The 144,179-nt window shown below is 42.7% G+C and overlaps 1 protein-coding gene across 3 annotated transcripts; it reads left to right on the top strand.

Moving 5' to 3' along the window:
• The first annotated feature begins 37,090 nt into the window (after positions 1–37,090).
• On the top strand, positions 37,091–143,439 carry GRHL2 (grainyhead like transcription factor 2). 3 transcript variants are annotated; one of them, XM_084618269.1, is made up of 16 exons: positions 37,091–37,238; positions 62,241–62,430; positions 71,053–71,120; positions 72,721–73,111; positions 76,524–76,579; positions 80,059–80,212; positions 82,956–83,067; positions 95,903–95,997; positions 107,358–107,516; positions 119,354–119,441; positions 119,530–119,669; positions 122,245–122,276; positions 124,080–124,174; positions 128,763–128,848; positions 137,717–137,781; positions 139,240–143,439. In XM_084618269.1, exons 1-16 carry the CDS (start codon positions 37,219–37,221, stop codon positions 139,352–139,354), a joined length of 1,866 nt encoding a protein of 621 aa, XP_084474395.1. In that variant the 5' UTR covers positions 37,091–37,218; the 3' UTR covers positions 139,355–143,439. The 3 variants fall into 3 exon arrangements, with proteins under 3 accessions (XP_084474395.1, XP_084474396.1, XP_084474394.1); XM_084618270.1 differs by having other exon boundaries at positions 80,056–80,212; positions 119,533–119,669; XM_084618268.1 differs by having other exon boundaries at positions 80,056–80,212.
• Positions 143,440–144,179: the final 740 nt, after the last annotated feature.

The following is a 144,179-nucleotide window of genomic DNA, read 5'->3' as shown; positions in this document are numbered from 1 at the left end:
CACAGGAAAATGATAAAGGACAAAAACACTCTATCACCTGTGGGTGAACACTTTTTACAAAATAACCACTCCATATCTGACCTCTCAGTCATAAAAGGAAATCTGTACAACACCTTCACAAAATGAGTCTGGGAGCTTAAATTCATAACTTTGATAGACACTGAAAATCATGGACTTAATAAGGACACTGAATTTATGGCTTATTACAACAACTTGTAACCCACTAACCCCCCTTTTTCCCCTATGAGTACAGAGGTGTTAACGGTCCACTCTCCCCTGAATGTTCTCTTACAGTATTTATTAACTACTTATGCTACACAATCTGTTCTACTTGTATTGTGCTGTGACACTCTGGCCATGTCTACACTACCACGTATGTTGGCAAAACTTATGGTGCTGAGGGCTGTGAAAAAACACCCCCTGAGCAACATAAATTTTGCTGGCATAAGTGGTAGTGTGTACAGCGCTGTGCCGTCAACATAACTACTGCTGCTCATTGGGAGTGGTTTAATTATGTCAACAGAAGAGCTCTCTCCCATTGGCATAGAGCGGCTACACAAGAGATCTTACAGTGGCACAGCTGCTTTGTTACCACTGTGCTGCTGTAAAGTCTCTAGTGTAGACATAGCCTCTGAGTACCCTTCCAGATCTGAAGAGCTCTGTGCAGCTCAAAAGCTTGTCTCTTTTACCAAAAGAAGATGGTCCAGTAAAAGATATTACCTCACCCACCTTGTCTCTCTAATATCCTGGAACAACTCTGCAAACAAAGTGTTAATCAGAGCTTTTGCCACCTGGTAATGGCGTGTACCAGGCACTTGCAGCCCCCTGCCAGAGAACCTGCTGCCATGGTGCACCCCACTGTAAGAAGCAGTCCCTTAAAAAGAGAAGGGCAGCGAGTTTGGATCTCCAGGGGTTACCTAGAACCCCAGGGTTCTCAGGGTCAGCTGCTGGTAGAACTGGTGAGACTTGATCCACCAGCTGCTAGAAGGGCTGAGAGCTAACAGAGCCAGTCAGGGCCCAGCAGGCCAGATAAAAAGGGCTGGCTGCTTCTGTCAAATGGCAGTTCTGGGTGAAGCCAGGAGAGGGAAGGATGTATCCTCCCTCTGCCTTAGCCCAAGAAGCCATGCTTGGCCAGAGCCTACTCCTGACTGCACTTTGTGTTTAGGTCAGTGAGAGACTTTTGATTTAATTTGTGAAGTGTCAGGCCCAGGCAGGCAATCCTGAGTTAGATATTAATTGGACACTGAGAAGTAGGCAAGTGCACTTCACAATACACCCACACGCTCAGGTGAGCCAGTGATACACCCTTTTACCTTGAGCTATTTAGTCATCTCAGAGGGCTGCGCTAATAAAATCTGCTGCCAGAAGCCCTGGCTGCTCTTCCTTGCCTTTCTAGTGGGAAGAAGCATGTTCTAGCTATTATTCTAACCCTGATGTTCTAACTTCCTGGTGTTCCCCTAGAAGTGGATGCATGATTTATAACTTCAGTTTCATTTAAAATCTATTTAGAGTTACTTTTTTTTAAAAATAGTAAATGTACATCATCACAGTTAAGTGTATATGAATGAATGTGTTTAGAATACATAGCGTCCAAGGCTGACTCCAGTGACAGCAGAACTCGGCCCAGAGTCAAGCATCATATTGTAATGAACAAATTCATTTGTGTTTCTAGCACTACCTTTTGCAGGATGGAATGAGAGCTGCTCAACTGTGTCTCATAGACCCTAAACTACCAACAGCTAATGGAGAGTGCAAAGTGCAAGGCCTGAACTTTTGTAGCAGTAGGATCTGAGTTCTATATCCACTCATGTGGCACAGTTCTCTGCCACTGTAGTGCGCAGCACAATGACTATTTGAAGGCCTAGGTGCCAAAAATTTGTTGCAGTAAATATAGAGCAGAATGAAAAGGATACATTTTGGATCTCCTGAGCTACTTCGATTTACACTAGCTGTGAATCTAACTTGACAGATCTAACAGACTGCTGTATGAAAAATATTCAGTCACTGGATTCCAGGTATAAGGCCAGATCTACACTACTGACCTGTATAACTACATTGCTATGGGGTTTGAAAAATCACTCCCTGAGCAAAGTAGTTACACTGACCTAACCCCCTGTGTAAACAGCAGTATGTCAGTAGGAGAGCTTCTCCTGTCGACATCACTACCGCCTTTTGGGGAGGCGGATTAATTACGTTGACGGGAGAAGCTCATCTTCACTAAAGCGCTACTGTCAAGGTTCCTTCCCCACTCTGAACTCTAGGGTACAGATGTGGGGACCTGCATGAAAACCTCCTAGGCTTACTTTTACCAGCTTAGGTTAAAACTTCCCCAAGGTACAAAATTATTTTACCCTTGGATTTCCACTGCCACCACCAAACTTTATCTGGGTTTACTGGGAAACGTGGTTTGGACAAGTCTTTCCCCCCAAAATCCTCCCAACCCTTGCACCCCACTTCCTGGGGAAGGTTTGGTAACAATCCTCACCAATTTGCATAGGTGACCACAGACCCAAACCCTTGGATCTTAGAACAATGAAAAAGCATTCAGTTTTCTTACAAGAAGACTTTTAATAGAAGTAAAGGAATCACCTCTGTAAAATCAGGATGGTAGATACCTTACAGGGTAATTAGATTCAAAACATAGGTTTCAGAGTAACAGCCGTGTTAGTCTGTATTCTCAAAAAGAAAAGGTGTACTTGTGGCACCTTAGAGACTAACCAATTTATTTGAGCATGAGCTTTCGTGAGCTACAGCTCACTTCATCGGATCACTTCATCGGACATTTGTAAATTAATTATAACCAATCTGAAAATATTTTTGAACTTCTAGCACTTGAAGGAAGTTTTTTTAATTGGAAATTACTCTGAGTGCCGTAAAACCACCCTTTAAATAATGAAGTGTTCTTCTCTTCTTGTGGAATGAAAAAAAAAATCTGATTCACATCCTACCAGCTGTAAAAGTATTCTGGCATTGGATCCCTCTCCATTTGGTTTCAGCCAATAGCTGGACAGTTCCCTGGGGTAGAGAGGTGAACTTGCTCTTAAACTTCCTTCTTGCTTCATTCAGCTTTAAAAAGAGTGCACTTGTAAGGGAACATGAGCCTCAAGAGGGTGTCTTAGCAGGACATTTTGAATGTTTGAGGTTCAAGTGGGTTAGTAAGTTGTGCAGTCATTGGTCCTAAGATTTGATTTTTATAAGTATCAGGGGGTAGCCATGTTAGTCTGTATTCACAAAAACAACAAGGAGTCCAGTGGCACCTTAAAGACTAACAGATTTATTTGAGCATCAACTTTCGTGGGTAAAAACTTCACTTCTTCAGATTTTTATAAGAACATTCAGAAGAAAAAGGGCTCTGGGTGGATGAGGAAATTGGTAGTAAGAAATGGAGACTTTAATCTCCACGTCACCAGTTTGAAATTAGCTTGAGTCAACAGAGATCAAACCAGATAATCATGTATTTACTGTTTTGTGGTCTATGGGTTATAAGTTGATGGTCTCTGCCAAGTTCCTAGTAGATTGGTGTCCACATGACAAGAATTGCCATGGCAAATGGCAATCTCAGCAGAGAGGCCAACGGGTGAATGGGTAAGGAGAATGAGTCTAGAGGTGGTCCACACAGAACAAGACTGTGACGAAATTTACACTGAGTTTGGGTCTATGCAAGTCTAAATAGAAGACTTCAGTCCCTCTTCATTTAAATAGAAGACTTCAGTCTCCGGTGTGGTCAGTCTGCTGTAGAATCATTCTCCAATATTAAATATGCAGAAAAAATACATTCTGAAGGAATTCACTGTCTCATTTAAAGCAGTACAAATAGTGAGTTCAAGGCAAGATTAATACAAATCAAAGACCAGATGGAATGTGGGGCCTTAAATACCAAAACTGGGGTTGAAAACTGCCCTCCCAAGAACAACCCAGGCACCCTCAGGGCCACAGTTCTCTTGTAGTCTATTGCGCTTTTGGAGGAAGATTGTATGTTAACTTTCCTCCTGGACTTGTCACAGCCATTGTGGAATATGTGCTGTAGCATGTCAAGTGATTCCTCAGGCTGCCTATGAGTCTTCTATCCTGTATCCTTAGCATAAGAATAACTATGAGATCACTGGCTATTAAATACTTGACATGATGTCCCAAGGGATCCCCATTATACCATAAGTACTGTGGTAATATTGTCAGTTCCCTTGGTAAGGCCGACAAAAGAGTTGAAATATTCTTTGAAGCATTTAGGTGTGGGGGGAGGTTTCACTTTGTTCATGTCTGTGGAGAAGTGCTCCAAAACTCAACCCTCCTTCTTAAACAGTTCCTTTCATAAAAACAATGTTTAATGCTTAGGTAGATCCTACATTTTCCCCAGAAGCCATCCAACAGGCTAGCTCCCTCTCCTGGGTACAGAAAGCTGGATGCTGTGCGTTCTGACACTCTGTGGATGGGATGGGGAAGGGAGGGAGGGAGGGAGGTCTAGAATAGAGAATATGTGCAGAGCAGAGGGAGGAAGTTATTAGAGGACTTGAAGAGGATAAGTTGGCCTTTGCATTTTGATGTTCTAGAATGTGTGGTATAAACTTGTGATGATTCTCATAATTTGATTTTAGATCTTCATTTTTTAAGGGTTTAGACCAGGGAGCTCAAACTCAAATCGCCACAAGGGCCACATGCGGACTAGTGCGTTGGCCCGAGGGCCACATCACTGAAACCTTTTCATACAACGATACAAAAGTATAGTCAAAATGAAAAAAATGAAGAGTAATACAGTATGCTATTAAAAGTCAATGTATTAACTTTTTAAAAACTGTAATGCGAACAGGGGGTTTAATAAAATATAAACACTCAGTAATGCACCTCACTCAAATGACAAAACATGCATTTACTTTTAGAATTACTTCAGTTAAAGCCTCCCCCACCCCCCCCGGCCCTACCCCCGTCCCCACTACACCCGCTCTCTACACAAACATCCCACACACAGATGGAATACAAGCTGTCAGGAACAGTATCCCTGGTGATGCCACAGCACAACTGGTTGCTGAGCTCTGTGACTTTATCCTCACGCACAATTATTTCAAATTTAGTGACAATATATACCTCCAGACCAGTGGCACTGCTATGGGCACCCGCATGGCCCCACAATATGCCAACATTTTTATGGCTGACCTGGAACAACGCTTCCTCAGCTCGCGTCCACTCACGCCCCTTCTCTACCTACGTTACATTTATGACATCTTCATCATCTGGACCCATGGGAAGGAAACCCTGGAAGAATTCCACCACAATTTCAATAGCTTCCACCCCACCATCATCCTCAGCCTGGACCAATCTACATGGGAGGTTCACTTCCTAGACACCATGGTGCACATAAGTGACGGTCACGTTAACACCACCCTATGCTGAAAACCCACCGACCGCTATGCCTTCCTTCATGCCTCCAGCTTCCATCCAGGACACACCACACGATCCATTGTCTACAGCCAAGCGCTGAGGTACAACCGCATTTGCTCAAACCCCTCAGACAGAGACCAAAACCTACAAGATCTTCACCAAGCATTCTCAAAACTACGATACCCACACGAGGAAATAAGGAAACAGATCAACAGAGCCAGAGGTGTACCCAGAAGCCTCCTGCTGAAAGACAAGCCCAAGAAAGAAACCAGCAGAACTCCACTGCCATCACATACTCAGCTAAAACCTCTCCAACACATCATCAGTGATCTACAACCCATCTTGGACAATGATCCCTCACTTTCACAGGCCTTGGGAGGCAGGCCAGTCCTTGCCCACAGACAACCCACCAACCTGAAGCATATTCTCACCAGCAACTACACACCGCACCATAGTAACTCTAACTCAGGAACCAATCCATGCAACAAACCTCGATGCCAGCTCTGCCCACATATCTACACCAGCAACACCAGCACAGGACCTAACCAGATCAGCCACACCATCACCGGTTCATTCACCTGCACGTCCACCAATGTAGTATACACCATCATGTGCCAGCAATGCCCCTCTGCTATGTACATCGGCCAAACTGGACAGTCCCTACGTAAAAGGATAAATGGGCACAAATCAGATATTAGGAATGGCAATATACAAACACCTGTAGGAGAACACTTCAACCTGCCTGGACACACACACGCAGATTTAAAGGTAGCCATCCTGCAGCAAAAAAACTTCAGGACCAGACTTCAAAGAGAAACTGCTGAGCTTCAGTTCATTTGCAAATTAGAAACCATCAGCTCAAGATTAAACAAAGACTGTGACTGGCTAGCCAGCTACAAAAGCAGTTTCTCCTCCCTTGGTGTTCACACCTCAACTGCTAGAAGAGGGCCTCATCCTCCCTAATTGAACTAACCTCGTTATCCCTAGCCTGATTCTTGCTTGCATATTTATACCTGCCTCTGGAAATTTCCACGACATGCATCCGACGAAGTGAGTATTCACCCACGGAAGCTTACGCTCCAATATGTCTGTTAGTCTATAAGGTGCCACAGGACTCTTTGCCACTATTACTCCCATTGATTCAGGAGGTATGAAAGTCTGAGAGTGCCAAAGAAATGGGGAGAGGGGAGCAAATCCTTCAGTGGAAACCCCTGGGACTAGCCGTTTTAAGAGGGAGCTCAGACCATGTTTGCACTGGCGTAGTTTGAAATATGTTTCTGCTCCAGGGCTTTGTTTGAATTAAGTAATTGAGGAAGTTGAATAAAAGCAGCCACTAGGACAAGAGTTGGGTTGTATAAGCACCTAGCTGGTGTGTGCTGTGTTTGTTTTGCTGTGTGGACTCCTGCATACTCACAGTTCCAATCTATTCCAAGGAGACTGTGCTGGACAAATTCTAAATACATGTTATAATCAAACAAGTTCTCCATAACCTAAGTTTCCTCCATTGCAAAACATTTCTTAGGAAGAGGTTATTACTTTATATAGATTGTCTCTCAACCTGAGAGAGCAGCTATTCAATTGCAGTGATTCTTCAGTGCATGCTTTAAATTAAAGGCCAGAGACAGAGAAAAATATGTTCAGATCGAAAAGCCAAGGTCTACCGTTCACAGACAACTTGTCATTGATAACTGAGTTGTAGTCTAAGAGCAAACCATTTGCCTTGTTCCAGTCAGTCTTGGTTTGAGCCAAGAAGTACTGCATGCCAGTACCTAATCACTGACAGTAACTTACCATTTTTCTTCTTCAGAACAGACAACATTATTGTACTTTAAACTACCTGGCAAAGGGCTTCCTCTTTGTTCTGCTAGGCTGCTACTAATATACAATTAGGTCTGTGTGCAAACCACCTTATTTTTTGGATTTAAATATCTGACAGCTGCAGAAGTTTCAGTAGATTTATACAGTATTACATACACATTATTACATTGAAATAACATTGTTAAGGTTGCAAAGTTAAGTACTCAAAAGTTAGGAAACTGCAGAATTAAAGTTAGCTATTCCCAGGAAATAATAATCCACACAACAGCAACTTTTTGGAACTCTTGAGTTACTAGCTCATTATGACAGCATAGGGGTTGCAAGACAGTGGTGCATTTAACATTTAAGAAAGGTTTCTTGAATTCATAAACTTTGGAAAACTGGAGAACAGATAGCCAAAATGCAAATTGCCGGCATGAAATGACATAACATTCCCCTTGATGACTGTAAAGGTCAAGGATTTGATAATGGATCTCATATCTCAGGAAAATTAAAAGGCTTTCAGGCCTGCATTATGTCCAAAAATCATCTTGCTGTGTAGTCTCTGTTCGCTTCCCATTCATTTAATCTTATATGAGTTGTTGCTGCTGCTGCATGTATGGAAACAGTAACATTTTTTGTCTCCGTGTAGGTATTTTTCATGTTTTTCAGGGCCAGTCTTGTTTGGTGGAAGATTGTATCAACTAAGCTACACTGGTCACTCCATTCTCAATCAGACACATGATGGAGTGCATGTGCTGACGCTGTTCATCCAATGGCAAAGCATCTCCCAGGTATTCTGGAGACGCTGGAATGTGCTCCTCAATTAAATTTGACACACAAAGCTAGATTAGAAGTGGAAACACTGAAACAGACTTCAGCTCATTTTCATGCCTTTTGTTGGCTGGCTTCTGGTATAAAGTTCTTTGAAGTATTGATGAGATAAACAAGATTTTACAAGCCTGAGGAATCTCTCTTGATTCAGTCAGCTCTTCATCGCAATTATTATTGAAGAATTAAAGCAACTTTGAGATCAGTGGCCCAAAGTTCTATTGGAAACACGCCTTGTGGCAGAAGCTATGGGAATTTTCTCACAGTTACTGCAGAAAAGAGGTTGGAAATGGAAAAGATTTCATCAGACACCTGAATAATCATGTTCTATCACTCTGAAGATGAAACAGTCTCTTTATTCAGAAGAAATGTGTTCTATGCAACTTTGGACAATGTTATCTATGAGTTGGAGCACTAATTCTGAACACCCAATGAGATTAGTTTTACATTCCAGTCAGTCCTAAAATCTCACATTGGAGCCTAAGGAACTGGAAGAGGAATCCAAATGTCTCGTTCTCAAGTATCCTATGGATCTTTTGGAAATCTTACATCTGAAAAAATATTTCAAGTCTGCTTTTGGAAAAGAACTTGAACTCCCACCACTTACCTAACTTAATGAGATTTACAACAAATAACTACAGCTAATTTTTAGTTAAGTGTGCATAGTCCTATGGGAAAAAAATTGTTTTTTTGCACATTGCCTGTGACTGTGGCAGAAGTTGAAAAAAATTGCAATGAGCTGGCACTCATCAAAAACTGCAGGTGATCTCTTATCATGCAGGAACACTTAGGTCATCTTGCTATTGTTTTGTCTATTGAATGTGAACTCACAAGAAAAATTTACTTTAGTGAGGTCATTCATGATTTTGCAACGAAAAAGCTCAGGCCTTATCACTTTACAACTTTATTTTTCTATCTATGCCATTTCAGAAACAACATATACATTTTTCTTTGATTAATTAGTGTGTCTCTGTGGGATGGGATGGGGGCCCATGTTATGAGATTGCCCCAGGCCCAGTGAAATGTTGATTGGGGTCTGGGCTAGTGCACGCTTAGTGTGAATGAAATCTTTGTGGAATTTAGCTGCTAAAATCTAAGAATTCTTTACTGAGCATGTGCAAACTGTGATGTTTCAAAGGCTTATATCTTAGTCAAATTTGGGCAGATTTTTACAGGGATGGCTAAAAACACATCCCTGACACCAAGGCCATGCTGTGCTAAATTTCAGTTCTCTATCTCGAAGCATAAGAGTGCTAGTCCTGTTCTAAAAAGGTCAGAATTTTTTCACATGAACAAAAACATGTATTTTCCCCTAGCCTCATTCTCAGAAATGGTTGAACTATTTAGGCTGAAATATTCCAGAATAATTCAGCTTGAGGCAGACACTCGGCGTGGAAATTTCAGTCCAAACAGTTACAATTTGGCAAAGTTAAAAGTAACTGAAATCCACATCTTATAATGGGAAATGTTGAGCAATTTAAGGATGTCTCTTTCCCCTGTATCTGCTCCTTCTCTCTAAGAGGAGCAAGTTCCCTAGTTTAAACTAATCCCTGTGCATTGAATTCTGAAGGTTTGGCATGCTGGCTTTTTCCCTCCAGCCTTTCAAATTCTTCTTGATTTCGCACATCTTGACTCCTCTCTTGAAATGTTTAGAAACTCTGTTAGACAGTTACGGCTTAGATGCTGTTAAGGTGTGAAGCAGCATCAGTGTTGGTGAGCAAATCAGATTGAAGGATTAAATTCCTTAATGTTCATGTTCACAAAAAAGTGTTTAAGAAAATTAATGAACATGCAAAGCTCTATCACAGGGACACTGCTGGTGTTTTCTGTAACACCTTTAACACCAGCTTCACTTCTCTTCAGAAGGTAATGAGTCTGCTCTCCCTAATAGTGTGAAAATTGTACATCTACCCTGGAATAAAAGACCCACTGGCTCAGATGACTTGGGTTCATGGGGCTTAGGATTTAGGGTTAAAAATTGCGGTGTAGATGTTTGGGCTCAGTTCATGGGGGTCCCAGAGCTCAGGCTCCAGCCTAAGCCTGAATATCTATGCAGCAATTTTACATCCTGGGCCCTGCGAGCCCGAGTCAGCTGACCCGGGTCTGCTGTGGGTGTTTAAGTGTTGTGTAGATGTACCCTTAAAGAGCATATTATTCAATGCTAAGCAAGGTCCAAATTCTCCACTCAGATCTCCATCCACATTAATGGTAGATGATCACATGGTCTCCGATCCAACTCTCCGTGAAGTCTGTGGGTCTCTTTCCACTAACTTTAATGGGAGGTGGATCAGACTCATGTAAAGAGAGAAAAACACCTAAGCTAAGTACTGCTGTGCAGAGGGGACAGGAGAATTTTGCTCTTGGTTTTGGTGCTATGCATTTCTGCTTCTGGAGACATTTCTTTACTCAATAAATCAGTGGGGTGTTTTGGTTCCCCCCCGCCCTTTAAGTGAAAAAGGTTGCACTGGATGTAACGAAGAGAAGAATTTGGCCCTATAGGTGGACCAATCACAATATTCCTTTTTCCATACAGGCGCTTAACACAAACTGTTATTTCTTTTAAACAACAGCACATCAACAATTATTCCTTTTCCCAACCTATCCCAACCACTCATTCCTTCTCTGACCATTATTATTATTAAATGTTTATATTGTGGTAGCGCTCAGAGGCCCCAAACAGAACTGGGGTTCCATACATGTTCCACAAGTACAGAATGAGAGAGCCCCTCCCCAAAAGAGCTAGCTATGCCCTGAATATCTCCGTAGTGTAATAGTCAAGAAAAAGATGGCAGCGCAGCACTTCCAAACATTTATTTTTATGTTGTGGTTTGTTCCAGGATGTAACAGGAATGCTCTCTCTTACTTTGTCCTATACTTACAATAAACAGTTCTTGAGAATGATTAAACACCTCCTCTTCACTTCAGCTGTTAATCATTCTCACCAGACATGTATTGCTTCAAATGCAATAGAGATTATCCCTTGATTAAGATATTAAACTGCAGTGTACCATCAACTTTTAAAGGCTGGGAGCATTGCTGGCTCCTACAAGGACAAGGCAAATGCTTTCATGTTGTACCTGATTATGTGGATTTTTTCTTCAAACAATGACAGACAACTAGTATGCTACAGAGATCCTTTGTGGTAGAGAGTGATGTTAGTTGATAAAAATATTATTTATATTCAAAATAAGAAAGTCTGGTATTAAATGACTGGGTGAAATAAGCCTTATCTCCATGGAGTTGGATCATGGATGAATTTGGCCCATCACATATGGATAATACAAGAATAATTAGCATGTTTCATCCATGTCTCCCAGGGCTTTACAAAGATGGGAATCACTCTCTGTGCTTTACTGATGGGAAAATGGAGACCTGAAGAGGTGAAGTGACCTGCCCAAGGTAATTCTACAACAGTTCAGTTGTCAAGAATGAAACAGGAAAATCTAAACACCCAAACACAAGTGCCTTTTCCCAAATGTAAAAATCTTCTTTGAAAAACCATAAAACTTGCTGCTCATGGAACTGCAGGTAGCATTCAGATGGTAGCATGGTGCTGTACAGAGTATGGAAATATCAAATGTCTTCAAAACATATGTACAATTATTAATTATCTACATAGTTGATAAGAAACCAGTTTTGTCAGACCCTCTCACTGGAACAAAAGGGTGTGGGATATTGAAGCTGGGGATTCTGAAGGTCTGTTTGGTAGAAGACTATCGTTAGGCGTTGACAGTAGTGCTATTTACCATTGACAAGGTGATTTTCCTTTCAAGTCAGGTTCCTCTTTCAAAACATGTTGTTTGGTGCCATGTGTGCCACTGGTGAGCAAATTCTAAAGAAAATTCTTAAGCTCCATTCTTCGAGCAGTCAGCTCAGCCGACGGACAGCCAGTAAGTGCTGCTATTAGACAGACAAGGAGGAAACGGGCACAACTCCACTCAGACAATCTCTACACCGAGATTCCCCACCACTTTTGCCATCTTTTTCTAGCACCCCGACATTTTATGTGTATCTAATTTACCATTTGTTAGGCTCTCTGATCAATAATCAAACATTCTTGTCACCTGACAAATGGAAAGGGGAAGAAAAAGGGCCAAATGCTCCTTGCAGTCTTTTCCTTGGCTTGTCTTCTCTGATACTATTTATTTTGCTTCTTCGCCTTGCAAATAGCTAAAGTCTTCAAGCCAGGGCTAAGCCCAGTCCTTTTGTGCCCTGCAGTCATTGCTGTATCTTTAAGAGAAAACTGATTCTCTGGAATGCTGTGCGTGCACATACCTATCTGAGCTCTACAGCCCACACCTGCCTAACAGGTAAACCAGATCCTCCGTGCTGGGCCTCAGCAGCAACATTCCAACTAGGCAAGCTATTACTCTCTAATTGTTACCTGTCAAACAGGTAAACTAAGCTCTTGGGCCAGGTCCAAACAAGCATATATTCCCACGAAATCCTAAACCTGCAAACCTTTGACCTTTTCACAGTCCCGCAGATGATTTTAACCAGGACTGACTTAAAATACGATTATATCTTTGTCTGGCAGCAAGAGAGTAGCATTTGCAGTCATTTTTACTGTGACAAAGCTTTCCTGTACATGTTAATACCTGCACTAGTGCCCAGGATTACCACAACATGGCAGAGGAACAATCAGCCCAATAAACACAATAATAACCAATGGCTCTGAAACCACCAGCAATAAGATGTTGATACCAAAACTGGTTCGATGACTTTTTGGTACTAATATATAAAGTTTCCTGAGCCTGAAACAAGTTAGTATTCAAAGCAGCCCAGAGCCATTTTGAAGGGCTGGAACTGGCACTTCCTGATCATTTGTTCCAGTTCAGACTTGCTCTGCAGAGCGTAACAGGATCATCTTGCTTGCAACGAGAGGGTCTCCAAACACAGACTACTGCAATACCCGGTTTCAGAGTAACAGCCGTGTTAGTCTGTATTCGCAAAAAGAAAAGGAGTACTTGTGGCACCTTAGAGACTAACCAATTTATTAGAGCATAAGCTTTCGTGAGCTACAGCTCACTTCCTCAGATGCATATCGTGGAAACTGCAGCAGGCTTTTGTTGTCCAGCTTGTCCATATCAGTTATCACCATTGCTCCCCTCTACGTTTTATGAAAAGGCAAGAAAGTGCCAGCTAGGGGAAATGGCTCAGGCCCAATTACATCAGCAAACAAGGCTGAGTTTTTTTGTGTAATTACACTAGAAAGCCATTTTAATTGGCTCTTCTGTAAATGTACATGCAAAGGAAGTCTGCTGCCACTGTAACATCCTTAAAATCTCACAGGCTTCCACAGTGAAAGATGCTATCACAAGGGGAAAAAATAGCTGTTACTTTATTGAGATTTTATAAATTGTACCAAATATTTAACACACAAAACAGAAATGACAAGTACCAGCAAAATAACAAGGAGGAGTGTGACTATTTGGAGAGACTCTTGCCTTTTTAAGGGTGTATCTTCCTCACAACCTGGACCTTGATGGCAGAGGAGCTGTTGTAAGGGCTCTGTAGGATGCAGCAAAGGGCAAGAATTTAGACTCATGGTAGTAAATAACTTTATGAGACTGTGGCCTCTTCTTAAGGGAAGCTGTTAATCCAGCGGGCCCAGGCTGGCTGTTGGGAGTTCAGGACCAGTCCAGTCCTGGCTACACCAGAGGATGTGCAAACAAGTCTAAGTTTTAGCCTTAGAAACCAACAACGAACATCTGAGTAATTCTTGAAAACACGTCTTTTAAAACCAAGGCTTGGTCTACACTACCAACTTATATTGCAGCTTTCAGAGTAGCAGCATGTTAGTCTGTATCTGCAAAAAGAACAGGAGTACTTGTGGCACCTTAGAGACTAACCAATTTATTTGAGCATAAGCTTTCGTGAGCTAAAGCCCAACTACATCGTTATACTGACCTAACCTCCAGCGTAGACAGCTCTGTGTCGATGGGAGAGCTTCTCCCATCCACATAACTACCGCTTCTCATGAAGGTGGATTAACTACCAACAGGAAAAACTCTTCTGTTGGTGTAGGGAGGGGTCTCAAACTCCCGGCCCATGGGCCATCTGCGGCCCGAGAACCTCCCCACTGAGGGCCGCAGAGGAGAGATGGGAGGAGAGACGCAGGCAGACCCGCTGCGGCAATGTCCGCTGTAGGCACAGCCTCCCGTAGCTCCCATTGGCTAGGGGTGAGGGACAGAGATATCATCAGTTTCAGAGTAGCAGCTGTGTTAGTCTGTGTCCGCAAAAAGAACAAGAGTATCTGTGGCACCTTAGAGACTAACAAATTTATTTAAGCATAAGCTTTCGTGGGCTACAGCTCACTTCATCGGATGCATAGAATGGAACGTATATTAAGAAGATATATATACATACAGAGAAGGTGGAAGTTGCCATACAAACTGTACGAGGCTAATTAATTAAGATGAGCTATTATCAGCAACTTCCACCTTCTCCCTATGTGTATATATAATCTTCTTACTATACGTTCCATTCTCTACATCCAATATAGTGAGCGGTAGCCCACGAAAGCTTATGCGCTAAGAAATGTGTTAGTCTCTAAGGTGCCACAAGTCCTCCTGTTCTTTTTTACAGATATCATCATTGGTTGCCAGGCAGAGGCAGCCATAGAGGCAGCATCACTTTTTCCCCCACAATGAATACAAGTCAAAATACCGAACACAACTATCTGATGCCCACCTTGCTGCAATCCTGCAGGTTTCCACTGCTCAGTCACACAGGCCAAACATCAACAAACTGACAGAACTGAAGCGTTGCCAGGTGGCTGGCCAACACTAAAAACTCTCTGGCAGGCGAAGAATTGTATAAAGTTGTATGACAGTTTTATTATTTCTAAGAAATTCAAATAAAAAAACAATATAAATGTTTTTCTTTTCTCAACACCATCTTCAGTGACATTATTGGCCCGCTGGGAGGATTTGAGGACTGGCACTGGCCCTAAGGTAAATTGAGTTTGAGATCCTGGTGTAGGGAGTGTTTTCACTTCGCATGACAGTGGCACAGCTGCACCCCTGCAGCACTATAAGGGTAGACAAACTTTAAGGAAACATGCAGGTAAAAATCTTTTAAGATGGACTGAAGGCTGTTAATGTCTCAACTAGCTGGGGTCACACACTTTGATTCATTTATAGGCTGGGCTCATTGAATGCACTGCGGGCACCTTGCATTTTCCCCCACGACCTCTCTCCCTGAGTGCCATCCCCTCTATTTCAGGGGCTCTGTGGGTTCTCCTTCCCCCCACCATTCTCATTTCTTTTCTGTTTTGGAGGGAGAAGTATTTCAGGGTGTCAGGATTTTAACCAACATTGGGAGCCACAGCAGAGCCATGATGGGGAGGGGGGGGCGGGGAGGGTGTGGTATTGTTATGCTGAAAGGTGCTAATGGCTGCCATCAGCAGTTCTTTGATCTATAGACAATTACCAAGGTGCTTGAGGCTGATGGCTGTGCTAAGCAGATGCCCGGGGCTCTCTGTGTCAGTTTCCCTCTTGTGTTTTTTTTCCACTTGTCACCATAATCAATACAGTTCTGCAAAAAGAACAGGAGTACTTGTGGCACCTTAGAGACTAACACATTTATTTGAGCATATGCTTTCGTGGGCTACAGCCCACTTCATCGCATGCATAGAATGGAACATAGAGTAAGAAGATGTATATATACATACAGAGAACATGAAAAGGTGGAGGAATTAATTAGCATCTTACTCCACCTTTTCATGTTCTCTGTATATATATATATATCTTCTTACTATATGTTCCACTCTATGCATCTGATGAAGTGGGCTGTAGCCCATGAAAGCTTATGCTCAAATAAATTTGTTAGTCTCTAAGGTGCCACAAGTACTCCTGTTCTTTTTGAGGATACAGACTAACACAGCTGCTACTCTGAAATACAGTTCTGGACACCCATGCCTACATAGAACATTCTCTGAAATCTTGGAATTGATCAGATGAAATGTTCAGAAGTTATCGTATTGCAGACAGACAAATGCCATTGAGTTGAGTGTCAGACCTCATTTTTGCTTGGCTAGTTACTAAGGAAAGGTAACCCTAAAAGAACATTGTAGTTTAAATAAATAAAATACTGGCAAGGAAATGGATGCAAAGTTAAGGTTAGAATTCCTAAAAATGTAGGAAAGTATGGAAACAGTGTGTAAGTACCCAAATAACATTCACTCTGACGCCAGGCCCTTCTGCCCAAGAGCATGAGGTAGCTAGAGCTGGCTCCAATTTTCTGAATTTTGATTGTGTGTGTGGTTGGCATGTGTGTGGCTGTTTTGGAGATTTTTGCTCCATACCAGAAACTGATCTGCAGAGCCCCAAACCCTGCCTCTGCTTGGCAAAGGGGCAGCAGAACCCTTTCTCAGCACATAAAGTTCATAGCTCTTATAAAATTCCATACAAAAGCTATTCAAACACAGGGAGGTACCTTAACAAGCTCCATTCAACTGAATGTTCCTTTTTGCCTTTCCCACTTCGTAATCCGCATACTTGGTCATTAAATAGGTGTCTTAGTATCTGCCTCCAGTTCTGTCAGGCTCCTAATCCCACAGTTCGCAGTGTTTCATCCCAATTCACCAGGGAAGACATTGTTGTCAAGACTTGGTCAATTTAGTTATTATCTGTTTATTCAGATTCCTTTACTGATGCCCAATAACACAGTGTCTGAGCAACTTTGTTGTATCTAAGGCCAATAGCAATATTTCAGATCAATATTTCTATTTAGCATAAAATGCAAGACATTTCCAAAAGGAGTTTAATGCAGAACATGCAAAAGATGCCAATTTCAAACAACCATTCTATGAAAATTGACACATTCATTATTAGTACATGCCTCATTTACTGCATAATGGTCATTTTTAAAGTATTCTCAACAATAGCTTTAAACATCTTTTTTGGTCAATCTAATACTGAAAAGCTGAGGAATAAAAGACTATACTATATCAGACCTCACAAAAGCAATCTAATGGTAGAGAATGAAAGATGCTCGTTGAATCAAATACTGTGAGACAATATCTCTTCCGTAACACTATTTTTCATCTTATATAGGGTCCTGGCTATTGTCAGATTATCCACTGTTTTTTTGTTTGGTTGCACACACCGAGGGCTCCTTGCATTGTTGGCTTTTTAAGCATGAGCACTCTAACATTTTAGTCCTGCTGTGCTGATGTAGCACTTTTTTACCAATAGAGATTTAGTCACATAAATCTTGCACAGGGCTAGAGACCTTTAAGTATGGTTTATTTTTTTGTACTAGCAAACTTTGGTATGCTGTCTTGATGTGCAAAGATGTGAGAACACAGGGTTCTGTGCATTGAAATGTATATATATGTAAGTATATAAATATACATACACACAGAGACAGGACACCAAGCTGTGAGTTTCTCTGGCGGTGAGCAACCTCAATTTATAGAGCTTCTGACAGCAGCTCTACAGGATCAGGTTGCTCTTCCTTGCACAGTGATTAAAGAGGAGTTTTATGTGGGCAGTTGGGACCACACACCTATTGCTTTCCCAAATTTATGTTCCCAGCATAATGGTTCCTAAGGGTGATCAAAAAATCTTGATTCAACAGATCTAGCTAATGGTAGATGTTTTCATTACATAAATGAACTGAAACCTGTTTCTTAAAAATTTACAGGTGCTATGAGAATTAAATTACTGATGCAATTTCTCAAATAAGAGAAATAATCTTAAAACCAAACAAACCTTTAGTTCTTAATTGCTACTGGGTTAGAAAAATAAATACACTAGTACGGCCACATCCCTGCATTGAAGGGCATTACTCATGTTTATGAAAGTAATGTGTTTTAACTTGAACTTCAGAAAACGACCTAAATCAACCAGCTGATGATTTGGACAAATGAAACCCAGTCAAAATTTCATCTGACGGCTGTTGCTTAATAATTATGTGTCATAATAATCATGAAATCACTTAAGCACAGAGGCAGATACAGGCTTAAAAGGGAGTTCAGTACTTCTAATACAACATTGAAAGGTTTTCAACCAAATTCAGCCCCTCTGTAAGGAGGCATAACTGTTGACTTCAGCAGAGTTGTGGCAAGACTATATCTTCCCTCTCTCCATTTGTTTATGTATTTATCTTTCAATCAATGATTAATACTAAAAAGGTGCTTTTGGCAGTGGGTTACCGTTTCCCCATGTGACTGCTGCTGCCTCAGTCTCCTTCATCAGTATGTTAATATAGCCCTCTAACTGAGCCCAGAAGGGGTAGGGTTTTCGTTTAACAGTTCTGAAACAACCTGGAAGTTTCTAGGCCAGCCCGTGTTTTAGATGTGGTGTAGCAAATACGGAAAACTTCTCAAAGTGCCAACTCTTGACTTTTTAAAACCAGACCTTTTCCAATTACTCTCTCTCTCTCTCTCTCTCTGAATGTGTATATGTACATATACACATACAGAGAGAGAGAGAGAGAGACTACAATAGAGACTACATATATATATATACTACTATATATAATTGTTACTATAAGTTGCATGTACATAGTCTCTGTTGTCAGGGCACCATACCAGCCACTTCAGGCAGCTTGGTTTAAGGTATTGTTTTTAACCTAAGAAATCCCATGCAATACTTCCGCAGTAAAGATTAATGGAGGCCCTTGAGCTGGAGCCCCATTATCTTAACCTGGAGAGGGCTGATGTTCTCCAGGAAGGAGCTTTGACTTTGTATCTAGCTTTGCTTTTTGTCTGTAAGCTTGGATTTGTTTGATGGGCCTTTTGGAAAGCCCACCATTTTCCTCAGGCATCCAAGGAGGATTTGGGTCAATGGGCAAGAACTATGGAGGAAGCAGGTTGATCTAATGGTTGCATTATTTTGATCATTGGGAAGGCTGACTCTATTACTGCAGGACTCACAGGCCTCCCTTGCTGATTGTGAATTTTGCACTGAATATTGTGCTTACTTGTGTGATGTGCCTAGAGCATTAGGGCTTGTCTACACAGCACGGCAAAGCACTCTAAAGCAGTGTGATTTGTAGAGCACTAATGCATAGCATCCTAACTGCTCTGCATAGACACTGCTGGCATGCGCTAAAGGTACCTAGTTCACATTCATGTTCAGCACTACATTAACATGAACTAGGAATCTTTTAGAGCACACCAGGAGGGTCTAATTAATTCCGTGTCCCCCGACATCAATTCTGCCCTGCCTGTCCCCTTAACCCCTGCATCTGCTCCTCCTGCAGCTCCTGGGAGTCTTCACCCACACCCAGGCCTAGGTGAGCAGCTGCAGTGGGGTCCTCATATCCAGCTTCCCATCTAAGTTTTTTCTGCTCCCTCCTCTGAAAACAGTGAGAGCTGTTCCTTCTCCCCCTCCCCTACCCAAAAAGTTCTCTCTGCTCCTGTCAGTGATTGAGTCTTAGGTGGCCTGACCTAGTGGTTGGAGAAAGAGTGCAACCTCCCACTTAAAGCTGGATTCAGGGGGGGCAGATCCAGGAGCGAAGCCAAGGATCAATGCCGTGTCAGAAACCAACGCCTAAGCCGAGGGGTTAATCAGAGCTGCAGACAGAAGGTGTAACTAGCAGAGGGTCGAAGCTGGGAGTCAGGAAGAAGCTGGGGGCTGGAGCAAGGCTAGAGATAGCAGAGGCAGGGACAGGATCAAGTGCAATTGTGCTCTAAGAATCCATTGAACAGCTACTAGACTGCTGCTGCTACTGAGCTTAAGTATCAGTTGGCTAACTCCTTCAACCAATCAGGAGGCACCGTCAATCAGAGAGCTGGTATTAGGGCTCATTAGGTTTCCAGGAGACTGGCTGTGCTGCAGGCTGGCCCCTCGCAGCTCCTGAGTGGGGGAAGGAGAACTCTGTCTGCCTCCTGCAGCAATCCTGATTGGCTGTTCTTTCCAAGGAGGCAGGCAAGTAAGGAAGGCAGCCAACCAAAGGGGGCATTCCTCCCAGGCAGGGTTGAAATTTGCAAGAGGGCTGGAGCTTCTTGGGTTGTGATCGGACTGACTCCAGTCCCAGACAAAACTGTGTTACTCACAAGAAATTTGCAAGAGTTGACAACACTGAGAAATTGATGTTTCACTTCCAAATATTTAGAATGCAGGGGATTTCCTCCCTGTGAATTAAAAAACTTCCAACATTAGTCAAATCAGGTGATTAAAATCCTTGCTGGTTTCATTTTAATGTAGTGGTTTTACATTTTTTATTTTTATTTTTTTATTTTTTTTTTGTCTTAACAAGGCAAAGGGATGGGGGAAAATTTGCAGTTATTCAGATTTAAAGAACAATCTTCCTGCACTGAAATAATAAAGCAAAAGGATTTTGCAAATGTTATCCAGAGTATTTCAGAAAAATAGCTTAGTGCCCAATGATGCACGGACTTACTACCTCAAGCAGTGACACTGGAGACCTAGTCAACTCCTGCAATGTTATCACAGGTTTCACAATAATTGGTGCTTTTCTTAAAGCCCAAGCTACTGGATTCATGTGACTTTTGAGAATCTCAGCCTTTTTTTTTTTTTTCATTTTTGAAGTGTGATGAGCCATACAAGCCCCACGCTGGCAAGGAGGGGGTTAATGAGGGCCTGTGCAGTGCACCCAATCAGCCCTGCCCCGCTACACCTGTAGATGTCAGATGTGGAGAGAGGAGTTAAAAGGAGGAGACCAAGCTCAGTCTGGGGGCTGACCAGAAAGAAGAACAGAGCTCTTCAGCCAAGAGTCTAAGACAGCTGGCTGCGTGGATGAATTCGTGGATGGGATGACTCAGCCCAGAAAGGATGGCTAAATGAACAGGCTGCATGAAGGCAAGCCCTGAGTAGAAGGGTGCGGTTCTGCTGAAAGATGATTCTGGTTTTGAATTTGCAGCATCCCTTTATCTTCTGAGTTTGATACCTTGGAAGGGACGGATCTCAAGCATGCCTTAGCTGGAGGGCTGTAGCACCACTGTATTGGTCCCATGAGAAGGAGCAACCACTGTTGGAGACCCCATGTGCCTTCCTGGGCTGAGTGTCTTGTTGGGCCACAAGGGAGCACCATGGAGGCAGACCCTGTCACAGTAAATTTCTATATATAAGTGATTTTCTAGGGCAGCTTTAAAATGACACCTAAAGGCTCTGATACCAGAAGCCAAATAACTTTCCAATCATTTTTTTTTTCAAATCTCATGATTTTGGGGGGAGGGCACGGCACTTGTTCATAATTTAACGTTTGAGTCTGGCGATATTTGGGCTGCTCACAGTAGCATGCCCATGTTCAGTAATGTTTGCAGGACTGGCTGTCATGCTTGTGTCACTCAGGTAGTACTCAGTGTTTTCTGTGCCCTGCACTCTTGAATCTAGCATATGTTTTGAGGCGCTTCCTGTCCATATTTTGCATGTGTTCTTCCTGTGCTATGAACTTGGTGCGGAAAAAATGGAAACAGGAATAACAAGACTTGTGCATTTTCAGAAAGACAGCTTACACTCGCTAATGTGACTTAGGACTCGACAAGCTGTTCATACTGGAGGGCCTTTAACGTGGTGTCTAATTATACTGCTTATTGTTCTGGGAGTTTGGTTCTGTAATGCTGTTTAAATAGTCACATACCCACTCTCGCTTTCTGTTGCCAAATATAATTATTGAATTGCTCCAAGCAATGGTAACAGTTGATCACATGGGACTGCTCTGATTATTTTCAGTTTGCCATAGGTGGGGATTGGGAGGAGTGCACTTCAACTGTCAGTCACTAATTAGCTACTAATCCCGTAGAGTGAAATTCCCACACATGGCAAAGGCATCATTTGGTGACTCTCCCAATTAGCATTATAATACTCCAAGCTTTTGAACAGTTTGTATATATTTATCTTTAAATTGCATAGGCTGCCATAGATTAAACCAATTTAATACTATACACAAGCCTATTGTCTGGCAGCTGTTAGCCTAAATCACCCTAGCCCTCCTCCTAGCTAATGGTTAGAAGCAAACTTATATTAAAGGGGTATAATTTGTGTTCTTGGTTTGAATTTGCTTATAATCTAGTGGTATTGCTATGAAACTGGAATTAAATTTACCATCAAAAGGGACAGTTTTTGCCCTTCCTCTCTAGGCATGCAGGACCTAATGGGCAGTGGAGTCAGTGAGGGTTCTGCTGTGAGGGTGAGCGTGCAACAGGAGGAAGGGAGGAAAGGAGAACCTGTGAGGAGTCCAGTCTCCATAGGAGCTGAATACATGGCAGAGGGGGTTGAGGCAGGGGCGAGAACGTGACCACTGGATAAGAGCCTACATGAATCTATGGGGCTGAAGTACCCTTCTGAAAAGGGTAGCTGGGAAGCCTTCCGCAGCCCTGAACATTCAGTTACCTTCCAGTGAGGCCAGATCTCACCTGCAGACTGACCTATGCACAGGGCCAGGTGTTTGACTCTATGGGTCTTGATCCATAGCCCATGGAAGTAAATGGAAAAATTCTCATTGACTACCATAGGCTTTGGATCAGGCCCTAAGAGCAAGTAGTTTAAAGAGAAGTAATCGCAAGCTCTTCAGAGGGCTGGGATAGTCTTTGTGTTTGTACAGCACCTGGCACAACAGAATGCTGACCTTGATTGGGGCACAACCACAGTACAAATGTTCAGTCTTCACGTCTCTAATTCCTAGGAAGACTGCAGGTAGTGGTTATGTCACTGTATCTAGTCTTTAGACAGTAAAAAGCATTTACTTATGTGTTCAGCAATGTGTAGGAGAGAGCAAAGGGAAATAGTCTGAAAGTGCCTCAAAGAATTCCCCCTGGTCTTGCTAGTTATGAGGCAGAACAAAGTAATGCATTGAATAAAAGAAGGCTACACCAGATTCATACATGGAAATTCCAAGAACTAGCCCCAACTGTGGTCTAAATCATGAATAGCTAGGTACAATGACGTTACTTATTTCAAACGTTCTCCCCTGAGCTAAAGGAGGTTGCAGATCCATCATGTGATATAGCCAATGAAGTAGAGGCCAACGTTTCAGAGGTGTCCAGATCTTTACCTATGAATCCCAGATTCACAAAGCAACCTTCCACTGTCCATCCCACACTGCTACCAGCATTAGCAATGCCGCCAGGCCAGAAGCCATGCTACCATTGGCTAATGACCCATGACTGATGGCACTTAACTGCTGTACCATCTATCCCTGTCTAAATTCATTTCCAATCTACACAACTCCTACAGAGCTTTGCCATTTTTGTTGCCAGCAAACTACAGTCAACAGAGGCCAACAGCTGCTAACTTCTGAACTCTGTAGCATCCTGTTAAAGGGAATCTTTGCTGCAATTTTGAGCAAAGGCTGCTCAAGCACTTTAAAGTATTGTCTTAAAGATCAGTTATCTCCATCATGCTTTAATTGCTTGTTTACAATTAAGTAATCTAAATGTGTGACATCCCAGCAGAGCAGCCTCTTCAGTTGGTCTTGTATACAATGAGAATTTTCAGAAATTCTCCTACCTTTGGTGTAGGACCCACGCTTGCTAAAGCTGGGAAGTTTTAGAACCTGAAGAAAATAACGTAGAGCAAGTCTAAGTATTTCTACCATCTAGCAGGGCTAGATGTTACAGTGGAATAACACCTGCATCCCCCTGACATGCTTTCACCAATGCTAGACCTTTAGGTGCTACCGCAGTATAAAAATAACTGTGGGATAACTTCTAACTTCATCAATGAAGATGCAATCCTACAGCGACCTAAAATGCCATGCTCTTCGATTGTCCTGAATATAATCTTCTAGACGTTGTGCTTTCTGCATGTATGTTCCTTACAGGTCAGTGAGAGTGGCCATACTTACCTGCTACTTAATTAATATTGAATTTTAGTCAAGTCTTGCCCTTGGATATACATGCTGACTTTAGCGGGTCCATCTGCACGAGAGAATTGCACTGAGCATGTGCACTTAGAACAGTGTTGGCAACGTTTGTGCTCTGTTACAACTTGTGTGAGTGGAACATGAAATGTCCAATAAGCAGGGGCTTTCAAAGGCTCTAGCAATGCCGAATTTCCCTTAAATAGATTGACTTGAAGTGAGCAGCGTGTCTCCAAGTGAAGAATTTGGCCCTATAAATCCTGTAATTAATTTGCTTTGTTGTACAACCTAGAAGACTTTTTTTCTGAACAAAAGACATCTTAGTTGTATTGTCAGATCTAGTTAGTGCTTGATGTTTGCCCTAGTTCAAGTCATCATGTTAAAGTTACAGGCACAGCACATCTGCATTATACATACCCTTAACAAAACTGGTTTAAAGTATGCACTGCAAATATCCGAAGGGACCTTATTTTGATTTCAGCTTAAAATGCTGAGTTTCAAGTGTAGTCACAAGTAATGGAATCGCATTCATATTGCAAGAATTCTTTGTTCTTCCGCAACCACTTCCACCATCATAGTCTAAGCAGCAAGGCCAAGCACGGGTTGAGAATGGTGCCTGAACTACTCTTCCACCCCTAGAGCGGGTCTCTCCAGGGCAAGGTTGAGGGCTGTTGCTGACCATGCTGCATCTGTATGCAATATCCAGCAAAACGTTTAAGAATGTGCACATGGGTAGAGTCAGTTACTCCAGTGGGACTACCTCAATGCTCTGCTGAAGTGGGGCAAGAGTGCTCAGCACCTTGCTGCATCAGGCACTATAAGAGGAAGATCTTGCCTATTGGGTCCATAAGCTTTTCATGGCGGCAACAGTCTGTTACTATGAGTGTGTACAGGGCCTGTGGGGTCTTGATAACACAAAATGTTTCTGGGTTGTGGTTAGAAGACCTGTCTGTCGATCTAACGTCCTTCATGAGCAGAGTTCATTACAAGAAATTATGTATCCATGTACACTAGTTCACAGGGGAACGGCACTGACAAAGCACTTGTTTTCACTGTCACACCCAAACTGCTCTTAACTACCTTTTAAAGACTTTAGCTCAGATCTGCTTCCTTCCCCAGACCTGAAGAAGAGCTCTATGTAGCTTGAAAGCTTGCACTTTCCACCTACAGAAGTTGGTCCAATAAAATGTATTACCTCATCCATCTTGTCTCTCTCAGATACTGGAATCAACACGGCTACAACAACATTGCAACACCAAAAACAACTTAACTATGTTTTCAGTTTACAGGGCAGTGATTTGTCCCCAGAATGACAGCAGTGCTGGATTTGCATCCCCCTGTGGAGTGTTAGTATTAGTACGCCAAGTTAGTTTGTGGTAAAATAGAAACACACTCATTCCGTGCACCCTCAAGGCTATTGCTGAAGTGTGGGAGCAAGAGAAAGAAGTGGCAAAGAAACTGAAATGTAAATCTTACTGCTTTACACCTCACAACCATATGCATTACATAAACAAACAGCCATCTCCATCTACTTTGTTTTTCTAGCTGAACAAAGGCAGGCAAATCCTTAGAATATTTGTATATCTTGGAGCCATGTGAAACTAACTTTCTTCAGTAAAATGTACTTTCAACTCACTTGGTGAAAAGAAAATGCTTCCATGTAGGTGGAAAAGAGAAAAACAAACCAAGAAAAAGTAGAATGAAGCAGAAAGAAAAAATACAGGCAGAGTATATAAACCTGTTTATTCTGCGATGTTTGCTTTCCACTGGAATAAAGGAAGCAAAATCTCCAATACAATCCTCATTTGTTTACAAAGTGTGTTGAGGCATTACACAGTATGAAGAGTTTGCAGAGCTCAAACTGCTGAAAGCCTTGAGAAAACATAGATACCACATCTATCTCTTAAACACTGGAACCAAGGAAACAGATATAATGTCATTACACAGTGTATTCCATAGCTTCAAAGCAGGTAACAAAGGCTCTGGTACCCACTATTTACAAACTTTGTTAAAGAACAGTTAATAAACTTGTGCCAGTTCATGCAGCATAGGAACATAAAAAGCACAAGCTTCATGGGATGAAGTGAGCTGTAGCTCACGAAAGCTTATGCTCCAATAAATTTGTTAGTCTATAAGATGCCACAAGTCCTCCTGTTCTTTTTGCAGATACAGACTAACACGGCTGCTACTCTGAAACCTATAGGAACACAGGGGTTCAGCTAGATAAGCATCTGGTCTTACAAAAGGATAAATAAGGCACAAAGCTACTCCATGCTGCCTGTCCCGGTAGCAGCCTACTTTCAACACAACAGGCCTGATTCTTGGATCCGGACATGCTGTGATCATTGCAGGACCTAGGAGCTGGAGGAAGGTGGCAAAGTGGCTGTTAGGGAACCATTTGGGAATCTAGTAGATTCTTCACTGCAAGCCAAGGGATAACTAAAATTACTTCCAGTGGGGGTCTAAATATGAGAAATAAAATCTCCTTGGGTGTGCTCTGTGTGTGTATCATATACACACCCACTATCACCTAGATTGTGAGGACAGTCGATTGAGCCTGTCGCTGCAGGGGATCCCGAGCTGGGGTCTTCCTGAATCACTGGGACTGAGTGCTCTTAAAGCTAATGAACATTTTAAAAAAAACAAACCTGGAACCAATAAGCAGCCCTGAGGAAGGCTGAAGGTTGTCTCAGCAAGCTCTGATGGTTCAGTGTACTTAGTCTGGCTTGTTGAGTAGATTTATTTCACTTTTAACCCAGGAAAAGTTGTTTATATGCTCTCTTCTTAGAAACTCCATTGTTTATTTCTATTCATTCAGACAGGGAAAGTGTAATATTATGCACATGTCAAACTGACATAAAAAAAAAATCTTACATAGAAACTCAGATGTGGGCTATTGACCTTGCTATAGGAGTAGGAGCCAGGGCCTCCAGAGTTCTCCTCTGGCTCTAACTCCCCTTAACAGTCAACAAGTCACTTAACTCTCCTGCCTCAGTTTCCCTGTAAGTAAAATAACAGTTACCTTCTTCACACAGCTGTTGTGAGGATTTACCAAGTAACATTGTAAAGTCCTCTGAAGATTATAAATGCACAGTCGGTATTATCCTGACATTCCTTGAAAGTTGCTTTTCTATTTATAAAAATGCCATTTCCTAATATTTCTTCTGTATTAACACTGAAATAGTCCCTGCCATCATCTAGATTAAAATATCATTGACAATTTTCAAGCATCATTTTCTATAATTTTCATAGTATTGATTTACATTGATAGTTGGGGCCAATTCCAGTGCAATTAAAGCTTTATTTGCTGATTTCAACTGTACTGAATGAAAAGCTTTTTTTCCTGAGACTCTTTGGATTGAGTGAAGTATGGTTCCTGAAGTGTGGAGAAGGTAAACGAGCTTTGTTTAGAATCCATCCTTTCTGTTAATCTACTGAATGAAAGATTGCAGAGTGCTGGGAAGTATTCTGAATAAAACACCTTGAACAGATATATCTATTACTTTTAGGACAATAAAGTAGAGCAAAAAGAGATCCTGAGAAAACACACACAACAGTTTTTGAGTCATTTATAATTTCTAATGGATATTTTATATCTGTATTTTCTAAAACTCACAGCAGCTTTACAATTTTTGTAAACTGGCTGTGTTGGACCATATTAAAGAAGTTCTGTATTAAAATCACAAATGAGTTTGATTCCCCATAGTTTAAATTCCAGGGTATTACTAATTAAGAGATCTCTTGGTTTTTGGTACTGTTTCTCTGCCTCTATGTGTGAAACTTGCAAGCTGCTAATTGCGTTAGTACATTCTAAGACAGAGTCTGTTCTCAAAGCAATTCACACAGAGAGAGACTCCAAGCAATACTCTGTAACAATAGAAACAGCACCCAGAGACTCCCCGCCCCTTTGTTGTATTCATCTCGCTTTAACAATTGTGATTAAAATAGAGATAGAGGATGTATGTGGATGGATGCTTGGTGTGGATAATAACTGAATGATCAGAGAGGTGCCAGCCTAAGAATCCAGTGTCCATCGGCTGAAGAAGGCGTCAAATGGAAATAACCAGAGGACCCCCGAAGGGCAGACTGGAATCCACCCAACAGCCTCAAGAATGGGAGAACCAAAGAACAAGATAACATCTGGCAGCACAGAACCGTCAGGAATATGACATCTGCTGATTGATTCAGCAACAGCATGCAATTCCCATAGACTGGCATAGGAAGAAATTCCTATAAAAATGGACTCTGGAAAGTGAGAATTTTGGGGTCTGATTCTGCAAACCAACTTCCCGGAGCATCAGATGTGCCTCTGACAAGGCCCTGCTCCCTCCTCATGTCCAGGCCACCTGGCCAGTGGATTGGCATGAGCAACTCTAAGGCTGGTAACTATAACAACCTTGCAGAACCTGTGTGTGTGTGTGTGTTTGTATGAATGAATGTGTGAATAAATATGAGATTGAATGGAATGTTATAGCTATAACTAACTGCTTCCTATGATTCTTTCTGTATTCACGATAAATGTGGTATTTTGCCTTTTCCTCTTTAATAAGATCCTGCTGGTTTTTATTTTATTAGTATAACAGCTGGAAATTCAGTCAGAGGTCCAATCCTGCACTGAGTGGTGTGCAAGCTCTGTGAAAGTCCAGGGGTCCACCTGCACAGAGCTCACTTCAGGATTAGGGCATTAGGGTGCACGGTGACCTGGATTATGTTGAGTGTAGATCCAGGAAAAAACACTGCTTTCAATTGTACAACTGAAGGAATTCTTTGGCATAAAACAATAATTTTAATTTGGAAATTTTGGAAAAGGAGACTGAGGTTAAACTAATAATGGCAAATAAAAAAAAAACCTATGAATTTTTCCTGCCATTAACAAAAAACTGAGGTCCAAATTTTAGTGTCGCCTCCTTCTGAGGTTCGACAAAGGCTTGTCACACACTAGATCAAATAATAGCATTTTATGTGTCTCCCCAAGACAGCAAAACATTAGATCTCAGAGGAAGTTACTCCATGAACTTGACGATTCTCCCCATGATGATTTAGAAAGATTCCCATGGATTTATATGGGAGCTGGATCAAGCCCTAAAACTGATGCCTTGATAGCATTTTCTCATTCACCTCCCACTCTTGCCCATTTATTCTTCAGATTGCACTCCCAACTGCTATATTTACTATACATTCCTGGAAACTAGGGACTAAATTGTTGGAAGTCAATTCCCAAGATTCCTTCCCCCCCTGCCCCCCCCCAAAAAAAACACCCAAAAGGACCCAAGAAGTAAATGATGTGTTGGGGAGGAGAGGGGGAAAAGAAAGTGCTATGTGTCTTGTTAAAAGAAAATCACCTGAGGTTGCTGGAACTCTCAGGGGGCAAACTGTGGGCCAGATCTTCAGCTAGTATAAACTGGCAGAGCTCCACTGAAGTCAGCTGGGGATCAGGTCCTACATATATTTAGAATAATATAAAGAAATTGAGCGAAACAATCAAATAACATTTCAGCAGGAAGATGATACATAAGATGACTACAAAGGAGAGCCTGTAGAAGGGATTAATATTAAGTGCTACATGTCACAAAATTAGTAGGTAAGCAACTTCTTGTGAGTGCACGCAGTCTGGATCAACAACTGACAATGATATACCAGTACACAAGTGAAAATAGAGGGCAATTCTTTCAAACTAAGGGCATGTCTACACATGTAGAGCACTGGGAGTTAAACCAACCCTTGAAGACCGCAGCAGGGAAAGCACTGCCGTGTGTTCACACCATCAGCTGCAAGCACAGTGATGTGGCCACATTTGTGGCACTTGCAGCAGCACTGGGAGCAGTGCATTATGGGCAGCTATCCCACAAAGCACCTCTTCCCATTCTGGTGCTGTGGCTTGTGGGAAGGAGGACTGGGGGCGTGGGGCATCCTGGGTTCTGTCCCAATGCCCTGTGATGCATCGCTTCGCATCCCAGCAATCCCTGTGCTTCCGTCCAAATTTGGTGCCATCTTTGAGCGTTTTTTTTACTGCACACTCTGTCATCCCTTTCGGTCTGCGGAAATGGATCTTGTGAGGAATATGCTGATGGGTCTTGCCAGCACGTCACAAATTGTAGTTGAGTTCCTCCTTAAGCTACAAAGTGACAGTGAAGAGTCCGACGATGATGTCGACTCACATAACGCATACGACATGAGATTGCTTGTGGCATTCACGGACATGCTGACCACAGTGGAACACTGCTTTTGGGCTCGGGAAACAAGCACTGAGTGGTGGGATCACATCCTCATGAAAGTCTGGGATGACGTGCAGTGGCTGCAGAACTTTTGGATGAGGAAAGCCACTTTTATGGGACTGTGTGCTGAACTCACCCCCACCTTGCGGCGCAAGGACATGAGATTGAGAGCTGCCCTGCCGGTGGAGAAGTGGGTGGCTATTGCAATCTGAAAGCTGGCAACTCCAGACAGCTACCAATCGGTCGCTAACCAGTTTGGAGTGGGAAAGTCGACCGCTGGAATCATGTTGATGCAAGTTTGCAGGGCCATTAATCACATCCTGCTCAGAAGAAGCCGTAACTCTGGGTAATGTGCATGACATTGTGGCTGGCTTTGCACAAATGGGTTTCCCTAACTGCGGAGGGGTGATAGATGGGATGCATATTCCAATTCTGGCACCAGCCCACCTAGCCTCCGAGTACATAAATTGGAAGGAGTATTTCTCTATGGTTCTCCAGGTGCTTGTGGATCACCATAGGCATTTAGTGGACATTAACGCAGGCTGGTCTGGAAAGGTGCGTGACGCACGCATCTTTCAGAACACAGGCCCATTCAGGAAGCTGCAAGCTGGGACTTTCTTCCCAGACCAGAAGATCACTGGAGGGGAAGTCGAAATGCCCATTGTGATCCTTGGAGACCCCACCTATCCTTTAATGCCATGGCTCATGAAACCATACATAGGGAGCCTGGACAGTAGTTAAGGAGTGGTTCAACAACAGGCTGAGTCGGTGCAGAATGATTGTTGAGTGTGCTTTTGGCTGTTTAAAAGGCCGCTGGTGCTATCTGTATGGGAAGCTGGACCTGGCCGATGACAACGTCCCTACGGTTACAGCTGCGTGCTGTATCCTTCATAACATTTGTGAAGGGAAGGGTGAAAACTTCACTCAGGCATGGACCACGGTGGTTCAACACCTGGAGGCTGAATTTGAACAGCCAGAGACCAGGGCTATTAGAGGGGCCCAGTGTGGGGCTGTAAGGATTAGGGATGCCTTGAGGGAGCAATTCGATGCTGAAAGCCACAAGTAATGTTTGGTGCCCTGCACAGGAGTGAAGTGCAGTGGTTCCAATGCTAGAAGGCATCTGTGTTTGCTACGTATGATGCGCTGACTTGCAGTGCCTGTTGCTTTCCTGGGCTATGCTATCTTTTACTTAATGCAATAAAGAATGTTTGCAAAGCCAAAAAATTCATTTCTTGAAAAGAAACACAACTGCTGGGAAACAGAAAGGGCGTGACACATCTGTGCTGTGTGGGAGGAGGGAAGGGGGAGGGGTGGGGAACGGGACAATCACAGATTTGCATATGTCCTGTCCTTCCTGTTTGGAGTGCCGTGCAATAAGTGCTGCACTTAAGGCTGGCTAAAGTGCATGGGTGATGGGGGCTGAGTGCAGTGTATAAGGGTTGTAGTTTGCGGGGCTGGGTGGTGAAGCTACAGGTGTTGGAGGCAGCTGGTGGCGATAAGAAACCAGATGCTGGGGAAAGTGGGTTGGCAGTGACATGGGGGCACAAGGGAAAGAGTTTTGGGACAAGGGCTGCAGGGGTGGGTGGGCGTGGATCTGCTCCGTATGCAGTGCTATGAGCGCCTGCATTGAGTCTTGGCGCTCCATAATGCTTAGGAGCCACTCCGAGGTTTGTTGCCAGCGATCCACATTCTCCTGGCGGAGCCTCCTTTCAGTCTCCCGCCACTCCTGTCCTTTTGATTTTCAGTAAGAGACTGCTGTATGACTTCATGCAGAAGGTCCTCCTTGTTTCTTCATGGCCGCTTCCTGATTTTTGCAGCCTTTCGGCCGGTGATAACAAGGACAGCTGGGCTCTCAAGGTTGCATCTGTAAAGCCAAAATGCAACATTTAACAGAGGCAGCATTGTTAACATTAGACAGAGCAATGATTCGGCCGAACTTAAAGACAAGCACAGTGCAAATGATAGCAGAAAGTGCCTGTCCCAAAGCGCACATAACCCACAAGAGCACCAAAATGGTGAGTAACCACAGGGGCAAGGGGGACTGATTGTTGCAGGGCCGTACTGGGGTTCTGTGCTTTGGGGAGAGCCAACAGCTGCAGGGGGCCCCTATACTGAACACTCTCCCCACATTTTCCACAGGATGAGTTCGTGCTGGAAGATATCTCGCTGCTGAGGTGACATGGAAAGCAAGGGAGGGTTTTCTGCTACAATGCCCTGGCCCATATGCAGCTTGCCTATGTGGAGCAATGATCCCCCCACCCCTCATGGCACAGTGGCATGGACATGTTAGCCTTACTGGGCCAAGGAGCACAGTAGCACTGCCAAGGAACCTGAGCAAGCAGATTGCCCAGCTTCTGCATGAGACCTTTGATGAGATCACTGAGGCCAATTACTGTGATGTGAGAGAGCACATCAATGCCCTATTCCGCATCTAGGCATGCATGCAGCCCTGACCCTTCTTTCTGCAACCCTCCTCGCCCCAACAGCCAGCACTGAACATCTCCCTTCCCAAAATAAAAGCCGCATACTGGGCACCTCCTCTGCTGTTTGTTCTTCCACAAGCACCATCTGCTGCAACTGGCTACCTTCCTCCTGGCTTGAAAACAGCTCCTGGCTGCACGCATCTAGGGATGTTGGGCCGTCTTCTGGCTCTGGGCGCCCCTCCTCCTCAGCACCCTCGTTTCTGCTTTGCTCCTCCTGCCTTGTTGCACTCTGGGCTGCCACGGCCTCTGAAGTTTCCACGGTGCTCTTTGGAGTGGAGGTGGGGTCGCCCCCAAGTATCTCGTCCAGCTCTTCGTAGAAACAGCAGGTCGTGGGCGCAGCACTGGAGCGGCGGTTTGCCTCCCGTGCTTTGTGGTAAGCGTTCCGCAGCTCCTTCACTTTAACCCTGCACTGCACTGCATCCTGGTTATGGCCCCTTTCCATCATGTCCCTTGATATCTGCCTGTAGGTATCGTAATTCCTACAGCTGGAATGCAACTTGGACTGGACAGCTTCCTTCCCCCAAACACTGATGAGGTCCAGCACCTTGCCATTGCTCCATACTGGGGCTCGCCTGGTGCGTGGAGGCATGGTCACCTGGAAAGATGCGCTAAGAGCACTCCACACCTTGTTGAGCAAACAGGAAGGGGAATTTCAAAATTCCCAGAGAATTTTAAGGGCGGATCTGACGGTTGGTCACCTGAGGACAGGGCAGCAGAGTTCAAAGTTATGACCAGAGTGGCTAGGACAGGCATTGTGGGACACTTCATGGAGGCCGATCAGAGCACATTAACCGACCAGGGCGTCCACACAGGCACCGCAGCGCTCCAGCCAGGGCACGGCACATTCTATGCTTCTCGTGGAGGTGGATTACCAGGGGCGCTCCAGCCGCGGAGTCCAGGCGCTCTACGTGCCTTGCCAGTGTGGACACCTCAGGAGTTAGGGCACTCAGGGCTGATTTAACGCGCTCCAACTCACAAGTGTAGCCAAGGCCAAAGAGAAGGGGTTGTCAATCATTTGCTGTCTCACTGAACTTCTTCATACCATTGTTTTGATATAAATATAAACCTTTAACACCCTTTATCTCACAGACTTCCTTTAGTAGTTTTCAAAAAACCATTTTAGGTACTTACCCCAATTAGTAACCCTAGTTAAACCTTATTTTCATTTCCTATATTCTCTGCCCAGTACTGGCAAGTCCAAACAATGCTAATATTAGCTGTAACAGAGAAAATAATGCAAACATGAGGTAAGGTCTCAGTTGAATTCTATGCTGGTTCTTTATAGGATAATGCCATAGTAAAACTAGTGGCTGCTGTGCAAACAAGCAAGCCACAGCAAAGTATGAAAAACAGTGGTTGACTGGAACAGTAAATAAAACTGTCGTTTTAATTGTTCTTGTAAGCTCCAAAGACAAGCCATAGATTTTAAAATGTATGCCACACGGCCATTGCATTTTAGCTCACTCACTGTTCATACCACAAGAGAGGAAGATTGCTCTGGTCAGAAGATACTGTTAGCTGATTTTGCAACGGACTCCATGACACATAAACAAATACAGGTTACGGAGGTTTTGTAGATCACGGCGAATGAGCAGCAGGTTAGACCAGACAGGACTTGTTTGACTTGCTCAACTAGAGCTTGACTCCAACACTTTAAGATTTATTTCAGTCTGCTAGATGTAGCAGAAAAACTCCATCCAAACAAAGAAATCCCCACCAAATATAGTCAGATGATTTCCAGGATCTATTTTCCTTCTCCCACACCTCCAGGCTGGGGAATAAGGATATCACTAGACATCTCCATTATCCACAAAACAAAAAGGAACACTGTCCTATAATGTTCTATTCTTGTCCCTAGTTTTGACGTTGGACCACTTTCTTTGAGATTGAAAGCTTATTCAGTCTCCAGGTTAGCTCATTCCAAGGGAATCTCCTGAGATCAGACTGCCAAAAACAGTTTTGTGTTGTGATCTGTGTTAGGACAACAAACTTCAGTTCAGATTACGAATTGGGTTTGACCCAGAATTGCGGATGTGATGAGGAAGTTTTTCTTATAAAGTCACCCAACCTTCTATGTCAACACTCCTACCTCATTACAGGTGGGATTTTCAAAAGTACTCATCAATGGTCTTACTCTGCTTTTATAGACTTCATTAGGAAAATGAAAAATCACATCCTAAATGTTATTGTACTGTTAAAAATAAAGGGAAAGAAAGGATTAGCCCCATATGGGAACCATCTATTTGCCTTACTCGTACAAATAGTCCTTTTTGGCCCAATAGTTTCTTTCAGGATAACTAAAACATAAGGATTTGAGATGAAATCCTTATCCTATTGAATTTAATGGGAGTGTTCACACTGACAGTAGAGCCGGCATTTCACCATTTATTTTTCCAAAAAAAAAAGCTACTGAAGAATTGTATCCTTCGGCCCTCAAGTGGTTTTAAGGTGGTACCATAATTCCTTATTAGAAATGAGCAAATAATTTGTAATGCATAATTTATTGAATGAATTGGCTTTTTTCTGTTCAAATTTTGATTTTCTTAGATTTGTTACACACAACTACTTGTAGAATCATTTTTATGAATAATTCTTGGTCTATAGATTGTTTGAGCAGTTTATTGCCAGCATTTGTTATTCAAAATTCAAGCTGTTACTTTGTTTTGACTGGACGTGTAGGTTGCAAGGTATTGTTTTTGTCCCCTAATAATTAGGCCCCGTCTATATTCAAAGCTCTACAGGTGTAGCTAAAATAATTTTAAAATCAATTTAGCTAAACCAATGCAAATTTTTAGTGGACACTCTTAAATCAATTTAAATCTGGCTTATATTGATTTGAGTTTAATTGGCTAGTAACTTTGACTATAGACTCAGGTTTGTGCAAATATTTATGTGCCTGATTCTGATATGCTGATTTTTACATGATTGAAATGCCATTTAATTAAAGAGAGCTGAGCCTTATTTAAACTGGGGTGAGAGGAGAATCAGGCCCCACAAGTTCAAAATTTTCTATATTTGAACATAATATTTACAGAAAAATCTACTGTTTCAGTGAATGTTCCTACCAGGGAATGACTTTATGAACTAAAAAGGCATGTAAGTGAGCTGAAAATGAAATACCAAGCTCTTAGGTGCCTTATGAATAGCTGTTCATCTAGTGAACTATCTTTTACTTGATTAATTAATTAATCCTACTGTGAAACAGGACAACTAAGTAAATATTATCCCATGTGAAAAGTATATCATATAATGGCCTAGCTTTATACACTATTTAGGATATAAAAGATTATTATTTATAAAGCACAGCAAGCTTTTGTCTCTAAGCTTTTCTAGCTCTTAGTTTTCCTAGGACTTCTGTGCTTGCAGACTATAGATGTGCCACACCATTTGCTACCACTAGCTCTTAAATTTTGATGGTGGGTGTCATCTTCTGGCATCATGTATCTGTCTTCACTATGAAATGTTTTCTACACTGACAAATCCACCAGTTTAAAATTCAGTTCATTCTAGCCTCATGAAGTATTTATTTTAAGCTTGATGAATTGAGTGTCTGTCTAATTCCTGATTCTGTGAAGTTACAGGGCAAATGTTGATGCTTCTCTGGAGAACTTCAAATGCCAGCAACACAACAAAACACAGAAACAGCCAACAGATGTTGGTGTGATACTGACAGGGATCAGGAATGGCAAGAATGAGGGGTAGGGGGTACAGGTTACTAGTTGACAGGTTTTGGTTGGGAAAAATCCTAAGGCATAGACATTAATTTTCCCTACCATGTACTTAATGCCAAATCCAAAGCTGGACAATGCTGTTTGAGCAGAAATCTCACAAGTGCCCTTTTATAGTCCTGATCAGGATTGTAAATCTTGTATGGGTAAAACTGGTACAATGCAATTATGTAATAGATACACTTGTCTCTAAGGTAGCTGTAGACTAGTTACATATTTCTGTCAACCATCCCTCTTTACGAGACAATAAACGTTCTTGTTTGTTGTTCTCAGCCATACCCCATTGGCCATCCAGGACTCTTTATATCCCTGAATTCAATAGCGTTGGCCTTTCCCCCTACTTGGCTACCATTTCAGCTGTCTGCGGGTGGGGGTGGGGCCGACTGTTAAACAGCCCTAAGGAAAAAGTTGCTTGGAGGGCAGGGAGCTCTGATGGGGCCTCGCTCGGGCCTGCGGGCTCTTGGACCATCGAGTCTCCCCGCAGCTCAGCTCAGCTCAGCTGCCTGCAGCCAGCTCCGGGCAGCTCTTTTCTCAGCTCTCCCCAGCCAGCCCCATGCTGCCCTGCTCCGCAGCGAGTTGCCTGGAGTTAAGCAGGGGCCTTACCTGAGCGCGCCTCTTCCAATGGCAGATCACCTGAGAGCCACCTCCATCCAATCAGCTCGCAGCTCGTCCCTCTGCCTTGTATCCTTGAGTGAAAGAATCCAGCTCCTCTCGAGAAAGTTACCTGTGGGCGCCTAGGTCTGCTGCTTTCCGCTCTGTGCCTCCCATTGCCCCAGCAGCACGGGAGAGAGCCCAGCACCCAGCCTCTGCCCACATGTGAGGGGGGAGGGGGCTCTACCTGTCCTACCTCTGGGGCTGGCGGAGGGGGGGAGGGAGGAAAGCAGAATTACCAGTAGCTCTGGTTCTCCCGTCCCGGGCGCTCACACACACCTTCACCTGCACAGACTTGAAAGTCCAGTTTCACCAGAGAGACTGAGGCAGCAGGAAAAGGGGAGAGAGTTCATTGGATCAAACATGTCACAAGAGACGGACAAGTAAGTGATCACAGACATCCTGCTGCTCCTGCCGCTTTGGGCTGATCAGACCAACTGGTTTGTTGTGTTTTGTTGGTGGTGGCTCTGGACCTGCTGGGATTACGATTCTGCCTCGATAAAAGGCACTAGACTGAGGAGGCTGAATAAATCCCAGGGCTGCTGAGCACAAAGCTGCAGCTTAGCGTTTCTCCTCTCGCTCTTTTTTATTGGTATTCCCTTTTCGCTGCGCTTTCTTCCGTGTGGGGGACTCTGTCTTTTCGCCCTGGAGCAGAGAAGCTCCTTCCACTGGCCTCAGGCTTGGGCCGAAAAGTGGCTGTTGGCTTTTGTGTGAATGCAACAAAGAGCTTTTATATTGGATCACAAACGGCCATCTTCTTCCCCCTTCGCCTTCCACTGGTGCGTGTGGCCGAGAGCAGGAGCGGGGAGCTCTGCAATCTCTCCTGGGGAGTGTCTAGGGAGAGACCCCACTCCAGGTCCTGGCTGGGGACGTTGTGAGGAAGGGGGGTGTTCGAAAAGTGGCTTTTGTGGGATTTTGTTTCCTCCCAACGGGAGTCAGGGAGTCCAGGCACGGTCTTGTCGGCAAGGTCTTGTTTGACCGTTGTTCTCTGGGCTGCTTGTCACTTTTAATTACTACCTGCATAGATCTATTTTCAGTCTCTAGAACCTGAAATTGTTTTTAACCGGGACGTTTCTGCAACGCCTAGGCCTCTCGCACCAGCCTGCGTGCGATCCCAGGGGTTACAAAATAACTTTTACAGCCAATTGCCCCAAGAAGCGCCACAATTATTATTATTTTTAAACAGTGCGGAATTAAAACAAACCTGTCCACATGTATTTAACGCAAGGACCCCCCGGAGACAGGCACTTTAGCACGCCCTGGTTCTCGTTAAACGTGAAAACAAATCCCAAAGGACGAACTTTGAAAAAGTTTCATCGAACTTTTTACGCGTGAGTTTCGAAGGCCACGAGACGGCAAAGCTGCTTGTGTGCTGGGGGACTGGTGTGCCCACGGGCGTAGAGTACCTGCCTGGGCAGCAGCCTCCGCTCGCCCGAGCCCTGCCTCCCCCCAGTGTGCGGGGCAGGGGGTGGATCTCTCGGGGAGTTGTTTTTTCCCTCGGGATTAGATTACTCCTTTCAGCTGCGTGAAAGCCCGCTGGCTCTTTGTAGCTTTGTCTGGTGACTTCAGAGCAAGCAGCCGCCGGCCCTGCACAGCCCGCCGACGCAGGGAAAGGGGCCAGGCGACCGCAGGAGGCTGGGGCTGGGGAGCAGGAGTAGGAGTAGGAGCCGATTCTGCGCTGGCCAGAATGTGCCCTCTCCTTCCGGGCATGGGCAGGCGCAATGTGCGTCGCGCTGGGAAAGTCACGTCTCGCTGAAGTGGCGGGGCCCTTCCCCGGCTGGGTCAGGATTGGGGGCGGGTTTGGATCTGAATGGAGGAACCTGGAGGAGAGACGTTTGGGGGTGGGGCGGGACACCAGAGCAGGGGTCCGGGGACCCAAAGGAGGGGAGGGCGCAGGGATGGAGGAACCTAGGGCATGAGGCGAGGAGCAGCTGGAAAGGGGCAGGAGGGGAAGGGTGGGTGGGGAGGGAAGGCTGGGGTAGGACTAGTGATCAGTGCGTGTGGGGGGGGGGCACCCAAGCTGTGCGGACGAAGGGAGGGAATGAGCCAGGAGGAGGGTGTGTGGCTGGAGCGATGCCATGCCAATGGGAGGGGTGTGGGGGGGTGTCAGGTATCGGGCCCCTGGGGGGCGGGGGTGGAACTTACAATGTGAGGACACCACGGGCAAGGCTTGTCCCTGTGGACAGAGGGAGGGACAGATCTAAGAGACGTTGAACTGGGAAAAATCCACAGGACTCGGCGGCGACAGGCTGCCTGACTGTGTGGGGTGGAAGAGGAGCTGATGAGGAGACTAGCTGGGCTGGTGGCTTAGACAGAGCGGGAGAAGAAGGGACGGTTTAGAGAGCAGAGGTGGCAAATTTAGTTTTGGCCGCTTCGATCATCACCTGGCAGGAGGATCCTGGAACGGTAGATGCTGAGGAGCCATTAGAGAAGGGGAGGGATTGTAGTCGGGATTTGGGAGTCACCAGAGCACAGATGGGAACTGAAGCCAAGGGAGCAGATGAGGTCAGCAGGGATAAGGTATAGAGAGAGGGACAAGGACAGAGCCCTGAGCGATGCTGGTGTTGAGGGAGGAGCAGCTGAAAGAGAAATAATAGAGTTGGGGAGAGGGCGGGGGGACCAAATGACTACAGTGTTCCGAAAGGTCAGGAACAAGAGGGAGTGAATGACTCTGTTAAAAACAATGGGTATGTTAAGGAAGATGAGAAGGGAGAAGAGGCTGTTATGCTTGACAAAGAGAATGATCCTAGTGTTGTGATTTCATTGGAGTAGAGGGGCAGAGCCAGGTTTCAGTGGATCAAGGAGAAAATTGGAGTGAGGAAGTTAGTTGAGGTGAGGGAGGCAAAACCTCCGAACCTCCAAGGCAAAAAAAAGGAAGATGGTGGAGTAGGTGCAGAAGTATGCACTTGTCATTATTGTTGCCTGCTAACCATGTGGTGGGGAACACCAGAGGGCTAGAGAAGTTGCAGGGGGCATGTACAGTCTCAGACATCAACATCTGCCCTCTGCAAGTGTGCCTGTGAAAGATCCTGGGTGAAGGGAAAAGAGGGTTTGAAGAGGAAATAAAAGGTGGGAAAACATCTCTGGTCTTTGTAGACATAGGTGTGAATCAAGAAGGAAAAGTAAAGTTGTTTATCAAGGATGATTTATGAGGAGAGGCTGAGGGAACTGGGATTGTTTAGTCTGCAGAAGAGAATGAGGGGGGATTTGGTAGCTGCTTTCAACTACCTGAAAGGGGGTTCCAAAGAGGATGGCTCTAGACTGTTCTCAGTGGTAGCGGATGACAGAACGAGGAGTAATGGTCTCAAGTTGCAGTGGGGGAGGTTTAGGTTGGATATTAGGAAAAACTGTTTCACTAGGAGGGTGGTGAAGCACTGGAATGGGTTACCTAGGGAGGTGGTGGAATCTCCTTCCTTAGAGGTTTTTAAGCCCTGGCTTGACAAAGCCCTAACTGGGATGATTTAGTTGGGTTTGGTCCTGCTTTGAGCAGAGGGTTGGACTAGATGACCTCCTGAGGTCCCTTCCAACCCTGAGATTCTATGATTCTATGACACAGCTGAATAAAGAATTTTTTTTTGTGAAGGAAGTCTGTCAATTTTGTTTTAATATATTCAGTATATAATTTTATCTAATTAAAACCTAACCTGCGTTATCTCCATGTGGCATCACCCTTTACTTTATACATCTATATCTTATATCTATATCTCTCTATATTATCTCCCAGGGGCAAAACAAGATAGAGCTGTTCATTATTATGATGTCAATTAATTCCTGTCAGTTTAAATTAAATTTTTATTGGTTTTGTAATATTAATATTTTGGGATAAAATACCTATGAAAAAAATGCACTATTCCTTCTTCTGTGTAGCAGGAGTGAGGACGGTTGGCGGAAGTTACATCCTAGTGAGGAAAATAGAAACGAGCATAAACTCTGGCAAATAAAGTGTAAAAATATAATTAGGAAGGCCAAAAAAGAATTTTAAGAACAGCTAACCCAAGATTCAAAAAGTAATAGTAACATTTTTTGGTAAGATTTCAGAGTAGCAGCTGTATTAGTCTGTATTCGCAAAAAGAAAAGGAGTACTTGTGGCACCTTAGAGACTAACCAATTTATTTGAGCATAAGTTTTCGTGAGCTACAGCCGAAGTGAGCTGTAGCTCACGAAAGCTTATGCTCAAATAAATTTGTTAGTCTCTAAGGTGCCACAAGTACTCCTTTTCTTTTTTTGTAAGTACATCAGAAGCAGGAAGCCTGCTAAACAACCATTGGGGCCCCTGGACGATCGAGATGCTAAAGGAGCACTCAAGGACGATAAGGCCATTGCGGAGAAACTAAATGAATTCTTTGCATCGGTCTTCACGGTTGAGGATGTGTGGGAGGTTTCCAAACCTGAGTCATTCTTTTTAAATGACAAATCTGAAGAACGGTCCCAGATTGAGGTATCATTAGAGGAGGTTTTGGAACAAATTGATAAACTAAACAATAATAAGTCACCAGGACCAGGTGGTATTCACCCAAGAGTTCTGAAGGAACTCAAATGTAAAATTGCAGGACTACTAACTGTAGTCTGTAACCTATCATTTAAATCAGCTTCTGTACCAAATGACTGGAGGATAGCTAATGTGATGCCAATTTTTAAAAAGGGCTCCAGAGGTGACCCCAGCATTTACAGTCCGGTAAGCCTGACTTCAGTACCGGACAGACTGGTTGAAACTATAGTCAAGAACAAAATTGTCTGACACATAAATGAACATAATTTGTTGGGGAATAGTTAACATGTTTTTTGTAAAGGGAAATTGTGCCTCACTAATCTACTAGAATTCGTTGAGGGGGTCAGCAAGCATGTGGACAAGAGGGATCCAGTGGATATAGTGTATTTAGATTTTCAGAAAGCCTTTGACAAGGTCCCTCACCAAAAGCTATTAAGAAAAGTATGCAGTCGTGGGATAAGAGGGAAGGTTCTCTCATGGTAACTGGTTAAAAGATAGGAAACAAAGGATAGGAATAAATGGTTAGTTTTCAGAATGGAGAGAGGTTAATAGTGGTGTCCCACAGATGTCTATACTGGGCCCAGTCCTATTCAACATTCATAAATGATCTGGAAAAAGGGGTAAACAGTGAGGTGGCAAAATTTGCAAATGATACAAAACTACTCAAGATAGTTAAGTCCCAGGCAGACTGCAAAGAGCTACAAAAGGATCTCTCAAAACTGGGTTACTGGGCAACAAAATGGCAGATGAAATTCAGTGTTGATAAATGCAAAGTGATGCACATCGGAAAACATAATCCCAACTATACGTATAAAATGATGGGGTCCAAATTAGCTGTTACCATTCAAGAAAGAGATCTTGGAGTCATTGTGGATAGTTCTCTGAAAACACCCACTCAATGTGCAGCGGCAGTCAAAAAAGTGAACAGAATGTTGGTAATTATTAAGAAAGGGTTTGATAATAAGATAGAAAATATCATATTGCCTCTATATAAATCCATGGTATTCCCACATCTTGAATACTGTGTGCAGATGTGGTTGCCCCATCTCAAAAAAGATATACTGGAATTCAAAAAGGTTTAGAAAAGGGCAATAAAAATGAATAGGGGTATGGCGTGTTTGCCATATGAGGAGAGATTAATAAGAATGGAACTTTTCAGCTTGGAAAAAAGACGACTAAGCGGGGATCTGATAGAGATCTTTAAAATCACGACGGGGGTGGATAAAGTAAATAAGGAAGTGTTATTTACTCCGTCTCTTAACACAAGAACTAGGGGGTCACCAAATGAAATTAATAGGCAGCAGGTTTAAAACAAACAAAAGGAAATATTTTTTCGGACAATGCAATCAACCTGTGGAACTCTTTACCAGAGGATGTTGTGAAGGCCAGACTTCAAAAAAGGCCAGGGTTCAAAAAAGAACTAGATAAGTTCATGGAGCATAGGTCCATCAATTGTTGTTAAGCAGGATGGGCAATGGATGGTGTCCCTAGCCTCTGTTTGCCAGAAGCTGGGAACGGGCGACAGGGGACGGATCACTTGATGATTACCTGTTCTGTTCATTCCCTCTTGGGCACGTGGCATTGGCCACTGTCGGAAGACAGGATACTGGGCTAGATGGACCTTTGGTCTGACCCAGTATGGCCGTTCTTATGTGTAGGATTTGCATGGCCCATGCAGAGGGTCTACAGAATCTCTGCAGCACAGCGACTTGGGCACATCAGGCACCTCAGTGTTCAATTGAGTTTCATGGGAGAAGCGGATCCAGTGGATTCACAACTATTCTATATGGCTCCAGTAGCTACTCTCTCTTAAGGGAAGGTGTATACCAGCAGTCATGTGATAACAGTAAATAATCAGTCATTTGATTCTAACACTGAACAAGAAACATTTTTACAAGAAGAAAAAAACCCAGTATTATTCCTGAAAATTTTCTCTCTCTCTCTGCTTCATTGTACCCTTCTGTCTAGATCCTGTCCTACCGGGCTTCCTTCTGCATATTTAAAGAAACAGTACACATACTTTTACCAGCCAGAAGGGCCAACAGCAGTGGTTGCTGTGTGGCCTGGGGGGGATTTCTATTCCCCCAGCTGCCATGGAGCACCCTTTGCACAGTGTCTTTATTTGCACTGTGCACAGATTCCAGGATTTTCCTCTACATTAATAAATTAAAACCTTTTAGTATTAATATTTTCTTGCTGCAGAATATATAATTTAATATATAATTCCTAGATCTTCAGACCAGTGATATTAAGTGCACTAGTGATATTGAATAATGCTAGCCTCAGTTTTCATGGGATTTAACTGGTTCATAGGGGCAGATTAATTGTTGCCCTATTACTCCATAGCCAGTGCAGCAGGGCTGTAGGCCAAATATAAGGCAGGCATGATGAATACCATTTGTGCAGTGTCCCCTTTGGCCAGACACACAGCCCCTGCTAGAAAGGGCCTGGGGCAAGTGGAGGCAGAGCTGGGTCCCCCTGGTGCCCTAGTTATAGCCTTCTGCCCCAAAGCCCATAAGGACTGTGGCACTAGACTGGGGCCTGATACAGCCCCAGCAGCCCTTGAACTAGGGAGACAAGCTGCCTCCCCTTTGTCTTTGTGCCAACCCTAGAGCTGGGCAGACTGTATAGTTTAGTATTTCATGGTTTGGATGTCTGAAGCTTTCCTTGCACTCTTTACGGCTTAGCAGAAAGACCTTCTCATGTTCCTTCCTGAGTGACTGTATCTAAGGGTATTTTGTTTTATTTGTTCCCTTTGTCATAGTTAAGTTAGGAAGTTTAACAGTATGATTATCTCAGCCTTTATTTCTGATCTGTTGAATCTCTCTCCTGGCAAGTTGTAATCCTTTCCATATAAGGCCCAAGTCTTAAATTGGTCTCGAGCTGTTACAGTAGAATCTCAGAGTTACGAACACCTTGGGAATGGAGGTTTTGTTCGTAACTCTGAAATATTCGTAACTCTGAACAAAACATTATGGTTGTTCTTTCAGAAGTTTAGTACTAAACATTGGCTTAATACTCCTTTGAAACTTTACTATGCAGAAGAAAAATGCTGCTTTTAACCATATGAATTTAAAGGAAACAGGTGCAGAAACAGTTAGTTCCCTTACCTTGTCAAATCTTTTTTTTTAAACTTTCTCTTTATTTTTTTAGTAGTTTACTTTTAACACAATGCTGTACTGTATTTGCTTTTGTTTTGGTCTCTGCTGCTGCCTGATTGCGTAGTTCTGGTTCCAAATGAGGTGTGTGGTTGACCAGTCAGCTTGTAATTCTGGTGTTTGTAACCCTGAGGTTCTACTATATAAGATTACCTGTTACTCATCTATTAAATATTTATTTAGGCTATATTTTCAAAGGTATCCACTAGTTTTGAATGCCTCAAATGCCCCTGCGTAAGACATAGTTGGGCCTGATTTTCAAGTGGTGAGCATCCAGCAACTCCAAGAGAAGCCAATGAGAGGTGCAGGTGTTCAGTACCTGCATTTTTCAAAATGTTGCTCTTATCTATTTCAGTGTCCCTTGAAAAGTCTCTGACTTTGTGTCACGGAAGCAAGCAGATGAATGGTTGCTATTCTGAGGAATGTACAGAATTTTCAAACATAGATTTGCTTGCTAAGAATAAAGTTAGTTAACACAGACACATTATGATTAAGGTTGCTTGTCTGTCATGGAGGTCATGGAAGTCATGGATTCCGTGATGTTCCGTGATCTCTGTGACTTCTGCAGCAGTTGGTGCTGGCTCAGGCAGCGTCTGGGCCAGCAGCAGCAGTTTGGGTCTGTGGGAGGGGGCTCAGGGTTAGGGCAGGGGTTGGGGTGCATGGAGGTGCTTACCTGGGGGATGGGGGAGGGCTCCCTGGCTCCCACTGGCATGTCCCTGCAGTTTCTAGGCAGAGGGGCCAGGGAGGGAGCCTGCCAGCTCTGCCAACCGTTCCCTCCCTCGCTCCCAGCAGGGGTCCTGCTGTCCCCTCCCCCCTAGCACCAGTGCGGATCCTGGGCTGTGACCCACCACCAGACCCTCTCTCCCAGCACCAGCGGGGGTCCTGGACTGCCCACCACCTGTCCCCTTCCCAGCACCAGCGGGGGTGCTGGGCTGCACGCCATCACCCACCTCTCCCCCAGCACTAGTGGGGGTTCTAGGCCATCCCACATCACCTGCGGCTCCCCCGGACTGCCTCCCCTTCCCTGCCCCCCAAGCAACCATGGCCTTGGCCCAAGTTTTAGTTCGGGGTATATAGTAAAAGTCATGGACTGGTCACAGGCTGTGAATTTTTGTTTACTGCCTGTGACCTGTCCATCACTTTTACTAAAAATACCCATGACTAAAACGTAGCCTTAATTATAACCTAAGGCATATTTTATTGTTACACCTGTGCCCCTTCATAGGGCTGGAGATTGAGGGCCCCACCTAAAATGAAAGCTCAAATATGGAGGGAATACTTCTGAAAGCCAGTTGTTACTGCGGAAGAAAGAAGAAACCTTGATTGGAATGGTCACCTGCCCACTCTGCACTGGGGAAGGATTGTGGAGGCAGGCCGGTGGGGATGTGCTCTTACCCTGGCCACATTAAAAACCTCATCACCATTGCTATGGATGGAGTATCTGAATGTGAAATCACCTGAAACCAGTTGACACTAGATGTCTTTTGAAAAATATCAATTCAGTGCACTATTGGAGAGTCCTTTGCTTGTATCATGTTCTCCAGTAGTCATGGAGAAGATGGTCTGGGCTGTCTTATATTGCTCAAAATAAAACTTGCAAACATTCACCAAGATTCTGGGATTCACCACTGTATGAATCCGTTAGCTTACTAATGCCCCTCTGAAAAAGCAGTGCCTAATACGATTTGAGGGTAATGGTAGATGAAATCAGCTGAACATGAGCTCCCAGAGTGACACCCCAAAAGGGCTAATGCAATCCTTGGATGCATAAACAAGCAAATCTTGAATAGAAATAAAGACATTATTTTACCTCTGTATTCGGTACTGGTATGACCACTGCTGGAACACTGTGTCCAGTTCTGGTGTCCACAATTCAAGAAGGATGTTATAAATGGAGGGGTTCAGAGAAGAGCCATAACAATGATAAAGGGTTAGAAGTATTGTTGTAGTTGTGTTGGTCCCAGGATATTAGCAAGACAAGGTAGGCGAGGTCCTATCTCTTATTGGACCAACTTCTGTTGGTGAGAGAGACAAAGAGCTCTGTGTAAGCTCGAAAGCTTCTCTCTCTCACCAACAGAAGTTGGTTCAATAAAAGATATTACCTCACCCACCTTGTCTCGCTAAAGGAATAGAAAACATGCCTTAAAGTGATAGACTCAAAGAGCTCAATCTATTTAGTTTAACATAGAGAAGGTTAAGCTGTGACTTGATTACAGTCTATAAGTACCTACATAGGAAACAACTCTTTGGTAATGGACTCTTCAGTATAACAGAGAAAGGTATAACAATCCAATGGCTGGAAATGGAAGTGAGACAAATTTAGAGTGGAAATAAGGTATAAATTTTTAACAGTGAGGGTAATTAAGCATTGGAACATTTACCAAAGGTTATGCTGGAATCTCCATCATTGGCAATTTTAAAATAAACATTAGATGTTTTTCTAAAAGATACTCCATAGGAATTATTGTGGGGACACGCTATGGTCTGTGCTACAAAGGAGGTTGGCTTCGATAATCACAGTGGTCCCTGCTGGCTTTGGAATCTATATGATAGGCTTCTAATCAATGACTGGAAGAGTAACAGCTAATCAGCAGAGAACAGCCAACAGCAATAACTAACTAGCTCTGATCTCCCAACAGATTCGGTACACAATCCTTCTTTTCTCTAACAATATCAAATATGTAAAGAGGAAGATAAATCTTCCTTCTGAAAGAGTGACTAATTAAACCATATTAAGAGTGTTTGAACTGTGGAGAAATCAAATATTGCTACATCCCTGTAATTTGTGAATATATTCCTAATAACTATTGCCTCAAATGAGAGACTCACTTACAGACTTGCTATTTTCCCTAGTAGTAGTAGAATGCAATTCTGTCCCTAGTAAAAGAATGTATCTATTTTATGTTTGAAATAAACTAAGATTTTATGATAATATGCCCCTTTTCCATTGTGAGAAGTCATGGCTCAAAAGAGGTTAGGACTATTGCATCTGTGCTTTCCATATGATTGTTTCATCTTCAGAATAGAAAGTCTCTTTAGTGATCTGCATTGCTGATGCTATAATTATTGCATTCCTATTAACTTCAGTGAGAGTGTTGAGTGAACCAGAGCTGTAGGAACAAGCCTTAAAATGCAGCAAGTCCAAGAAGCTTTGTCATTGCTACTTGGAGATTAAAGAAGTGCTGGGGGGCCACCTGCACAGAGAGGTCTGATAAACAATCTCATATGATATTTCCTGTTAAAAGAATCAAAATACAGAGACAGACCCGAATACAGGTCCTGATACAAAGCCCATTTATATAAAGGGAAATATTCCTGTTGATTTAATTAGGCCTTGAATCAAGACCACAGTGCAAATCCAGAAAGTCCTCCAGTTCTTTGAAGATATGCCACATAATCTTGTCCCACTTAATACAGTGAAACCTTCCTTCTGTAACTACCCAAAGGTCAACAAAAATTGGTTGCGTAATAGAAATTGTTTTTAACTAAGTCAAACAAAACTGTATTTGAAACCACAGAGATACTTTAAAGTCTTTGCTTAAGACAGGAAACTGATTATTAGAGGTGGACCTTAGTTCAGGTTTTACTATATATTTTTTATCCTTCCTTTCTGTGTCAAATACTTTTCTATAGCTGACGTTGACACATTTAATAACATATCCATGTTTGCAATATACTTTACTTTGCCTCAGAGATTAGTGTAGGCAATATAATTGCTTTTAGTCATTCAGCGTGTTTGATCTTGTTGAGATTTGTCATTATACTGAAAAAGAAAAAATTACCTAGAATTACAAAAGAGTCCCAAACTAGCACTCCTTAGCAGGCAAACTCCCATTACGTTCAATGGGAGTGTTGTTTGATTGAGGAAGAACTGCCGATTGGGCCAGAGGTCTGGTATCTTCTTACCTGTAGTTTCCAAGTAGTCTAAACACTTGTATTTTACTCTACTTTGAAGTTATTTGTGTGCATACATGTTTTCAGGGTTGGGGTGAAGTGTATTACAAGGACTTTATGTCTTCCTCTGAAGCTTTAGTATTTTCCATTACTAGAAACACATCCATCTGACTAGATAGACCTTTTTCTTATTTGAGAACGGAAATTCTTATGTTTCTTTATAACTTTGGACACTGCCATCTAATTGAAGCCCTGATTTTACTGACTATTAAACTGTAATTTCTGGGACAAGTTCTCTGGATTCTAACATATCTATTCAATAAATTAAAAAGTCACGATGAGACAGTGGTATATTTTATTCTTCACCTCCTGCCCACAAAAATATAGTGTGAGTCGAGTTTGGGCTGAGCTAGAATTCTCAATTCAAATCTCTTCAAGTTCTAGGAAGGTCAGGACAATGATCAGAACTTTGTGGCTTATGCTTATTTCTGTAATTGGCACAAACTAGAACTCCAGTTTCAAATACTCTCAAACTCGGAGCAAATTTAGATCTGGATCTTAAAGTTGTGAACTGGGCCTATCACAAAAGAGAATTTTTGTTGCTATTTACCCACACTCTCAAATTTGTTCAGAATGTGTCCGCCCTTTAACTACATGTCACTCAAGCAGGGCTTTGCTTGTACCTTAACTAAGGCCCCAGCCACAGACAAAGTTGTACCAGTTTTAACTAAATATGATTTTTATACTGATTTAATTAAACCCGTGCAATTTGTGTGTGTACCCTTGGTTTAAATCTAGTTTATATCAGCTTCACACATCTGTAAAATTTACAAGCACAAGCTAAACTGATCTAATCAGTTTTAAAGTGATGTAAGAGAATCCACACACAAAAATTGCACTGGTTTAACTAAACCAAATTAAATTAAACTGGCACAATGTCTGTGTTGAGACAAGCCCTCATTTTGTATCTTTTCACACTTCTATATAGTGGCATGTTGCCCGCAGCCTAGAAGTTTGGTGACTTATTTAACAGCTGCAACAAGCGGCCACATAGATCATATCCAGTTCTGAGCTTGTGTCTCAGTCTACTTGCATCATATTGTATCATTTGAATCAAATATTTATTTGAAATGCAGTTGTAAATGTGAAAGGTTTGTTGATCTACACATTTACTCATATCCATCTAGAAAGCAACTACACAACAGCACATAACAAGAATCAGCATATCAGAGAAACTCTCAAGAAGGGCAGTCTGTACTTGAAACTTGTTGCAGATTTTGTGTATCCGCACTAAGTGATCTTCATTAAGTGATCCGCAATAACTGTTGTGCAAGCGGTTTTTATACACCACACTGTTATCCTGAAGTTAATGTACTTTCACCTTGTGTCCTTGGGGACACACAGCACTGTTTTGTTTCTAAATAAACGCTCAGCATTCTGTTAGCCATCCCATGGTGCATTGCTCTGTAGCTGTGCTGTATGCATTCTGGGATTTTTCGCACTGTGCATTGTGGGGTATCTATTGGCAGGCAATGGAATTGTGGGGCTGACGGACAAACTAAATAATTACCATGATTCCTCATATTTCATCCCATCAGCCACCCGGCTTTTGCGAGCTAGCCAGCACCATTTTCAAAGCGCTGTCAGGCATCATAGAGGATACATATGAGAGCACTATATTCATCACCATCTAAATTCATCCAGTATTCTTTAGAACCAGGGCAACACAGGCCATGTTGAGGAGAATGACATTGAACAGACATTTCTCCTAGATGTCGTCCTGGGGTGGCTTTGCTTGACGTAGAGCTGCTTTTGGGAGCAGACAGATAGCACTTACTGGTGAGACAGGATAATGATGCAGACCTGGGATGACTAACAGCAGCAATATATCTTCGAGATATCAAAAGTTACTTTCCTAGAAATTTGTATAGAGCTGGAGCTGCAGAGGGAGAACACCGACACGAGAGCTTTTGTCAGAGTGGAGACGCGCATGGCCACTGCTGTCTGGAAGCTCCCAACCATTGATTGCTACTGGTCAGTAGCTAAGCAGTTTGGTGTCATTAAATCAACTGTCTGGGCTATTGTCATGGAGATGTGTACGGTCTTGGGCATCAGTCTGGGCTATGCACAGGAGGTTATTGATGGGTTTGCATGGTTTGGGGTTCCCAAATTGTGCTGCGCACATTGATACGACCTGTGTGTTTATTCTTTGCCTCCTCACCTTCCAGCCTTGGAGTTAATCAACAGGAAGGGATATTTCTTGATGGATCCGCAAAGCCTAGTTGATCACTGTCAACAATTCACTAATATTGACATTGGGTGATCTGGAAAGGTCCATGATGCCGGGATCTTTAGAATCTCTGGAGTTTTTTCCTGCAATGAGAAATGGAGTTTTTGCTCCCATGGTGTCAATGGACATTGATGGTGTTTACAGTGTCACTGTAGCCATGTTGGTCCTGGGATATGAGAGCGACCAGGTAATATCTTTTATTGGACCAACTTCTGTTGGTGCCAGGGACAAGATTCCACCAGTCATTCTAGACACTCAGCTTTACCATATGCACCCCTGGCTTTTGAAGCCTTTTACTCTATACTTGGCTAGGAGAAAGAAACTGTTTAACTATACTGTGAGAGGGTGCACTCACTGCTGGTGGTGCCTCTTACTGGCCATCCTGGGGATTAGCTCTGCCAGGTGCTGTGCCCCCCTTCCAGTGGTGTCTTCACCCATCCTGTCTCATCCTGCAGTCCCTCTTGCTCCAGAAACTGCAGCCTCCCCTTTGTGACTCGGCCCTCCAATGAGGTCACTAGGTGGTTTCCCTTTTCTGGGGTAGGAAAGTCTCTTACAACAGGCTCAGGCAGTTTTCCTGTTCACTGCCCTGCCACTGCCACTTCCCTAATGGCTGGCTGGGGAACCCAGGCGCACCCTCTACTTTGGGTTCCGGCTCAGGGACCCTCTATTCAGCAGTCAAGGCCTGTTCCACCCCATACCTTGCTGCATTTCCCTGAGCCCTTTCCTAATCTTCTGGTTCTCCCCTCCTTCTCTGGATCTGTCAGCTTCACCAATTCCTCCTCCCAGGAAGCAAGTGCAGGCTACATGTCTCTGCAGCCTCCAAACACTCCTCCCTCCTTCCAAGGAGTGACTGCAGCCTTTCTCATCAACCCTCATCTGTTGCTAGCTTCCCTGCTTCATAAAGCCAGGACAGCTCCTCCTCCAGCTGGACTTCATCAGCAAATTAGGTCTTAGCACTCCCTGGCTCTTCTCCAGGTGTGGCCTATACAATAATTGGCCTAATTTACCCCATCAGGCCTTGTGTAGGGTGGACACTCCATCAGCTATACCTTGAGTGTTGCAGAATGACAACGGAGTGTGCATTTTGGAGATTGATTGATAGATAGATAGATAGATAGAAGGGTTTGATGTCTAGGCAAGAGGCTGATGAGAAATAGCTGCTACTTATGACAGCTGCTTGCTGTGTTTTTGCGCAGCCTTTGTGAGAGCAAGGGAGAGAGCTTTGCAGATGGATGGGAGGAGGAGGTTGGCACACTTGGTGAACATTTTCAACAGCCGGAGAAGATGCCTCTGTGAAATGCTGCAGCTACTGAGGGGGGCACAGTCCACGATGCATTATGTTCCTACTATGAGGGTAAGGGTCACTTGTGAACAATGTTTATGCGTTTGTATATCATATGCCTCTATATAAATCCATTGTACGCCCACATCTAGAGTGCTGTGTGCAGATCTGGTTGCCCCATATCAAAAAGAATATACTGGAATTGGAAAAGGTTCAGAAAAGGGCAACAAAAATTATTAGGGATACGGAACAGCTTCCATATGAGGGGAGATTAATATAACTGGGACTTTTCATCTTGAAAAAGAGACAACTAAGGGGGGTATGATAGAGATCTATAAAATCATGACTGGTGTGGAGAAAGTAAATAAGGAACTAGGGGTCACCAAATGAAATTAATAGGCAACAGATTTAAAACAAACAAAAGGAAGTATTTCTTCACACAACATACAGTCAACGTATGGAACTCTGGCAGAAGATTTTGTGAAAGCCAAGTCTATAACAGGGTTCAAAAAGAACTAGATAAGTTCCTGGAGGATAGGTCCATGCATGGCTATTAGCCAGGATGGACAGGGATGGTGTCCCTCTCCTCTGTTTGCCAGAAGCTGGGAATGAGCGATGGTATGGATCACTTGATGATTGCCTGTTCTGTTCATTCCCTCTGAAGCACCTAACATTGGCCACTGTTGGAAGACAGGATACCGGGCTAGATTGATCTTTGGTCTGACCCAATATGGCCTTTTTTATGTATACAACTTAAATCAGGATCACTGTGCTCGTATTAATGTGTATGTTCAGTGCTGCTAGCTTTTGACATTCTGCATATAGGGATTCTAGTATACTGTATGTGGGAATTTTTAACATAGAGTATGGATGGATTTTATCATAGTGCATGTGAAAGTGGGCATTCTTATGAATTAAGTCAGTGGCTATATGCATTTTCATGAATTGTTCTAGATGCAAAACCATGCAAAGACATTTTCAATAATTTTTATAATAAATAACAAAATACACCAATTTGAAAGTTGTGATCAGTAAAAAAGTATTCAAGCTTCATAAGATTGTGTAAATTGAAAAACACTTTAAAAACCTTTAAGTTATAAAGTATAGTGTGCAAATAAGTTTGTGCTTTCAAAGTCATAAATGTATATACATAGGGCGCTCAGTACTGCTCTCTGCATCTTGGAATATGGGATGATGGTAGAAGGAAATCTCCCTGTGGCTCACGGACCATGATTTTCTTTGTCTTGTGCCACAGACTGCCTAGAAAAAGACCTCTTTCCTGGCATTGTTGCAGTGAATGGTGTGTCGCAAAATGTGGAGGTTTCAGAGGTAGAAGGCTGCATAGGTGCATAGGCTATGGCTTAGGCAGGGGTGAAAGTAAGTCTAGGGACTTACAGGTACGGAGCTGGGCTGGGGCCAACTCTGGCCCCCGGAAGGGGCGGGGCCTAGGGCGGAAGGGGGCTGGTCTGGGGGGGGTCAGAGCCAGCCCCGGCCCACCCTGTACCGGCAAGTGCCTCCTTCCCCCTCCCCAGGATAACAGCGGCAGGCAGGGGCTCTGGCAACAGTTTGAAGGGTCCTGGGTGGTAGCGGCGTCCAGAGCCCTGGGCCCTTTAAATTGTCACCGTAGCCCATCGTAGCTCTGGGGAAGTGGCAGCAGGGCTCCGGGGATGATTTAAAGGACCCAGGACTCGGCCGCTGCTACCGCCTCGGGCCCTTTAAATCTCCACCCCAGCCCCGCCACCACTACACCAGGGCTCCACCAGCGGGGCTCTGGCAGCAATTTAAAGGGCCGGGGGCTCCAGCTGCTGCTGGGAGCCGCAGGCCCTTTAAATTGCACCGGGGAAGCTGATCCACCCCAGTATGTGCACCGGCTCTTGCCGGTACGCCATACCGGGGCGTACCGGCTTACTTTCACCTCTGGGCTTAGGCCTTGACCCGAGAGCCACTAAGCTCTACAGGACAGTTGTTTGCCTTTCCATCATCTGCAGCAGCTGTGTATATATGGACCTAGCCATGTCCCTTTCCTTTTCTTTCTCCTTTTCTGTCATGCTGCAGGAATCCTTCCCTCCACTCCTCTGTCATGTATCCCTCTCTTGGGATGTTCTTTGAACATGTCATGCCATGTCATCTCTTGAGCTCCTCTTCCTCCTATGCAGGTTGTACAGATGTTCACTCAGTGTTAGCACCCTATCCCTGCTCATTATAAGGTGTCTGCTGCTATGGCAAGACAAAAAAAAAGAGAAACAGGACAACTAGTTACTGTTCAAATTGAAGTCTTCATGCCAACAGTAACCAAATGTTGCTTTTTCCTTGATTTTGGAATTCTATTCCTGAATCTCTTCCCAGTCTTGGGTGAGCTTGGAGATGGTAGGATGTCTTCACAATCTTCTCTGTTTTTATAGGACACCTTCGCCTATGATATGAGGGGGATGGTTTGTTTAGCCAACTTGGGGAAAGGGGTAATAAATACATGGTGGGCTGTGGGTGTTGGCGTGGGGGCCATCTAAAGATGGTGCAGAAGAGGCAGGGGAGTAATTAAACAAGCACCTCTGCAGGCTGTCCTTACTCTGGGGGATGTTACTTTGAGGCATGTCACCAAAAGGCAGAGAAGGATTCTGTTCAAAAAGGCCACGGGCAAAGCAGAAACAATATGCTGTGCTGCTGTTTATCAGGGTGGTGCCCACAGAACCGGGGTACAACTAATAAGGAGCCACAAACTGTGGGCAGTGAGAGAAGAGCTGCATTGCTGTGCAATCTTCTTGCCAAAGCAGAACACTCTCTTTGGCTTAGGTTCTGTTTTTAAAACACCCATGACTCAGCACAAAGTGCCCTGTAAAATAAATAGAATGCTGCAGTAGTCCAAAGGGAGCTGAAATCCTTATAGTGCCTTACAATAAGGTTATTTTTGGATATATTTATGTCCCATTACTTTTCTGATTTACCTCAGAATACTGCACGTTGGCTAAAAGCTGAGGGCATTAACGAAACTGTGAGCAAGATACATGATTCCAGTGTTTTTCTTCTCTGTGTCTGCCACTATAATAAAAATGCCTTTACTTTACACCATCTTCTTTTTAACCCATGTGGTGCTGCCATCTTGGCTGGGGGCGGGGGAAGAAAGACCAGGCAGGAGAGAGAGCAATAGAGCAATAGTGTGGAGGTTGAGGGGGTGGACAGGACACAGCAAGCTTAAGGCTTGTTGTGTTTTTTGTTTTGTTTTTATTTTTTAATTGATGCAAAGGACACACCAGTTTGTACACTCTCTCTAGTGTGGCCGCCATTTTGAGCAACAGATGCATGGGGCTAGGATAGACCAACGGAGTGACACTTGGATGGTCCGTGGAACTAAGCTGTTTGATATATCATAGAATAATAACTGGAAATTGTTCTCTCCACAGATTGGGGCTCTGCCCATGATCCACATGGTTTCTCCAGATGTGATTCAGGCAGTTCCTGGGTCTCCAGGACTGTGTCTGCTTCTTAGTTCACTGGCCCAGTGAGATCAGGGATTTCATTGTCATTCTCCTCCTGGTCTTCATCATGGTTGACGGTTGCAGGGGTGTCATTGGTGGTGTCCACAAAATGCAGTAGCTGAGTTGTGGGATCTCTCATAAATATACAGTCCAACTCATCAGAGAAACTGCAGACTCTGTGAGCTCTCCCAGAGGTCCTGTTATTGTCCTGCATGCTCTTAACCTAGCCAGAATTCCTTGTTGTGGCACTGCTTAGGTCCCGATTGTACCCTTTTCCTTCATTTGTTTGGACAGCCATATGTGCATTGTGGTGGCTAGATTTCAGAAGGCAATGAAGTCCAGGCCCTCAGCATGAGGCCACACTGAAGCAAAAGGCATGACTCTTTAACAATCGGGAGTATAACACAGGTATGTGAATGCCCCACAAGCTGGATTCACAAAGGTCAGAACTTGGCTGTGTGCTAGCATTTAAACAAGGAGGTGACATCTGGTCGGGATGACCATGGAGTAGTAAAGGACACACAGGTAGACAGATGGGCTAACCCAGGTGCCCAGCAAAGCAATGTTGGATACCAGTTGGAGGACTTGGTAGATGAGCAACAGCTGCTTAGGGATGGGGATTCAGCCACACCTACTTTGTTGTGGGTAAATTCATCCCACATCTCAGTAAGTCTGCTTCCAAAGCAGGCTTAATAGCACACATTAAAACAACAGATGATTCGCAAGAACAAAATAATCTTGTTTGTGGATGCAAGGCACTTTAATGCGACATAACTCCAACTAACCTGCTATACATTTCAGATGTAGACAAGCCCTAAGCAAAGGCATTAACTTCATTAGTCATAAAAATCAAGCATGAGGCTGCCAAAACCCATAGCCAGGAAACATAGGCAATGTTAAGAGGCCCAACAACTTGCCAACCAAAGCCCCACTGAATAAATCAAACCCCACTCAGACCACACAATAGATCCAAGGGGTAAGAAAGTTTAAGAAGACATACAATGATGGAGAATCACATGAAGTTGTGCCTCTCTCTCTCTGGTACAGACAGAATAGGTGGTTGCCTGGAGCAACAAAATGTCCACTAACTATTTGCGTCTGTGTGTGTCTCCAATCTGGAGGAGTTGGACATTGGCTGTTTGCCTAGAGCAGCAGAAACCCTCGAGCTAGCCCCACTCAAAGGCCTGGTGGTTAGCCACTTGGTGTAGCTTCTTGGTGTAGAGGAAACACATTAATGAAAATGGTGACTTAGAATTATAGAATCATAGAATATTAGGGTTGGAAGAGACCTCAGGAGGTCATCTAGTCCAACCCCCTGCTCAAAGCAGGACCAATCCCCAACTAAATTATCCCAGCCAGGGCTTTGTCAAGCATGACCTTAAAAATATCTAAGGAAGGAGATTCCACCACCTCCCTAGGTAACGCATTCCAGTGTTTCACCACCCTCCTAGTGAAAAAGTTTTTCCTAATATCCAACCTAAACCTCCCCCACTGCAACTTGAGACCATTACTCCTTGTCCTGTCCTCTTCTACCACTGAGAACAGTCTAGATCCATCCTCTTTGGAACCCCCTTTCAGGTAGTTGAAAGCAGCTATCAAATCCCCCCTCATTCTTCTCTTCCGCAGACTAAACAATCCCAGTTCCCTCAGCCTCTCCTCATAAGTCATGTGTTCCAGTCCACTAATCATTTTTGTTGCCCTCCGCTGGACGTTTTCCAATTTTTCCACAATCTTCTTGTAGTGTGGGGCCCAAAACTGGGCCTTGCTCCGGTACAGCTGTCATGGAGCAGACTGCAGGGCCCTGGAGCAAGATGCACCAAGATGCATCAGTCCTGGTTTACACCTGTTCACTTGGCCTAAGTTAAAAGGAGTAGGTAGCAGTGCACCATGTACTGATGTAGCTGTACCAGTGGCAAAAACAAGAACAAGGAAAAGGAACTTAACTCTGTTCTGGTGTACAGCCAAAAGTGAAAACAAAGGAACTGTACATAGACTGTGCACATAGAGAGTGTGCATCACAACACTTTCTTCCTGGTCATTTCAATCAGTTATTTAGTCCCCCCTGATTATAGCCTTTTCTGCTCTGCCAGTGCAACCAGTGGCCAGAGAACACCTGTTGGCAACCTTTTCTTCTTTACCAACATACCCAACCACCTCAGACCAGTGTTCTGCTCCCCCTCAAAGGAGACCAGAAGAGCATATTCACAGCTCTGCCAACTGGAAGGAAAATGTACTAGAGACGAGTCATAAACAACATCATGTCAAATGGGCTTGAGGAGAGGCAAGTCATGCCAGGAATTGGGGAAGGAGCCTGCAAAAGTGCCTAGCATGACCCACGTGCAGAAAGAATTTAGCCTAGAGGGATAGAGGAAATTGTGAAATCCTGTCTATTAGGGAAGGAATGGTTTGTACCTGGGAGGGCCAGATGAACTGTTTAGTTCTTGTAATGTTTCAGAAACCAGATCCTAGGAATGAGGGAACTTTATCTGAAGCATGTTGGATGTGTGCATTTCTTGGAGAGTCAGAGGGCAAAGTGTGGCCTGGACAACCCAATGATGGGACAGATTAGAGTGAACCCTCCACATTTGCCCCAATCTCTTCAACTTGTGCCTAGCTTTTGGTGCTTAACAGGGGAATTATGTTATTGTGACATGAAGTTTCTATGGACATTCTGAATCTCATGGTATTTGTGAACTCCAAGTGGGCCCAATGCGGGTGGCCATGCTCTGGGGAGTAGTTTACAGGAAATCAAATATGGGAGCGGGAGAGAGACAGACACATGGATGGGAAGGGGATGCTATTGCTATTAATAATGCCTTGTGCCACTCCAGATGCCTAATACTAGGATTGCCAATTTTGGATGGATGTCTCCCTAGAGGTTTCATCACATGACATAATCTTTAATTAAATATTAATCTTTAATTCATGGAGACTCCAGAACAATCCTAGAAGTGTGGCAATCATACTTACTATCTCAAAATGAGTTATTTAGGGGGAGGTGCTAGTTCAGTTTAATTTAAACCTATTCCAAGTTTACTTAAGCTAAACTGGCAAAACCCACCGTTGACCTTTACAATAAGAGTTTTCACATAGGGGTTTGCAGCAGTGTAAGTTTATTGGTTCAAATTCATACCTTTGGTTGTAGTTGTGCAACTTTCCTGTGTACACAAGGCCTCAGACTAGGCTTATACAATCATGGAGCCAATTTGCTACAGTGTGTAAACATTTTGTTGTACTAAACCTGGCCAATGAGTAATGTGACAGTTTTGCTGTTCTTCATAAGCTTGTATCCCTTCCTTCCACCTCACTCCCATCCTTCCTCCGCATCAAAAAATTGGTGAGTTCTGTGCAGTGCTGACAGGCGATGTAAGCAATGCAGTGTCTACACAGACACTGTGTTGCCCTAACTACACTGACCTAAGCACTATGCCTCTTGTGGAGGTGGAGTTATTAGGTCGGTGTAGTGGGGGACTTACATCAGCAGCAGCAACCCTGTAGTCTAGACACTTACAGAGTTAGGTCAATGTAACCTTATGTCGACCTAACTCTATAGTGTAGACTAGGGCTAATACCGCATTCTGCCCATGGCTAGCTCCTCTGACAACAATCAATTGGTTGAAATGATTTCACAGTGCTTAACTTGTGATAATTAGGTCTCAGCATTAACCCCCCTGTGAGCTGACTGCAGGGCTCAGGGTAGGGAAGATGTTTTTATTTCTGTTAGTGTTACTGTTTGTTTGTTTTCAAGCTCCATAAAATGACAGTGCTTTTGTTTACATGCTGCAGGCCATCTCTATAACCAGAGGAGACGGGCATTTTATTTTTAAATATGAAAGCATAGATCTAGAGAAAATGTGTTCAATTCCATCTGAAGGAAGACCGTAAATCCTAGTCTTCTGATCTCCACTGCCATGAATTTTTACCTCCCCAGGCTATTTAATTATTGACAGGCAATTCAATTACACTTGTCACCTTAGTGTCTGAGTACCCTCCAAAATGATATCACTTATAGAACTCTCCTTTTTTACCCCTTTAAGATGGGTCCTCTCTAGGACTGAGTGCTTAGAGGCTGATTCCTTCTGGTTTGGGTGTCTTAACATTTCTCCAGACAAGCGTGTTACAATTTCAAACAGGTTTCAGAGTAGTAGCCGTGTTAGTCTGTATTCACAAAATTTAAAATTTAAAACAGGTGATTCTTGCGATAAGCCTGTAGCACTCACACTATGAAGTCAGTTATGATTGTCAAATGCAAGCGCTCCAAGGGACAGAAGAGTAAATGTTTGTAGTTTTTGATTATGAGCTAAGATCACTGCAGAGGAGAATGTATGTGGTGTTGATGCTGCTCACAATGGGCAGTTGCCCATGTCATAAAACCATCATGTGTTTAGTTAAAGGAGAGCTTTGTTCAGGAAAGAAGAATCTGAAGGGAATAATTACCTCTTAGCTGGAGAGAAGTGGCTCTTCCAGGGCGGGAACAAGGTTTCAATCACCTCTTAAGCACAAAGAAGGAGGTTATTGCAAACCTGAGTTGCGGGTCACTAACAATACAAAGCTGAAAAGGAAAGCAGGCCTTGCAGTTCCTTACATCTATCTCTTGTATTATAAATAAATGCTTTATTTTCCCTCACTGTAGCTGTAGTACCCAATTATACATATGGAAATGAGAGGGGGAAGCCCTAAAATAGTGCAAAAGGCCAGATGATGGTGGAAAGGCAGTTCAAAAAGGAAAGGAGGATCTTAAAGTCAAGATTTTTTAACCAGAAGGAAAAAATAATCGGAGATCATTATTTTGGTTATTTGTGTAATGAAGTTATGAAATGCTCTCTCTTACAGCTCATAAAATTTTGATCCATGTACTGGCTGATTATTTTGTTTTTCGTTAAACAAAGTAACATGCAAACAGGGCTGTGTTCTGGAGAGACGATAATCTCTACCCCCCAAAATCCTTAATTATTCAACAAGAAAATGCACTTTACAAAGCCCGTTCAACCATCAGTAGCGTTCAATGTGAAGTTTGTGCTTATCAGTAAATTCACAGTAGGATTCACTGTAACTGTAAAATTGTGGTTCAGGGCATGTCCCAGGGGAGTAAGGGGAAGGGAAGCACTTATTTTGATTGTGAATTCAGTTTGACCTTTATTGTCTCCTATTTCTCAATTCAAATATAGGACTAGATTGCACAGTGTTTGTGTTAACAGAAGTCCCACTAAGGGCTTGTCTACACTACGCAGCTTTTAGTGACAGCCTTGTCGCTAAAAGTCAGCGTGTGTGAATGCTCTCTATCGGTATTTTGTCGGCACTTTTGCAGACAAAATACTTCCAGCCCCGCGAGCTGCAGTAGCTTTGTCAGTAGGAGAGCGCTCCTGCCGACAAAGCTGCATTCACACCGCCACTTGCGTTGGCAAAACTTTTGTCTTTCACGGGGGGGGGGGGGGCTTTTTATAAATACCCGTGAAAGACAAAAGTTTTGTCGACAACGTCACAGTGTAGACATACCCTAACTTCAATTAAAGTTTTTCCTGCTTAAGAACTGTAGGATTAGGCCAATGGTAATTAGAGGAGAACCAACACATCTAAAATGAGCAGTTTTACATAAATGTAAAAGATTGTAAGGAATTTTTTAAAAAAACTTCATAAGGCAGGCTAGTCATGTAAATAGGCTGGCAAATGAAGAGAGCACATTCAATTCTAAGTCATTTTTATCCAATTTGATTCTTCCTCGGAGAGCTGATACATTTTTTTAAAAGGAAATGTTTAAAAAAGATTTAATCAGGTGCATAGTTTGAACAATCAAACTGACTCAGTGCTTCCAATGAACAATGGGATTATCCGCCTTTCAATCCAGATAAAACACTTCCCCCCTGGGTTACTTCTGATTTTTGTGTAGTTATTATACTTTGCATTTATATAGCTGTATATCTGTTGGATCACAAAGCAGATTATAAAGGTGGTCATTGTTATTTCCATTTCCAGTAACTGAGGCTTTGTCTTCAATGGAGATTTCAGCTCTTGGTAGTCAGCCATCAGTGTAGTTGCATCAATGCAAACCCATGATGTCTGTGGGCAAACCCACTATAATGCCATGATTCACACAGGTTCCCAGTTTCAAGAAAGGGCAAACTACACTTGTGCAAATCATAGCTTATAGTGGTTTCGCCTGTCTATGGCAAGGGTTTACAGCTGTACTGGAGGCTGAAGTCCCCTGCATATACAATGCCTGAGGCTCAGAGAGGTTAAACGATTTGCCCACAGTAGGTCAGTGGCAAGTGTGGGAATAGAATCCAGGTCTCCTAACTTCCACCCCATTGGACAAGAGATGCCCCAATTATTGAAAGGCAATCTGAAATCACTGTCAAATTACCTTCCAAATAAGCAAGAAGGGAGAAAAATAGTTCTGCTATAAAACAGGCATATTTCTTAAATGGAACAATATTACCTGTTGTTTTACAACAATTTGAAAATTATTTTAACAGATACACCAATATACATTGTACAGAGTGAGGAAAACAATGCACACAAATCATCGGGCTGCAGATGCACACCAGTTTAGTCTTCTGGATGCATAGATACATATCGTTAAGGTCTGAGGATATCTATCTAGTATTGATGCATGTTTTAACAGCAAGTTTGGGACCCCAATCTTGGCTTGACACTGTTAGATCAATTTTACTCCATTTTGTCTTATTTTTTACTCATCCTCTCTTGAAAAGATTATGCAATAGAAAATTGTAAGGTGATTTGTGGATCTGAAAGGAAAAATCTCTGGTGAATTACCATTGCGTGCCTTGTGTTTTTACAGTAACAAACGCCTTGTGGCCTTAGTACCAAATGAGACACCATTCAATACCAGACGAGCCTACACAAGTGAAGATGAAGCCTGGAAGTCGTACCTGGAAAATCCCCTAACAGCAGCTACCAAGGCTATGATGAGCATAAATGGAGATGAGGACAGTGCTGCTGCTCTTGGCCTATTGTATGATTATTACAAAGTAGGTAACTTGATTGATATATCGTCCAACCCTTCTAATTAGCAGGGATCTGTTTTTAAGGCATACCAAGAGAGAGAATTATGCTGCAGAACAATTTCCAAATAAGTTTCTTCCCACTGGACACTAGCATTAAACTCCCTCTCCATTTCAAGAAGACAACTTAAAGGCCTTTTGATTTAGCTATGACTGGGGATTAAAGCTAAAATTACAAACCTTAAAAGAACCCAGCACCCACTGTTTTGTTCAGTACAGTATTCTTGCTTTTCTTCATTTCTAAAAGCCTCTGATGAATATAATTAAGATTTCTTTTGGTTTATAAACCTGGAGTATTCTTTAAAAAGCAGAGACCATGCTCATCTGGAGGTTTTTCTGTGGTATCACGACTCATTTTGGGTAAATTGAAACTTTTTATTTTTGCCCACTCTTTAACTGGCTTTTCTCTCTTAATGGCAGTTCCATTTGTTATTGTTGTTGTTATTGATTTGTATTAAAGTAGTGCCCAGAGGCCCCACTGGGCTCCGACCCCATTGTGCTAGGCACTGTGCAGACACAGAATAAGAGTCAGTACCTGCCCCAAGGAGCTTACAGTCTAAATAGACAATGAGAGAGACAAAGGGTAGAAGAAAGGAAGTAGTATTACGCTGTTTACAGATAGGGAACTGAGGCGCAGAAAGATAAAGGGATTTAATCAAACTCACATAGGAAGCCTGTGACAAAGTCATGATTTGAAAACTGACACCCAGAGCAGTAGCTTAACCACGAAACCATCTTTGTTCTCATATCTCCGATAATGTCTAAGTATGGCTGTTGCTAAGACTCTGGCCCTGATTACTGGCTCTGACTGAAGTCAAAGCAAAACCACAGAGTGCTTCTTACCAATTTTGCCATGCAGTACCTGTGTGAGAAATACCATTTTAACCCCTGCAGCGATCCTGCTCTAAAGCATGAGACTCAATGCTGATTCCCGTTTGTGTAATCTGAAGTTCTTGTTGTTTCACTTAAATTGTCTTGGTCCCAATGTCTCTGATGTCTTGGATGACATTTTTTTTTACATTACTTTTACAATGAATGTACATTTTCACAACCAAGCCATGTTTCATTGGGGTTTCTTTTTCATGTTTTGTTTTTAACTAACCAAACAATATTCACCTCAACAATTTAAAATCTCTTGAAAGTATAAAATAAATTATCTAAATTGATCAGAGGGGTAGCCGTGTTAGTCTGTATCCACAAAAACAACAAGGAGTCTGGTGGCACCTTAAAGACTAACAGATTTATTTGGGCATAAGCTTTCGTGCGTAAAAACCCACTTCTTCATATGCATGGAGTGAAATTGCAGGCATATATATAATGGCACATAAAGAGAAGGGAGTTACTTTACAAGTGGAGAACCAGTGATGACAAGACCAATTCAGTCAGGGTGGATGTGGTCCACTTCCAATAATTGATGAGGAAGTGTCAATGCCGAGAGAGGAAAAATTGCTTTTGTAGTGAGCCAGCCACTCCCAGTCCCTGTTCAAGCCCAAATTAATGGTGTTAAGTTTGCAAATGAATTGTAGCTCTGCAGTTTCTCTTTGAAGTCTGTTTTTGAAGTTTTTTTGTTGTAGTATGGCTACTTTTAAGTCTGTTATTGAATGTCCAGGGAGATTGAAGTGTTCTCCTACTGGCTTTTGTATGTTACCATTCCTGATGTCTGATTTGGGTCCATTTATTCTTTTACGTAGAGATTGTTCGGTTTGGCCAATGTACATGGCAGAGGGGCATTGCTGGCACATGATGGCATATATCACATTAGTAGATGTGCAGGTGAATGGCCCCTGATGGTGTGGCTGATGTGGTTGGGTCCTATGATGGTGTCGCTAGAGTAGATATGGGGACAGAGTAGGCAATGGAGTTTGTTGCCATTTACAATGCACACTTTACTTCTCTACAGAGGAGAAAGGACAGTAAACTATCTAAACTCCTACATGCCACAAGGGGCTACAACAGTGATACCCTTAACTCACCCAAAAATATTGTTAATCTATCACACACTTAGCCCAGCAGAAGAGTCTGTGTCCCGTCCCGCCCCCCCGCCCCGGCCTGAACATGATAGAGTTCTGTGGTGATCTGGAAGCCTACTTTTGCCATCTCCGACTCAAAGAATATTTTCAACACACCACTAAACAGTGCACTGATCCACAGGAATCCTCCTACCCACTGGACACTAGCATTAAACTCCCTCTCCATTTCAAGAAGACAACAAGAAGAAGAATTCCACGTGGACTCCTCCTGACGGTCGAAATGACAGACTGGACTTCTTCATAAAGTGCTTCCACAGACATGCACAGGCTAAAATTGAGAACAAACAGCATCACTTGCCCCATAACCTCAGCCATACAGAATGCAATGCCATCCACAGCCTCAGAAACAACTCTGACATTATAATCAAAGGTGCTGACAAAGGAGGTGCTGTAGTCATCATGAACAGGTCGGATTATGAACAGGAGGCTGCCAGGCAACTCTCCAACACCACATTCTACAGGCCACTATCCTCCAATCCCGCTGAAGAGTACCAAAAGAAACTACATGAGCTGCTCAAGAAACTCCCTGCTACAACATGGGAACAAATCTACACAGACACACCCCTAGAGCCCCGACCAGGGGTATTTGATCTGCTAGCCAAGATCCATAAATCTGGAAATCCTGGATGCCTCATCATCTCAGGCATTGGCACTCTTATAGCAGGATTATCTGGCTATTTGGACTCTCTCCTCAGACCCTACGCTACCAGCATTCCTAGCTATCTTTGAGACACCACCGATTTCCTGAGGAAACTACAATGCATTGGTGATCTTCCTGAAAACACCATCCTGGCCACCATGGATGTAGAAGCTCTTTACACCAATATTCCACAAAAGGATGGACTACAAGCTGTCAAGAACAATATCCCTGATGAGATCTTGGCATACCCACAAGGGGCCATGCTTTGTCCAGGCTGAGCTTTGTAACTTTGTCCTCACCCACAACCATTTCATATTTGTGGACAACTTATACCTTCAAGTCAGAGGCACTGCTACGCATGGCCCCACAGGTACCCGCATGACCCCACAGTTTGCCAACATTTTTATGGCTGACTTAGAACAATGCTTCCTCAGCTCTCGTCTCCTAGCCTAGCGTCCCTCCTCTATTTGTGCTACATTGATGACATCTTCATCATATGACCCATGGGAAGGAGGCCCTTGAAGAATTCTACCTGGATTTTAACAATTTCCACACCATCATCAACCTCAGCCTGGACCAGTCCACACAAGAGATCCACTTGCTGGACAGTATAGTGCAAATAAGCGATGGTCACATAAACACCACCCTATACCAGAAACCTACCGCTATTCTTACCTACATACCTCCAGGACACATCACACAATCCATTGTCTACAGCCAAGGCCTAAGATACAACCACATTTGCTCCAATCCCTCAGACAGAGACAAACACCCACAAGATCTTTATCAAGCATTCTTAAAACTACAATACCCACCTGGGGAAGTGAGTAAACAGATTGACTGAGCGAGATGCGTGCCCAGAAGTCACCTACTGCAGGACAGGCCCAACAAAGAAAATAACAGAACACCACTGGCCATCATGTACAGCCCCCAGCTAAAACCTCTCCAGCACATCATCAACGATCTACAACCTATCCTGGAATACAATCCCCCACTCTCACAGACCTTGGGAGGCAGGCCAGTCCTCTCTTACAGACAGCCCCCGAACCTGAAGCAAATAGTCACCAACAACTACACACCACACCACAGAAACACTAATCCAGGAACCAATCCCTGTAACAAGCCCCATTGCCTACTCTGTCCCCATATCTACTCTAGCAACACCATCATAGGACCCAACCACATCAGCCACACCATCAGGGGCCATTCACCTGCACATCTACTAATGTGATATATGCCATCATGTGCCAGCAATGCCCCTCTGCCATGTACATTGGCCAAACGGAACAATCTCTACGTAAAAGAATAAATGGACCCAAATCAGACATCAGGAATGGTAACATACAAAGCCAGTAGGAGAACACTTCAATCTCCCTGGACATTCAATAACAGACTTAAAAGTAGCCATACTACAACAAAAAAACTTCAAAAACAGACTTCAAAGAGAAACTGCAGAGCTACAATTCATTTGCAAACTTAACACCATTAATTTGGGCTTGAACAGGGACTGGGAGTGGCTGGCTCATTACAAAAGCAATTTTCCTCTGTTGGTATTGACACCGCCTTATCAATTATTGGGAGTGGACCACATCCACCCTGACTGAATTGGTCTTGTCATCACTGGTTCTCCACTTGTAAAGTAACTCCCTTCTCTTTATGTGCCATTATATATATGCCTGCAATTTCACTCCATGCATATGAAGAAGTGGGTTTTTACGCACGAAAGCTTATGTCCAAATAAATCTGTTAGTCTTTAAGGTGCCACTGGACTCCTCATTGTTTTTATCTAAATTAAGGGTGTCATGTAGGCAGTGGACTCAAGCCAACCTCCGAGATACATCAAACAGGCCTGTCAACCAACAGAGCACTTTAGTACAAATATGACACCACCAACTACTTTGGTGAGAGGTTTTTTGCAGGAGTGGGTGGGTGAGATTCTGTGGCCTGCATTGTGCAGGAGGTCAGACTAGATGATCCTAATGGTCCCTTCTGACCTTAGTATCTATGAATCTATAAGTGAAGATCAGACGCCAGTCCTCCGTGTCTCTGTTGTTGTCTTAGAAAGATACTTTATGTTAATTTTGACTACTGGAGGACAGGTGCTTATTGGTTTTTCTCTAAGCCTGAATGTCTCCTGATTTTTCTTTGGTGTTTTAAAGGCAGTAAACACAATTTTGATTTGGTTTCAAGTCTGTCCTTGCTCAGTTGTCATGGTGGTCCAATGCCATGATGAACTGGAAATAGCTTCCTTCTGCTGTAAGAAATAGCTCAGAAGTGCTGGTTCCAAAAACTGCTAATTCAGCCGGAGAAAAGAGGCCTTGAAGAACTTGGGGCCTTGAAATTTTATTAAAAGCCTGAAGAGCTATCTGGGATAATGAAAACATGAGGACTGTCTGAGGAAGGTAGGAAGGCCCACACACTCTCAGAATTCAAAGAGCAGAGCCAAGAAAGTCTAACTGTAAAGTAAAAAAGGGTTTGTTTTTTTCACATTCTTTGGGATGTGTTAAGAAAGCCTTTTGTTCTCATTGTTTCTACATTAGAAATTTAGATATTGTCTACCTTGTTTTTCCTGGAAGACTCTATGGAAACCTACTTGATTTATGATGTCATAGAAATCATGCAAGTGAAACTTTATTAAGTGAAATAGGAAAGGTTTTTTATTTAGACAGTTTAAAATTCTTTGGGTCTCATTCCTGTGCTTGAGTCAGGGAAGGCTGGGGTGGGGCCAAGGTGGCTTTAAATTACCTTGAGTGTCACATAATCTGGATCCATAGAGAGGCCTGCTTTGACTTTCATTCTGCTTCTCATGGTGCTCTATAAACTTAGGGAAGCAGAGAATAGCTGTAGTTCAGTGTTCTCTGGTGATGCCCCAACATGTCGCCACCGTTACCCTAGATGTGGAACCAGGGCTGGTACACAGCCCTGGCACCATCTCTAGACCAGCCAGGGATGCTCTTTCAGCAGAGGATATTCTCAGGGGACTGTTTTCTCCCACATTAAGGCCCCTTTATGCTGCCAGCCTAGTGTAAAAGGGCCTTGGGATAACTGAGAATTAGGCCCTTTGTATTTTTTAACACCATTTAATTCAAAAGGGTGAAGAGAATGCCTCTTAGTTAAAGATGCAGCACCTCCATGCACTCCAATTAAGGTAAGTGAGATAGTTCCTGATCCACACCTCTCAATAATTCAAGGAGTTCTGTAAAAACAGAACCGAAGTGCTGGTCTACACACAAATTTGCCTGGATTGAATCGAATTGGTTTTCGGAAACTAATTTACTGTGGTGCAAGTCAATGGCTGTGTCTATATTACAAAGACCACACCGTCATAACTACGTCGGTGTAGCTGTGCCAGCATATCCCAATAGTGCAGTCACAACCTACACCAACCTAAGGGTTTTTCCGTGAGCATAGGAACACCACCTCCCCAGACAAAGTTAGCTATGTCGGAGGAAGCATTCTTCCATCAACATAGCTGCAACTACACTGCGGGGTAAGTGGACACAGGGTAAGTCGACTACATTACAAGCGCTACAGTGGCACAACTATAGTGCTATAGCTACACCACTATAGCGTAGACACTTGCTACAGTGATGGAAGGGTTTTTTCCATCCGCGTAATAAATCCATCCCCTGGAAGGGTGGTAGCTAGGTCGATGGAAGAATTCTTCTGTTGACCAGTGGTGATGACACTGGGGCTTAGGTTGGCTTACCTGCATCTTACAGGGGTATGAATTCTTCACACCCCTGCATGCTGTAGCTAGGTCAGCCTAAGTTTTAGGTATAGTCCATGGCATAGCTACATTAGTTAGATGTGTGTTTTTTTCACACCCTTGACTGATATAGCTATGTCAGCCTAACTTTTAAGTGTAGACCAAGTCAATGTGTGAAGACTTTTAGTTTGGAATAAAAGTAATTATAGGCTTGACTACACGATGGGGCAATGCATACTACAGGGATGTGACTTCTAAAGCGAACTAACATGTTGCACGTTAATTGGTCCATATAGACCTTGCTCGTGTGCTAAAGGTTCCCAAGTGTACAATTAATGCATAGCATATTAGTGTGCTTCAGAAATTACACCTCTGTAGTGCGCATTGCTACACCATGTAGACAAGCCCGCAGTTTGGTTTGGCTAAAGCTAGTCTTTTACTCATCTGAGCTAAATTGACTTCAATCATTTTATTCTTAACTAAGACTATCTACATACCAATGTGTGCCAAAATAGCTAAATTGGTTTTAATTCACTCCTTTTATTATTTTTGTGCAAACTGTATTTATACCAACCTGGAACTTGATACTCCTGGTACACCGGGCCATCGCTAGAACATGCGTCTATATAACGCGAATAGGGATATAATGCGGTCGCGGCCATGGATCCCAAATTTAAGCACTGTACAGTACAATTTTTTTGAGTATAGATGCAATAAATCGACTGCTGAGCACTCTCCTGTCGACTCTAGTACTCCACCAGAACGAGAAGCGCAAGCGCAGTCAATGAGGGAGCATCAACTATTCACGTAGCTGAAGTTGCGTATCTTAGATCGACCCTATGCGGTGGTGTAGAAAAGGCCGTTCTTTTGCTACACAACTGTCCAGCGCATCCTCCGGCCAAAAGACTCAGAACCCGTGACAGTAAAATACGGGTTGAATACTTACCTAAAAACATGACTTCCAAAATCCAGCTGCTTGATCAAGATGTTATCGCCATTTTTAGCAGCACTATCGACGGGACTTGGTATGACAAATGATAGAAAGCGAATTGTCTGTCACCGATTTTCTGAAGAAGTTGACTATAAAAGACTTCTTTTACATTGGCGGCGATTCCTGGAATTTATTATGCGCTGAAACGATAAGCCGCTAGTGGATGGTGGGATGCGAGAGTCGTTTGGCCACCCGCTCCTGGAAGAAAATGAAGAAAGCAGATCACAGTGTGACGAGGAATTCGACTTAGAGGGATTTACAGAGGAGGAAGTTGAAAGAACAGACATGGAGTTGATGCAGGAGCTGTGCCAGCAACTGTCCAGGCTCAGGGTAAATGTTCTGCCACAAAATATCGAATCCTGGATAAGAGGCGATGATGAAGCAGAAGAATTTTGTCCCGTTGCTGAAAGTCTAATGGATGACCAAATTCTTCAGGCAGTACAACCAAACAACATTCCAGAAGCTGAAGAATTGCCCTTCGCCGTAGAAAAAGAAGAGGAAGATGAAGTGGACGTCGTTCTCTGCGACCGTAGCCGGCTTAGAGACTGCTTTGAGAGGGTTTGAGACGCAAGACGTTGAGCCTATAAAAATTATGCAGCTCCGTAGTCTTTTGCTGTTTGCTAAGCGGAAGTGGCACAGCAGCAAGAAGCAAAAGCCACTCACCGACTTTTTAAAGAAAAAACGAGACTAGTTTATTGTAATGTCGACTTTAAATTTCCAATAAAGCAATACTTTTTTTTCTCGTTTATTGTTTCCTTCAAGTGGGAGTTTATTTTCTAAGGTTTTCTATACTTTATGGATGTGACATTACTGTATACAGTAATTTCATTTTAACGCGGTCCCCGCTATCACGCGGTACTTGGCATGGGTCCCAAATCCCGTGTTCTAGCGAGGGTCCGGTGTATTTCAAAGGTAAAAAGCAAGCAGAATAAAACCTTATTTTGGGGAAAGAAAACTAAAAACCTTTTCAGGCCTTCTTTACACATCCAAGAACCAAAGGAGAGAATAATTCCTGTATTTTTTCCCACCTGGGGGAGGGTAGGGGAGGGGAGTCACCTTTAAGGTTACTGTCAGTATAATAGAAAAAAGTAAGCCCTGACATCCATGAGTTTGACATCCTTGGTCTAAATAAACCTTACCTTTTGTTAGACTATATTAATCTGAAGTTGCAAATACAAACTGTTACACTTGCCTGACCAATGCCTGGTGCTTTTCTCAGGTTCCCAGAGATAAAAGGCTGTTGTCTGTTAACAAAGTGAATGACAATCAAGAAGACCAAGATAAAAGGTATTGTATCATTTAAAATAATATATTAATACACTGCAAGTAAAAGAAACTTTGATCAGATGTGAATCAAAAGAATTGTTATGGCCTCTGACTTCCTTCTGCAAGATAAAAGAACAAAGTCTAGTGTGGGAAGCAACCATTACACAGCTGTACCTATTAAAAAAATTAAATGGAATTTTAAAAAAATGTGATTTGCAAAGTAATAAAGAATCCCAGTGAAGTTGTCATGTTATTTGAAAAAGTAAACCAGAAAAAAATATTGACATTAGAAATACTGCTTTTTTGGGGTAACAAAAGCTATGTAGTTTGGCTTCAGTAAACTGGTTTAGGTAGTTATACTTAGCCTAATCTCATCTCTGTCAGGGAGCAAATAACTTTACATAACACCTTCTTCATTAAAACTACTTTCTGTCAAACATTTTCTTCCCCTCACACCTTTCAGATTACAGCTTTTGCTGTGTCTGGAGTCAAAGCTGCTAAAGGGTCCTGTGTGGCAGGTTAAGAAGAAAACAACTGACTTTATTGAGACTCACAAGCAGGAGAGAGTGAGGCTATGTCTTCCCTGCAAAAAATAGGTATGTTTGTACATCGAGTTAGCTATTTCAATGTAAAATCCTAGTGGAGAGAAGGCACAGGTAACTTTTACCTTAGTTAGTCAAGATCATAGCTATGCCCCAAAGTGGAGTTTGTCTCAGCTAGTTACATAGAGATAAAAACTAACAGTACCTTGTCTCCACTATGATTTACATAAAACTAGGTATCTTGATGCACAAAAAGCTCCTTTTTGACAGTGAAGACATAACCTGAAACTTCTTCAGTCTGCATCTAGAGAGAGAATTCCACTTCCATCTGGCTCTAGAGAAATTCCACAGCAGGATTGGCAAAACGTCCATCCAACAGAAAGCCAAGATGGCAGTCATTTTCTCATCAGAGCAACTCTCATTAGTTATTGAAAATGAGAACAAAACACGAAGCAGCTGTTGGAAGCTGAAAGCTTTATGAATTAACCATTTCATGTGTGTGACAACTGCACATTATATGGATTTTTAAGGGCACTTTCATTAGAGATAGGGTGGTGCTGCTGAAAGCTACAGTGCACCTGCAACAATTACTGTCCTGCTCTGTTAGGATGGGATTCCTGGAAGTACTTCTTCAGGAATTACATCAGTAAACATGGTCACATCCCGTGGCTATCTGAAAGGGCAGATAGCAAAATATTAATCTCATTATTGACAATTCACTCTCTCTATTCCACATGAAAATTTTTCTACTGTCAGTAATATATATTATTTCTTATAAAACCCTTGATGTTTATTTTGGCCAACAGGCTTTTGTATTGATCTATTAACTATGTATCCAAATAGTAGCCTAAGGAGAATGAAAACTAGGTCACACAGGATTTGTCATACTAGATGAGACCACTCATTCACTGATGTTTCAGAAGAAAGTAACCTTTCCTGGTCCTCAATACATGAAGAAAGTTTTGCATTGCGGGTGTATTTTCTTCCTGACTTCTGTAGCAATCAGCCCACTCCCTAAATGAGGAAATTTGATGCCAGTTTCTATTAGGACAATTCACCGGTTTTTGTTTGTTTCACAGAAATTGTCTTGGTACTAATGAAGCTCAGAGTAATTTGAGTGGAGGAGAGAACAGAGTTCAAGTCTTGAAGACAGTACCAGTTAATCTGTCCTTAAACCAAGAACATCTGGAGTCTTCCAAAAGGGAGTACAGCACAAATGTATCTGGGAGCCCAACACCAATCTCGGTGACTGGAGTTACCGTGGTAAAGGCAGAAGAGTTCACACCAGTTTTTATGGCCCCGCAAGTGCATTATGTTAGGGGCGAAAACGAGGAGCACAGGGGGGTTATCTTCGAACAGACTCAGTATGAAGTGCCCAACATTGCCCCCCATACAAACTATCTCAAAGATGACCAGCGTAGTACTCCTGATAGTACTTACAGCGACACTTTCAAAGATGGGGGAACAGAAGTAAGTTTTTCATTTATGAACTAGTATCTTGGAACTCATTAAAAAGAATCATACAGTGTGACTTTGTGTTGGACAGCACTGAGCACAGTGGGGACTTGTCCTTGACTGGTGTTCGTAGTTACTACTACAATATTAATAATAATAATAATTATTATTATTAATAATTTATAAATAACACAAGCAGCATATTTTAGCTCTCTGCACAACAGAGGAGCAGGTGAATGACCGTGACCATCTTTAGTGAACTCAGCTGCTCCTCACAGTGCTCTTCTCTGCCTTCTGACAGCATAGGGGAACACCATCTTCCTAGATGGTAGTTTGGCTTCGTACCTATTGGAAACAATGAGAGGTGATGGGTATTTTTATAGAGGGCATCTTGTGGCCTCAGTCCCATTGAGAATAAAGTGGGTAGGGGTGGCTTATTTTGAAAGAGGGCAAGTTAACTATTAGCAGGCTGTAGCTTCAGTCCTATTCGCAACAATAGGAGATGGTAGCCATTTTGAAAGTGGATAATTGTTCATGAGCATCTCTTAAGGGGAAGAGTTTATCCACCAACTTCTGTTGATGAATACATTTTTTAGTTGTGAAAAGTAATGGCAAAAAATTACCATTAATCCTAAATAGTTCATTTCAAAAGCTATCTATTGCACCAGATCTGCTCATCAAGAAGGGCAAGAGGGGGAAATGGGTGGCATTAGGAGGGTGAAAGGAAATGTAGAGGTCAAAAGGTAGGGGGAAGATGGGGTATGTGGGTGGGTGTTTGTACAGAGGAATGTTGAGAACAGGAGGGAGGGAAGAACTGATGTGTGCTCTGGCTGCTATGCACTTCTCTGGCAATGCTAAGCAGCTGTAAATTCAGTTTAATTGGCCAGTATGCTCTGGTTGCTTTGTGCTGCTCTAGAGTGCCTGATCCTAGAGGTTAAAATTTTAAAAATAATTTAAGGTTGATACTACATATCTTCAAATCACATAGTAACATTCACCTTTGGTTTCCTGATTCCTGTTAATGTATGAAATTATTAATAATTAAAAAAAACCAAGGAAACTCCCAGACAAAAACTACATTAAGATGGAGTTAAGGTTGAGAGTATGTATGACTCATTTAGGAAAAAAAGATTACAGGGATGTAATTATCTCCAAAACAAGTATTCAAACCCAGGAAATGCAGAATTAAACTTAAAAGAAATACAAATATGTTAAGGTATGGAAATGCATATTTAGGGCACCTATACAACCTGAATTCTCTCTGTGGTGACATAATGAGGAAATCTATTGTGCTTTTAAAAATCAGTTTAAACTAAACTGGGAGCACAAGCACTATTATGAATTAATTATAATTATATGGCTTCAACCCTTATGCTAGAAACTGGTAAATACCCTCTTGTAGGAGCTGAGGAGTAGTGTGCACATAGGCTTTCCCCTGGGTAGTTCATAGCACTGATCGCATCATCCCAGTACATGCTGTTGGAATGCAGCTGAACTTTCACAGAACAGTGAATCCATCCTATGAAGTGCTGTCAAACGGACAAAATTAACAAACTGGAAAACAAGAGCGAAAACATATATTTGCTAATACCTCAGTGACATCAGTAATATTTTGTCACATTTTTTTAAAAATATACTCTGTCATTTATATTACCAATTGAAAGTTAGGCATTATGCACTGTCTACTGTAACTTACAAACACGGCTCAAGCCTACCAACGTTCCAGCACATAAGCAACTTCACACATGTAAATATTCTCGGTACATTCAATAAAATTATTCATATGAGTCATGACCCTTGTTTTTGAAAATGTGTGCAGGATGGGCCCAGTCCAGCTCTCTTATTCATGTGAACAATCTCTTTTAAATCAATGTGAATATTCATGTGAGTAAGAGCTATGTGTGTGAATGAGTTTGAGGGCCTTGGACCAATTGTCTCAAGTGTGAAGTGTAAGTTTGTAAAAAGTCATTTTTCCACCAACAAGATTGCCTCCCCACATTTCATTGCCCTATAGCTCATCCATTTGTTATAAAAGTGCAAGTGCAGATACCTTTTAGAAAAATCATCTTGATGTATATTCTTTTTATCAGCCAAGGCAGAATGCAAGAGAATTATGTATAACATTCCATATAAATTACAGTACTATGATCATGATTTTTCATAATATTATAAAAGTGGTAATTTCTTCTATCTGATTGTTGCCTGATTTTAATATGGATTTAAATAATGGATCAGATTTTAAATTGTGTCTCAGCTGGATTAAATAAACTAGTTTAGTTACATACTAATTAATAGAAACTAGTTGTATTTATCTCACAAAAACAAGGATTAATCTTTTAAAATTGCTTATTCTACGGAGACATTCTTTGCATCACTATACCAAGCCATACTGAAAATATCACGTAAAATGATATAAAAATCAGACCAGTCAACTGCAAAGCTACAACCACTGCTGTGCTATGGTAAAAACACTCTGTAATAAACTGACATCTCTTAAACAGGTTTCAAGTCTTTTTATTGCAGAGCATTTTTATCATGGCACATCAATATGTAATTAACCGTGAGTGATGACAAAATAGTATAGTAATAATTAATAATCCATGAGATTATACCTAATGATCCATCAGAGAGGTTTTAGAAACAGTGTATTATGGCCACAAAAGGTAAACTGAAAAAGCAAGGATCTCATAGAATAGATAAGGATCTCTTATCATTTTCCTCTGCTCCATAATGTAGTGTATGGTTCTTTCTTCAATTTATGCAGTGGACATAGTTTTCATAATTCAGCCTCTTGATGCAATATATTTCACATTTTTCATCTATACCTTTTTATAGATCTGTTTTCATTTTGTCAAATGAATCTATTATTCTAATATGATCCTGTGTTACATGCAGAATACTTCCTGAGCCTGTGTCCCCACACCCATCCAAATGAGATGATACAATAATACAAATTTTTATGAGCCTCAGTGTGTGGGTTGTGGAGGACAATTAGAAATAGATTCACATAAACCCTCTTTAAAAATATAGGCACCGTAAAAGCTTTCATTTAATTTTCAGCTTAGGACATGCTTGCAATTGTGAGTCATGCATGTTATTACAGGTTTCTTCTAAACATCTGATAATGTAAGGGCAAGCAGAACACAAAAATACCTGCCACTTTACTGATATTGTTATAATGAACTAGGTAGACTGACAAAATCCAAACACTTATCCAAATAATTTCTCTGTGTCAACTCTAGAAGTGAAACCGCATAGGGACTACTCAGGCTAATAGGTATTTTGAGTCTGAACTACCTTATAGTTTATTATAAGGGTTCCCTAACTAGAAAAGTTTTAATATGATCTTGTCAGTAATTGTAAATTTCTTTGTATCCAATAATTCCTTATCTATTGTTTGTTTGTTTTTTATTTGTATAACTTTTAGAAGTACCGCAGTGCATCAGTAGGGGCTGAGGAATACATTTACGAACAAACAGCAAGGTAAGTTACTCAAAGACAAATGGGAATAGATGGAGCTGGATTGGCCTCATATTAAAATATAGTATGGAGAACCCCACTTTGCCACCACTAGGGATGTACTGCTGGTCCCCTCCATTGCTCTGCACATTGGCTTTAAAATCTGACTAGTGTGTGTGTCTTCACTGAGGGCAGGTCTACACTTACTGTGGATCAATGCTGTGGTGATCAATCCACCGGGGGTCGATTTAGCAGGTCTAACGAAGACCTGCTAAATCGACCGCCAGTTGCTCTCCCGTTGACGCTGGTACTCCATCAGAACAAGAAGCATAAGGTAAGTTGACAGGAGAGTTTAGACACTGCACAGTGTAGACACTGCAATAAATTGACCTAAGCTATGTCAATTCCAGCTATGTTATTCACGTAGTTGGAGTTGCATAAGTTAGGTCGACATAACCCCGTAGTGTAGACCTGCCCTGAGTGTCAGGGCCTGATTCTCTTCCTACTTGCACAAGCTTAAATCAAAAATAACTTTGCTTAAGTCAATGGTGCTGTACAAATGTAAAACTGGTGTGAGAGGAGAACCAGGCTCTTGGTACCCCAAATACAGAGCACAGATTGCCAGCCTGCTCCTGGAAAATCTTCACTGCCTTCCAGGACGGGAGGATGCAGAGCACACATGTCTGAGGTTGTTAAATCAGCTCCCCCAATTTTATGAAATTCCCATTTTGTTTTGTTTTGTAACAATTGGTTGTGGTGATCTTTGTCACTATATATTGTGGTACGTTTCTGTGTATTTTGTATTATTTAATCTGGTGGTGTCTGTCACCACCCAGCTAAGTACTGCAAAATAAAACTAAAGTTTTGGAGAAATAACCAGTCATTGCTGTTAGCTACTAAATGCAGCAAAATGCATGCATATAAATGGACAAGAGCTAGATTAGTCATTGACTCATATTAGCTCTGATCCAGGAAAACACTTAAGCATGTACTTAACTTTAAGCACATGAGTAGTTCAATTTATATCAGTCAGACTATTCATGTGCAAAGTTAGACATATGCTTAAGATTTTTCCTGGATTGGGGCCCTCATGCCTGGGGCTTTTTTTTATGGTGTAGCTTTCTTAAGGCCCAGTCCCTTTCTGATGAAGTCAATGACAAAACCCCCATTATCCTCAATGGATCAGGACTGGGTCTTTAGACAGGAGTATATCTGCAGCATCAATGCAGCATAGTTTCCATTTCCTGTGTTGGGTATTTTTGAAACATAATCCAGGAGTGTTTGTATTGTCAGCATTTCTACTAAGGTGAAAACCTTTAGCATAAGAGCCAAGGACAACTTCACGTGATAATTTACCATTCAGAAAGGAAATGCCTCCTCTCTGTGAATTATATAGCATTCTACTAAGTGTTCCATACCCTGTATATATAGAAATGAATGCTTCATATGAATAACATGAACATAACTTAGGGCCTGGTCCAAGACCCACTGCAGTGGATTGAAAGATTCACATTGATTTCAAAGGGCTTTTAGATCAGGCAGTTGATGAGATTCGAAACAGGCTTAGAAAGTTTTCTGAATAATAACTGCAGTTACATTTGCTAGGGTAAAAATGACAAGTGATAGCAATGCTCATGCTTTAGGGCATAAACTGATTGCCAATTGGGAATTTGGAAGAAATTTCCACTGTGGTATAGTACAGGTATTACACAATTGGCCACATGCAGTATGTCTGGGATTTGGGTTTTTTTTTTAACACCTTCTGAAACATCCAGAGTAGGAAACTGTCAAACACAGGAGAACAAACTAAGGCACACGGACTATTAGTCAGTTGTACTGTGGTACTTTCTTGGTCTGATTTTGATTCACACTAAAATCCATTTTAGATTCCTTTATACACTGACTGATGTAAAGGAGCCTTAATGTCAATGAGAATCTGGCCTTCTGTGTTTAAAATACCCTTTTATCATAAACAAAATGTATACTGTACATACAGTAGTCTTTTCAAAACAATGCAAAATTTAGCACAAAAAAACAAACTTTTTTTTTAAACATTAAAACAGAATAAATTTTAGAGTAGAGTAACGTAATTAGGAACACCTTTAAAATTTAGCCTTCATTTCAAATTATAAAAATTACTACTAAACTATATTGAAACTAAACAGTTTCTGAACGTTCTTGCATCTGATGGAGGAAAGATGCAATGGAGGGTTTGGGGTTTTTTTCCATCTCTTTGGGTAAGATTTGAAAAAAAATTCTTGTTATTACTGAATTTTGGTTGTTTTTTTATTTGGTGGCTAAAAATAAGATAAACAGTGTTTTGGTCTTTGCCTTATTTCCTTTTCATATTGTCAGAGGCAATGGTATGACATCAGAGTTAATTTCTTTTAGACTAGAAATTCAAGGACACCATAACCTTTTGGTTTAGCATGTTCTTGCTTTTGGCCCTGATTCAGTAGTGCTTAAATGCTTTGTTGAATTCAGACCTTTGAGAAGGTATTATTTTCTTCAACTTGTGGCAATATCCTGTAAATGACTCTTTCCATCATGGTGTCTGTAAAAGTATTTTGAAGGGAAACATTTATTCAGCAAGTTTTACTATAGTGTGATGGGGATGAATATACTGAATTGTCGTAATGCAGCGTGGTAGGTTGCCAATAGACAGTGTTCTGTGAAGAGTGTATGTAGGGAAGGAGTCTATAGGACAGAGATTTTCAAACTTTTTCATAGTGTGCACCACAGATAAAGGTGCAGTTTCTCATATGGAACATCTCCCCTTCCAAAATCCTAATTCCCATACGATGACATCACTAATGTCTTGTCTTTTATTTTTTCTAATTGTATTATTCATCAATTGCACGACCAGAGAAATCTAGGTATTCTGCACCGTCGGGTTCATTTCTAAAGATACCCTTAAAAATTAGATTCTAATTTGTCTTTAAAAAAATTAACCCAACTCTGCTATTCCCCTTTCCCATCTCCTCGAACAGTAGTCAGGAGTCTTGTTCCTCCCACACACCATCGCAGCAGCTTCTGTGTTCCTCTCATTGGACTCTTCTTCCTGTGCCAGCTGCAGGTTCAAATGTTCATAGCGGCAGCTTAGCTCCCCTTACTAGCGGTGAACCAATCTCTATTCCACCTATTAGTCAGCACCCTCATCACTGGGGTGTATATAGAGGCCCATAGTTGACCATAGTTATGTACAGAGAAACTAAAGAGACAGTCTCTGCCCAAAGAGGCTTATAATCTAGCTAGTCTATTCTTAATGAATTCCAGATTTGATGGATTTAAAGGAAGAGCATTTTAGTTATTGAATCACCTGTCTCTGTTTTTACGTATTTTGACCTTTTCCCATCATTATTGCTATTTAGTTTCCTATTAGTTTTATGCCAATACCATCTGTACGCTTGTGAAATGTATAAATAAATAAGGACAAAAAGAAAAGGAAAAGTCATGGAGATTGTTTGATCTCTCTCTCTCTCTCTCTTTCTCTCTCACAGCAGCACTTTTCAGTATACTCTAGAAGCTACCAAATCTCTGCGTCAAAAGCAAGGGGAAGGACCAATGACCTATTTGAACAAAGGACAGTTTTATGCCATTACTCTGAGCGAGACGGGTGACAACAAGTGTTTCCGACATCCCATCAGCAAAGTCAGGGTATGGCAGCCTTTGCTATACAGAACAGAACTCTGCCGTAACGTTCAGGGGTTGCTCTTGGTTTGTTTTATTTTTCTTGTGGGAACAGCAGAAACACTTGGCTACAACACCAACAGAAATATGGGGAAAAGTTATCAGCTATGGATATGTGCTGTATATTTTTTAGTCCTTTTTCAGTCCCATCTCATGAGCTGCCCAGTTGAGTATATAACTGTCTAAGGCCATGATTCAGCAAGACACTTTCAGCACGAGTACTCCCATTGACTTCAGTGGAACCATTCATGGGCCTGATTCAGCAAAGCACTTATTCCTCTGCTTAACTTTAAGCACATGCTTAAATTGCACTGACATCCAATGTTAAGCACCGGCTTGAGTCCTCGTGGCCCAAACCTGTGAGGTGCTGAGTGAGCTCTCCCAGCTCCCACTCAAGTCATGGGAAGTTGAGGGCATTAGCAGCTGGCAGTATTGGGCCATTAATTTACTAATGATCTGTTTTAAAAATCAAATCAAGCGTGGTTTATGCATGTGAGCTGTTTTATATTCAAGAAGAACGCAACCTTTATGGAGATTCCCACCTTGGAAATCAGATTTACAGCTTCATCTCAGTTCTCAGCTTCTGAAGCAGAGCTGTGACAATCAAACTGTGGTGAACACACTGGGCTCACCCAGTTATCTTTCAGATTAATTGGTGATCACCCATTAGACTTGAAATGAAAAATGAGCCTCAAAGCTGCTGCCCTGAGAATGGCACTGTCCCCTGAAGCTCAAAGTGCAGCAAGTAGGTGAAGCAGATGAAATACTACCAGGCTGAGAACGCTGCGGCTACTGTAGTCCAATCTCATTCGCAACATGGTTTTCTTGCTGTGTGTCAGAGACACAGTGGGGGATTAAAGCAAGATGAAATAAATCTGTTTATTGAGGCTCTTAGATGATTAGATCTCTTAAAGGGGTTACCAGATTTATGACATAACCCCTTCTGAGACAGTTTGGGGACAACCCTCAAACCCTGCTAGAAGGGAGAAAATATGAATATAATCCTAGAACAAATGCCTGCTGCAAAGTCAATTGCAGTTAGCAAGAGGCTATTCAGCAATGTCATTGCACTAGATCAGGTCCAAGGGAACACCATAAATTGTGCTCTTTATCTCACACTTGTTTTGGGAGACTTTACATTCAGAGACAGCCATTTTTTTAAACAGTTTGGTGATTCAAGGTGGGAGGCTATTTATGGGGAATTTGTGTGGAGATTGGGAAAACCTTCTTCAGCTAAGAACAAAAGGAACACATTGAAGGGGCTATTTTTTGTTTTCTATAATTTCAGGTTACTTTAGCATGCAGCGTTTGTGATGCAGACAGAATTTTTATTAAATGTGCTTAAATCGGCAAGTTTTTTCCTGAGCTTTTATAACTACAGAGTTAAGATGTAGAGTGAATTTACAATTTGTTTTGGTTTGGTTTTTGGTATCACCTAATTAGAGCAAAATGAATCCAGAACTTGAAATGTAAATTCAAATGAGGCTCAGTAAAAAACCCATATAGCATTGTGGTAAAAATGAAAATATATGCAAGACTTCTGACATAGATGGGTCCTTGGGACTAAGGCAGTGGTCCCCAAACTTTGGAGCGTGACCCTCCCTGGGGTGTGTGTGGAGGAACGTTCAAGGGCAGAGAGGGAAGGCTACCCAGCCCCACTGCGCCCCCAGCTCTGCTCCGGCCCAGCCCAGTCCCCTGGCCACAGCTCCTGCCTCGACTCCAGGCCCACCCCCAGCTGCGCCCCAACCTCGGACCCCTTGCCTCTTTCCAGGCCTTCACCTCTCCTCCCTCCCCGGGGAGCCATGGCTCCGCTCTCAGCCCTAGCTTCTGAGGAGAGGCATGGCCAGGGGTAAGAGCGGGTGCTACTCTGAAAAGTTTGGGGACCACTGGACTAAGAAATATATGAAGTGGTATATCCACAAATGCAGACAAAGAACACTATTTTTTAATGACTGCTGCTCATCACATATGAAAACACCTGTTTGAAAGTAGCTCAAACATTAAACATTACAGGCTGTAGTTTGTCTGAATTGTTGACTGTTGCAGGCACTAAAATACTGCTTTTTTGTTAGGGTGTATTTTCAGCTCTGTTAAATCAATTTGTGGCTATATATTTTTTTAAACAACAAGAAAATTCACAATGATATTTCCTGCTGCACTTCTGATTTTCCTGCGGTGCTGTCCCCAATCCTGCCCCCCACCTCACCCCACCCCTCCACACTTAGTTGATTGCAGCATTATAGGAACTTTTTGTGTACATTTCTTTTACCCAGAAGAGCTGCTATCATACCGAGCATATCATTCCTACTTTTATATAATCTTCTAAAGGCCCAATGAGTCCAAATGACTTATTCCAAGTATCTCAGTCAGGATTAGAATCTGGGATGCTTTTGCTTTTGAGATCACCACTTTTAGCAGTATGAAACACAGCCCTCTTACATTTAAATACTCAGTCACATTTTATTCAAACTCCACAAAAACCATCATCATTGTCCCGGCTTTATTTTTAAATTACCTTTCTATTGCACACAAATATTAAATGCATCACACATGTAGGGCGAGAATACAAAACACTGAATGGTATTCCCTTCAAGGGCAGATTTTCTAGTGGCAATGGAGGCAGGTGGACGTTTCTAGTACTTAGGCATCTCAGAATTAATTAAACGCGAGGTACTGCCAGTAATATAGTCTCCACTCCCCTTTTCTGTAGAGTGTGGTCATGGTTGTATTCAGTGAAGATAAAAACCGAGAGGAACAGCTGAAGTATTGGAAATACTGGCATTCTCGGCAGCACACAGCTAAACAGAGGGTCCTTGACATTGGTAAGTGAGTAGTTTTAAGAATTTATATTCTCCTCCATACTCCATATTGAAATGTAGAGAAACACAGCTTGCTATTATGTGAGGGAATAGAACATTCAAAGAGGGAAATATCGACTCTGTAAAAGGTAAATGCAATTTATATGTGAACAGCATTGCAAATACTGTACAAAATTACCACAGGTGGTAGAACTTTTTAACACCCGGACTACCTAGTGATTACAGGTCAAAGCTTTGTGACAACTGTTAGCAATTGCTCAGCCCTATTGAGAATTGGGCTAAGGGGAAGAGGATGCAACAAAAGAACCAGTGAAAGAGCTGTGCTGTCATGTGGGACTCAGAGAATATCATGCCCACAACTCCTCCATTGATGGGAAACCTATGCCCCATGCACTCCAACTCCTCTAAATGGGGAAAACTCTTCTCAACAGAAAGGATGATACTTTGGGAACTTTTCAAACCTAAACTCGTGGAATGTCCCAAGCAGTTTTTTTTTATTTGAATGTCTAAGCTGTCCCTCTGTTTCTAGATAGCTCTCTTTTAGGGCTTGTCTATGGGGAAAGTTATACTGGTATAAGATAAGGCTGAATTTAAACCACTCTAGTTATATGGGTATAACCTCCTGTGTGGACAGTCTTATTCCAGTATAAGAATGTCTTTTCCTGATTTAATTTACATTTCCTTGTAAACTGTTTAAACTACGCAAAAAAAAAAAAAAAAAGCCACACTTATTCTGGAATAGGAATGCCCCCTTGAGGAGTTCTACCAGTATAACTACAGTGGTTTAACTATACAAGTATAATTATACTGGTGTCACTGGTGAAACTTTCCCATATAGACAAATGCCTAAGCTTAAGTATGTGCCTAAGTGCTTTGTTGAAAAAGGATAGGGTTACTCACATGCTTAAAGTTAAGCATGTGCTTAAGTCCTATTGAAGTCACTGGGACTTGAGCACATGCTTAGATGCTTTGCTGAATCAGGGCATCTGTTTTGTTAATCTTTAATTAGAACACTAATGAGGACTCATAATTAGCCTGTAAAGATTGGCTCTTAAAAGCTTTCTCCTATTTATTTCTTGACATTGATTTTGAAAATAAGTAGCTTTATCAGTTATTTTTATAATGTCTACACTGCGGTCAACAGCTGAATGTTCAATGTATTAAATAACAGTGATTGGTGGGCAGGGGTGTTGTTTTAGTTGGAAGAAATTCCAGAAATTGTCAGTAATCATCTAATAGTGTCCAACCTCATGGAATCATGTTTGGTCCTGGGAAAATAAGGCTTCTAATAATAGTACAGCTGAATGCTGTCTCTGAGAAATTCACTATTTGGTTTCAAGGGAATGAATCAATATTCCAGTTTATTTGCTGGCCTTGTTTTCTTGAGTGGTATTCTTACAAGGTTGGACTTACCCCCAAATTGTGCCTCCTCTCTGTATTTCTCAGGTGTTTTCATTTAGCAGCAGGTTAAGGCAAGCAGCCATACTGTGACTAAATGTGAAAAAATTCCATGTTTCTAATACGCCTCCACTGATACTGTCTAAGGCAAGGTTCTTTATTTTTTTTAAAAAAGCAGGTTCATTGACCAAGGCATGATCTTTCACCCAACACTGTTATAGACTCTTTCCGAAGCCTGATTCTTTAAAGATAGTGAACTGGTGGACTGCTACATCCACACAGGGCCCCATCAAAATCAAATAATGAGTCTCTGTGCAGACACAGCAGTCCATTTGCCCCCTGTCTGTTGTAGGATTAGGGCCCAAGATGCTACAACATCATGTCCATTCAGCACTTCCCATACTATGCCCTAGAAAATGTGAAAAAGGGAAACATACAGAAACTCCATTCCTAAATCTAAATTGATCCTGCTACGAAGACGTCCATTACTATAAAACATTCCTGCTATTAGAAAGCAGTGCTGCAAAACAATATACATGTGCAAATATCCATTCTTGGTGTCTGCTCAGGAGCTCAGAGTCTGCATGAGTGACTGCCAGTGAGCGCACAGCACTCCCCATCACCCTTTGTTTTCTGCTTTTAACTGTTTACTCCCAGTTTTTGGTGAGACAAAGCTGTTTGAATCCTGATGAGTTATCTTGATAAGCTTATTTATTACTCATCCCACCAGAGGCATTTATGAGATTCTCTGAGAGCCTGCAACTGCCCTCCCCATGTGCTTGGGAAGATCTCATCACTGGCAGAGCTTCCACCTGCTGCCTTCCACCTTCCACCTAAAGTCCAAATCTGTGGGAGTGTCTTGACTTCAATAGCTCTCCCCACTCCCCGCCCCCCCATGTGCAGTTTACATACCCAGTAATCTGCAGCAGATTCTGGCCTATGGAGTTTGCTAGACCAAAGCAGGCAGAGTTTACCTTGTTTTGACTGCCTGAGGGAACCAAACGATTGAGTGCAGGGAGGGATGGGAAGGAATGAGAAAAGCAGGATTTGGAGATGGCAGAGAAAATAGCACTGGTAAAAACAAAGGAGTAATCAAAGATCACCTGTACTGGGAGCAGTCCCTAGGCTCTCAGCCCAGACAGAGAACATCAGGTTTGCCTGTCCACTTTCCGATGCTGCCAGCCTCTACTGGGGCCAGGTCTACACCACAGAATTAGGTCAACGTAAAGCAGTTTTTGTTGACCTACTCTGTAAGCGTACACACTACAGTGTTCCTCCTGCTGCTGTAACTCACCCGGTACGCTGGTTAACATAAACACCTTGGCAAGAGGCGTAAGACTTAATTCGATGTGGTTCATAGTTTGTAGTTACTTGCATTGCTGAGCATGTCCGTTTCACTGCTGGTAGGGTCCCTGTTTTGAAACTGAGCCCCCAGGGCAGGAGAAGTGTTCCAGCTGTGAGCCTTGCAATGCTGACAGCTGGAGCCTTGCAGCCTGTGGTGAGAACCTGGGCTGTGGGCTCTGTGCATGGCTCAGAGATGGAGTCTCCCTGCCCGGCACTGAGAGCCCAGGCTCTCAGCTCCCCCAGAGCTCCCACCCGGGAGCCCGACTGCCAGGCGCCAGCTCCCCACACTGCCCTTCATAAATCAGTGGAAGGGCTCCTCGTGAGGATGTGTGCCACAGGCAGAGGAAGGGCAGTGTGGACATGAAAAATGGAGTAATTACTGCAGTGTAATTGTGTAGCACAGACAAGGTCTCAGACTAGGATTGTTTAGTAACCCACCTATTTGGTGAGAACTACTAAGGTGCTGTTACTGAGTTCCTTCCTACCAACCTGGCCCTAGTGATTCCAGTTGAAAACTGTCCATCCGTCGAGGAAGATTAATTAAAAATTCCCTTTCAGCTCCCAGGCCAAATTAATCTGTCTGTGTAGTTGTCATAGGAAATACACTAACAGAGCAAATGTAGAGAGAAGTTATATCATGTCACAAGTATTATTTAAAGCTGTATATTTTGGCACTAGTACATACATGCTGCAGTACCAATGTTCATACCTTTGCACCTTTGATGACATGGGGTGAAATTCCTACTGACTTCAATGGACCAGGATTTCACAATGGTTTAATTGATACATTTTAGGCCCCTTGCCCAAACAAGTAAATCTACAGTGTGTGTTCAATATACCGGAGTACAGCAAAATGAATGCTGTGCATAAGCAGTGTGTTATATATGCTAAAATTAATGTATTTTATATTTGTATTAATTTGAAGAGAAATAGGCCGGCACTGACGTCCAGGCACTCCTATCTGTAGTTTTTATTTAGACTGTAATTGTAAACTTGAATGAAACCTGGAATAACTAGGTTTAATGGTACAATGTTCAATGTCAAACACGAGAACTATTTAATATGGATCTAAATTTGCCAAAACATTTCTCAGGAATAAGCTCTTGCACTGTAGGCACTCCTGTATGATATTTCAGTTAAGTGCAATTGAAATAAGCTCTTTGGTGGTTACCATTGCCAAATAAAATGTTTACAAAACAGATTTTCCTTTAATCACAAATTAAGATGTTGGACATTGGGCTTCCAAACTGCTGGTGTCACAAATGATGCTGCCACTTTGGAACAAGATGATTGTCCAGTATAGTTCATACATGAGCTTTCAAACACTGTGCTCCTCAAAACTGTTGCACTTTTCTTTTTCATGGGACAATAATAACTCGGTGCTTAGTCTATGCTACATCTATTCCACACACTGGGCCAAGTTGTGACAGAGACAGAAGACATTATGCAACATCGTGTCTAAATTTTCATGAAATTGTATTTGCATGTAGATCTAGATGTTAACTAATGAACACACTGATCTTTGTAGTGCTTATTATTTATAGTCAGTTTATTATTCCTCATGCTTCTGTTTCTGTTGCATCTAGAGTACAATATCAGGGCCTTCTTAAAGATAATTCAATAGTTACCAGCTTCCTCTTGGAGTGGAAGAATTTTCATTCTCAAGAGTGCTAACATAACAATAAACTAGCTTAGTGTTTGTGATCATGTCTCCTGCTCGTGACTGGTCCAAGACACTCCTTTCTGGTCTGTTCTCATGTTAACTGGCTGGGTCATTTCTATATTCCAGCTTGTAAGCACTTTGAGGCAGGATATTGTCTAGCTATCTTTCCTGAGGCACCTACAACACCTTTAGGCATGGTACAAGTAATGCATATTGCACATACTTCATATTAAAAATACAGGATAGTTTATGAAGGATTAAGAAATGATTAATTTATGTTGTAGTAAATTGCCATAGATTGGTATAACCATCTATAGCACCTTGTACTGATGTGCTTATAGCTAATGCTAAGTTTTTGTCACGAATATTTTTAGTAAAAGTCACCTACAGGTCACGGGCAATAATGAAAAATTCAGGGAAGCCCGTGACCTGTCCCTGACTTTTACTAAAAATACCCATGACAAAAGGGGGAGCCTGGGCAGCTGCGGGAGGAGAGGGTTAGGAACTCCAGGGTCCCCCTGCTGGAGCTGGGAGCTCCTGGGGTCCCCCTTGCTGCCTGCAGCAGCTGGGAGCTCCGGGGGTTCCTCTCGTTGGTCCCGGTGCATGGGAGCAGTGGGGATCCCCCCTGCCGCTGGGTTCCCCCTGCCTCCCGAGGTGGCCATGAGCAGCTGGGATTCCTTGCCGCTGGGTCACCCCTGCTGCCCGCAGTGGCAGGGCATAGCACGGGACCCCCCTGCCACCTGCGGAGGCAGGGAGTGGCCAAGCCCCCCCCGCCGCCCATGGTGGCCAGGAGCTGCGGGGGAAGGGGACTGGGGACCCTGCAGCTCCCAGCCAGCACTGGCTAAAGTCACAGAGGTCTTTGGAAGTCCCAGTGATCTCCGTGACTAAATCGCAGCCTTACTTATAACTCTCTATATCACATATTATTCATGCCTGTTACATGCTTATAACCTCTATTAATCATTCACTATAAACTATTTGTTATAAATTATTCATTAATATATCCTTAACATAAAGCATGGCCTACAGAACAACAATGATGCTCAGAGCTAAAGGAGTAATTCCTTTAGCTCAGAGAATAGGGCAGGGGTCAGCAACCTATGGCACGCGTGCCAAAGACGGCATGCGAGCCGATTTTTAATGGCACGCTGCTGCCTGCCGGGTCCCAGCCACCGGCCCCACTCAGCCCGCTGCAGAATCCAGGCCGGGACCCCGGCAGGCAGCAGCAAGCCATTAAAAATCCTGCCCGCCCTGGCCCGCTCTTCTCCGCTCCCCCGTGGGGGCAGGGTGAAGAAGCTTGGTCCTGCCAGCTGCTGCAGGGCAGGCAAGCTCCCCCCTCCCCCACCTCTTCCCACAGCGTGCTGGATTCTTTCCCTTCCTCCTCTCCTTCCCTACCGCCCATCAGCTGATGGCCCTTGCGAGGGAGGGGGAGAAGCCTAGCCAGAGCAGCGCTGGGGAGGAGGCAGGGAAGGGGGCGTTGAATCAGGGCATATCCCCTCCAGCTCCCTGCTGTGAGCCACTCTGAGCAGGGGGCTGGGAGCACCCCCACGATCCTAGCCCACACCCCCAGCCATCTGCCCTGACCCCTACACCCCCACACACACTCCCAGCCCCCTGCCCTGACCCCTGCACCACCCTCACACACTCCCAACCCTCTGTCCTGACTCCTGCACCCCCCTCACATGCCCCCAGGCCTGACTCCAGCCCCCCCACATGCCCATCCCCCCACCCCATGCCCTGACTCCTGCACCCCCCCCCATCCGATGTCCTGACTCTTGCACCTCCCATATTCCCACCGCCACCCTGAGCACCAAACGGGAGCTCCTGCACACACACCCCCACATTCCCACCTGCACCTCTTGCACCAAATGGGAGCTGCCCAGGTAAGCACTCCACACCCAAACCTCCTGCCCCAACCCTGACCCCCTCCCTCATTCTAGCTCTTGGCCAGGCCCTACATCCCATTCCCCAGCCTGCCCCTTCACCCCCAGCCCTGTGCTCAGTGCACTTCCACCCTCAGCTCAGTGCAGAGAGAGAGGAAGTGAATGGGCTAGAACCAGGGAGAAGGTAGGTACCCACTCTGTGTGGGCAGGGCCGAGATCCCAGACCGGCAGCAGGCTGAGCTGCTCAGCCCGCTGCCGGTCTGGGGTCCCAGCCGCCGGCCCCGCTCAGCCCGCTGCCGGTCTGCGGTTCTGGCTGCTGGCCCCTTGCCAGCCGGAGTCCCAGCCGCCGGCCCCGCTCAGCCTGCTGCTGGCCTGGGTGAACGGAACCCCAGGCTGGCAGCGGGCTGAGCTGGCCGGCAGCATAAGATCAGCATTTTAATTTAATTTTAAATGAAGCTTCTTAAACATTTTGAAAACCTTGTTTACTTTACATACGACAATAGTTTCGTTATATAATATATAGACTTATAGAGCGAGACCTTCTAAAAAATGTTAAAATGTATTACTGGCACGCGAAACCTTAAAGTAAAGTGAATAAATGAAGACTCGGCCCACCACTTCTGAAAGGTTGCCGACCCCTGTAATAGGGGCTGGTGCTGAAGGTTCCAGCTGTGATACCTCCTAGCTGCAGTGGTGTCCATGTGTCTCTGCCAATATTCCATCACGTTACTTCTTTTTAGATGCTCCTGTCATCAGCTTCTGTGCATTGTTCTGCTTCTTTGAATTAGAGATGGGCTTGAGCTGCAAACTGCAGATGTGGAGCCAAATTCAGGAGAGTCCAGATCCGGGGGTTTGGCTTGGGCTCATCTCTACCGTGAAGTTTGCAGAAAAACATCATCTACTGATCATGTGAATGAACTAAGGTTCCATGGTAGGTTGAGGTCTCAGTCTCAGTGTCCAGGTTTGCTTCAGTATTGAGAGCATGGAGTGAAGCCAGAGCACAGCTGTTCACAGGTGAACAGCTTGTGACTCCCTTTTTGTCTTCCATTAAAAGAAGATATGTGTGTTAGCAGTAAATCAAATGCTGAAATGATGCAAATTTGTATTGACAACCCCTGGAACTTGCAAGAAGTCAGTTTTCCCACTCCTCAGTTATGCACCTCAAGGCTGGAGAGACCAAACAGAGGCAGAGGGAGTCTGAAGAAAACACTCCGGACACTTTGCCGAACTGAAGACTCCTTTTCCCCCCTCGCTGCTGAAAAGATGAGCCTCCTGAAGGATAACTGTAAGCACGGCCTCATCTTCGGCAGTGCAGTGTGTCACACTTGCTGATTTCCTGTGGGTCTCCCTGTTGAACAGCTAACAGTGGGAGGGAGCCTTAGCTGATATTGGGACTAGCTGTGGGAGGAAGAATCAGTTGATAGTTGGATGATGTCTATATTCAGGAGTCCAAATATTTAGATGACATTCAGACACATAACCAGCCTCCAAATACAAATAGCTTCTGATAGCCTCAGTATCCTTTCTCTGCCTTCCCCTATGGCATAGGGCTGTCCCTGAAGAACACTTCTCTCTCTGATATAAGGTTGTCTTCTTGGGGCAAGGGGGAAGCTGGGTAGCCTGCTCCAGCTCACTCCAGATACACAGGGATGGCTAACTTGGTACACTTTGATTTAGTGCTCCAGCTAGGGTGGAAGAGGTGGTTAAGGTGCTAGGTGGGCACTTTTGAGGCCTTTGTTCTATTCTCTGTTCCACCACAGACTTGTGACCTTGGCCAAATCACTTAACTCTCTGAGCCTCATCGGTAAAATGCAGCTAAGAGCACTTCCCTACTACACAAGGTGTTGGGAGGATAAGTATGCTAAAGATTGTGAGATATTTAGATTCTTCAGCAATGGGAGCCCAGTATAAATACCCTAGAGTTCTATTTCCCCATCCAAAGTCCCTAAGCATATACTTAACTCTAAGTATAAACTTAAGTCCCAATTACTTTAATGGGACAAGCACATGCTTAAACTTAAGCAGTTGCTTAAGTACTGTTCTAAATAAGAAAGAATTTAAGGGCTTAAGCCCTTAATTAGCAGGGAGCAAAGGAGCTTTGCAAAATCAAGGCTAAATGTAGGTATGGATTTTTGCAGAAAAGGAGGTAGGCACTTCCACCTCACCTCTTTCCTTCCGTAGGAGGACTGGGAAATATTTCTGACCTTTTAACACTTACATGCTCAGACATCCCACAGTGCACTGACTTTCTCTTCAGAAACAATGGAGCATAGAAGCAGATTACATTACAACATCATTTGGCCAGTATTGATACCATAATATGACCAACAGTGGTACAGTTTTACCTATATTTTATCTAATATTGGTATCATTTGGATGCTTAAAACAAAAACAGTTACCCATAGCATATAACCCAGGCAAGCTTGTACCCAAGTAATGAATTTATAGTGTTTTAATAGACTGCAAATTTCAATATTGGTTTCATATAGAATTTCCCAAACAAAATGGAAATAATTCTTGCAGAGCCATTTTCTTGCATATCAAAGAACCCCAGTTTTCTATTTCTGTTAAAGCAGTAGCAGCTTGAGAGGAGAAAGTATAATGATGGCAACTTTCCAATATCCAGGGAAATGATTTCTAAATGACAGTTTATCGTTAGTTAACATTTATACTAAGGTAACACCTAGAGGCCTCAACCAGATTGATGCTTAAAACAGCTACAGTAAGTCAATTTCAAAAACAGAAATGCTGACTTATCTGCTCTGGCTTCTTTAGTTATCTTTGAGCTGGAGGGAATGATGTGCAGCTCTGCTTTTAAATGGCATGTCACACATTTCCTGAGATTTGTGTATGGCAATTAAGGAAATGGGGGTGTGTTTTGGGGGAAGAGAGATACTGGTGGGATGGTGGGTACTTATTGTCTTTTACATGAAGAAAACATATGTCTTTACAAGAAATCTTGTTCACCCTTTTCCAAGATACACCTACATAGCATGCTCATGTGCAGCAATCATTTGCACAAGGCATTTTTGGGTGAATCATAAATCGAAGGGGTGGGTGGAAAGGTGGGTGCATGTGCATATTAAACTACATATGTATATCTCCTAATTCTTCTTGCTTACACTCTCCTTATAAACAGGAAAACCAATGTGTTCATTTAGAAAGATGACCTGTGTTCACAGTGGGGATAAAAAAGCCCAGAGACCATCTCTGTACACATTCACTGTGTCCCATTGCTTGGCTCCACTGAAAGTTTCATGCCATGGTTCATGTGGTCTGAACGTTCTGGATTGTTTGATCCAAACTGTTTCAAGCATTTCAGGCATGTTGTTTCACTAGACCAGACAGCATCCCTGTTCTTCAAAGCAGAGAAATTTATATGAATTACACGTCTCTCCCTCATCACACCCACAACACTGGCACTTTTGAAATTTGAAATTATTGTTGCTTCTTAATTATTTTTTTTGAAAACCTAGATAATGTTCATTTTTCTTAAAGGAATAACAAGGTTGAGAAAAAGAATATCAAATTCAGATAGGGCCATCACTTACAGAATGTAAAACATTCTCTTTATGCAACTGAGTACAAAGCTATGAATCAACATACTTCTGAAGCGCAGATGCAGGTAAAAGTTAAGATAAAAGTTATTACATTGAGTAATCTCAGCCCTCTGGTACTGAGTCCAATTATAGCTCTCAAGGGATTCTCAGGCAGCATATGCTCCATGGAGGATCAACACACATTTTCTCTTTGACGAATATGAAAGCTTTTAATATGTGATTAGATATGGAGCAGAAATATTAAAGGAGACTGGCAAAGGAGAAAAATGGGCTATTGTCCGTTTTTGCTTCTCTGTGATGTATAAAGAAAAGCTGAAATCTCCCATATTCCTGCTTCCTTCTCCCACAATTTTTTTCCTGCTGTTTTTTACATTAGAAATTCAGGTCTCACTTACATTGGGTTTTTCCCTTTTAATACTGTTTGGATGACCAGAGTATTGATAAGATTATGACATCATAGGTCCTAAGGAAGAAAAAACCAATTAATTGAGAGGGGATATGTTTGGTTACTTTTGTTTTTGTTTGTTCTTAAACACTCATGGGTTTTGTTTGTTTGTTTTTGTTAATGCCAATTAAATTTTTGGAAGAAAAGATCCCTTTGTTAAAAATCCAATGCCCTGCACCTTCGGTTATCAGAAAGCAGAGAGAGTTTGTAACCACTGCACTGGGGACACCCCTGGAAACATTCCTGTTATATCTAACATAAAAACAAGCAGGATTTTTTGTTAGGCAGTTGGTGGTGAATGATTTGTTTATTTATTTAAATTGCAAAAGAGACAAAACTTTCTGGTCAAATTGGAAAGAAGCTATTTATAATATCTATCTTCCTTTTCTTTGATGATCACCTGAGCTTGCTTGTTTGTTAAAGTGATCATGTCTTTAAATGTATTCAGACACTGCGAGAAACTTGGTGCCAGGAAAGCTTGTTTGTTAAGAGGAATTATCATCCTTTGGTCAACGAATAGTAAAAATGAAATTATGCAGCCTGTGGTGGTCTAATAGTTGGATCCCAATAAACCATACATTCGTGCTGTAGGCCTGGATTTAGAAATGGGTTCATCCTTTTTATTCTACAGAAAAGTAAAAGCTGGATCCGCTGTAGAGCAGGCCTTGCTTCTGCTTTCAATGAATCTATCAGAGCTTTTTTTAAAAAAAATCATGTAAAGTAGCATCTGGCATTAAGGGCTCAAGGAGACCAGTGGCAAACTCTTGTTGATTTCACTGGAAGCAAAAGTGGACCCCAAGGGCTTAATTCAAAGCCCACTGAAGCCAGCAGAAAGACTGCCACTGACTTTAGTGGGCTTTGGATCAGGCCCTCAATGACTAGAAATAGACAAAAATCTTTCTCCGTCTTCAAATTCCTCCCTAAATCCCAGTTACTACTTCAGAGATTCTTTCCTGCTCAAGGCCTTATCTGGAGAGAATCTGAGTGGTCCCAAGAGGTGCTGAGCATCCTTAACTCCCATTGACTCAAAGGGAATGGGAGGGGACCATTTGCAGAACTGGGGCCCTTGGAATCGGCATCATCTTGGCTGGGTAACCTGTAAATGCTCAAGCTGACTTTAGCAGGGCTCCATGCAGGTACAGCCGTCCGCCTGTATGCTACACAACAACCGATTTATTGAAGTCTTGTGGTATCTAAACTACAGTAGTGGCTTGATTCTGCTTACACTGAAGTTCCTGACTCCACTCCCTTTTCCTTAGAGGAGTGGAAGATCAGATCCTAGTTTTTCTCACATCTCCACTATAAACTTGGGCAGGCCAGTGTTCCTAGTTACAAAAACCGATAGACATTTTTTGTTTGTTTGCATATTTAAAATGTAATTGTCTTTTTAACCAACAATTTAAAACCATTTTCCATTCCTCCTCTGAGGATTTCTGATCTAAATAAATTATAGCTTTAGAGAGTTTAAGCCCAGATGGATCATTAGATCATCCAATCTGACCTCCTGTAAATCACTGGCCATTCAGTTTCACCCAATTATCCCTACATTGAGCCCAACCACTTGTGTTTGACTAAAGCCAACTTGTGTTTATCTAAAGCATATATTCCAAAATAGTTTGATAATGAAAGAATATGTGTTTCTTTAAGAAATAAGCTTCTTCATTATAGCCTAAATAGTGCATTGTTACTTATTCCAAAGAATCACTGCTAAACTTCCCCATGGTATAGGAGGAAGGGTTTGGAGGAAGAGAAACCACAGAGAGGTTGCATTGCAAACTATAAATGAGAAGAGTCACACTGCCTCCTTCCTCCCCCCCCCCCCCGCCCCCGATAAAGGCATTCTACTGTGTATCTTACTTCCCCATTGAGCTCTTTCTTCCTAGATAGTCGGAGTATTCTACACCACTGGAGTTGAGATGTGAGTTCTCTGGACACATGACTTTTCCTGCACTTTGAAAGAAAAGTTCCTTTGCAAAGTCCGCAGTGCAGGAGGGTGGAGAAAGGAGAGAACACTACTTCCCGCCCCCTTCCTCCCCCCCCCCCAATGCTGGCAGATCAATGCCAGAATAATACTTGCATCGCATGTTGCAAGCCTTCCTCAAACTTCGTTGCAAGGCTCATTGGTCTCCTCAGCTCCATGCATTTCCATAAACGATTAAATGTTCCTTTTAATGTTCCCATTAACTTGTTTAACTTCCCAGTGTCAGCCTTTCCTTCCTACTGCCAAGTTAACAAGCACACTCATTCCCTATACAGAAACACCGGTTCCACGTTAGCAGTAAAACCTCCAGTAAAAATACAGCTAGCCCAGTGTAATAAAGAGTACGGCTCCAGGAAGATTTATTACTCTGAACAGCTGAAAGCTTACATCTTTGTAAATCACATTTTTAATAATGAAACATGAGCAGCACCATAGCTTTTCCTGACCCCCTAGGCATAGCTGCATGAAAAGGCAAAGGACAACCTTGCAGAAGAATCTGTGAACTATGAAGATAAATGATAGAACCCTGTTCTTAAAGTCATTTTTATTGGTTGTATCTTACAGCTGATTACAAGGAGAGCTTTAACACCATCGGGAATATTGAAGAAATTGCATACAATGCTGTGTCCTTTACTTGGGATGTCAATGATGAAGCCAAGGTGAGTTGCAGCACAGAGTGGATGTATTGTTATTATGCTATTTATAAATATAACCTTCCACCCCATTCACCATTAACAAGCATATGAAAGACAGAAGTGAGCAAGTTCCACATCCTCAAAGCCAGCGCAGTGAAAGCTTGGTCACTCACTGACTGATGGCGTGATGGTGGAATCTCTACAAGGCCAGGTGATGTGTGAGAGTAGGAGCCCATCAAGAGGAGACTCCTGGAGGAATGTTTCAAACATAGCCAGGTCCCTGTCTACTAAAGTGAGGTGCAAAAAAGTGACTGTAAAAATGGCATAGTGTGGGTCTATATTTATTGACTTTCAATAATTTCCATATAAAATATGCTCAGTTTTACACATAATAAGAGGGTGATTTTTTCTAACTGCCAGATCTGCCAACCCAAGCTGAGATCTGAGACTCAAGCTGGGGTCTTCCCTTCTCATGCATCATCACCAGTAAGAAAGATTCTGCAAGCCAAATTATGCCCTCCAGGGTCTGCGTGCCATAGTTTTCAATGGGGTTGTAGATGGACATGAGTATAGTATACCTCTTCTGCCTCGTAAGTGGTGTCATCATAAGGCTTAATTAATCTTTGTTAAGCTCTTTATATTTCTGTGGAATCCATCATCCAAGACTGTCAAAATATTTATTGTTATAATTCAGACACTTTTAGGAACTTGGTACAGTACTACAATTTAAGGGAAAAGATGAATGTGTTTCACAGGGGTAATTCGCTGTAGTATGCCCCTTGTGGTCTCTCATGGCTCTGCAGGTGCATTGCATTCAAAGCTCACTTGGGTTTTTCAATCAGTTACCAAGACTATGGTTCAAAACATGTACCCCCTTGGTGGGGTCTGATTGGTTAAGTCTTTCTCCAAAGTGTAACTCAGTTTGTTAGGTGCCCCAGTTCACGCCCCACTTTGGATCTACATGAGAGTCCTGATCAGGAGGCCTCCCCAGTCCCCTTCCTGAAGCTTGGACTGTACTTCAAATGGTCACTGTTTCTTAGGCCAGGAGTCCCCAGCTCTCTTCCCTGGAGCTGGGTTGTACCTTAGGCTAGCTGTAGGGCCTTAGCCAGCTTCTCCCTCAGCTGGCTCCTTTTCCTTAATTAGTCCTCAAGCTCAGAGGGTTCAGCAGGCAGCCTTCTCCTGCTGATGTCTGCCCTGCTATGAGGGAGGAGGCAGGCGGCATTATGCCAGTTACCTTCTCCCAACTCATCCCCAGTTGGGTTGGGTGAGGGGGGAGCTTTGCCCAGCCCAGTCTACAAGGTTCCTGGGCCCTTACAGAACAGTAATGGATTTTTCTCCCAAACACTGCTTATTCCTGGGACTGCTTCTTTTCCACCAGTACCTCTTATTTCCTGCCTTTGCATACATCAGAACCTCCCAAAATCTTAAAGGGTCTTGCCATGTGATGGGAGGGTCTGGACCTCTGGGCCCCACTACCCTGTCACATACTGATACAACATGCAATCATATGGCCATGTAAAACTGAGGAAAATTGCTTTAGAACCAGTGAAGGTGACCCAGCATGAGTGCAGGAATCTGACCAGCCATCAGGAGTGACTATGAATGAATGTGAGAAGGGCAAGTGATATTTTTTTCCTGAGTTTCCTGTTTCAAAGAAGGTGGATTTTGCTATTGAGAACAAAAGCTACGGCTACAGCTGGTGAACATTTTTCATTTACAACTTTTCTGTGGTGGGGGAGGAGGGAAGGGAAACAAAAAATAGACTATTTTCTTCAACTGATCAGAAATGAATTTTTCCTAAATGTTGTTGTGTAGGAATATTCTAATTCTTTTTGTTTTCATTCTGCTTCAAAACCGAAAAACATTCAAAATTGTGGATTTTTGTGCAAAATGAAAAATCTGGTTCCTGCACAGCTCTCTTAGATGAGAGCATTCCTGCCTGCAGGAATAGATGTAAATTCTGACTAACATAATTTATTCATGGAGATACAGTTAATCAGAGATTGAACTGAGTGCATATTCATGTCGAGATTATATGGCTACCTAAATCAGTATGAGTTTATCTAAACTTTCACCTATTAATGCTTAGCTGGATTTCAACTGGCAGTTTCTGGGCTTTTCCAATTTTGTATTGGCATGCAGGTCATTACATTAAGCTGTACAGATGCAATGATATGTGTGAGAAATGAAAAGCTGTAGGTAATGCTAAAAACAAGCTTGTATTCTCTAAGCTTTTGTCAGCAAGCAAAATGTGCAGTGTAAAAAAGCTTTTTAGAGATCTAGAAATGATAATAAATATTGAACACTGTCAATGCTCAATAGATTATGGGCCCAGCTTCATTTTAAATACAAACCACACTGTACTAATGTAGCACAAAGGGGCTGACAAACCCAGAAGGGCAGATACACTCCCAGCCTAGGTCCCCTCTCCATCCTACAGCAGCGTTCTACTCATAGCAGACTGCACTCAGAACTAATCAGCAGCCTCAGCCTCCGTTCCCCCAGCTGTTTGTGGATTTAACTGGGAACACTGAGATTATTTTAAAAGAGATTTTTATATTTAATCCATTGTAGAAGAGAAAAATACAGTCAACACATCTTTAAAACAAAGGTGTTGAAAAGCTCCTGAGTTCCTTCAGACCCTGGGCCTTGTTAAACGGTATAATTGTACTCGGCCTAGTTGCCATGAAAAATTCCTCTGGGACTTCCAACCCAGCCTGCCCTCGCCTCATGCCCAGGAAAAGTAGGTGAATCCAGCAGGGTGTCCAAGAAAATCCAAGGTGGGAAGGGAGAGCCAGAGCTGCATGGACCCCTCATAGAGGGCCTCTCTCTTGCTGGCACCCTTGTGTATATGGTAGGAGCATGATAATGGTAAGGACACTGGCATGGGGAAGTTGCTGTCCAAAGTAAGTGGTGGGGCTGGCAATTAGATATCCCCCTGCCCGGCAAAAATATTTGACACCCCATCAAACACCCTTCCAAAATCATTTTTGCCCCGCCCCCCTTGCAAATAAAGATCAACTAATCAACTTGGGGCTCTTCCTACAATGAAGGCTAGAATCTGCCTCCTTCCGCTCCTGCTCCCTCCATTGTGGAGAGAAGGGAAAAAAGAAAGGCAGCTGCCACAAGGACTCTTTGTTTAATGAAGGAGAGGGGATTAAAGACCTGGGTGTCATAGGCCGTACTTATAGGATAGGGGACTCTATACTGGGAAGCAGTGGCTCTGAAAACGATTTAGGGGTCATGGTGAATAATCAGCTGAACATGATCTCCCAGTATGATGTGGCCAAAAGGACTAACATGATCCTTTGGTGCATAAACAGAGAACTTAAGGAGTAGAGAGATTGTTTTACCTCTGTATTTGGCAGTGGTGTGACTGCTGCAAGAACACTGTGTCTAGACTGGGTGCCCACAATTCAAGAAGGATGTTGATAAACTGGAGAGGGTTCAGAGAAGAGCTACAAGAATGATTAAAGGATGGAAAAGATGCCTTGAAGTGATAGACTCGAGGAACTCCATCTGCTTAGGTTAACAAAGAGGTTGAGGGGTTACTTGATTATTGTGCGTGAGTACCTACACAGGGAACAAACAGGTAAAACATGAGCCAATGGCTTGAAGTTGAAGCTAGACAAATTCAGACTGGAAATAAAGCATACATTTTTAATAGTAAGAGTAATTAACAATTGGAACAACTTACCAAGAGTTGTGGCACATTCTCCATCACTGACAACTTTTCAGTCAAGGTATGCCTTAGGAATTATTTTGGCCTGTATTAAATAGGAGGTTAGATAAGATGATCATAATGGTGCCCTCTGCCTTTGGAATCCATGAAATTTATTATTTTATAAAAACTCATTATTTGAAATCCAATCTCATGATTTCTGGGTGCCTGGCTCCTGAATTTTAGCTACTTGGCGTTGGCAATTCTGTAACCAGCCACAACTGATACTGTCAAACCACACTGTCAAACCCTGGCCAGCACACCAGGGGCTTTAGAGAGGTACGCCTCTGCCATTCCATGTGAGATAGGAGCAGAATGGCCAAGGGAGCTTTCTCCCACTCTGCCACTCCAGTCACTCCCTCTCCATAATGTTAAGAAGGCAACTCTCTCTTGCATCACTGGGAATTTAAAATAATAGGAGCTAATGAGTCTTTTTAGGACAAAATAGTGCTGCCATGCTGCTATGCATGACGTCTGGAGAACCTGTTTCCTGCAGCAGTTGCTCATGGAAATGCATGGCAGCCTGTGCTTAGTCATTGACATGATCATCAAATATTTGACTCAAAGTGGACTTGAAATCTATGTGTATTGACAAGAATGAGATGGTTAGTGATAAATGTGGGAGATGCAGTTAGCGGGTTATATGATAACACGATAGGTACAACTTGCTGCGAATTACTACCATACACTGAAACGTATTGGCCAGCACACACACACAATGAGCTCGGGATGTGATTCCCTTGCTTGTGTACACATGCTCGGTCTGGGTTTTAAGCGAGCTAGTGTGAATATAAACAGCAGTGCCGCTGTGGTACCACTGGTAGCAGGAGGGCAGGCACAGCTGAGCTGTGCCAAGTACAAACCCACCTGAAACCAGTGGGTATGTACTCAGCCGGGCTCAGACATGCCCTATCTCCAGAGTTAGATTTTTCCTTTCTCCGTTATTGCCTGCCCCATCTGGTGGGCAGCTGATTTAGGGCCAGATCCTCCCCTCCCCCTCCATATTCCAGCTGAGTGGAACAATTTGAGGAGAAAGATGCTACTCAGCCTGAGTAAGGGAGTCAAAATCTGGCCATCAGCAAGGGAAGGCTGTCCAGAACTTTCACACAGAATATCAGTTTGGCCTTATGTAAAGGGAACAAACACACACAAAGAATTCAAGCAGAGACCTCTTTTATCTCCTCAGTTATAAGAGAATTACAGCTTCAATAAAGCCAGCACATCTTGCTTTAATCCTTGATTTTCGCACTGTTCCTTAGTGTAGCTTGAAAGAGGAAGAGGAATCGTTCTCCATGAACCCGATACATAGCACACTGAATTCAATGTGCGTCTGTCCACCCACTTTAGTGGGCTTTGGATCTGGCTCCCTGGCAGAAGAATCATTTTCTTTTGCCAATTAAGGTCCTTCAGGACTTGATCCTACTGCCACTGAAGTCAACAGCAACAGTCTTACTCAGTTGAGTGAGAGCAGGAGTAGGCCCTCAGTCGCACACACTTCCTCCTCCTTCTGAATGCTGACTTTTCTTACTGATTTAGGCTAACTCCATGGGATTTATTGGCTAGATCTGGGGCCCAGAGGGGATCAGAAGAAGAGATTTCCAGTTATGTTAAGCCTCATCTCCAGCTTCCTCAGAAGAAAGACACTGTAGGTATTAAGGGAATGTCACCAGAATGGGAAAAAAGATTTTATCTGGCAAGTAACCCATCTCACTTTCATTCCCCACTTGGTCTTTATGCACAGAATATCTATATTTAAGAGCAAGGTGATGAGCTGGTTTCTCACCTAGTTTAACATGAAGGCAGCCTTTAATGTTGGTAAAGGAAGATGAAAAACAAATAACTAAGCGTGGAATGGCTATGTGAGTATAAAAAGCTAATATTTCTGCAGTGTCTGTCCTGCTGTATTATAGATGTGCTGAAGTCACCGCTGGTTGGATAACAAAGATCTAGTGGAACTTTGGCGACAACATAACTCTTTCTTTTCTTGGTAACAGTTACATTTTCAGTTTGACTCATGATAAAATTTGAACTTTCAGAGAAAGTAATTAAAAACCAGACCAGAGACCACACTAGCTTCATGGAAACATTTCCCCCTAAGCTGCACAAACTCTTAAGATGTAGCTGAAAATAAATTGGTGCCTTGAGCATGATTAATAGAAAACGAATTTAAACAGTTAGGACTGAGCTACATCTGGGCTTTCTCCATGATGAAAAAAACATGCATACAGGCAATTTACGTCCCGTGATTATTTTATATGAAGGTCAAGGCACCAATTCAGTGCACAGTTCATGAAGAAAAATATCACTTTAATGCAGATGCAAAGCAGCATGTAGATTGGGTTGAGGTGGTTGCATTGTGGTGACCTATGCATTTCTGTATAGTCAATATAGATAATGTGTTTTGTTTATCTTGTGAGCAGTGTAGGTTTTATGATGGCCTTACCTATTCATAGCCTTTCTAAAGCTATATCAAATTCCATTTCACTGGGGAAGGAAGACATTAATTATTAATTATTGTTATTATTTTTTGTATTACTGTAGCACCTAGGAGCCCCAGGCCTGGACCAGGCCCCCATTGTGATAGGGGCTGCACAAACACAGAACACAAAGAAGTCCCTTCCCCAAAGATTAGTCTTTTTCAAACTTTTTTTTTTTAATTTTTAAAGTTGGAAGGAATAGACATTTTGTATTTGAGGACTGGTACCAGAACTTCTGTGGGTATTAGGCTTGGAGCCAGGTTTAATAAATCATCCCTCTGTATATGTATAAAGAGGATAATAAAACAGCTTGTGGTAGCAAGCAAGGTTGAAATTTCTTTGTATACAAATGGTTCAGTAAATATGCAGATGGGATTAAGGGCAAATGGCATTTTTATGTAGCTACTGGGGTGTGGTGTGGGTTAAGGAAGCTTCAAAAGAGAAATGTAAACATTCTCTGGAGACATTGGTATTGAACTAAATCAAAGGCCTTACCTTTGTATAGGATTTATAAGGTAATGCATGGCAAGAGAAACTATAAAGCTGCATTTATGGTATATAAAAGCGATGATGGGATTGATTTTTCTTTTTCCAGTGAACAGACATGTAGTTTAACTCTTTGGTGTCACAGTATGGAATGTGATGTTTCAAAAGCTGAAGACGGATCAGTCCTCTAAAGAACGGAGCTCTGGGGATAGACTACGTATATTGGCAGTGATATATAGGGAAATGGTTGCTCAGGGTTTAATTTTTTGCTGTAAAAAACTGCTATCAGTTCTTTTTAAAATGATGAAAACAAGAAATGCAAACAATAATAAAAGGTTTATATGTTACAGATTTAATGACTAAAGACCTTTACAGTGTATAAAACAGGAGATTGAGGTAGGAGTCATGTTGGCTGGATTAAATGATAAAGGGAAAATTAATCCCTGAACCTTCCATTCTCTCCTGGCAGGTAGCTGTGTTTTTTTTTGTTTGTTTTTTTTTGTCTTGTACAGCACTAATTACCCTGCCTTTGTTATCAAACGATAAGTAATCCTGATAATTGCTGCACAAGAGAGGAACTCCTCCCTGAAAAGAGGCAGAGATTTTGGCTATAGGTTTCCCATATGAAACAATATAGGCTGGTCTCAGTTTCTTATTTGTTTAGGCCAGTTCTGTCAGCTTCTCATGCATCAAACATTTCTCCAGTTTAATTTTTCATTGTCAAAGTGCAGTAGCTCAGGTGAGCAAATGGATGAAATACCACGATTGTCTTATTGCTCAAACATGTTCCTCACATCCAGCGGAACCCCAGCTAAAGTTCTCTCCGCACCAAAGATACAACCAAGGCTCCTTCCTGGTTGGAGAACTTAGTTAAGGTCCTGTCTACCCTACATATTGGAGTCGTATTTGTGAATGAATTGGGGGTCAAGTGCCTGTAGTCAGAATCCCAAATACAGTTGTATATGGAATATTAGACAGGACCTTCGGAAAAACAGCAGTACTGTTATTATAGCTTTTTCCAAGTCTATGTTGTCCAGCCATATGACTCCACCATGGAGGAGGCCAGGGCAAGAAGGCTCTGGGACCAAAGAGTATCTTTGAATGTGACACTCTTGTTTTTCCTGACTCCCGACTCTCAGTGTGTGAGGAAGAATGGGCCTGGGAGCCTGGTATGATTTATTTTGCACCCTTTCATGGCTAGTTGCAAAGTGTGTTCTGCTACCTCAGGAGAGGCTGTTTGCACTCTCAGCCTCAGACAAGAGTAAGGTTTACATGGGTGTTATACAGGGAAATGTGGACCCCACTTGAAGGGGCAATTGAAATCACTGTTGGTCAGAACAGCCCACATTCCTTAGTCATTGCCTCAGGAAGTGGGGAGATGAGCATTGGGTCAATATTAGGAAGGGGAAGGAGAATCTTCAGTAGGTTAGTTGGGTTCCTTTCACTGCAGAGAGATGCCACAATAACTATTATGGCCAGAGCTAAATTCTTCTAGAGGGGAAAGGAGAGTAACAATGTAGGAAGTCAGAGGAAGCTATAAGGGAGAAGGATGGTGCTGTAGAGGATTACAGGCTGGGTGATCCAACAGAAGAGGTTCAGCATGTTCTTTTTCCATGTTGTTGCTTTTCACCTCATACCAAATTCCAAACGTGTCTTCCTCTGTTCCCAGGAACAGCATATATGGGATGTGTATAATGCATTTTAAGAAGGGATCAAAGCTGGAAGCTGAATTCATAGTTATCAATAGGACAAGTGGAAAGACTGGAGTATGGTTCAGCTTTTATGATTTCGTAGAACATATATAACAGAAAAGGCATCTGCTTTAGAATAATTTGTATGCCAAGAGCAATTCTACTGTCTGGAGCAAAATAGTCCATGTTTCAAATTCTAGTCCTGCTGCTTGTGGTAGTTTGATTTTTTGTTGTGCTCTCTGCTGCCTGCCTACCTACCAATCTATTTCTAAAGCATCAGTCACCATGGTATCTAAGTGCCATCCTGTCTAGGACCAATCAGTGGAGTCAAAAACTCTGTAAAAATTGAAAATGTGCTGATAAATAATTTAAGGACCCCCCTGAGCATTCAAATAATTAATGACTGGTCAGACAAGTTTTCCAGAGGCAAACCCCAAGGGAGCACCTTGTCATCTTCAGTGATGTGAAATAAAATAATAAAATAAATTCCAAGAAGCTGTATAGTCTTCCCACCCTACCATGTTGTAAATTGCTTTTCCAGATCAAAAGCCTGCTTTAAAGGGAAGCTAATAGAAAAGTGTTCTGAGACACAAACTCTTCTGAAAATCAATGATCTGTGTTAATTCTAATCAACCTATCTATCCTCATGGTTCAAATGAGACAACATTAAGCACAGTATGCCAGTCCTCACCTTCATATGTGTGCCATGAATATACAACCATTGACCATTGGAGTGATGAAATATCACTATGCAAGATTAAGATATTGAATTTTATTGTGTCCATCTATTATTTTCATTAAATGATATCTGTCTCTGTAACAGGGATCTTTGTAATGTTACAGAAAAATGAAAGACCGTTGCAACTGCTAGCCTATCTTCTGTGACTTACTATTTCTCCTACCTCCAGAAATGTAGGCCAGAGAGAATACACAGTGAAGGAATTGGATAAGATGGGGGCAGTGCTTTATGGCTTATGTGAGCACACTGTGTGCTTCAGAGTGCCTCAATGAGCAACCTGTTGAGCAAACATGAAGTGCAAATGTGGCGTGGGTTTCCCCTCACATTTTTAATGTTGCGTTCGGTTCCTTCCGGTGCAAAAATATAGACTAAAATGTAGCAGGACCAGATTCTCACCTCTTAAGGCCCTTCACCATGCTCTAGCAATGTAAAGCAATGTTTACGTTCTCTATAAGGCACTGTCAGAACAGTGTAACAGAGACTTAAGGTAAATGAGCGTAAGGCCCCCTGTGTTTCCAAGAAATTTGCACCCATGTCCACCCCTAACCTAGGGAACTGGATAGGCTGGGCTCTAAACTGAAGCAGAATAGCACTATCTGTTTCAAAATCAGTTTCAGGTAGGGCCCTTCCCTGATGCCTTCCCCTCATTTCAGTTAAAGTTCAACTACTTGATTTGTAAATGCAGCAGTGTGATACAATCAAGTGCAGAAATGCTGCTGTGCCATTAGCTCAGTCAGGCAAACAAGCTTTGCCAACTCCATCATAAACTACCTTGCGGTAATATTAACTCCTGCAGTTAAAGTGCCCCTCCCCTAAAAGCGACACCAGCTCTGTTCTTTTCTCTGGATGCAAGCTAGCACAGAGATATGAGGGGCTGGACTTTATGAGAATGTTCCCTGTTAAACAAAATTCTTTCCTTTTGTGGGTGGGGAGAGGCCTCTGCAATTCCGTGACGTCTCTAATTCTTATACCATCCTGTGGATTCCCACCGCCTACAAGTCTCTCCTCTGCACCCTCAAAGTCCCACGGCAACAGCTTGTGTCCCTGCAGATGAGCAGGACTTTGGGCTCTCTATGGAGACCATCAAAGCTCTTCCTCTAGGAGTCAGTAAATTTTACTCCAGAAGGTTTCATTGCCATAACTTAGGTAATTTGTTTTGGCTGTTTTTCTTTGTATCCTCTTAGTATAAAGTGCTTAATTTTCGTCTATAGGAAAGAGATCAATCTAATCAAGTTAAAACATAATCAGCACAAACGAATAAATGATGCACAGGTACTTCAATGGGAAATAACTAAAAGCAACTGGATTTTTTAGTATCACATTTTTCATCTTTAAAATCCCATGGGGGGTATTCTGGATTGGGAGAAATCAGTATTTCAGAGCAAAACTAATAATTTATTATTTGTATTGTGATAGCACTTAGGAATGCCAGTCCTGCACCAGGACCGCACTCTGCTAGTTGCTATCCAAACACAGAACAAAAAAATGGTTCCTCCCCAAAGATCTTACAATCTAAGTATAAGGCAAGAGATAGCAGGTGGATACAGGCAGACAGACCAGGGGAATACAAGGACAGAAGACAATATTCATCAGCATACCAGCTGCCTAACTGTTCTCAAGTTTTATATAAACTTCATGGCAAAGAAGAGAGCTAAGAAAGGATCGGAAGAAGGAGAATGAGGCAGCTTCACAGATGTTTATGAGGAGTTTGTCCCAAGTGTTTGGGGCAGCAAGATTTTTTTGTTTTTAAATTAACAATGTGTGGGGATAGGCCATGAAAGTAAAGACAAGTAGCTTATGTGTGATCAGCAAGATTTCAACACAGCCTGGGTCTGAGAGGTCTGAGTCGAAGATGACACCCAGGTTATGGGCCTGAGTGACAGGGAGCATGTTGGTCATGTCCACACGATGGAGAGGGCTTGGGGAAAACACTGCGGGCTCTCTTTTGGCCATGTTGAGAATGAATTGATGGCTGGACATCCACAAGGAGATGTCAGCGAGATGGGCCAAGATTTTAGTTCAGAATGAAAGAGACAGATGCAGAGTAGAGAGGTAGATTGGCAGCACTGAGATAGTAGTTGACTTTAATAACAGTATCTTTTTTGGATATATGGTTTGTGTTGGTTTGGTTTTTAAATGAAATGACCTTTGCTTTAATCTTTGCCAGACATCTCCATAGGTCCCAAGTGTCCTATGTTTAGTAGCAATTTCAGAATAACAGTTTGCACAGCATTTTAATGTAACTTCTGATCTCCATCTCTCTGCTTCAGATTTTCATCACGGTGAATTGCCTGAGCACGGATTTCTCCTCTCAAAAAGGAGTGAAAGGGCTTCCTTTGATGATTCAGATAGACACATACAGCTACAATAATCGCAGCAATAAACCCATCCACCGGGCCTACTGCCAGATCAAGGTCTTCTGTGACAAAGTGAGTGAAGATGACATTGTGAAAGATGGAGGGAGCCCATATCCAAGGTCTCCTTTTTCTCTTTTAGGTGCTTGCTATCACCAATATTTGGAGTGGCTTCTCCCCTCTCCTCGTATGGGTTGGGGCCTGGGTTCTTTTATTTTTTCTTGGTGCATGGAGCCTCCACACAAAGTGACTCCTCACTGTGCCCTATACACAGGGCTGCAGTCCCTTGAAAAATCAATGATAACCCTACAAGCTGGAAAGGAGTGTAAATCCCAGGACACAGGGGACAATAAGGTAAATAATAGCAGCGCAGAAACACCCCTTCAAAAATAACAGTGTAACAAAGGGAGGGGGAACTTTACTGGGAACAGGAACATAGGATCTGGGAAAGGAAGGGATTAAGGTTAACTAATAAACATTTCTAAATAAACCATTTTCTGCCTCCTTATACTCACAAACTCCTCCGACCACACCTCATCCCCTGACACCTTAGCGGGGTTAGCCAAGGCTGCATGTGCCGAGATGGAGAGCTGCAGTGCAGTGACATTAACCAGCTTAACCAGAAGTCACCTTACTTTTACTTCACCCCTTGTTGGGCAGGGCCCCCTCCTGATTCCAGCCAGGCTTGCTGGTTTCCTGGTCTGAAATTCTCCTAGGGTCTTGGCTGGCTGTCGGTAGCTGTCGCTCTGTCTGGATGTTTTTCGCAATAGTGCTGCTGCTGCTTGATCCAGGCAGCTAAAGTCTCAGAGCATGCAAATGCCCTTCCAGGGAAGGGAGAATTCAGCAGGAACTCCCTGAGCTGCACTTTCTCTCTCCCAGCTCCAAAACTCAACAGAAACCCCAAAACCACCTTTCTTTGTCAGTCTGTCCCTTACCCGGTTTTGAGGCCTGGGACGTGCAGGAGCTCAAACTGGATGATCACAGTGGGTCCTTCTGGCCTTAACGTCTCTGAGTCTATCCACAGTGGATCAGCTTCAACAGGAGAGACAGAGGGAGACCCATATCAGAAGTTCCTATAACTCAGTAGTTAGTGCACTCTCCTGAGCGGTGGGAGACCCTTATTCAAATCCTTTCTCCACCTCTGGCAGAGTGGGGCAATTAAACCTGATCTCTCACATCCAAGGTGAGTGCTCTAACCACTGAGCTAAAAGTTATCAGATGGGCACCTTCTCCAGCCAGATTTTGAATGGGCCCTGATCTGGTGGGTGTGCTCAGAGGCAGGGGTGTGCACAGGAATTTAAAATTTTACCCCTTTGGGAGGGGCACGTTCTGTGCCCCCACCAAGGCCCAGGGTTGGAGGAGCTGTCAGCTCTCACCGTGGCCCCCGGGGCTGGAGGAGCTCATTCTCCCCAGCCCCTGCTGGGGCCAGAAGGAGCTCACTATCCTCCCTCCACTGCAACCCCAGGGCTGGGAGGAGCTCGCTCCTTCCCCACATTGTGGCCCTGTGGCTGGAGGAGTTCTGTGTCCCTGACAATTACCTGCTTGCCCCCACTTGTGCACACCCCTGCTCAGAGGCTGCCTACTGGAGCAGGCCCTGCACGCGACTTAGGCTGGTGAACACCTATCTTCCCCTCATTCATGAATTGCTCTGGGGTTGAGGCAGGAGACTGGCATCTGGACACTTAGAGGGAGGCAGCAGTGCACGTGCAAAGAGGCAGAAACTTAGGTTCCGAGGGAACTTTTACCCTGAAAACTTAGGTGCCAAGTGAGTCTAGGTACTTACAGGGTTCAGCTGGAGTTTTGTGGATTATAGTGGAGCCTCAAACTGGAATTTAGGCACCTGAACAAATCTGAGATGTGGGCACCTAAGTCTGGCAGTTGAGTGCCTAAGTGCCTTTGTGGATCCTGCCCTAAGTGACTTAGGCACCTAAGTACCATTGAAAGTCAAGGGGTCTCAGGAAGCTAAATCATTTAGGTGCTTTTGAAAATGTTACTCAGAATTCTGATTCCCATTTTACAGACGGGGGCAGAAAGTTAGAGGCACGCCAAGCCACAGGGAGTCAGTGTTAAAGTAAGTGTAAGATCTCAAGCGCTCCAGGCTTCTAGATCTTTCCTCAGATCACGATAGCACTCCCTCTCCTTTTATCCACTATCTCCCTCACAGATTCCCCCCTCCTTCTAGCACCCTCTTGGCAACAAAATCTTTGAAGGCTAATCAGGCAGTTTTATGAGTGGAGAAAAAATGTTGAAAGTAATGAATGTAAATGTATGCGCTGAAGTCATCTTAAGGCCTAAGTGCTATATTTTTAATTGTAACTTTGAATGTCAAATATTTACAGAGATTTAAAGCTACAGCTGGCTGTTAAAAGCTCAGTAAATATCAAAGGAATGAGTGTTTTTCATCTACCCATTTTTAAAAAGCAATTAGAAAAATATGAACTATTAAAAAAATTAAAAAAGGAAGAAAGACATCTAGAGCACAACCTCAGCAAGGGTGACCTGCAGATTTGAATTATAAATGTTCATTACTTTGACTATCTATCCACCTAATTGATACTTCACATTTCCAGGCTAGGAAGCAGGAAATGAATGCTGAGACATTTAATCAAAACCATCTTAAAGTAGGAGAAAACATCACGAGGGTAGTTAAAATGTTACACACATCAAAACTATGTTAAAGATGTGGGCTGGAGAGCTCAGGGGGATTGGGAACAGGATATAAAACCTTTTAACTGTAGGTTGTCCTAAAGGCTGATAATGACTGAGATTCATCCCTCTCTGAAGGATGTTTAGCAGCCTATGTGAAATGATTTGATGGGGTCTCAGTCCAGTTCTTAATGTGCAAGAGTTCACTTCACTAAACTCAACATCACCATTGGTGCTCACTGGCACTTTGTGTAGAGATTGGGTCCTGATTCTCCGCTCCGTTACGCAGGTATAAATCAAGATTAACTCCACTATGGTCAGTCTGAGTTACACTGATGTAAAATGCTTGAAAGTGAAAGGAGAATCAGGTCCCAAGTATTGGTTGGGCAAGGAGATTCAACTACCCTCTGTGCTCTCTCCTATACATACATGTGTAGTCTCATATTCACCTGGTTACCTCCTTCAGCATCAATCTCCTTATGAGATTTGATGGACAGGCCTGGCTTCTTTTGGTTCCCACCTCCCACTCAGCAGAGTGTAACTTCTTTATTTTCTTCCCATATGAATTTAGTTGGCAGTGCCTACACCCACCTTGCTTCTTTCTGGCAGGTCACCAGGTCAGCTTGGGAGAAAAATTCTAAGCACTGGGAAATCCCCACTTATTTGCCAGATAGTTGGAGACGCCCAAGAAATAACAAACACATTATATATATATTCAACAGAGTAATGTGGGAAGAAAATATAACATAACAGGGTAAAACATTACTCTTAGGGTCACAGCTGCCCACACTGATAATACCCAGGAATTTTCCCAGTCCCGTGACCTGATAGAGCAAAAGTCAAATTTAGTGTCCCATTGGTATGTGTACGTCGTAAGGGCCCTTGATGACCTGTGACAATGATATCTTCTGTAGTCCCAAAGCAACTTGGCTGATTGGGTTCAGTACAGCCCACAAAATTCACACATGAGATAAGGTGGTAAGTCCCTCAACAGGTTTAATAGGCAGCAGGAAATAAAATCCCCCAAGCCTTACCCCTCAGCTGGAGGACACAGTTCAGGGAATAGGGGGTTCCCCAAACAATTTCCCGGACTAGCTAACTAAAAGATGGTGCACTCACAACTCCACGAATGAACTTTGGACTCCTCAGCAACTGCAGAGAAGCTGATGATCACTGCTCTCAGGAACCCTCTTCCTGCAGGAATGAGGCTGATTCTGTTCCCGAGATTTCCCCTCACCACTAAAGGATGCAAGGCTCAAGGTGCAAATTATAATAACTCAAACTCTAATCTCCTGCCCTAGCGCTCAGATACACTCAGAGTAGGCAGGCAGGCAGGCACGAGCAGCACTTGCCACGTGGCAGCTGTGTTTATCTCGGAGCTGGAGGGCCAACCCAGTCTGGCTGAGTAGGGCGGTTTCCCAACAGAAATCAGAATTCCATACACTGGGAGTTACCTTGAAGAGGGAAAGGGCCAGGCTTATGGCTATTGCTTCCAGGTACCCAGAAGCCAGTTCTCAGGGGAACCCTGCATGCAGGCCTGGGACTCAGGAGCTCACCCCACAGCAAGTCCTTCCCTTTCAGTGGCTGGCTCCAGATTCCTCCAAAAATGGCTTCTCCCCACTCACAACTCTCCTAGGGGCAAGTATCTCACTTCCTGTTGGTCAGGCTACCTCTTCTTCGAGGGCATTTACTTGTCAATCATTTGACTGTACTCCCCCCTCCCTGCTTTCTCTCAGGCACTGCTCCTCCTTTGAACAGGTGCACAGGTGACCATCCAGGCACCCTTCTACCACCCCCCACTTCCCCGAGCCAACAGGGACCCCTATTGCTCAAAATAGTCTCTTTCCCTCTTGGTTGCTCAGCAGACTCTGAGTCTGCCCTTGGCTCCCCTTCCAAGCAGGGATAGCGCCTCCCCGTGAGTGACAAGCACACAGATCCAGGAACCAAGTAAGCTCCTTGGGGGTTGGAAGATCCTTGGAAGCCAGACCTTCCTGAGGATGTAAACTGACTGTTTCAGAGTGACGGCAGACCAAAGTACTCAGTGGGGATTGCAGCAGCAGCCAATGCCCTTTGCATCCTGCTGAGGCAATCAGAGAAATTCAGGCAGCAAAAAGGAAGAAGAGCCAGATATGAGCTGATCAGAACAGCAAAATAGACAAGAGGTACTGTATTTTTACTACCAACAGTCTAACTAGAGCTTCTCTGGCTGGGTTTCTCTTACAATTCGGTTATGTGCCACCTAATGACACAGAAAGGAAAGGAAGAAAAGGAAATTTCTTTGTGCCTTTTGTTGCTCCTTTCCAGGATTAACAAAAAAATTACCATGAAAATAGTTTTTAAAAAGATAAACACACAACCCCTGAAGTATTTGCAAAACAAGCATTGCAGCATCATGCTGGGGAGCACATAGCCAGAAAATGAAAGTGACTAGAAAGTGATTGGGTTATTTTCGTTGCCCAAATAGGGGGAATTGCAAAGTGAAATTCTCCTTCCAGCATAAACAGTGAGACGCAAATACACTTTAATCATTTACGGCAGTGGTGGACAACCTGCGGCCCACAGGCTGCACGCGGCCCGTCAGGGTAATCCACTGGTGGGCCGCGTGACAGCGTTTACATTGACCATCCGCAGGCATGGCTGCCCACAGCTCTCAGTGGCCGCAGTTTGCTGTTCCTGGCCAATGGGAGCTGCGGGAAACGTCAGGCCACAGGGACGTGCTGGCCGCCGCTTCTCGTAGCTCCCACTGGCCAGAAATGACAAACAGCGGCCATTGGGAGTTGTAGGCAGCCAGGCCTGTGGTTGGTCCATGTAAACACTGTGTCGCGGCCCAACAGCCGATTACCCTGACAGGCTGCGTGCAGCCTGCAGGTTGTCCACCACTGATCTATGGTGTTGTTTGTAAAATAGGGAAGAAAACATTTAAAATGCTTTGTTTTTTACCTGCCAGTGTTGTTGTAAATAGCTGTCTGTGGTTACCATGCCTCTTCAGAGCCCGTGGAAGTCTAATATATTGACTAAGCATGTGTCTACACTACAAAATCACAGCTGTGGCTCTGCAGTTTTGCTGCTGTAGTGTGGACACTTCCTACGTTACAGCAGGGTTTTTTCCATCAATGTAGGTAATTAATCTCTCCAAGAGGCCATAGCTAGATCAACAGAAGGAGTCTTCTGTCAACCTAGCCACATCTACACCGGGGGTTAGGTTGACCAAATAATAGCCATAGGGTGTGGATTTTTTCACAGCCCTGAGCGATGTAGCTAGCTAGGTTGACCTAAGTTTTTAGGTGTAGACCAGGCCTTAGTCAAATCACAGATAAATGTGGCTAATTTTGAAGGCAAACTTCTAATTGAATGAATACAGTATAACTGAAACTCAGTATCAAAGTACTATAAGAAGAATCCTCAAATAAATAAAATTATATCCAAGAGTACATTTTATGTACAGCAATATTATTTACCAAGTATTGCATTTCTTTTGCATATCAGTTATGTAGGATCTGATCTAGCTTGTGCTTTACTTGAAGCATAACAGTAAAATGGTAAACATGGCAAAGGCATAACTGGTGATCCCTACATATTCTCCAGTGCTTTGTCCCTGGTGTTGTCCACCAAGTACTCTTCAAACAACCTGTATGGAGTTTCATTTTCCTACATGTTAATCCTGCTACCCTTAATGCTCCTTTACCGTATGCAGAACATTCATGCCTTCTTATCATAAAATGATGTAATTTTTAGGCCTTAATAAAATTACATAGGTTGTCAGGGAAACTTGCCACCAAGTCTATTTATATTCATGAATTGCAATGTGCTTTTACCACGTAGAATGGTAGAATTAGGGCTCCAGAAAGGTTTGATTCTTTATGTTACAGTTCTGTTAAAATAGTTGAAGAAGCATTTGACTCAGGGTACTTTGTTCACAGTACAATACTATGCTTTCCATAGGCATCAACTCCGTGGGTGCTCTGGGGCTGGAGCAGCCATGGGAAAAAATAGTGGGTGCTCAGAACCCACCAGCTACCCGCCGATCAGCTGTTTGGTGGGTCCTGCCATTCAGTTCCTCCTCCTCCCCCCAGCACCTCCCATCCACCACCGATAAGCTGTTCAGTGGGGGCAGGAAGAGGCGGAGCAAGGGCAGGGTGCACTTGTGGGAGGTGCGGGAGCAGGGGCAGGAAGAGGCAGAGTGAGGGTGGGGCCGTGGGGGAAGGACTCTGGGTGGAGCGGGGATGGAGTACCCCTGGGGAAAGCTGAAAGTCAGTGCCTGTGATGTTTTCTTCCAAAGTCAAGAGGCCTAACCCCATATTCCTTACACTGATTGCTGTTCCTATTCTTCCCCTGCTCTCTACTTTGACACCAGCGCTATGGGTGGAAATGGATTTCCCTTTGTACATTATTACAGTACATCAACCTTCAGTGCTAAGTAGAGGAAATGTGGTTTCTGTGGGCTTGATCCTGCAATGCACTGAACATTCTGGCCCTGGTCCAGCAAAGCACTTAGCCACATGCTTAACTTTGAACATGGGAGTATTGCCCAGTAGGTTACAATTTTAATTACTTTGCTGGATTGGGGCAGAGTGCTCAGCACCTTGCAGAATAGAACCTTTTATGAATTTCAGATTTTGGGGGACAGACATACATTTCAGATAATCTGAAATTCACATACAGGGATTTGCCTGTATTATTAATAACTAGGGGCCTACCAAGTCACGGTCCATTTTGTTAAATTTTACAGTCGGAGGATTTTTAAAATAATAAATTTCATGAGTTCAGCTGTTTAAATCTGAAATTTCACGGTGCTGTAATTGTCGGGGTCCTGACCCAAAAAGGAGTTGTGTGGGTGGGTGGGTGGGTGGGGGGTTTGCAAGGTTATTGTAGGGGGTATTTCGGTCCTGCGGCACTTACATCTACGCTGCTGCTGGCGGCGGTGCTGCCGCCAGAGCTGGGCAGCTGGAGGGCGGCGGCTGCTGGCCGGGAGCCCAGCTCTGAAGGCAGAGCCGCTGCCAGCAGCCGCACAGAAGTCAGGGTGGCCTGGGATGGTCTTGCCACCCTCACTTCTGCGCTGCTGCTGGTGGGGTGCTTCCTTCACAGCTGGGGGCTTGGCAAACAGCCACCACTCTCTGGATGCCTAGCTCTGAAGGCAGCGCAGAAGGAAGGGTGGCAATACCGCAACCCCCTAAAATAACCAACCATTCCCCTTCGGGTCGGGGCCCCCAGTTTGAGAAACGCTGGTCTCCCGCATGAAATCTGTATAGTATAGGGTAAAAGCCAGATTTCATGGCAGGAAACCAGATTTTACGATCCATGACACATTTTTCAAGCCACAAATTTGGTAGGGCCCTATCAATAAATAACAGAAGAAGTAATGAGCATGTTGCTGCCATACAAAACTATGTTACTGTGCTTGTCTGGGTGAATCCATTCAGAGAAAAAGGCCAACAGCATTAATGTTACTAAGAAATAAAGGTATATGGGCCAAAAGCTCCAAAATCACATATGGATCCAAACTTCCACCAAATGGAGGAGTTTTGGAACAGACGTTATGCTTCAGGACCATTTTTCCAAAGAAGGGAGGGAGCCATGGTGGAAATAATTCAGCCTATGTTGTTGCTTTTTGGAATTATGACTGTTCATCCAGCTAGCAGTAGAGGGAGAAAATAAATCTAGTAAGGGATGCACATTCATTTATATGATTTGTCTGGCTATAGCCTGGTTTTTAGCCCAACATTTCTGTGCTGAGGACTGTTTCCACTACAGGGAAGCATTCAGTTAATATTAAAGGTCTGGTTTATCACATATCAATATTAGAAGATTCAGCCACAGAAATCCACCATCAGGAACTGTATGCTCTGCTAAAACTCCAGCCTGGCTCATTGTCTCAGCATCTAAAGCAAAGACAAGCGGAACAGGTCTGATTCACCACTGCTTTGCACTTTGTTTCATCAATGCCACTTCTGCTAAGCGAGTGCAGAATGCTAACAAATCAGAATAGTAGTTAGTTTTTACATTCATTTTGCATGCATGTAAGTGACAATGCAAGGTGCAAAGCAATGGAGAATTGTACCCAATGATGTGCTGTTAAATAGCTGATTCATTTCAGTGGTAGGCAAAGTTACTCTAGTTGGCTCAATCCTGCAAGGTGCTAAGTTCCTAGGCCCTATCCAATGCTCACTGAAATCAATGGGAATCTTGCAATTTCTTTTTGTGAATGTTGGCTCAAACCTTACTGCGAAGTGTTGAGTGCCCTGAACTTCTAATGAAGTCAATGTATTTGTAAAGCACATTTGGCACCATCTAGATGAATGGCACCAAATCAATGCAAGCTATATAGAAGAGAGGCCTTTTCGGAAACTGTCTCCGTCCTTGAAAGTTTGGATGTCTTATCTTGACACCAGTAACATTTGGCTTAAAAGGCAAAGCCTTCCCAGGCTCTGACCTTTCAGAAAATATTAAAGGAAAGCACTACAATGTATGTTGCTTGTAGTGTGAGAAATATCAATTAGGACAATGGGGGGAAAACCACCTCTTTTACAAATAATTGGTTCAAATTTGACAAGTGGACAAAGTATATTGAGAAAATGTTTACATGCTGATTTAAAAGAGCCAGTGTTGAGTTTTAGCCTGCTGATGTAGTAAGGACAGAATTTGAAGGTGCACGGCCAGATTCCAATGAAATCACTGGTTACTCTGGATTTATACCTGTTATATCTGAGATCAGAATCTGCTGTGCCATTTTCAGTCGGATTGTAACATTACGGTGGAACTGAGCTATACATTTGTTTTAGCCCCCTACTTTATATTTTGAACATTTTCCCATCTTTGTTTAACCATTTGTCCATTCACTAATAGTACCAGTGGAACTGTGAGGAAGGAGCCATTTGAGTGCCAGTGAGCACTCTATGGCTCCTCCATAGGTCTTCCACTTGCAGTGAGTATGGAAAAATCTATTTCAACAGTCAACTGAGTGGAAAACATAGGGGCCATTTTGAGTCTATATAGGCGAATTGCTGTGCTCTCTGCTACCACTCATTTTCAGTGTGCTTACATGGCCAATTTTTAAAGGAAAGTGGTGCTGTTAAAGAAAGCGGGTCAACAGACAGACATGGTAAGAGCTATGAAGCTTTTCAGCAGCAGCATGGAGACTGTATTTCAGTTCGTTAATGCACCCGTTGTACTTGTGCAGCTTTGTGCTGTTAATGACAGCATAAAAAGAGGTTGCAATATTGAATCAATTACCTTCCAGAGCAAGTAAGCTAAATGCCAACTTCTCCTCTGCTCTTAGTTACAACTGTAAACACAGAGGAACTCTTATTGAATCCATTGGAATTGCTTTGAACTAGCTCAGAGCATGGGGCTTGTGTATGGCACTTGATAGCAGTAGCAGAGACGACACTCACAGAAAAATACCTTTTTCTCCTTTAATGAGAAAAACTGCATTGATGCACAAAGTACACGCCCCTTTCTCATTAAAGAGACAGAAGTCTTTTTAATACAATATCACCTATTGGCATGTTTGTAAAGGTAATGGGTAGCTCCGTCCAAGTCAAGGAGAGCTTTGTTGTTGTCAATTGGAGCTGGATCAGGACTTAAATCTGGGTCAGAGGTTCCATGATAAATGTTAATTTTCAGGGATAAATAACTTGATTTTTTTTCTTCTCAAAATGAACATTTTCCATTTTCACTTTCTGGGTTGGCTCTTGGTCCCATTGCAGTCATCAGAAGTGCCATTCATGGATCATGTCCAGGGTTCTAAGAAGGTTAATGGCATATTGGGCTGCATTAGTAGGAGCATTGCCAGCAGACTGAGGGAAGTGATCATTCCCCTCTATTCTGCCCTGGTGAGGCCACATGTGGAGTATTGCATCCAGTTTTGAGGCCCCCACTACAGAAAAGATGTGGACAAATTGGAGAGAGTCCAGTGGAGGCCAACAAAAATGATTAGGGGGCTGGGGCACATGATTTATGAGGAGAGGCTGAGGAAACTGGGCTTATTTAGTCTGCAGAAGAGAAGAGTGAGGGGGGATTTGATAGCAGCCTTCAACTACCTGAAGAGGGGTTACAAAGAGGATGGAGCTTGGCTGTTCTCAGTGGTGGCAGATGACAGAACAAGATGCAATGGTCTCAAATTGCAGTGGGGAAGGTCTAGGTTGGATATTAGGAAAAAATATTTCACTAGGAGGATGGTGACGCACTGGAATGGGTTACCTAGAGTGGTGGTGGAATCTCCATCCTTAGAAATTTTTAAGGCCTGGCTTGACAAAGCCCTGGCTGGGATGATTTAGTTGGGTTTGGTCCTGCTTTGAGCAGGGGGTTGGACTAGATGACCTCCTGAGGTCTCTTCCAACCCTAATCTTCTATGATTTTATGTTTCTCAGCCTCCAGAATCATTTCATTCTCTCTTACTTTCTTTTGTAGGCTGATGCATTTAATTCTGAATAAGTACATGTGAATTTTACTGGCTCCAAGTGAACATCTCCCACTTTGATTAAAATAAAAAAGAGAAACTTCTATTTTTACGGTGAAAAAACTGGGGTATTTAATATCGAATGACAACTGTCTTAGAGCATATGGATTTTTACTTTGCTTAACAATCTGTCTGTACTTCTATTTATACAATCAATCTGAATAGCTTCAAAGGAGATTTTGCTGCTTGTTATGTCAATAACAAGGTTTATTTTATAAACTCCTTAGGAATGTATTTATATAACAGCCCATTGACTGCAAAGGAGCTGTTAGGACCTATTAGGTCAACACTATGCATCTTCAAAGTCTGTGTGTACTTCTCCATGTCTTTAAAAGTCTAATCATATCTGTTTACGTGCTTGAAGGCTGTGGCCTGTACACTCCTATAGGGACTAGATTCGTTTTCCCCACCATTGCTAATAATAATAATACCTAACTCTTATATAGCACTTTTCATCAGTCCTTCTTAAAGCGCTTTACAAAGCTAGCAGCAGTAGAGCTGCTGTACTAATGCAAATCTAGGGGATCCTAAGGGAAAGCTCACTGTAGACAAGGTTTAAAGGAATGCCAGTCCTGCAGGGTTCTCAGTTTAGTGCATAATGGAATGAAGCATCTAGGCTCTGTGAAATGATGCCGAGTTGGCCATTGTATTGAGTTTTCACTTGCCTGGGTTTATTTCACATTAACTTGATTCTCTCTTTTTCTGTTTAAGCCTTTCTAACGCACCCATGACCACGGTGTCTGTGCATCACGTGCAGTAGTTTTATTAGCTGATCCCTGTCGGGTAATATCTGTATTTTTGGTCTCAGGGAGCAGAAAGGAAAATCCGTGATGAAGAGAGGAAGCAGAACAGGAAGAAAGGGAAAGGCCAACCATCACAAGCCTCATGCAATAACTGTGAGTAAGGAAAGGCCAGTCCAGATAGCTCTAAGTCATGCTCATTATGCCTTTTATCATAATAACACTGCTTTGTGATCCTTATTAGCAGCCGAAGGGAAATTGTCTGCTCTCCCTCTGCAAAAAAAGAGTGACATCACCTACTTCAAAACAATGACTGACCTGGATTCCCAGCCAGTTCTCTTCATACCAGATATTCACTTTGGAAACCTACAAAGGACAGGACAGGTAGGAAACAGCAATGAGAAGTACAGGTGTCTGATAGTTATCCAGCTACATATGCTGTAAGACATACTTCCTAGACTCAAAGCAGGGGTTTGGTGACAGGGTTTTTTGGTTTTGTTTTTATTTTAATTTAATGTTGCTCTTGAGTAGCCCTGTGGTACAGGTACACCAGGGAGACCTCAGAAGAGAGGGGAAACATTGTTCATAGTTCTACAGGGGAAGGAAGGAGTTAATTTAATATTTCTAGATTTTTTGAAGGGAGCGAATAGGAACTTCAGAATAGGAAGTTGGCATGGGACTGAGAGAAATAATTGTTTCTTGTCTGTGCTGATTGACTTTAGAGAGACTAGGTGGGTAATATCTTTTATTGGACCAACTTCTTCTGGTGAAAGAGACAAGCTTTTGAGCTTACACAGAGCTCTTCTTCGGGTCTAGGAAAGGTACTCAAGTGTCCCAGCTAAATCCAAGGTGAAACAGATTGTTCAACATAAGTAGTTAACACATATTGTGAGAGACTTTAAGAGATAATGTGCCCCCTTGTGGTAGAAGAGACAACCACTCCCAGGATGATTTAAAACAATGACCAATATGATCAAACGTTAACTTCATGTCAGTCTGTCAGGTTTTTGCTGTCTTTAAAAGTAGTCACAAGGAACAAACTCCCCTAATGTCATTATATATGATGCCTGTCACCTTCATATCTGTATTTACTTAGAAGAGTCTTGCACACATATAGGTAGAGATAATGAAACTCTGGAGATCAAGGGTAATGCTCACAATCATTACTTCTATTGTTCACAAGCATGATTTACCTTCTTTAAAGACCTGTGAATTAAATACCACAGAGTCTTTGCTGGCTTGAGATGTTAGAGCCACTCCTTTAGCTCCTTGGGAGAGCTGCAAACCTGAATTCTAGCTCATCCTTTTTCCTAAACATAGCATATTCCTAAACATGAATATTTTAACTGTGTACTGCTTAGTGGATGGAGTGAAAGCTTAGTAATAGGGACTGCCAAATCTGTGTCTAGGTATGTGCACATCTCACTAGAAATGTAAAAGAAACGAAGACTAAAGTGACATTGAGTATGAGTTTATCATTAATTTTTAAAGCAGCCAGCATTGCAGAAGAGATTATGAAACGCACATAGACCTTAGGCATCATGATCACAGCTGCCACTAAAATTATTCACCAGGAATGGAAAGACTCCCACTTATATGTCAGCACTGGGTACCTCCTATTCTTGTGACTTTCAAATGTGAAAGTGTATTTGCGTCAAAATGTAAATAGAATTATTCCTTACTACATGGAATGTAAATAATTTTCCAAATTAAAATGGAATATATCATATTCTTTCTGACTGCATGCTCATAGATAATATTTATCCCTATTTGATACTGCTGTATACTAGGGTTTTCTGGGCATCCTAATGTTTTTATCCTTAGCTATTTTTTGTGTTTTGTATTTTACAAAACCTCCTATTTCTTGGTTCCAAAATGTTTTATTAGAACAATATTTTGGAGTTATATAACACCTTTCATCTGATGATCTTATACTACTTTACAGATATTAATGGCTTTAGCCTCCCCACACTTCTCTGAGGTAGGGTCAGTATAATCCGCCCTATGGTACAGCCACAGAGGGTTAAAAATCCACTCCTGCAAGATGGCAAGTGCCCTCATCTCCCACTGAAAGTTTCAGTCGGAGTTGAGTGCAATCAGCACCTTGCACATTCAGACCATAGGAGACATGTCCAAGCTCAGTCAGGAAGTCTGTGGCAGAACCGAGACTAGAACAGCGGTTTTTAGTTCTGTGCTTTAGTTCCTAGTTTTCAATGTTAGTAGAAAAAGCGAGCATTCTTACCTACCAGTAAACATTCTTACCTATCTACTTACTTATCTGCTTTGCAGGGGGGTTGTGAGGACTATGATTGATCTAGTGTTTTATACAGCACCTGAAACATGGAGAATGTTATGAAAATACTGAGCATGATTTGTATCTCTGCTACAGACTGTCCAGGACCCTGGCTGGTTTAAAATGGTGCCACTGAATTCAAGCTGTGCTAATTTACAGGAGCTGAATATCTGGCCCTGTGTATAGGTGCATCATGCTAGAAACAGATGTGTACCACATATACTAATACTATTTGCATATCCATTAGTGCCTTTGATTTTTTTATCAGTTTTTATATTTTAATTAGCTTCCTTGACATCTATTTTATATATAAAGCTTGTGATAGCTGTGTTGTAAATCACATTGGGGTTATTTAGGCAAGTAGTAATCTGATTTTCAGGATTGTTATACTTTTCTAATGATTGAAAGAATGATGTAAACCGGACTGGAGAAGATTCTTGTCAAAATGCATTGAGGTACCTCCATTGTGGCATACACAATAGTAGTTGTTCTAATCCACATTTTCTTCAGGTCACAATTAAAACCGTAGACAATTGTTTTATACAAGGGGGGGGGGGAATTAACAGATGCAAAATTCATACTGTGTCTCCTCTCCTTTTTTGAGCTCTTCCATACAGCAGATATCCATGCTGTAGCAATAAACTTGTTCCTTTTCCACCCCTACAGGTTTGCTATAACATAGATGATGAGAGAGAAGGGTAAGATATTTATTGCTTTGCAATAAAGTTTTGCAGCCAGTAGTCCAAACCCTTGCGAATCAGGCACACAACCACAGAGTCAAATAAACGTGAACCTTTTTTTCCTTCCTGTTCTCTGTTCATAACTTGCGGAGTTGAGAAGGCAAAGTTTTTTTTATTTTGACTACTGTTTTCCTCCACGTGGGCTGGCTTCTTTTTATATCTGTTTATTTTTACAGTCCATAATAAAATAGTGCATTAAGCAGAAAGCGTCAACACACAGTCAATACAATGTATTGGATCATAACATAAAATAATAACTTTACATTTATATTAGTACCTTACACCTTAAGGAACCCCAAACCACTTTAAAATTTTTCCATGTAGCAATTGCTTATAGCCCCATTGAAAAGCAGGAAGCTCTTGGGTGGAACACAGAAGCTGCTTAACAGTGCAGAGCAACATGTGACACAGCTGTGTAGGGGAAGAAGTGGATCCATGTCCACTACAAACGCAGAAGGGTTTTAAGTCAGCTGGATCTAGTTAGGTCCGCATGTTGGGGCCAGCTCCCCTACTCTTGCAAACAAAACGGAATTTTTCATGGTACCAAGTGGCCCACTCTCAATTTTGACTTACCCTGAAGATTGTAGCTCCTCTATCATAGTGCCCCCTAGCAGCATGCAGAGGCATTAGCTCAGTGTGAACGTAGAGGAAGAATGCCCCCTACGGAACCGCCACAATCGCTTCCTGCAGCCCCTTTGGCTTCTCTGGTGGTCTCCCAACCAGGTACTGACTGTTTGAGCCTGTTTAAATATGGGGAGATCACAGTCAGAAGTTTAAAGGTTGCAGACTGCAATCACAACCCCTTTCCATTTTACAAGTTATGAATTCTCTGCATTAACTTCATGTTCCTCCTTCTTTTCTGTTTTCTTTACAAATGAGCATGGTGTTGCCTTTTAAACAAGTGTAAAGAACAGGAGTTTGGAATACTATTGAGCAAGGCTCAGCCATATACATTACAGGGTATTATTGGCCAAGAGAAGCAAAATCCTACATTCAAATTGATGGCATTTCTCTTTCTCTGTCTGTCTGTCTGTTTGGATATAGTGCTTCCAATAACACATTCAACAGATCAAAAAATTGGTGGATGGCAGCCATTAAAAGCTTCCAGCATAACAATACCCCAGTCTCATCTCTGCCTGTCTTCCCAACAGAGTTTCACATGTTGATGATTTATCTCCCAAACACAAGAAAAGGAATAAAATGCAGGGTGAGGGAGGGGAGATGGGGGGCATACAGAATCCCAGGTGGGGAGAATGGAGAAGCTGGTATGGGGAAGGGGGGAATGAAGGAGAACACAGAGACCTGGCATGGGAGTAAGGGGGGATGTGGTGCATAGAATCCCTGGAGAGGGAAATGAGGGGATAGTGAGGTACATACCCTGGCATGGTGGAAGGGGAGGGGTGTTTCAGAGCGTCCTTGAAATAGAGGAAGGTGGGAGAGTGACTGTATAGTGACATCAGCAGCTAGGTCTTTCTTTTTTCATGCTCCTTCCTCATATGTTTAAACAGATATTGGCCGTTGTAATTTGTATTTAATATTGGGAAACATTTACCTAGCATAGTCATTCTGGGCAATTCAAGAGGCTTGGATAGTTCAGAGAAGAATCAGGATCTAAATCCTTGCAATTCTTGCTCTACCATTCCTTGAGAAGCTAGTGGGAGTTTTGCTTGATTATGAAGTGAGATGTAAACTGTCACTGTTGTCTCCTCTCTTGTTGGGAGGACAGTATTATGACAAAATAGCTGTGTTCTTATTTTCTAGTAGCAGCATCCTGGTTAAAAGGATGTTCCGGCCTGTGGAGGAGGAGTTTGGCCCATTGCCTTTGAAACAAATGAAAGAAGAAGGACTGAAAAGAGGTAATAATTAATTACCAGGAAAATAAATTCACTGGGCTGCATTCTTCACTCATGCAGTCTAGGGTGAACCAGAAATTACTCAAATGAAAATCAGTGGAGTTACAATGGTATAAAAATAGAGTAAGTGACGGGAGAATCAGGCCCACTGTCACCACACCAACTGTTATACCAGGAGACGTCCTAGAACATGCTAAGTGTAATTAATAGGTACTAGTTTGCATGCCATCTTGAGAAGGGGTACACAAATGTGATTGTATAAAATATAAACTGTCCAGAACGTTTCCCAACCCTTGAAACAGACTTTGAGGTTCAAAAAAGTTCCCCTGACAAATCCTTCACTATTTATTTTTTATTTGTATTCGTCATGGCACTTTCTTGTTCTGGCTAGGACTGTGATACAAAGGACACAATACACTGGGTCAGATACAGAGATCCAAGCTCCTGCTGACTTTATTGGGAGATAGCCTGAGTAAAAACTTTGTAAGGATTAAGGATTTAGTCCAATAAGAGAGCTGCTTTCACGAGACTTTCAGTCAAATATTGCTGAAGACTCTAGAGGTTTGAATAGTTCAGATCAGTCAAACCTGCCAATGTGTTGAGATTGTGAGTGTGTGTGTGTCTATCCTTGACAATATTAAGACAACAAAACACAGAGTTGTGCTACACATCAGTGTCCTTTCACCTTTTCAGGAATGTCTCTCCATGTGCTTAGATCTGTGGTTTTTCTTTGTTGGCCGTGGTGGTGATGTACATGAATCTGTGAAGGGTATCATATGTACCAGGTGGATACTGTTGTCTGCTTAGAATTAATGAGCAGAAAGATTTTTAAAAATCAAAATGAAAATGTGAGATAAGCCCCAAGCAAAGACCCAGATCTGACCAAACTAAAGCCTTGGTCAGTTCAGATTTGGGGGTGTTGGCACCACCCATTCAAAGCAGAGGGGCTAGCTGCCAGGGCTGGGTGTGAAACCCTTTTCTTCCTATCCACTGGGCCTAACAAAGAATTCCCATCTAACAGCATGGAGAACTGACATGAGAGAGATACTTTCTTTGATTCCTTCAGTAGAGTGATTAATTTATAATATGGTTCAGGAAGATCACACAGGCATGCACATAGGAGCCATTGTTGTAAAGATCAAAGACACCTGTGTAATTCAGTTCTTGTTCTGTGATTTGTTGTTTTAACGTTATTCAGGATTCACAGCTATGTCAGGGTGAAGAATTCAAAACAAAAAACATTTTAATAGTGACAAAATTTGAACAAATTAAAGCCAGCAGCCTTCAGCTGCCCTATTTTCACTCTCTTTCATGCCGTGCTACCCAGAGGTTTTTTTTTGTTGGTCCCAAGCCAGGCCTCTTCCAGCTTGCCTTCCTGTCCTGGCAGACTTTCTGCAACCTGTCTCAGATTTTCTACCCAGAAAAGTGCCTTGTCTTTCTAGCTTATGTGTCTCAACAAAATCACTATAAATTACTAGAAAATAGTTTGGGTTTGTAGGGTCATGTGAGCTGTTCACATGGAACACAAAACCCACCCTAAAGTATTGTCTACACTGAGAATTTGCACTGATGTAGCTGCACTGGTACAAACCCCAAGTGTAGACATGGAAATTCATGATAATACATACCAGTGGAATTCACCCCCTTCTTGAAGCTGGGGTCAGATCCACCAGCGCAAAGCATATCTTTACTTGTGTAAACCACTTCTCCCTCTTTTTTGTTACATAAATCACAACTTTCTCCATTGTCAATTATCCATAACCCACAACACAACACATTGCACTTATTTGTCACACCTTGGTTATTTATATCATACCTTGGTATGTTTGAAAGCTGAGAGGCATGAGGCTAAAAGTTTCAAAGTGTGTGCCCAAAGTTAGGCTTCCAAATTCCTTTTTTAATTCTTATGTGGCATCTCCATTACTGGAGGTTTGCCACCATGTTAGCCCATTCTCTACAGCCCTCTGCTAATCTCTTTGTGGATGATCAGTCCTTTTGATCCACACAGGGTACCACATCATCCATCCAAGATCTTCTTTGCCTGCCTCATGTTCTCCTGCCATCTACTTTCCCTTCCTGCTCCCACAAACATGCATCACCTGCTGAATCCCTTAAAATGCGTCCTGCAAATTGAATCTTTCTTTTCATAAGGTCCCAGTATTTGCTGAGTTCCAGTCATCTCCATTAGTTTTTCATTGATTATGCAACATATCCATTATATTTTCAGAATTCTTGTATAACATCATAATTCAAATTCATATTTAGATAGCTAAATTAGTGGCCTGATTTTTCAAAAGTGCTGAACATCCGAGCAGCTTTGGTTGAGTTCAGGGGAGCTGCTGGGTGCTCAGCATTTTTGAAAATTGGGCTGTTTATTTAGGCACCTAAGTATAAATTTAGGAGTCTGCCCTTAGGGACCATATTTGAAACTCTTGGTCTTAGAGCATTAAGTAACACAGTGCAGTCCAGAGCTGGGAAGACAGTAGGTACTGAATATTTAGAGCCGGGGACAGATAGTTTTAGAGGTTACAGTTTTTCTGATTTGCCCCTACACACAGCTCACTGTCTAGTACTATATGTAGCTTGTCTCTAACACTGTGATTTATCCTTTGTAAGAGAGATTGGCTAGATGACATGGAAATAGTGACAGTATGGTGGACACTTAATCAGATGGGATAAGAGATGTTTGAATCACATAACCGAGTGAATCAATGACAGAATTCCATTCACGCCACTAAAACACCATATATTTACAACTCCGTGTTCTGTGTATGCATAGCAGTGATTCAGGATCCCCATTATCCCTGTAATGGATCTTTCGTTCAACATAATGTTCTCTGACATTCTCAGTACAGCAAAGATTTTTAACTTTAACTACCGTAACGTTAGCATTTGATTGAGTGATTTCCCCCCTTTCAGATGTAAGCTGAAGGTTACCTGGGAACTGTTTTGAGTCACCAAAAGGCCATTCTTGAATAAGCAAACAGTGTTACTACATACCATCAGATAGATGAGGCTCCCTACATTTCACTATTACATGGATTTTTAAGGCATGTACCTATCCTTGGGTGCACGTTATGTGGTTCTATAGTAGGGTCCTTAACATTGCTAAATACGAGGAGCAAAAACATCATGATCCCCTGAAGCCCACAGTTTTAAGGCCGAGAATGGACAGTGATCTTCACAGCTAAGTATGAGCTCATTTCAGTCATCTGAAAGCCTGGGCAAAGAAGTTGCAATTCCTTCTAATGTGTCCATGTTCACACTTAAACATATTTCCAGTGGGAATTAAAGCCAGTGGCACTGGCTTGCTATGGCAAATACCCTTCTGCCTCTGTCTTAGAGTTGAGGTAATTCTATTGTAAAATTAATATAATCTGGTGGAAAATACCCTCCAGACTCTAAGGGTTAAAAACTAGTCTCCCTTTTTTGCATTTCCAATTTGTAGGTACAAATAATGGCTGGTGCAGTTTGTTACATGGACCTCTAAATATCTGATAAAATATGTATATGTGCATGTAATATACATTAATTAATATTGAATTACCTGGTTGTTTGAAATAAACTGTCCTGTTAGAAACAAAATTATCAATATCTTACACTTCTGTCTAAAAAAGTTTAACCTAACACCTAAGATTCAGATAAGTAAAAGAGATTAGACTAATAAATGCATTTTTCTAATTTTCAGTTTGTTTACTTTGTACCTGTGTCAGCACTTTGTGTAGAGTCTGTTTCACTGTTTCCCCTGAATATCCAGCCAATCGGTTTCCCTTTTATCTGTGTGGGTGTTTAGCACAGCAAGAGGGAAGAGAAAAAACATCTAGATCAGACAGGAAACTATGATTGAAAACCCGCAAAAATTGGCGGGGTTCTGAGGAGGAGATTTTCAAAGGCACAAAGGGCAGGTGAAAATCAATGGGAAGTAAGTGCCTACCTGCCATTTGTGCCTTTGAATAACTCCCCTATAGTGCCTGAAATTACTTTTAACTCATTCTGTGAAATTGACTAGATCTCATTTTGAGGGTGCACATTTAAGACTGCCAAAATGGTAACATCAAAGAATGTTACTTTTTTTTAACTTACTTTTTTCTCAGGGTATTGGCTTAAGGGAAAGTTAATTTACGAAGTAGACTTGCCTTTTCTGAATTCCTTTCCCTAGCCTTTTGGCTAAAGGTTAGAGAGGTGCAAATCTTATAAATAGGTTGCAGAGAGAACTGGTTATAATTTCAGTTGTTTGATCCCACAATTCAGCCCAGGGACTGAAAATCTACAAAGCAATAGCTCAAATGCTCTTCAGCTGGGACTTCCCATATTTCAATAAAACTATTAACTAATCTTAAATTCACAAAAAACATGGATTCCTCAAAAATTTAATGTAATTTGTTTAATTTTCTTTGTGTGCCAATATGCCTCCTGCAAGTTTACATAAGTGTTTACAGGAGATGGTGTTACTTTTTAACAACATCTGGCTTTCATTATTTGTGTTGATTGTCATTGATTCAGGATTAATATTTGGCTTCCTATTTAATAAGACGTATTTCATCTGTTCAGTTGTCTGTGCCTGCTCCAAATTTGATTCTTGCTCTTTCAGTGCTTCTGTATGTGAGGAAAGAGGCGGATGAAGTGTATGATGCTTTGATGCTAAAGTCACCCACAGTAAAGGGGCTAATGGAAGCGGTAAGTATTTCACATCCCTACCTCATTAATCTTCCACTCAAAGAAAATCTTGAGATTCTCAAAGTATTACTTAGACAGAACACATAGTGCACATACAAAGCCATCCTCATACATATTTAACTGCTCCATAAAGGCTTTCTGGAGCATGTCTCCTTATCTGAAATTCAGGACTGTCAGCAGGTCAATGAGATAAGACTAATTCGTACAGCTGATTTATGGGTCTTGAGTCTTGAGAAACTGAGGTAATTAACAAATGCCTGAAGAAGAAAATAGGGTCAGACTATGTGTTCCGACATGCCTCCCTATGCAAGAGCTTTTTAAACCTTTGCCTGTAGCAACTGCGTGTGTGTCCACTGCTAACGCTTTTTAACCTTAGGATACTGACTGTGAATATACCTTTTCCTAGGTCTTTTGTGGGATTGCTCTGCTAGGGGTGAAAGGATTGGTAATGGTTACTTGGCAAGAACCAGTCCTTTCCTCTCCTCGATACCTTCTGCCAGCAACTCCCTATCTTTTCCAGCCTTCCAAAGTGAAGTCTTCTCTTTGTGAACTGCCTGTGCCAGCTCTGTTTCTTCTCTGATTTGGCTTTGCTGCTACTTGCAATCCAGTGATCCCTGATCAGCAGTGGACACCTCCAAATTTAATCCTAGTTTGATAACCTGGCACCAGTTGTGGTCACGTTGTGAGGTCTGGTGAGGTGCAGGAAAGACCCCAGAGTGGAGAGGGGGTTGGGAAATGTCAGATTACCAGTGAGCTGTGCGTGGGATGGCTGGGTGAGGCAGGGAGGGTAGAATTTAGTTAAGAAGAGAAATGGGAAGGGGAGAGGAGCACCAACTTAGAGCTTGTTTCCAGGTCCTCAGCTATGAGCACTAAAAAATGTACACTGGGACTGTCAGGGTTAATGTTGGGCTTGTTCTTGTTTACAGCCCAACAGCAGAGACCTAGAACAAAATGTGCTGGGTGACAGTCCCCTGTAGCATGCCAGTAGCAGGGGAGAACAGACGGCTGGCTAATGAAGTAGTTCTAAGGGCCCTGAAGAGTTTGCTGTCTAATTAATAATGTTATAACAGGATTTGATCTTGTTGTAGCTGGGCTCTAGGTGTGTTATAATCATGCTACAGCCCTTCATTCTGACAGTAAATTTAGACCTAAACGTCCTCTTCATCTCTGTGCCTATTCACTCGGCAATGTGCATTAGGGAAGATAGCAGAAGTAGCTCAGAGGCAGAAATATTCCCTGTTTCTTGTCCATGGGCATGGCTGTGGGTTAGTAATACATTTTTAGCACTGATGGAATCTAGTCTGGGAGTGAAATGTTCATTTTAGTTTCAGTGATCTTGAACACATTCGGAAAACAGACATTCTTGTTGGTAGGCAGAATGGTGGTATGATGGGGAAATCCATACCAAACGCTGTTTATTTGCATGCACCATGTATTCTTCCCACAGTCTTTCCAGCAGTTCCTTTTATGAGAAGGTCATTTGGATTTTTACACAATCTAAACTCAGTAATAAGATTTGAAAGAATAAGGCTCAAACCCATGAATAATGAAGGGCTCCCTGAGTGATCCTAATTCAAACTCCGCTTTTGTGTTTACAAGATATACATTTTTCTTGTTTATCACACTTCCTGGTCTTTGGCGTTCTCCACATTTTCCATGACACTTGACAGCATTTTCTCAGACTTAGGGTTTATTTTATTCTTCTCCTTCCTAACACTTTCCAAAAGAACAGTCAGTTTCCTACTCAGATTACTCTTTTCTGGGGAATAGCTACTGGTCTCAGGTTTCAGAGGTAGGCGGACTCAAAGACATGATGCAAATATTCATCCCTTCTATGCTTGCCTTTTACTTGAGGCACTTGTGGTCAGCAGAAAACAGTTACATGTATCCGTAGTGTCTAGAAAAAAAGATCAGCAATCACAAAACACTGCGTTCCTGCTGATTGCTGACTGTCAGGGGTCTAATTCTGCTTTTGCTTGAGTTGATTTTAAATCAATGTAATTCTGTTGATTTCAATAGAGTACTTCCAGAACTATACTACGTAGGACCAGAAGGGGCCATTTGCTTTATTCTAGCTGCAGAGGGGAAAAATCAGGCCTCTCCCAAGCAGTGAATATCTCATGGTTACTAAAAAGTAACAAATAAATCCTGTGGAGTCTGTTTAGACAAAAATTGGAATATAATGGGTCAGATGTATCGTCTGAGTGCAAAAAGAAAAGGAGTACTTGTGGCACCTTAGAGACTAACCAATTTATCTGAGCATAAAGCTGTAGCTCACGAAAGCTTATGCTCAAATAAATTGGTTAGTCTCTAAGGTGCCACAAGTACTCCTTTTCTTTTTGCGAATACAGACTAACATGGCTGTTACTCTGAAACCCATCTGAGTGCAAATTCCCCATGGGATCAGTTCTGCTGCAGAGAGAGGACAGTAATTTTAACTCCCAGCCAGAGAGGAATCAGTACACCTCCCAGCCAGCCGGCTCCTGCACTGGCCTGCATGCTTTGTGGGCTGTGCTGGTAATCTCCAAGACCTCAGTGGAGCAAGAATTGCAGGTTGCTTGTGCCACTGTGTCCCTGCTACCTGCTGCTACAGGCTGGCTTTCCCCTGCTGTCTACCTGCAGCCCAGGGAGTCAACAGAGTCCAGTTAGTTTTAGTGAAATTCTCCCCTCCCTGTGAACTCCAGACCAAAGAAGTGTTTTGCAGGAAACTGAACAGGACAAGGGTGGGCAAACTTTTTGGCCCAAGGGCCAAAAGAATGGGTATGGAAATTTTATGGCAGGCCATGAATGCTCACAAAATTGGGGGTTGGGGTGCAGGAGGGGGTGAGGGCTCTAGCTGGGGGTGCGGGCTCCGGGGTGGGGCCAGAAATGAGGAGTACACGGTGTGGGAGGGGGCTCTGGGCTGGGGCTGGAGCACGGGGTTGGGGTGTATGGGGGTGCAGGCTCTGGGCTGGGGCTGGGGAAGAGGGGTTTGGGGTGCAGGAGGGTGCTCCGGATTGTGACTGAGGGGTTTGGAGGGCAGGAGGGTGCTCCGGATTGTGACTGAGGGGTTTGGAGGGCAGGAGGGGGATCAGGGCTGGGGCAGGGGGTTTAGGCATGGGGGGTGGTCAGGGGTGCAGGCTCCAGGAGTTGCTTACCTCATGCAGCTCCCAGAAACAGCAGCATGTTCCCCCTTCAGCTCCAACGTGGAGGCGCAGCACCGGCCAGGCAGTTCTGCATGCTGCCCCATCTGCAGGCGCCGCCTCTTCAGCTCCCAACAGCTCCGCAGTTCCCAATAACCAAAACCTCTAAACTAACATCATCCTCAGGGCTTCTCCCTTTGTCCCATGTCTTACGTCAATTTACATTCAGACAGCAAACTCCTCTGAACGGGGACCCTGTCTTTCTTTATGTAAACACAGAGGGTGATATTTGTGCTTAACAAATTAGTAAGAGAAAGAAAGATGTTTAAAGAATAATATAGTCACGTATTCAAAAGACTATAAAGTGCCAGTGACATCAAAGTACCACATCCACATACTCAATTGCTGCCTGTGAACTATCCAGACATACCACTTATAGTACCTCTTAAAATAAGATCTTGGAATCTAGCCAGCTTCCACTTTGGATTCCACCATATCCATTGATCTTCTCCAAAGATGGCTTAAAACCATTACAGTGAATCATGGCAATCCCATGGCTGTGGTGCATCAGGGGAGATGTAGTCTGTCCAGGGAACCCAGCCTGTAGAAGAGAATAGGAGCATGAGGCATCCAAACTACAACTCCCATGAGGCAATGTGGTCACTCAGGAAGATGTGGTTTAATGTCAAACAGAGTCCAAACAAAACAGTTTTATTTGGGAAAGCTGAAACATTTTGTTTCGGTTAAAAATCTCAAAACAAAAATGTTTCAGCATTACCAAAAGGAAAGTTTCAGTTTTCAGTGGCAATCATTTGGCTGAATGTTTTCTGTTTTCAGTCAAACACTGAAAACTTTTTGTTTTTTGGGTGTTTGGGTTTTTTTTGACAAAAGTTGAAATTTTCCATGGAAAGAATACAGAAATTGCAGAAAATTTTGTTTAATCAAAAATCCAATTTTCTATGAAAAAATGGGTTTGATGGAAAATTTTTGACTGCCCTACACAACGTGCTTCAGCTCTGTGCTATTCCACACCAGACAGCACATGGCCCTCCAACATGACCTCTAACGTGGGGTGGGACAGGCATGGGTCGCATTTTGCCAGGCTTGACACAAAGGGCTGGAGCAGTTAGTCAAGGATTTGGTCTTTAGTCTCTTTTTCTATTATAGCTGTTTTTCCAGTGTTCATCTCAACATAAAACCATCCTTACTGGTCACATGACAGGGATATTTTTTAGCTGTTTGGGAGTCTTGTTCATTGTTTTAGTAAAGAAAGGATAGCTCTCACTGTTAAGGATGGTTCAAAAGTTAGCATTTGCTGTTAAATTTCAAATACTGAAGTTACTTCACTCAGGGCTTGTCCACATGGTGTGTTAGTCCACACTAGAGGGATGTAAATTCTAGTGCACACTAGCGTGTTGTACACCAGCTGGCAAAGTGGACCCTGCTAGTGCACACTAAAAGTTTCCAAGTGCGCATTAACCTAGTCCCATTTCAAACCGTACTACATTAGCTGGCATTAAGAAACTTTCCGTGTGCGTCAGCAGGGTCCATGTGAGCCAGTTAGTGCGCAACATGCTAGTGCACACGAGAATTTACACACCTCTCGTGTGGACTAACATGCTACATGGACAAGTTATCTATGGCAATTGGCAAATATTTTAAGGGTGACCACTTGATCTAGGAGCAATGAGATGAAATTCAGGAAGGGAATATGAAAGCTGAATGTTAAGAAAATGTTCCTAACAGAGAGGTCTATTCTAATGTATTATAATCTCCCTGAGGAAAGGGTAGAAGTCCTATTATTTGGGTTATTTATAATGAGACTGGTGATAGCTCCGGAGAATACTCTGTATACCAGCCTGCTTTGGAAGGATCCCCACTCCCAACTATCCTGCTTTGGAAGAGGGTGTTAAATGAGATGCCCTGACAGTACATCTCTAAATTCTCTGATTCTATAACAGGACTCGAGGATTCTAGCACGTTTGCTGTGGCTGCTCATTTTCAGAACCTTCTGAATCAGAGGCTTTCCCATAACCCCACTCTGATCCCTGCCTCCATAGTTTACTATTCTAAGTAGTTGGCAGAAACTTTAGTGGTTCCTGAGAAATGTGCTTAACTCAATCAACTTCAGGTATTTCCCAAAGCCCAGTAATCCGGACATGTTATATAAATCCTGCACCTGCCCTAGGGTTTGGCAAACAAGGCATTCCCCAAAGTATCTCCTAATAATATACTTAGAATGGGACATCCCAAACCAATTCTAAAAACATGCGGTATGTGTGTCTTAGGTCTACTGAGGTTTCCCAGGAAAGCTTTGCCTTGGTATGTGCAGTATGCTATTCATTAACTGCTGTCAAATGGCCTTGGGACAGGGAGATTTTCTTTTATATGTTTGCCTGACGTTTTTGATAAACATTGCCATGGGACAGAGATACAAATTCATGTAGCTGTGCTAATAGCCTGTTAAAATATTGACGATTAAGTCATCATTAGGCTTCAGAGTCAGCTCCCCAGTGAGGTAAAAGGGGCAGTCCGTATCTATCACAAAGCTATTGTTTGAGCCTGTCTGCAGACACTGCTGCACCACTTTACGTTTGAGTAACATGTTCAAGGATTTATTGACAACCAACAGGGAAAGAGCCTTAATGCTTCTTTTCAAATGAAAGTGTAGACTTGGGAACACATGAGAGCTGCAGCCACCAGTTCACTTACCTGATATTATCTGACCCCTGGTCACTACTTAACAAGGATTGTGGATTCTGTGTTTGTACAGTGCCTAGCAAAATGGGTCCATGACTCCAGCTCCTAGGCGCAATGGTAATACAGAGAATTAATAATAAGGGAGAAGTAAAAGGAGGAAATGGGAATATCTCTGAGAATTTAATGCCTGGAAATGGCAGCTACTCTTACTGATGTTCTAGCCTCTTCCTGAGTTACAGTGACAGGGCAATTTGCCTTGATTGCACTTTTAAACCGTCCCCCCTTTTAGCAATCAGACTTAGACACTTTCTATCACTTCTGTTTTCCACTTCAGCTAAATTACTTTTAGAGCGTCACCTTTTAGTCATAATCTGCTGTCTCTCTTTCTTCCCTCCTCTCTCAGACAGTATGCACACATGTAGGTATGTTCCCCTCTTGACACATGTAACCCCCTGCCTCTTTGGATGAGAATAAAAAGCAGTTAAAGAGCTTTCCTGAGTAGCAATACTGACTGAGATTAGTTTGATAAGGGCACTGTCTAAGACTCCAATACTGCAACGTGAGCTACATGCCTGCAGCAGCCCACCTGCTTAGATCACAGTGCAGGATTGGAGTCTAACTTTACAAGCAGTTACATGCTGTTAACTATGGATTCTGTATAGGCACAAACCTCATCTGTCAAGCCTTATTCATGTTAGCAGAGTGTTAACTGGTTTTTAATGCAAATCAATTTAGAACATCTTCACCATCCTTCTGTGAACAATGGGCCTGACCTCGCAAGTTGCTGTGTGGCCCTGGGAGATACTAAGAACCCCCACTCCCATGGAAACCAGTGGGAATTGAGAGTGCTCAGAATTTTGCATGATCTTATCAGCGTTACCCATGTCCTTTCTCTCTTCCATCCCTCCTCATGTTTGATAAACCCACCTGTTATATTTTGTTTATATTAGATTGTGAGCTCTTTGGGACAGAGACTGTGCTTTACTACATGGCTGTAAAGTGCCTAACACAATGGGTCCTTGATCCTCATGGAGGCCTCTTGGCGTTATTTTAATACAAATGATAATATGGGACCAGGCCTAGCATTAGCACATCCAGCCATTTCCAGAGGCAATGAACCATGTCAGAGCCATGACTGAGAGCACCAGCCTGACAAAGCGCAACCCTAAAAAAATTGACAGTTTACAAATTTCACATGGAAACCACACTGCCAAAATGTAAACTGCCTCACATTCCTTATGGGGTGTTAAACCAGAAGTGTGGATGGCACCTGCATCTCTTATCAAATCTCCCTGATCTAGTCTTGCGGTTCCTACCAGGCCCATTGTCAGAGCGACCAGACACACCCATTTGCAGTGCCTAACACGTTGTATTGGTCCTGCAAAATCTAGGAATTATGCTATATATTCTTGAGCGCCATCTGTTAGTGCCTTATCTATTAGCTTCTATACAACACCCATCATGTCCAAGCACTTCTCAGATAAATTAGATCAGTCTTTCAATTTCCCTAAAGACTTCCTCGAGGCTCTGGTCATGACCACTTCTTGATGTTAGGAAGCCATGTTTTGATTTTTGTAGTAGCATTTTCCTTTGCTCCTTTTGCCTGTGGTGCTGGAGTACTGGGTATTTGTTGCTCTTCAGTCTCCATTTCACAACAATTATTCTCTTTTACCTTTAGAAAACATTCCATTTTCTCAAAGTCATGCTGAACACACCCACACCCACTCACAACACACAAACACCTACCTAGGGCTAGTGGCTGATGTCTGACAGTCTTTACTCGAAAACAATTTTTAATTGTGCATTTCACTTCTCTAATGCAGTGGACAATGAACTGTTTAGTAGCAACATAATTTAATTTCACCTGGGAGAGGGCAAATAGTTTGCTTGGATGCTTGCAGCATCCTCTTGCCTGGAACAGTCTGTGACAGAGACACTACCTTTGACATAATTGTTTTCCCTTTTTGGAACAATCTGCTTTTGCCTTTCCTTTAAAGGAAAAAAGTGTCACAGAGCTCCTCCCCAAAGAACAAAGTAATAATTCTGAAATGAAATTGGTATGAGATTGATGAATACTGGAATTATTATCTCCGTAAACATTAAATGGGGTTATCGTGGCATGGGTTATGCTGTTATAATGAGCATCAAAGGATTTACCAGTGAACTGCCACGTCCTGCAAAGGGCTGCCTAAAGCATTACAATAGAGTGGATTTGTCCTTGGTAATTTCAGTTAGCTAAGATGTCATCCTTCAAAAGTTCTCTTGTACGTTCTGGTTCACCCATGGACACATCTCAAGAAATGTTTTTGAAAGCCCTCTAGTTTAATGATATTTTCTTATGTGCCTCAGGGAGTCAGACTATAGCTGGCTGGAAAATTCCAACCAAAAATGAAATGTTGATGAAAAATGAAAATGTGCACACATTTTTTTCATTGGTCAACCAGTTCTAACCCAGGTTGTGGATGATCCAGTGACAGCCCATCTTTCATTCCGTGGTTAGGGTGTCCCTGCAGACTTGTGCTCCAGGAATGGATGCCAGGCACATGAGCCCCCTGCACAGAAAACCAGCACTGTCAGCAGAATGAGAAACTGCATTTGATTATATGGAAGGTATATTAATGGCCTTGCTAAATGCACAAATGTGACCAGGGACAAGAAATGTTAACTGCTGGAGCAGAGTACTAGGAAAAACTCTCAAACTGTACTCAAAGGTGGTTATACTTACCATGTTTTTTGGTGCTGGACTGATGAGTGTTTTTATAAAAATCTAGTTATTTAGGATTATCCCTCTCCAGAGCACAATAGTCTTCAATTAGGCCACATTGTCCATGAAAGTAGGCTGATGGTGACCCTTTTAACATGGGAAAATATATATATATATATATATATATATATATATATATATATATATATATATATATATAATTTGCTAAAAGAGTCTCCATGAGTTGGTGCTTCAATATCTTATCCTAAAGGTACAGAATGTTTTTCCTGTTCCTCATTTGTCTTTAATTCTTGTGTTGTTGTTGTTGTTTAATGATTTCAGATATCTGAGAAATATGGGCTTCCAGTAGAAAAGATTGCAAAACTTTACAAGAAAAGCAAAAAGGGGTAAGAGAAAGTAAAACCTTAATCATGATGATTTTTTGGTACAGTAGTGCCCAGAGACTGCAGCTAAGATCATGGCTCCATTGTGCTCTGTGCTGTACAAATACCTAATAGGAAGTAAGTCCCTAACCCAAATAGATGACAAAGAGTGAAAGATATGGAAAAAGTTGATCTCTAGTCTGTGTCTGGAGCACATAGTTTCAGTGTTTATGGACTGAATGAGGTATCAATCCCATAATGGGGTGAGAACAGAGTCCTGTGCAGACCATATATGTAATCTTTATGATTTACTGGCCTATTGGTTCTCCAGCCTTTAACTAGTGGCTGCATTCAGAATTGACTTGGCAGGATGTAGAGTTTTCTGGAATAGTCTATGGCCCCAGAGCTGAAAGTTTGACAGGGAGCTGGTAGTTGAGGGAAGGGCAGAACTATGTTCAATATTAGAACGTTAGCTGAGTAAATGTAGACTTTTTACAATGACCCAAATGTGCCAATAGTTTAAAAACAACCAATCTCCAACCCCCCCAAGCCTTAATGTCCTGACTTCCAATGTTTACTTTGAAATAACGACAACATTCTAGTAATGTCATTTTAAAGCCTATTTACAGCCTTAATTCTACCTGAACAAAGTGTTTTGTGGGGGAATTTCCATGGCTTCTAAAGAAATTCTAGTTTGCTTTTTAAGTCAGCTTCTTTCTAACACCATATTCAGCTGTTACATTTCTTAGAAGAAGCTATTTTTGTCGAAAAGAATGAGGAAACATGTTATATTCTCACATGCAAGCTGACCTTTACGCCAGCCCACCCCATATGGTGTAGCTCAGGCTTCACACCCAGCTACAAATCATTTCCAAAAAAATCATTGACTCACACAGAAGTAACCCTCCGTGTGTGTATACAGCCAGGCTGGGAGTAGCAAGATGCATCTGGGCAGCCCAACACCTCTGCAGGCAACTATGAGCTCCCGGTGCAGGGAGAGTGGGGGAGCGTCATTAGAGTTGCACGATGCAGAAGCTTTGGCTGTAGCTCTACTTCTAGGCAATTTATAAACTCCACAGATGTCCTGCCCCTGGCAGCTCTCTTTTGTCCTGCAGAGATTATAAGCACCGCAAGAGTCCCAGCTCCGGCAGCTTCCTCTAGCCCAGAGGCTATAAGTGAAGAAAATAAAGCAAACAAACTACCTCCATTCTCCCACCCCCGTTGAGATTTCACAATGCATGGCCAGGCGGAGGGAGAGGGAGGGGGATATTCCGTTCTCTTTAGGCAGGGGAAGAGATTTCACCAGTGGGTCTCTGAAAGAGATCTCTGTATGTCCCTTATAGCCTCCTGCCCCAGTTTGGGGTCAGTCAGGATTAGGAAGTGAGTACACCTAGCCAGGCAGCTTTGCTTTGGGCAAGTGTGCATGATCTTCCCTTTGATTAGCCATGTATGTAAGAATACTGATTTCTTCATTTTCACCAGTATCTTGGTAAACATGGATGATAACATCATTGAGCACTACTCCAACGAGGACACTTTCATCCTGAACATGGAGAGCACAGTAGAAGGCTTCAAGATCACGCTGACTGAGATCTAGCCCAGCTCAGGGCCCTTTCCTGAGGAACCACAGAATTTCATCCTTGTTGTGAAGAAGAACGCTCCCCAGGAACCTTGCAGACTTGTCAACGCTGATCAGAGAAGCTGTTACAAAAATGCATTGAAAAATATCACCCACTCTGTTATTCAACACTAAAAACAAACCCAACAAACAGTGACTTGAGTCTGTCAAGCATGAGGCCATGCATGTTCACTTGAACCCTTATTTATTGCTCCCCCCTCTTCAATGTACAAGCGATTACCAGAGCAGTCACACCCAGCTCATGTGAAATAGCACCTTTTGAACCCAGATGTTAAAACAGCACAAGTGCCTCCTAAATTAGGGAAAGGAATTGTATTGGTCCAACTTGGGAAATCTGGTTGAAATTGCTTTAACAATAGCCCCCTCCACAATCAATTGCCAGAAAATCTGATGCTACTAATTTGTGCAGTGCTAAAGGAGGGGAAAGTGACCAACTGAATTCACCTACTCAAAATGATGCCTATTGCTCTGTAGCGCATAGTCTTGCCAAATACCTCTGGTTGTTCTCTGCGTGTAGCAATGAGGACGTGTAAGTAAGGCATTCATCTATATTGTAATTTGTAAGTAAGCTGGAAAAAATACCATTTTAACCTTGTATATAATGTTTATAATATGCAATAATATATTTTAACCTACTGTACATGGGCGTGTTTACTGCCACTATGTTTTTTTGTGTTTGGATTAAGGGTGAACTGAGTTTCTCCTCTCTGTGAGGTTTAGATTTCTGCAAACTGCTGAGGGGTGAGGCTGTGCTGGGAAGCTAATATTCACATCTGATTCATGGGTTTGGTTCAGTATTTATACTGGAATATTTACAAGTATCAGGCCAAATTCCTCCCTGGTGTAACTCCATTAACTTCAAAGGGCTAATTTTGGGGATGAATTTGGTCCATTGCCTCTAAAAATTGAATGCACTGCAATTGTTTGGTGGTTCTATTGGTGTGTCTCTATTTTTTTCTCCAAAATCCTTTCCTTTCTGTCTCAATGCTGGTCCATTTCAGGCATGTTATTGCAATGGCCAATTACAGAAATGTTTGCCCAGGTTAATAGGCCTGATTCTCTATTGCTTTGCACCTCATATTGTCATTTCCATCTGTGCAAAGATGGGTGTAAAATGCCAGCAGTCTGATTTGGTGATAAATTGTTTTAACACTTGCTTTGTACAGATGTAAGCTCCCAACCCTTCACACATGCGTAACTGTACTCATGTATGTAGTCCTAATGAAATCAATACTTTGCAATAGTAGTTCAGCATGTACGTAATCATTTGCAGGACTGGAACCCAGGCAAGATTCAGGGGAGAATCAAACCCAACGTATCCAGAATCTGCTTTTTGCTGTATTTCTGTTTGCATTGTAGATCTTCTATTTCCCCTCCCCATCTGCAGCTCTCTCTCCATTAAGTAGTGCTGAATGATGTGTCATGGCCTTTTCATACTACACACAGTCCTACATGGCTGCTTTTCTAACCCACCTGTGATGAGGTATAAGAGTGGACATTCTGAGGAATAGGAATCTTGCGGTTGAATTTGGCTTTTGTTTGGAGCAAGGATCTACCCTGACTTGGACCAGATCTTGTTTCTGACTCTTCATAAAAAGAAGTGAATTCTGGCAGGTTAGATTCAGGCCTGGGTACGATGCACAGTCCGACTGAGTTATGGGATTTGTTCTTGTATTTTTCTTTTTTAAATAGAAGAAATGTTTGGAATTCTAAGACATCTCAACAGGGTCTTTCAGTCAGTCACAAGGGTCCAGTGGGGCTACTCGTGCTTAAAGTTAAGCCTGTGGGTAAATGTAAACAAACACATAAGCCCTTTGATATCAGGCAAGCTCTTTTATCTATTTTAACCATCTGTGGCTTTTGATACTAGACTGTTTAGCAATACACATGATTGGCAGGTGTCGATGGGGATTCTGGATTCACCACATAGTTGCCATTGCTAAAGAAAGGCTCAGCAAAGCCTGCACATGTAGCAGCAGTGCTTGGGTTAATAGCGGACTTAGCATTCCCTCCCCCAGGAATGTGTTTATTCCTTCTCGCCTGCATAACTGATATGATGTGAATGTCCTGTGGGTTGCAGTGTGTCCCACTGTCCTGGAGCACTGCTGCTTGCTAGCTTAGGATGGGTGAGAACTGCAAGGTTTTGGGAAATGGGAACAGGGGTGAGACAAAACATCTTTCTGATCCCAGGCTCAGGAGCTGCAGCTTGTGCACAATCTGCAAAAGGGAAGGTGCGTCCAAGATTAACTGAAAAGATTTTGTAAAATACACTTTCAAATAAAGTGCTTAAGATCCCATGACAGTGACAGAACATCCAAATCCTTCTGGCTTTACTCACACAGGTAGCCTTACTGAAGCTAAAAGCCTCTTTGGAAGCTAAAAGCCTCTTTGGCAAGCAGGATTTGGCCCGATATAGAGATGGGTTTAACAATGACTAATATAGCTATATTAAGCAAATCTGCTAGTCATGTCTTCTTTAGAGTTATTGATCTGAAGTTTAGGGGGCTCCAGTGGGTGGCATCCCAAGCACCTAGAGCCTTACAGAGAACACAGCTCACTGCCCTGCTTTAGGTTTTAGTGACAGCATGAGCTGTGGAAGGAGAAACACAGGACCCTGAACTCTGGTCTTGACAGGTTAAAAGCGTGCTGGCTCACCTTTTAAGGGTTGTTGGTCAAAAGGAGGAGTTCAAGTCACAGAAAGGCCCAGTGCCAGTAACTCACGCTGCTAGAACAATGGGAGAGCTCCTCTGTCCAGTCTAAATATCCATTATACATTGGTTCAAAGGCTTCAGCTGGCCCAGAAAAATACCATGCATTTATTTACATTCATATTGGTTAAAACATGTATGTCACTTATCCTTCATCAAATCTTATGATGAATAATGTAGCTTACATTTAAAATGTGCTTCTAGTTTAAATGGGAGTGAGATTTGGCAATGGTGCACCAGCGGACAAAAATGCCTGTGTTAGCTCGCTGGTCTTTTGTTTGGTTTTGTTTTTGGTTTTTTTTTTTGGGAGGGGGGGCACTTTGTGGCTATTGGTTTAAAAGAACAAAAATCTCCTCCTGCAAGTGAGGAGTCCTGACGATGAACTAGTGGAGTCTGAAAGGCGGCTGGTTCATGGAGCTCTTTACATTAAGGGAAACTTAGTGTTTACAGATGTGCCACGAGTTTTTTAACATTACAACAGGACTGTACATAGAAGCTGTCCCACAAAAGACCAAAGCTATAATGCAACAAGTAGTAATTCCTGAGCTGTCAGTGGATTGAATGCCTTATTATGAAAGCCAAACTATGCAATGCAACTCTAAAGTCTGCTGCTGCTCCAACATATTTCAGCGGCTTAAGCCCAAAGCAAATGCATAGAATCATAACCCCTGTTTTGAAGGCTACATTTTTTTGTTGGTGGGTGGTGGGGAAAGGGCACCCCCCTCCTCCCACCCTGCCCAAGATTAGCGATAACTACAATTTGGTGGGTTTTTTTGCCACTGAAGGGCACACACTCAGAAAAAAATGGACTTTTCTTCCTTGGGTGTATCTCCTGCTCTCTCTTCTCTTGCACAATGTGTTGATCAAGCAACTACAGATGATATTGTTCCAGACACTGTTCCTGTTTATTTTCCTGTATTTAAAGCTATGGATTGTTTAAAAGTTGCAGATTGAATGGAACTGATGGCTTCAGTGCTATCAATAAAAACGAAGCTGCACCACTGTTCTGAATGCAGCGTGCAGTGTGACGTGGAACTGGAAACGAATGCTCTTCCTGAGACTTTTAAAGTGTAAAGTATGTCAAATGTTTATTCCCTTCCCCACTTCCTTTAAATTGTGATAAGATGCAAACAGGTGTGTTTGTGCCAAATTTTGTGACAGCCCCTCTCTCTGGCAAGCAAGGAAGCTTTATGTATAAACAGTGTGCGTTTATATTAAGGTAATAGCTCATGTAACTTAATAGTGTTGTAAATGGGAGAGGGGATTGATAAACTATAAATACAGGTATTTTATTTTTTTGTACATTTTTCAGAAGGAAAATAATAAATATTCATATGTAAGAGAGATTGGTGTCCAATAGGTTCATTGGTGTATAGTGCATTATTAGGTACTGTTTTTCCATTTCCTCTTTCTGTCTCTAAGAAACTTTCCAAAAAAGTAGACGTAGCAATTATTATGAAGGAATCAAGAGGGGCTGGTGAAAATACATATTACTCAAGCTGTGGAGTCAATACTCGTGTATTTACAAGTAGGGACTGGAAGTCACAATATCAGCCTTAATCCATGGGCAGTAAAGCACAGTATTACACTGGTGTAGTGTTTGATTCATGCACTGAGGCCCCCATGAGTTTCATAAAACAAAGGCAGCAAAAGTTGGCTAATTGCATGGGGCACTGCCCCAAGCTCCATAGCAAACATTTTCAAAGCTAATTGGCATGCTGGATATGCTAAGCAGGTGATGCCAACGCCCATTAACCCTCTTCCCCTTGCACTTACCTTCCTCCTGGCCAGGTGGGAAGAAGGATTCTGACTAGGAAGGGACTGGGCAAGCCTGGGTGCCAGGAGCTGTAGCGAAGTGGGATACTGAGAGGAACCCACCCCCAGAAACTGCATGCAGAGCCTGTGCCTACCTGATGTGGGCTCATGCATCGCATGGCCAGTGCATAATGGTGGCTGAGGGAGACTAAGCCTCCCCAAACCTCATGCCAGTGTGGGGGTGGGGAGGGAGGCAGTGGCAGATGAATGCATGAGCCCTGGGACCTGTGCCCAGGGGCCATGGCCAATTTGGGATCCTG

The sequence above is a fragment of the Lepidochelys olivacea genome (assembly GCF_965140295.1).
Source record: "Lepidochelys olivacea isolate rLepOli2 genome assembly, chromosome: 2".
NCBI classification, from domain to species: Eukaryota; Metazoa; Chordata; order Testudines; family Cheloniidae; genus Lepidochelys; species Lepidochelys olivacea.
The sequence above is the reverse complement of the archived record's forward strand: the minus strand, read 5'-3'. Positions and strand labels throughout refer to the sequence as shown.

What these genes read in the sequence shown, in the direction of transcription:
- GRHL2 (XM_084618268.1), top strand. Translation starts at nt 37,219, where the DNA reads ATGTCACAAGAGACGGACAA. An exon ending in TCAAAGATGGGGGAACAGAA is followed by an intron (nt 73,112 to 76,523) that starts GTAAGTTTTTCA and finishes TATAACTTTTAG; the next exon opens with AAGTACCGCAGTGCATCAGT. An exon ending in TAAAGGGGCTAATGGAAGCG is followed by an intron (nt 128,849 to 137,716) that starts GTAAGTATTTCA and finishes TAATGATTTCAG; the next exon opens with ATATCTGAGAAATATGGGCT.